The sequence below is a fragment of the Geotrypetes seraphini genome, chromosome 12 (assembly GCF_902459505.1).
Source record: "Geotrypetes seraphini chromosome 12, aGeoSer1.1, whole genome shotgun sequence".
Classification (NCBI taxonomy): domain Eukaryota; kingdom Metazoa; phylum Chordata; class Amphibia; order Gymnophiona; family Dermophiidae; genus Geotrypetes; species Geotrypetes seraphini.
Genome location: NC_047095.1, coordinates 72,280,430 through 72,393,629, shown reverse-complemented (window position 1 = coordinate 72,393,629; position 113,200 = coordinate 72,280,430). Strand labels below are relative to the sequence as shown.

Genomic DNA, 113,200 nt, shown 5'->3' with positions numbered 1-113,200 from the left:
TGCATAGCGCACCACGCAGCAAATCTAGTCCATTTCTGGGAGTAGCATTGCCGAGTGGAACTCTTCTGAGAGGCCTCGAACATCCCGCACCGACTGAGAGAGACTGAAGGAGGGAGTCATGCGGAGAGAAACCAAGCTGTTAAGTGTAGAGATTGCAGATTGGGATGCAGCAGCGAACCTTGACTTTGAGACAGCAGAGAAGGAAACACAGGCAGAGGCTCACTGACACTGAGTCGAAGAAGGGAGAACCAAGCTTGTCTGGGCCACTGTGGAGCTATCCAAATCATGGTGGCATGAACCGACTTAAGCTGGATGAGAGTCTTCAGAATCAGGGGAAATGGAGAGAACGCGTAAAGAAACCGGTCTGTCCAATCCAGAAAGAAAGCATCCGCCTCGAGACGATCCAGGGAGTAAATCCTGGAGCAGAAAAGAGGCAACTTGTGGTTGAGGGGCGAGGAGAACAGATCTATCTGCCGCGTCCCCCATCGAGCAAACGCCTGATGCAGTGTCGAGGAATGGAGGGACCATTCGTGTGGCTAGAGAAGGCGACTCAACCTGTCCGCCAGGCAGTTGTGCTTGCCCTAGATGTAGACCGCTCGAAGGAAAATGTTGTGGCATATCGCCCACTCCCAGAGCCGAAGAGCCTCCCAGCAAAATGACAAGGAACCTGTACCCCCCTGTTTGTTTACATAATACATAGCCACCTGGTTGTCCGTGCGCACAAGGACTACATGATCCTGAAGCAAATGCCGAAAAGCGACTAGGGCATTGAAAATGGCCCGAAGCTCCAGTAGGTTGATGTGGCAGTGATGGTCGGCGCTCGGCCAAAGACCCTGGGGTCGGAAGCCATTGAGGTGAGCCCCCCAGGCATACGTGGAAGAGTTCATTGTCAGGATCTTCCATGGTGGGGATGTGAGAAAGAGAAAACCTCTGGAAAAATTGGAAGAGTGCATCCACCAACGGAGCAAACACCTCAAGGAGGGAGTCACTGCAATGCATTGAGAGGGCGGGATCCCAGTTTTATCGCCACTGGGACGCTAGGATCCACTGAGGTATGCGGAGATGAAGTCTGGCAAAAGGAGTCACATGAATAGTGGAGGCCATGTGTCCCAACAGGATCATCATCTGCTTGGTGGAGGCCATGGACTGAAGTGAGACCTGCCGGCCGAGGTTGAGGCAGAAACGACTGGAGGCGAACTGTGTCCAGCACCGCCCCAATGAACTGCAGAGACTGAGAGGGGCACAGCTGGGACTTGGGAAAGTTGACCTCGAAGCTCAGACGCTGAAGGAACAAAATAGTCTGTAGGGTCGCTGCAATAACCTCCTGCCGTGACGGTGCTTTGATAAGCCAGTTGCCAAGGTACGGGAACATGTGAAGACCCTGTGACCGCAGGGCTGCCGCCACCACCACGAGGCACTTGGTGAAGACTCGTGGGGACAAGGCAAGCCCGAACGGGAAGACCCGATACTGCAGGTGAAGGTCTCCCACCTGAAAGCGAAGGAACCTGCGAGAGGCCAGGTGGATCGGGATGTGAGGGTAGGCCTCCTTCAGAGCCAGGGAGCATAACCAGTCCCCCTCGTCCAACAGGGGATATAACGTGGGAAGAGAGAGCATACGGAACTTCTCCTTGACCAAGAACTTGTTCAGCACCCGGAGGTCCAGGATAGGGCGCAGGTCTCCGGTCTTCTTGGGGACTAGAAAATACCAGAAGTAGAATCCGGTGCCCCGCTGACACAAGGGGACCTCTTCCACCGCCTGGAGGCAAAGGAAGGCCCCTTAAGGGGGGAAGCAGAGCGAGATTTCGGGGCAGCAGAAAACAAGGGGGAAGCCTCCCTCGAATACTGCGCCGGCACATTAGTGTCAACAAGCATGGATGTCGATGAGGCCCCGCTGAAAGAATGAGGGGGAGTCGAGGATGGCTTGCGCTTAGAGAGCCTGGACGGCGAGGAACCGGGGGTCTGAGGGACCGAGGCCCAGGGAGCCCGCCTCGATGAGCCCTGGGAAGAAGAGGCCTGACGAGGGAGGTGGGAATCTTCGATCTCGGGGCTCCTCAGTCCGGGGACCAAGACAGCACAGGAGAGCGGAGAAGACTAGGTCAGACAGTACGAGGTCTGACAGCTTGATGGAACCTGTAGTGCGAGGGCCTGGTGACCTACCCAGCTTTGGGGAAGAATCCCTGGGCTGTTTGGCAGACCTGCACCTCGAGGAAGAAGTACGCCACGACCGGCTTCGAACGAGGCCGGGCAGCAGAAGTTCGCCTCGAGGGAACAGGCGAGGAATCACTCGAGGACACGCATCGAGACCGACACATCATGCCTCGAGAGCGAATGGCCACCAGGATGGTATCGGGGCTCAAGGATCTCTCGTTCGAGGAAAGGCTGAACAAATTGCGGCTATACTCTCTCGAAGAACGCAGGGAAAGGGGAGACATGATTGAGACATTTAAGTATATCACTGGTCGTCTCGAGGTGGAAGATGATATTTTCTTTCTTAAAGGGCCCTCAGCCACAAGAGGGCATCCACTGAAAATCAGGGGCGTAAAATTTCATGGTGACACCAGGAAGTATTTCTTTACCGAAAGAGTGGTTAATCATTGGAATGAGCTTCCAGTGCAGGTGATCGAGGCCAGTAGCGTGCCAGATTTTAAGAATAAATGGGATGACCATGTCGGATCTCTAAGAGGGTAGAGTTAAGGGGATGGGTCATCAGAGTGCGATCTCTGAGGGTTAAGGGGGAGGGTCAATAGAGTGGGCAGACTTGATGGGCTTTGGCCCTTTTCTGCCGTCGTTTTTCTATGTTTCAGACGAGCGAAGTTGAGGCCGGGGCAAGCTGAGCTAAAGCAGAGGAAATCTGCGAAGTTAAGATAGCCTTAAGCATATCCTCAAACATCGGCACCGAGACCAAGGGATTTGGAGGCTGGTGCAGCCATGTACTCCAACGACGGCAACCTCGATGTAGAGTATTCCCTTAATGTGGAGGCACGCTTGGGAGGAAGTCTCGTCGAGGCCAGCAGGACTACACTCACTGCGTGGGCAGCCAGAGACTCCGAGGAAGGCTTCTTCAGTAGCTGAGCTGAACCTGAAGGAGGAAGAGGAGACTTACCCGAGGTCGAGGGAGACCTGATCGGGACTGAGGTCTTCGAGGCTGATGTTGAGGCCAAGGCACGGTCAGCTTCCATGGCGAAGAGGTCCAGAATCTTGGCCCGACGCCGACGAAGAGCTCGAGGTTGAAGGGTGGCACAACGAGAACAAGAGTCCATAGGGTGATCAACACTGAGGCAAAAAATATACCACTGGTGCAGGTCTGTGATGGAAATAACCCGACCACACTGAGTGCACTTCTTGAACCCGGTAAGATGCCGGGACATATGGTAAAAACAAAGGCCGTGGCCACGCTGGCCAAGTAAAAAACGAAAATCCAACTTTTTTTTTTTTTTTTTTTAAGAAAAAGACGCAGAGCACAGCTACTTCCTGCCTAGAAAACAAGAAAAGAAGCCATGGTGCAAGAAAGGCCATTTAGGATCGCAGAGAAGAGAGACAGGGCTTTCTAGTTCCATGGAAAACTAAGAACTGAGGACCACGTTGAGGAGACGCGCCCTCTAGCTGAGCAGGAAGGCACACGCATGCGCAGTGCAGCACAAGCAAACTAAGATCTTCAATCGAGTTTGCTTGAAAAGCTGTCCGCAACAGGGCTCCGTGATTGACATCACCCACATGTAGAGAATATGCTGCCTGCTTGTCCTGGGGTAAACACTATATTTTTCAGTTGGGTACACTCTTGTTAATTCTCTTTGTTTCCTGTAAGATGTCAATCTGCTGTCTGATAGAAATAAAAGAATGAGGGAGCTGAGCTGACTTGAAGTTACTTATCTGCTACGACAAAATCTCACAGCAAAAGCAAACACAACTAAAAAGGACCTCCTTTGTCATACTGTTATAAGCTGGCTTTGGTGTGTCTTCCCACATGCTAGGCCACTTTTACCTAAGCAATAAACTAGCTCTCAGTTGCATTCATTTCCAACACCTCTTTTGTAAATTACAATGGCATGTAGTAATCCTGCATGGATACATTATTGTGCACTGACTTTATTGCAGACACTGTCCTCTGGAAAAATAACAAAACCTTGTATCGTGTGCAGATAGGAACTTTGCAGGGGATACCTGAGCACGTCTCCCAGTAAGCACTGGCTAGCACCTACAGCAGCTTCATAAAAAGACCCTTCATTGAAATAGAAGGAAGAATCTGTCGGAAAAGCTGGTTTAAGACTAAGTCAAAAAGATTCACTGAGGAATGTGGTACAACATTGCCTATTCTAATACTGCAGCTGCTAGGAGGGGGAATAAGGGAGACTGTATTACAGCCATACATCGTATTTATTAGTAGTAAAGAATGCAGACTTCATGGGGGCCTGTATCTGTTTCCCCGACCTGTACTGCATAAACATCACCTGAGAAGTTACCCCTTTGCTTCCCTCGGCCTAAGCTGGACCCTGCACCAGCTTTAACTTCTGACTGTGGGCCTTGGAGGATTTGGAGAACATGCTTTTCACAATCTGCAGGGGCACTGCTTTCCCACTTAGGTAAACTTTATTATGACAGTCTGGCAGCCAGGGACCTGCTTCTGCGTCCCTGCTTGTTCCTTGCTTCAGCATGCACACATATGCCATAATGTAGCCAGTCATGAAAGCATCGAAGCCAGCTCGATGAATGCCCCCCTCCCCTCTCTTTACCCTTTCTTCTCCCTCTTGGTCTGTGTCAGCGGACTTGCCCTTGGCTGCAGTAGCTGCTGCTTCTTCCTGCATACGCTCAGAGTCTGTTCCATGGTCACCACTGCAGTCCCACTCGCCTTCCATTGTAGCAATGGTGCTTTCTAATTCGTTTTCTTTTGGAATGGAGCACAAGCCCTCATTTGACTCCGCTGTAAAGAGTTCCTGAGTGATGGCACAGTTCTGTTTCTCAGGTGGGCTACCATCCTGCTCTAGGAACACCTCTGCTACTGCCTTTACATTCTGTTTCCGTTTCCTCCTATGCCGTCGTTTTTTCTGGTTTTCTCCTTTTTCATCTTCATCAATGATGAGATCGATGTTGTGAGATTGAGCACAGTTCTGCCCTTGTGGGCACCAGCCATAAGCCTTTAAAAAGCAAAGAAATGAAACGTAAGCTTCAGCTACAGCCCAAGACTACCCCCACCCCATACCTAAAAACCATCACATACCCCCTTACCGAGAAGGTTTCACAAAGTAATACAGCTTCTTTGTCAGCCTTGCTGCTGCCAGCGGTCAGGGAGCAGTAGCGGTAATCAATGTGTGCTGACATGCTGGCAGGGTAGTTACAGAACTCAATGGATAAGTACTTGCTACTAGTGTCCATCCGCTTACAGTTCTCACGTTTGCTGAAACAGAATAGAAATCCCTCATGTTGCTCTGGTAATAACTTAAACGTATGGCATTCAAGTCACAGATTTAAACATTTGCTCTCTGCACCCTTACTGTGCTCCTGTAAGTCAGCAAAGTCGAGGCTGCTCTAGCACCAGTAGTCAAAAGTACTCTTCCCACAACGTGGGGCAGCTTTCCAGCTTGTTCATGCCAACCCATATTTCACACACATGTACAAGCTGTACTTAAGCATGCTAAAAATGGAGAAAACTGCTACGTTTTATAAACAGCTAAAAGTAGGTTTTCTTCATTGCTACCCTGCTGTGGAATCGCTTATCAGCTGACACTGGCCCAAAATTCCAATTTCACCAGTGACAGAAAAAAGCAATGCATTTTCAGCTGAATATGCCCTTCCCCCAACCCCCAAATCACCACCAGGCCCATCTTCTAAATCCCCCTATAGCAGGAGTGTCAAAAGTCCCTCCTTGAGGGCCACACTCCAGTTGGGTTTTCAGGATTTTCCCAAAGAATATGCATGAGATCTATTAGCATACAATGAAAGCAGTGCATGCAAATAAATCTCATTCATATTCATTGGGGAAATCCTGAAAACCCGACTGGATTGCAGTCCTCGAGGAGGGACTTTGACCCCCCCTGCCCTATAATCTAGTTCAGGGGTAGGCAATTCCGTTTCTTGAGAGCCGGAGCCAGGTCAGGTTTTCAGGATATTCACAATGAATATGTATGAGATGGATTTGCATGCACTGCCTCCTTGAAAGGCAAATCTATCTCATGCATATTTATTGTGGATATCCTGAAAACCTGCTCTGGCTCTTGAGGACCAGAATTGCCTACCCCTGGTCTAGTGGCCTCAATGAGGCAAGAGCAATCCCCATTCACTCCTACCCCTATTGTCACTTTCAAAATGGCAGCCAAGACCTTCAGCAGTAACCATGACAATAGGGGGAGGAGAGATTCAGAATCTGCTCCTGCCAAGCCACTTCTAGACTAGCTGGATTTACATTAGACCTGGGAGGTGGGACTATTTTTGAGCCCAGTTCTTGCTGGGTGTTCTCTTAAGGACATACTTCAACTGCCAACTGCAGAGCTCACCTCCCTTGGCATGTCTGACCGATTGTACTGTCATTATTTAGTTTTATATTCCCCAAAACAGTTGGCTGCATCTGGCGCCTGCCAGACAGAAGTCTGATAGTCTCAGCTGTACAATTATGACTTGCTCCCTGCCACTTCTGGTTCAGCCCATGTCTACATCATTCCAGAAGAGCCCCACATTCTTACCATTTCTTGTAAGCATACTCAAGGTACGAGGCCACAAAACGTGTCTCAAATTCTGAGGCATATTTGGTATCATAGATGCCAGCAGGGAACATTTCTGAGAGATCAGCCGTGAAAGTACCCAAGTTGTCAGGCAGCTGAGCATAGAAGCATTGGTAGAGGAATGCCAGGTCAATCAGCCCATTGTGAAGAATCAGAGGCTTCTGAGCACGCAGAATCTCTAGGAAGAGGCTTCGTGGGCTCCGCCCATGGCTCTCCTCACCCTAAAAGACCAAAGATCATGGTGTCAGGCTCTGAGAACCTAAAGCATGGGGCCCAGTGCCCATTTCAGTCAAGGCAGCCATGCTCTAAATTGCAGTATCTGTCAAGCACACCTCTGCTAGTGTGTCCCCGTCTATAGAAGCATAAAAACCTAAGTGAATGTGGGTTAGGGCGAAAGCTCTCATTACCAAGGAATCTGGCAAGTGTCAAGTCAAAGACTTAGCTGCTTCTCTTAGAAATGTTTGCTTAGCCACATACCTCTGGCTGTTCCCTAAGCAGAGTGCTGTCAACCTATACCAACAATTCTGGTACAGAATCTTGTCCTGGGAAAAGATGTACACATATGCCTAGATAGCATAATAGTGCATGGGAAGAGGTCCAGCACTTACCTTATCGTTGCCCTTGTGGTAGGGAATGCCCTGCGAGTACTGTCTGTTGAAGTCAAAACCATGCTGTACAAGGAATTGCACTGACTGTGGCTCAATGACGTATTCATCCATGCACAGCAGTGTTAGGTTGTAGATCTGGGAGAGGTATGTGTGTTCAGCCTGCAAAGGAAGGATTTGGATTTATTACATTTGATATATTGCTTGTATGTGAGTATTAAGCAGTTTACACTACTAATACATTAGAAATGAGGGTTACAAAAACAATTACATTGGAGGAAAGAAGAGAGGCAAGAGGATAACAGAGAACATGATAGGAGGCTGTATGTAATCTGGAGCCCCACTACAATGCACTGCTGTGCTATACATGAGTAAATTCATAAACATAGCAAAAAAAATCTTTGGGCTGTCATTGGAGATGTATAAATGTCCTGCTGTGTGTTATAGGCTATGAGCTTTCAGATCACACAAGACCATTCTAAAGATGCAAATCCAAGTATGAGAGAAGGCAATAGAAACATGATAGCAGATAAAGGCCAAATGGCCCCTCCAGTCTGCCCATCTCCAGGAACCATTATCTCTGCCTCTCTCTAAGAGATCCCAGGCTTTCTTGAATTCAGACAGACTCTGTCTCCACCACCTCTACTAGGAGACTGTTCCACACATCTATCGCCCTTTCTGTAAAAAAGTACAGTGGTTCGTACCTTTGTTTGCGAGCATAATTGGTTTCAGAAGCATGCTCATAATCCAAAGTGCTCGTATATCAAAGCAAGTTTCCCCATAGGAAGTAATGGAAACTCAGATGATTTGTTCCACATCCCAAAAACTTCAGTGACTTACTATATACTTGAATATAAACCGTTACTTTTGAGCCCCAAAAATGGGGGTCTCAGTTTATATTCAAGTCACCTTTCAATGATGGTGCTTTTTTCCTCCCCTCCCTACCCGATGAGCAATGCTGTTTTCTTTCACCATCCCTTCCCTCAATGACTGGCTCTGCTATCCTCCACCCTCCTCCAATGACCAGCACATGTCCTCTTTTTGGCACTTGGTCAGAAAGTCCGGGCAGATTTTTCTTTTTATCCTCTTTGTCTGGGTTTCGTCATTTGGGGAAGGGGGGGGTCAGTGGCAGCAGCCAGCAACTCACAAATTAAAGATCAGCTCTGGACCCCACTGCAGCATGTCAACTAAGCGAACACACGCACCTGATTGGCGCGTGCTGTGCATGAAGCTGGGTCCTCCACTCTCCTCAACCTTTTTCCCCTTGTCCCGCCCACGTCATGCACAGACACTGTGTACTGCGTGTTGAGTCAACAACGCTGAAGCCAGAGGAGAGGTGGTGGGGAAACCTTATAAAAAGATCAAAAGAGGCAAGTCTGGAGTCGGGACTTGCCATGGAGGAGAGAACGACAGTGGGTAATTAGAGCGGTCATAGTTCAGTGGGGGGGAGGGGCTGGTGCTGCCCATAGGAATGCTCACAATCTTCTTCCCTGCAGCAGCCAGCAGCCTCCACAGCTGGCTGCTCTCACCAGCGTCGGACCTTCCTCTCTGCTAGTCCTGCCTACTTCCTGTTTTTGTGAAGGCAGGACCTGGCAGAAAGGAAGGCCCAACGCTGGCAAGAGCAGCCAGCTGTAAAGACTGCTGCTGCTGATGGGGAGGGGGACAGAGAAGAGGAATGGTGGCACATGGATGGAAAAGTAGAAGAGGAGGGAAGAGATGGGGCCCATGGATGGAGGGACGGAGACGAAATGGTGAGATGGAAGCAGAAAAATAGAAGAAAACTGAACATGAAAATCAGTGTCAAAGAAGGATGTAGAAAATTTACATGTTTTTATATTTTGGACTGTTTAGGAAGAAATGCATTTCTTTTTAGTTCTCTTGTGATATACTGTGTGCAGAGTCTGGCATATTGGGGTTTCCTTTGTGTACAATAGTACTTTTAGTTTGTGGGCTTGTATTTCAAAAAGGGGGGGGGGGGTCTGTTTTCTGCATGTGTAACTGAGCTCAGGTGTTCTGGTGGGGACAGAAATCCAGAAACTTTGGTTGGTGTTGAGGCCCCAAGTCAGAAAATATTTGTTGGCTCTCCTTCAGCTTTTTTGAACTTGAAACAGCCCCAACTGAAAAATGAGTGATTACTTATGGCATGATCCCTGTCAAATGACGCTCATGTACCCAGATTTCTAACCTCAGTTTATATTCGCGTATATATCCAACCCCCCCAACCCATATCCCTTCTTCTGTCTTCGTGTGGTCCAACACTTCTACCACTCCCTGTTTCGGCATTTCTCCCTCATCTCCCCTCTCTAACTAGATCCAGCATTTGTACTCCCCAGAGACCATCTTTCCCTTTTCTTATTCCCCTATCATCTTTCTCCCTCCCTCCCTTTTTCTTTCTCAACTCCGTGGTTCGCCTTCGAGTCTGCATTAACTGCGGTCAGACGAATTGGCTCCTGTCGCCATCGCAGCATTCCCTTGGTCAAACTTCACCCCCTTTTGCTTCTACTTCCTGTTTCCGGTAGAGCTGGATGCAGCATGTGCAAGGTGGTGGTGGTGCATGCTGTATGCTGGTATATCCACTGGAGATAAGGGTTTGGGGTGGGCTGTGGGGAGAGAGAAGCCGGTTCCCGGGGTGGATGTGCTTGTTGATCAAGTCAATGCTCATTTTGCCAGTTAAAGTTTGCTCAAGTGTTTTGCTCATCTTGCAAACCGCATTACTAGCAAACCAAGGTTTGAATGTATTTCCTTATATTACTCTTGAGCCTATCACCTCTTAACTTCATCCTACGCCCTCTCATTCCAGAGCTTCTTTTCAAATGAAAGAGACTCAGCTCATGCACATTTACATCACGTGGGTATTTAAACGTTCCTGTTTTGAAAAATTGCATTTTTGAGTAATAGCGGAGTTTTTTGCCTATGATACATAATAAGAACAGCTAAAAAACTCATTAGGTTGCCATCTGAAATTGAGTTGAGGCTTTTTCTCTACTTGAGTAAAATGGTTTTTCAGTGGGTATTCCCACCACTTGGCTAATAACATTTTTTTCTGTTTTGTTTTGATTTAAACGTCTCTATCATATCTCCCCTCTCCTGCCTTTCCTCCAAAGTATATAGATTGAGATCTGAATTCCATATGTATTTTTCATACAGTTCTTCACTGTCAGTTTAATTTCCATCCTATAAATTCACATAGAATTTTTCTTTTTTCAACCATCTTTATTTTCTCTTCTTTATTAATTTCCAGGTACTTTAGTTAGATTGTGAGCCTTCGGGACAGTAAGGGAATTTTTTAAGTACCTTCTTACTTCTCATTTATAATCTTAATGTATATTTTCTTCAAACCACTTAGAACCTAACGGATGTAGCGGTATATAAGAAATAAATTACATTACATTACATCTTTAAGTCTGGCCTTATACGCCAGGTGTGAAGACCACACACCTTCCTCTGGCTGTCTTGATAGAAAATGATCATGGCAGAGACAATCTTTCTACACTGCTGTGACTGAAGTCGGTCCTCCTCAGGCCAAGCATGTTAATCTACTACCTTCATTCACTCTATTAAATTTTCAATCAACTGAATATACTTCAGGTCCTACTTTCCCTCTGCTTGGTTTTTTAAATTTTTGTTAAGTGTGATCAGACCACCAAAAGCTTGAATGGAACAGTCAAGTGAAGTACATGGATCTAGTCACAGGCAAGGCCACCAAACACCAAACTTTATTTCAACCAGTGGAAAAAAAAGTCCAGAGAAATGGCGACACAATAAAACTTCAGATAATCATCAAACATACATGGATAACGTCTCTCATTATAAAACAAAAATCAATCAGGCAAAACAAACATATTATTCCAATAAAATTGAAAAAGCAAAAAACTCCTCTACGCTGTATAATATCCTAAAATCCATAGACCCAAAAAATAAAATAAACAACTCTACTCAAAAATCCACATTAAAAGCCCAAGACTTGGCTGATGCATTCACACAAAAGATTAATAACATTCACAATTCCTTTGTTCACAACACAACAATTAACCTCACAAACCCTTACCAACCAAAATCCATTCCAACAGCTAAATGTTCAAACTTTAAAATTCCTTCTATCCACGATATAGAATCCCTCTTCCAACAAGTCAATCTAAAAGGCTCTCGTTCCAAACTCATTCCTCCTTTTTATTTAAAAAAACATTTCTCACACTTTGGACCTTTCATTCATTCACTCATTCAGAAAAGTTTGCTTACTGCTACAGTTCCATCTCAATGGAAGACTGCCATCATCACTCCTATCCTTAAGAATCATAAAAATAGCATAAACGAACTTTCCAATTACCGACCAATAGCTAATATCCCATTTTTAGCAAAATTAACTGAAAAATTGATTTTCAACCAGCTATCTGACTTTATAGAAAACACTAATGCTTTACACCCCAACCAAACCGGATTTAGAAAATTTCACAACACAGAATACTCCTTAATAGGCTTAACATCCAACATTCAATACTACCTGGATCACCACAAATCAGTCATCCTTTTTTCTTTAGATATTTCCGCAGCTTTTGACACTATAGATCACAACCTGCTCCTTACTCGACTAGAAGAATTAGGAATAAGTGAGAATGTTCTTTCATGGTTCAACTCGTACTTACTCAACCGCACCACCTCAGTCAGGTTTAACAATGAAGAATCCACATCTTATTCATCCTCTTTTGGAATCCCTCAAGGATCTATCTTGTCCCCTTTACTGTTCAATATTTTTCTCTCATCTCTACTTGGTATCTGCCAATCTATCGGTTTTATACCATTTTCGTATGCAGACGACATTCAACTCATTCACCCGTTGGATCCAGAAAACATTACCGATATCACATCTATCAACCACAAATTGGAAAAAATCCAAAACTGGCTTAACACAAATAAACTAGCATTAAACATCAATAAAACAAAAACAATATTATTCACTTGGAAAAAAGATATAACCTTGTCAAAACCTTTTATCCTTAATAATATATTGCTCAACTTGGTTTCTTCCGTTAAAATACTAGGTGTAACTATAGATGATAAATTAACTTACCATGAACACATCTCTCTTACTGTTAAAAGCTGTTTCTTTAAACTACGACAGATACGCTCATCGCCAAATTTCTCAGTTCAACATCGATAAAAATACTCATTCACTCCCTAGTAATTTCAAAAATTGACTACTGTAACGCTCTTTTACTCAACATCACCCAGAAAGAAAAAAGGAGACTGCAGGTAATACAAAACACGGCCATTAAATTCATATACAACACTAAAAAGTTCGACCACGTTACTCCTTTTTTAAAAGATGCACATTGGCTACCAGTTAGCCACAGGATTACCTTTAAAATTCTACTACTTATTTTTAAAACACTAGCATCTAACGAACCACTCTTTATCTCTCGATTTCTAATCCCTTACAATTCTCAACGTTCTCTTCGATCATCCGGCCAAAACATGCTGTCAGTACCCTCTTTGAAAATTATTGGTACACGTAGATCTGACATGTTCACAGTCATGGGACCACAGTGGTGGAACGCCCTCCCTCAATATATTCGATCTGAAAACAACATCGTATCTTTTAAAAAACTTTTAAAATCTTATCTATTTATAGATGCTTTTAATCACTAAAACTTTCACAGAACAGTGCTTTGGATTTTAGCCCCTTACCTTTTGTTCTCTACCTTTTTTCTACCAAAACTAAGATTGTAAACTTTAATCCTTCCCTACCCCTTCCTGTCTGTATTTTACATAATTATATTGTTAATTGATAGTTTCTCTGTATTATTTTCTAGATGGATTTTGTACATCGCCTAGCAATTTTAATAGGCGATTCATCAAATGAATAAATAAACTTGAAACTTGATACATCAGAGACACTAAACAGGGCTTTCAGATCAGGATGAGCCAGCACTTCCTTAAATTACTCCCAAGTCTATCCTTCATTCGATGCTCCCTTGTTCCAGAGCATTCTTTCAGTTGAAAGAGACTCGGAAAATGACAGCAGATAGAGGATGATATGGATAAACCATATGGCTTTTATCTTTTCCTTCCATTAAGATCAAGTTTCAAGTTTATTAGGATTTTTATATACCGCCTATCAAGGTTATCTAAGCGGTTTTTACAATCAGGTACTCAAGCATTTTCCCTCTCTGTCCCGGTGGGCTCACAATCTATCTAACGTACCTGGGGCTATGGAGGATTAAGTGACTTGCCCAGGGTCACAAGGAGCAGCGCGGGGTTTGAACCCACAACCCCAGGGTGCTGAGGCTGTAGATCCAACCACTGCGCCACACTCCTCCACATACCCGTCCCATGCTTTCTTTAGTTCAGATAGTTTTTATTTATTTTCCACATTTCTACTCCGCACTATCCAAAGTTCTAGGCAGATTACAACAGACATACACAGCATTCAATTAACAGTTAGTGATAAGAAAAACACTGAACCAAGATGGTTAGACAGTGGGTACGGTCCACTCATGAATACCCCATAGCATGATGGAAAAGGATAGTCCTGAGCTTTTTCTTGAACGATCCAAAGCTGGACAATGTACGAAGAGTTGAAGGCACAGCAGTCCAGTCTGTGCAGAAATCCAATGTAAGGTCTCTCTGATCCACCAAGGCAAAAATGAATCCTCCTTCCATCTAGATAGGTCCAGAACCCTGGAGGGCCCCAGAGGGCCAGTGCTTGCCTTGACCAGCAGCTGCATTCCAAGGTCCTGATTTTGGCTTTCCTTCTTACTCAGGTGAATAAACAAGTTCTTCAGCCATTGTCATTCAAAATCATAAATGCATAAGAATTATACTGCCAAAATTCACTCAGACACACCTTAACCCTTGATCTCATTCCTCAAGGGCCTCTAATCCAAGGATTTAAATCATCCATAAAGTCTATGCAAATTAGATCCAGAGGAATCTAGTACCTTCTTTGGCTTTCTCTCCTTTGGATTTTTCTCCCAGCAGCACCTCTCCTTGGCACCAGCACTATCCTCCAGTTGTCAATCAAGAAATTGCAACTTCCAGTGTATCTCCTATATAGTCCTTGGGTCAGGATGTTACTTACTAGGCTTCATCAGAACAGTTCATAAAATCCACCTTTGATGCTACTACTACTAATTGTTTCTATAGCGCCACCAGATGCACGCAGAGCTGTACAGAGTCACAAAGAGTAAGAAAAGGATGAGAGGGAGAAATGTTGGATATGGTGGTTGAGAGGGACCAGAGATAGATTGAAGGAGATGCAAAGGGGAGGAATGTTGGGCATAGTGATGGAGTGAGAGATGTGGCATAGTGTTGGAGAGGAGAAATGGGCATGGGGCTGGTGGGCAGTGGTGAAAAATGCTGCACATGATCTATGAGAGAGGAAGTTAGACTCCTGGAGGGTCAGAGAGAGATGTTGGTTGGGAGAAAGAAAGAGATTTCCTGGGACACCTGGATATATGAATAAAAAACCAAAGACTGGTCTTAGAGACATTTGGAGCATTGAGATTAAGCATCAAATTTCTGCATCTCAATGGCCACAAATTTGGTCTTGGAGAATGAGATGTACAGTGTCCGCATCTATGAAACAAACTTGGTTCTTTTTGTTACATAGAGCATTTTGGACCCCAGTTCGATTACAAAAGTTAGATTCCTCTAAATCTAATAGATGCTGGCACTGTAATCTGGAAGCAGGGACATTAGATCATTTATTATTCTATTGTCCCTTTATTATGACTTTTTGGAAATCAATTTGGCCCCAAATTAATTGTTTATTGGAGAATCATGTGGCATTATTCTATGATACGATTTTATTCGGTATGGCAATGAGAACAAAGAGCCAAATTTCATCAAAGAATAATAAACTTTTAATGATTATGACAGGAGTCGCCATACAACAGATCACAAGTAATTGGAAAAATTGGAATAAACTTAATTATAATTTCTGGTGGAATTCAATATGTCATATTTACAAAATGGAGAGAACAATAGCTGTACAAAAAGGGAATTTTAATAAATTTAATGAGATATGGTGGTCATTAACAAAATATTGCAATGAGTAGATACCATTTTACATTATAAATACAATTTAAGGTAGAAGGGATGGGAGGTGGGAATTTGAATTTATTAAATGATTAGATAATTAGGAAAGATTATTGATGTATTTGATTGAATGTAAGAATGAAAGGGAGGGTGGGATGGGATAAAAAGCACAGTTACTTACCGTAACAGGTGTTATCCAGGGAGAGCAGGCAGCTATTCTCACTAATGGGTGACGTGATCCAACGGAGCCCCGATGCGGACGCCTCACAAGCAGTCTTGCTTGAAGAAACTCAAAGTTTTGAGTCGCCCGCACCGTGCATGCGCGAGTGTCTTCCCGCCCAGCGCAGGGCGCGTCTCCTCAGTTCTTACTTTTCCGCGGAGCCGAGAAGTCCGTCTTCGACTTTCTGCGTGAAGTATTTTCACTTGTGTCTTCTTAAGTCCGCGGTTTTGGGTTCTTTTTCTCTTAATCGCTTAATATCATTATCCCACCCCCCCATAGCCCGATCGCCACTCAATCCAGCTGAGGAATACGTGGAAGGCAAGATTGCCAAGGTGCCAATGAGTCCAACGCAATCACGCAGAGGGGAGCTCTACATAGTTCAGGACGCCGAGTCAACAACGCATCGAGGAGCGGAGGAACCTGACTCCTCAACAGTGACACTAGCTAACATATTGAGAGTGTTCAAAAAGCTCAAAGCTGCCACAACACAATCAGCAAGCGATATTTCTTTTTTTTTTTTTTTTAATCTTTATTCATTTTCAAACTTACTAGTGCACAAAAGAACACCATGAAAGACAATCATACAACACTTGAAATTCCTTCAATAAATTCATAAATATATTAATTAATTAATTTCCCTCCCCCTCCCCCACCAATATACTCATTAAAGCATATCATAAATTATATTATAAAACACATTATTAAACCTAATTTTCCCCCATCACCCCTGCCCCCCCTATATATATCCATATTATCAAAGGAAAACGATGCCTATTCATTACAATATTTAACCAATGGCCCCCAAATCTTTAGAAAATTTTTATAACTACCTTTCTGTAAAGCAATAACTCTTTCCATTTTAAAAATATGACATAAGGAATTCCACCAAAATGCATAACTAAGATTAGTATAATTTTCCCAGTTGTTAGTAATATGTTGAATAGCAACACCCGTCATGATCATTAAAAGTTTGTTGTCACGTGCTGTTAATTTTTTTCCTCATAGAAATACCAAACAGAACAGTATCATATGACAGAGCAACATGGTTTTCTAATAAGCAATTTATTTGAGACCAAATTGAATTCCAAAAATTCATAATGCAGGGACAATAAAAAAGTAAATGATCAAGTGTCCCAGGTTCCAGATTACAATGCCAGCATCTATTAGACTTAGAGCTATCTAACTTTTGTAAACAAACTGGGGTCCAAATGCTCTATGCAATAAAAAGAACCAAATTTGTCTCATAGATGCCGACATTGTACATCTCATTCTCCAAGCCCAAATCCGTGGCCATTGAGAATCAGAAATTTGATGCTTAATCTCAATGCTCCAAATGTCTCTAAGACCATTTTTTGGTTTTTTATTAATAAATCCAGATATTAATTTATACCACTGCGTGGCTTGATGTTCCAGAAAGTCTGCCTGGAAACATAGGAACGCTAAACTATATTGATTATTAAGAGTTTTCCATTCAGGGAACCCCACCTGAATAGCCTGCTTCAATTGCAACCATTTAAAACTTTGTGATTTATTAAGACCAAATCTATTTTGCAACTGTGAAAAATCAAGCAGTTTACCATCTGAAATAACATCATTTAAAGTTCTTATGCCAGCAATAATCCAGTGCTTCCATAAGATTTGAGATCCGCCAATTTGAATCTTGGAGTTTATCCATAAAGATTGATTCATTGATTTATTTATAGGAATAGATGTTAAATTACTAATGTATCTCAAAGTTTTCCATGTATCAATCAAAATTCTGTTCTGTTTATATTTCCTAGGCATTTTTATACTAATAACATGAACTAAATTTAAAGGAAACAGGAGACGCCACTCCAAGTATAACCAATCCGGAGCATTATCAATGAGTTCTGGGAGGATCCAATACATACCCTGGCGTAAAATATAGGCTTGATGATATCTATAAAAATTTGGAAACTTTACCCCACCCTCCTCAATTGGCTTTTGTAGAGATACTAAAGCGATTCTAGGTCTTTTACCAAGCCAAACAAAATTCGTAAGAATACCATTAAGCTTTTTATAAAAGGACCCTTGAAAAAAAATTGGTATCATACTCATTTGATAACAAACTACAGGCAAAATCATCATTTTAATAGTTTGGACTCTCCCCCACCAAGAAAGATGTAAAGGATTCCATTGCTCACACATTTCTTTTAATTTTTTTAATAAGTTTTTCATTCTCTTTCAAAGTGTCTTCCAGAGTCTTTTTTATCATAATACCTAAATATTTTAAGCCATCATCTTTCCAAGTAAATGAGAAAGAATCAAATAAACCTTTAGTATAATGGACATTAAGAGAAATAATTTCAGACTTACTCCAATTTATTTTATACCCTGAAAACTTTCCAAATGTATCAATCAATTCTAATAAACATGGAATGGTAGTTTCTGGATTTCTCAAATAAAGCAGAATATCATCTGCATATGCCGACACTTTGTATTCTCTATCAGAAAAGAGAATACCCTGTATCCCCTTTGCTTGTTGAATAGCTAATAACAAGGGTTCTAATACAATATCAAAAAGCAAAGGAGACAGAAGACAACCCTGTCTAATTCCCCTCTGCAAACTAAAACGATCAGAAAAATTATTATTAATATACAATCTTGCAGAAGGGGAGTTACACAAAGTTTGAATCATTTGAATAAATCCCAAACCTATACCAAACCATTCCTATGCCTGATACATGAAAGACCATTCAACTCGGTTAAAAGCTTTTTCTGCATCTAAAGATACAGAAAAAGCCGGATCTCTCATATCTTTAGTTAAATTTAACATATGAAATGCCAATCTAGTATTATTGGAAAAATGTCTGTTTGCAATGAATCCAGTTTGATGCATATCAATAATAAAAGGGAGAGCCTTGGCCAAGCGTAAAGCCAATATCTTAGCCAAAAGTTTACCATCAACATTTATTAATGAAATAGGCCTGTAATTTGAAATCAAAGTTGGATCTCTATTTGGCTTTGGCAAAACAATTGTTAATGATTCAGCCATAGTACCTGTAATGCATCCCTTAGATAATTGGGACTGAAATAAATTTAATAAATGAGGCAATAGGGAATTTTGAAATGATTTATAAAATTCTACAGTAAAACCATCCCCACCTGGAGCGGATCCAACTTTAAGAGACTTCAACGTTGTTTCTAATTCTTTTAATGATATAGGCTCATCTAAACTTCTTTTTATATGATCAGGAACCTTCGGACCAATAATTAAATTCAAAAAATCTACTCCATCCTTCTCCCTATCACCATAAGATTCAGAAGAGTACAGATCCTTATAAAATTTTAAAAATTTACTTCAAATATTACCAATTTGATTATGCATACCTCCTTTTTCATCTTTTATTGCAATAATTTTTGTTCTTCTTTTCTTTGCCTTAAGGTAGTTTGCCAACAACCTTCCTGCCTTATTTGAGTTTCCATAATACAAAGTTTGTTGAGAAAAAAGATCTTTCCTTATTAATTTCGAAGCTAATTCATTATATTTACCTTTCGCCTTTATATTTAAATATGTTTATTGAATTTTTCCAAAATAAACAGACATCTCAAGAACAAGAAATGTACAGCAGAACAGAACAAATGCACTCCTCCCACCCCCCGCCCAAATTTCACAGTAAGAATGGAATCCATCTTCCAGAGAAATGAAAAGTCATGGGTTCAACAAATTACTACGTGCTTTATGAGTTAAAGTAAGCCAGAAGGGCTCCCAAACGGAACTATATATACGTCCCCTAGGCATATCCAATGCTGGCAAAGAAAGACGCTCCATAAAAGTCTGATGAAGCATAAGGGTACACCAATGCGACAAGGTTGGCGAATCCGACACAATCCAACAGTGAAGAATAGTTTTTTTCCCCAGCAAGTAGGCTCTCTCCAAGAATCCCCGGAATCCCTTCGGGGACACCCGAAGAAGATGGTCCAAGGTAAAGAGCATCTCAGGACCCTGGATATAACTATGATGCCACATAGAGGTAATATGTTGTTGCAGCTGAGTCCAAAATCCCTGGATCATTGGACAAGACCAAAATTGATGTCCCAAAGAAGCCGAGGGTTGATTACATTTAAGACAAGTATCTGTGGGACTAATTTTAGCTCGATAAAGGTAAGCTGGTGACCAATGGAGTCGAAGAAGAAATTTGTAGTTCATTTCAATCAAAGTCACTTGAGGTGTAATGCCAAAAATTCTCTTAAGTCCTTGTTGAATTTGTAATCCAGAAACCGCACAGGATAAGTCCCTAGACCATTGGGTAGCATAATGTTCATAAGAAATGGTCCCCAGGCTCTCTCTGAGAAAGCAAATATGAAACTTCAAAGGAATCTGGGTCTGAGCTGATAAACATAAGGCTTCCGAGAGAGCCTCCCGACTGCAATTGGTAAGGCCGTCCTTCGGAAGAGACCTCACGTATGAGGCCATCTGAGAATACGCCAGCCAATCCCCAGGTGTCCACTGATAGTCTGTTTGCAGCACTGTAAAAGAAGGCAGACCACCCTGTGAAGTAACTACCTGGAAAATATATTGAAGATTAGTGGTTCTCCATACCGAGGACGGAAACTGAGATGTTCCAGGCGGAAAGTCCTTGTTGTCCAGAAAGGGCATGTAAGCCGTTGCTGTATGAGGAATATGCAGAGACTTACATAACCTCCTCCATACCTGGCGGAGAGGTGTAAGAAATATACCTCCACTATATCCACTCGGGAGATGACGTGTGTGGAGCAAATAACTAAAATGATATGGGTCACAAAGAACGAGCTCCGAGGCAGTCGCGGAAAAGTGGCGGGTGCCCCGGAACCAGTCATTTAAATGACGCATTTGACAAGCTTGCGAAAACAAGCGCAGTCCCAACCCCCCCTGGGACCTGGGAAGCATTAAAACAGACAAAGTTAATCTTGCTCGTTTCCCATTCCACAAAAAGGACGTCAAGCATTTCCCAACCAATTTATCATGTTTTGCAGACAACAAGATAGGAAGCATTTGAAAAACATAAAGCCATTGAGGCACCAATACCATATTGTACAATGCTATTTTACCCATCAGTGACAAAGGAAAATCCCTCCAAATTTGCAGTTTTTGTTGAGTATGAGTCAGGAGTGGCAAGACATTCAAGGCGTACAATCGAGTTAAATCCATGGGTATCCTAATCCCCAAATATGTCAAATTATCAGACGCCCAACGTAAAGGAAATTCTCCCCTCCAATTGCCAGGGACCTCCTGGGACAAGGGCAACACAGTCGATTTTTGAAAATTGAGAACTAACCCCGAGTATAAACTAAACTCGTCCAAAATAGCCAATGCCCTGGTCAAGGACGGTTGTGGATCTGACAAAGTCAACAGCATGTCGTCTGCAAACGCCAGCACACGCAATTGGGAATCCCCTTCTGGGAGACCGATCAAATCATCATCCCGTAATAAAGTACGTAAAAAAGGGTCCAAGTATTTAGCAAAAACAGCAAAGGTGACAGGGGATACAGATAGAGGTAGAGATGGGATATAGAGAGAGTTTAGATAGAGACCAAGGGGATTTAAGGGATCAGACAATGATCACCGTACAGGTCATGGGCCTGATGGGCCACCGCAGGTGCGGACTGCTGGGCGCGATGGACCTCTGGTCTGACTCAGCAGAGGCAACTTCTTATGTTCTTATGACTGCCCTGTTTACCTTTCGCCTTTAAAAGGTCTTGCAAAGTGTCATGTTCCCATTTATCAATCAATTTAGATTCCAAATCTTTAATTTCTTTTTCCAAATTAGAATCAGCAAGCGATATTTCAAAAGTAGTAAGTAAATTGGATGACTTATCGATCTCTCTGCAAAATATTAAGTTAGAAACTAACTCTAAATTTGACCAAATAAATAAGGAAATTTCCTCATTACAAAATATTTCTGCTAACGTGGTCAAGGACAGAGTTTTTCTTCAAAGAAAAATTGAGCAACTGGAGAATTTCAATTGGAGGCTTAATTTACGAGTATTAAATTTTCCTAAATCAACTTTGTTTACACCTACCAATATGTTTAAAAGATACTTAATGGAAAACTTGAAATTCTCCTCTGAGTTGATGCTGCCAATTAATAGAATTTACTATCTACCAAGAAAATCAGAAAATTTATCTGACAAACAATCTGATAAATCGCAAGCAATTGATCTAAATAGCATAACTGGAATATTGGAAAGATCCCAGGAGGAGATTGAATACTGAGGTACATTTGTCTTTGAACAAGACTTAAATGCAATAATGAAAGCTTTTTTTTTTTTTTTTCATTTTTCCCAAAGTTTATTTTTGGGACAAAACATCTGGATCTTCCCTGATGTCACAAAATCTACTCAAGACATAGAAAGTTGTTCTTGGCTAAGCAGGAAGAAGTAATGGGAGCCACCTTTCTATTAAGTTAGCCTTGCAAACGTTTGGTTGGGATTAAGTATGTGTTCTTTGTTCTGGATGGATACACGAATCGTTTTTATAAGAAATTTAAAGACCAGGTGGGCCTCTGTTGGTATGCTTGGTCAATGGGGTTCAGAAGGGAGGTCATTTGCCAGGTACAATGGGGGAGGCAGGGATTACGATTTTATTGAAACCTGGAAGAGACCCGCTGTCCTGTGGGTCTTATAGACCCATTTCCCTGTTGAACGTAGATGCTAAAATCGTTACCAAGGTTTTGGCAATACGACTGGGTAGGTTGCTTCCCAAAATAATTCATATGGATCAATCTGGGTTTATTCAAAAGAGGCAGGTGGGGGATAATATTTGACGTACCTTGCATTTGATGTGGATCGTGAAACAGGATAAGAAACCGGTGGCTCTGATGACAGTAGATACTGAGAAAGCCTTTGATTGGGTTTCCTGGCAGTTTCTTTGGGCGGTGATGGGGAAAATGGGCATTGGGGGGCCGTTTGGTGCATGGGTTAGGGCATTGTATCATGCACCTCGAGCTTGTCTTATACGGAATTTTTCTCCATAGCAAGGGGCACTCGCCAGGGATGTCCGTTGTCTCATCTGCTTTTGGCACTCACCACTGAACCCTTGGCGACTTTGATTCGGACCCATCCCCTTATAAGTGGGATTCCAGTGGGGGGAGTGGATCATCGATGATGATGATGTTCTCTTATACCTGACGAACCCGGAACATGCTATACCCCAACTGCTCCATACTTTTGAGGACTATGGGAAAGCCTCTGGATTTACAATCAATTTAGATAAGACCGAACAGATGGATCTTACTTTAGGGACAGACCGAGTACGTGCCCTATAGATTGTGTTTCCTTTTAAGTGGGTTCCTCAGACACTTAAATATTTGAGGATCTTTATACCCTCTGAGTTATCTGATCTGTATGAAGTTAATTATGGACCGATTATTCAGAAGGTTCGTTTGGACCTTCAACGATGGCAGGGGCTCTGGCTCTCTTGGGGGAGCGCACTGCAGTGCTTCAGATGAATATTCTACCTCGGTTATTATTCCTGTTTCAAACCTTGCCCATTCCCATACAATCCCGGACATTTAAAATATTACAAGCGGAGTTCCGGAAATTTATTTGGCAGAATAGAGCTCCCAGGATCTCCCAGTGGGTGCTATGGGTGGATAGAATTTGAGGTGGGAAAGGGGTTCCTAACCTTTCTTGGTATTACCAGGCAGCGCAGATTAGGATGTTATTGGAGTGGGAGTTAGGAGCCCATAAATGGGGGATTCAGTTTGAACAGTTATTTGTACCTCTGGGCCATCTGGCAGCTAAGCTTTGGTCCTCTCAGATGGTTCGTCAATGGGAATTGGAGACCGACAATCTTTACATCTTGCACCTAATTTAACTGGGCTAAAACTAAACAGATCTGCAATGAGGGGAGGGAGACTTCCACTTTAACATGGTTGAGGGAGGAACCACAATTTGGAGTGGGTAGAACTAACCTTGTCTTTGAGTGGAGGGATAGACTGGGGCTGCGTACATTCAGAGATTTTCTGCGAAGGGGGACCCTGATATCATTTGAGGCTCTACAACGTCATCCAGGGGTGCAGGCTGGGGACTATTTGGCATATCTTCTTTTTTTTTTTTTATAATCTTTATTCATTTTCAATCTGTCATCAAGTGTACAAATATCAAAACAGCAACATGGAAAACATCACTTGATATTCTTACCATTATATCGTGTAATACATATATTTATCCCTCTCCTCTCCCACCAATCCCACTATTTTCTAAAATGAACAATAAAATATAATACCCTCACCCCTCTCTACAATAACTGGTGTATATTTCAATAGAAAAATGGCGTTTAATCATATCTTCAAGTAAAACACTTTATGGGTGCTAGAGGATGGGCTGCCGCTCCCCCGGTTGAGAATGAACAATTGGAACAACTTTGGGGAACATTGCAGAGAGTACCCAGACCTATCTCCGTAATCTATCAATATTTAAGGGGATGGGTATTGCCAAATTTTGGATTTTGTAGTCATTGGGAATGAAATCTACATTGTTCCTTTACATCTAAAGAATGGGAGCTCACCTGTGGGGAGGTGGGCAAGGCGTCTATCTGCACCCTTATACAAAATAATGCATATAAGGTGCTGAGTCGCTGGTATTATACCCCAGAGAGGTTGCATAAGATGTATCCTCAGGCGTCAGCCATGTGCTGGAGGTGTCATGCAGCAGTGGGCACCTTCTTGCATATCTGGTGGGAGTGTCCAGTGTTAGTTCCGGGTTGGCGGGCAGTGATGGGATCCTTGGAGCACACCCTGGGGGTTCCTCTGGCTATTACTCCTCAAACTTGCTTACTGGGGATGTCTAATATTTGTGAGACCAGATGGCAAACCAGAGTTCTACGTATGGGATTGGCAGCGATTAAATGTCTTATAGCTGCTTACTGGAAACAGTCCTTGGCTCCTGACTTGAGTGAATGGAAAGTGAAATTGTCCTTAATGGAGAAAATGTATGTAGCTAAACGTAGAGGTTATTATTTGCAATCGGCAAAAACCTGGAATATTATTAATCAGAAATTGTGTGTATAAAAGGGTGGAAGAATGACCGATCCTGTTGTTATCCTTAGTAGAATGGAGGGGGGCGGGGGAGGTACTTGGGGACAGCTAATTAGGACTATCTAGTTCTTACAGTGTTTATTGTGGTCCTTTGATTGTGTTCATTGTGAGCTGTATGATGATTTTGTATTATTTGAAAATCAATAAAAATTTAAAGTTAAAAAAAAGTATATGTTCTTTGTACTGGAACAGCTTTGAAGTTTCTTGGACACAAAAAACTTAAAGTATGAAAAGGGCTACATGAGAATCTAGGCTGGAATTTTGTAAATTAGAGCCCTTCTTGTCTGTTGTTTCTCAAAGGGGAGTTGATAATGGGGGTCTAAGGAAGAGTCTAAATAATGTTGTGTAACATTAGATTGTTCTTTTTGCTTAGTATATGCATCGTTTTCTTATTGGATTATGTTTATACCTATGCTCTGAATTTCTGTAACAAGTGGATTCTTGTGCCTTTATATTGAAATAAAGAAAAAAGAAAACCCCCAAATATAAATGATAATTAACATTTTCTCTGCATACAGTGTGCTTTGTGGTTACCATTATGTATTAATAAGATTTTTTTTTTTTAATTCTTTATTCATTTTATAATTCACAAGTGTACAGTAAATATCAAACAATTAGAATACAATATCACTTGAAAATCTACCATATCATACAACAAAAAGATATAACCCCCACCCCCTCCCACTTCCATATACAACAAAAAATATACATGAATATAATATCTTATCATTCATATATATTATTAATAGAAATCCAACCCCCCCCTCGATCCACATGTAAGAATTAAAATTGGGAAAAGTGTATTAATAAGATTATATTGTGTATATGAAAAATGGATGGCAGAAATTTCATTACAATTAGTGGAGTCAGAGGGGTGGAGTCAGAGGCGGAGTTTGGGCGGGTCTAGGGTGGAGCTTGGGCGGGGGGGTACCCTGTTGGTCTTTGTTAGGCTTAGGGGGTATTTGGCTTGAGAAACACTGCCCTAGACTAGCCATAGTTGGAGGACAGGAGGTGCCATGCTGTGTTAGACTATCCTGTTTCTGAGATTTCTACTCCTTAACAGAGTCTCCTAGTATGAAAGTTCCTACTGCATAACAAACTCTGCTTCTGGCCCTTAGCCTCAGTCACATCTTTAGAAAGGACTCAAGTGGTCTGAAAAGCTCATTTTGTATTTTTATTTATTTATTTTTTTAAATCAACCTCCAACAATACCAGTTTCCTCAAAGACCGCTCTGGCCACAGTTCTCATACCTTGTCTGGTATCTCCCTGAAGCAAGCAATACCCAAGGACAGGATGGAGCGGGTCCTAGCAGCACTGCAAATGGCCTTATATCGCTCCTCAATGCATCTGGATTTAAAAAATATATATATTCAGCTTAAGACAGGGAGACTAGAGGAGGGGAGTTGGAGCTCCCCCAAGAAACATTAAGTGCTCACTGACCCAGTGTGAGCACAGCCACTGGTAACTGGTAGAAAAGAGGCAAACACACAAGTGTTCCTAGCCAATGCAGATTATTTCTAGAGTATTGAAAAAGGACCCTAAGAATCCAGTCCCGGAAAATTCAATTCAAACTATTCAAGGACCACAATCATCACCTACTCCAAGTAAAAGCACCAGATTAGCTAGTGGGTATGAGTTCTCCTATCCAGCTAACATACCCCCCTTCAATAAATTCTCCTCTCAAATTCATTTCCAATCATATTAGCAAGGTAAATACCCAGGCGATTATTTTTAGATTTATTGCCTTCTACCATGATGACTTAGTAATCCAACCAGTACTTTCAGTCCCATGTTTAGAAGTTATTTTAGGGCTGTAGCTGAGGGCAGTTTTCAGATTTTTCCATTTTGTATTCCTGCTTCTCCATTTACATAGGTATAAAGAGTAAAGATGGTGTGAAGTCCAGAAATCTTACAGAAATTGAGAGAAAAGAATTACGATTGCGTAAATCTTAATCAGACTAAGCAGAAAATAGCAATAATCACTTCATTTCATCTAGTGAATGCTTTGAATGTCCTTTAGATATATCGAATAGAGAAAGAGCCCCCACAGCCTCAGCCTAAACTTGATTACTCACTGGTTCAGTAAACTCTTCCGGGCTCCCAGGCCACTCAGTTCCTGCAAACACAAACAAGCCAGGTGTTACTTTCTTATTAGTCCCCAGAGGTTCAATGCATAAAGTTGTGTCGCTCATTAGTTTACTCGTATGTTCTTGTGCAGTAGGAAGATTGGAATAGGCAAATCAATAACACTGCTGCACTAAAGGGTAGTGTGGGAGGCATGCAAAATGGTGCCGAAAATCTTGCTCCCTAGCGGTGTATTGGGCATTATGGCCATGTCTTTTATGTGTCACCTCAAGCCAGTCCCTGCTCACAGACTAACAGGAGAGGACAGTAAATGACAGGATATTACAGCAGTGGTGGGCGCTGTTAGTTCATCTGACAGCACTCTGCATGCCATTAGTTAATTATGTTGGGAGTGTTAAAACAAAAACGAAAACATTGAACACGGTGGGCCAGATTCTATAAATGGCGCCTAAAAAAATCAGCCCCTACTGCACGTCAATCAAAGTTAGGTACCATTTGCAGAATCAATCGCAGCTAAATCAACTTGGGCGCTGGCCTAACTCCACCACAAATCATGCTTATTTGCTGGTAGGCCCCCCAAAGTAGACGTGTACCAGCTCATTAAAGCACAGTTACTTACCGTAACAGTTGTTATCCAGGGACATCAGGCAGATATTCCCACACATGGGTGACGTCACCGACGGAGCCCCGCAGCGGACAGCCTCGAAAGCAAACTTGCTTGAAGATCTCGATCTTTCAAGCACTGTACCGCGCATGCGCGCGTGCCTTCCCGCCCGAACTAGGGGGCGCATCTCCTGTGAGGTACCTCAGTTCAGATACCTAGCTAAGAAGCCAACCAGGGGAGGTGGGAGGGTTGTGAGAATATCTGCCTGCTGTCCCTGGATAACAACTGTTACGGTAAGTAACTGTGCTTTATCCCAGGACAAGCAGGCAGCATATTCTCAACAGTGGGTGACCTCCAAGCTAAGCAAAATGGGATGGAGGGAGTGTTGGCAGTTTAAGAAAAAAGATTTTGCAAAACAGATTGGCCAAAATGGCCATTCCTCCTGGAAAAAGTATCTAGACAGTAATGAGAGGTGAAAGTATGAACCGAGGACCAAGTGGCAGCCTTGCAGATTTCCTCAATAGGAGTTGATCTGAGGAAAGCGACAGACGCCGCCATAGCTCAAACTTTATGGCCCGTCACTCGACCCTGCAGAGGAAAACCAGCTTGAGCATAGCAGAAAGAGATGCAAGCAGCCATCCAGTTGGAAATGGTACGTTTTGAGATAGGACGTCCCAATTTATTCGGATCAAAGGAGATGAAAAGTTGAGGAGATCTTCTGTAAGATTGAGTGCATTGGAGGTAGAAAGCCAAGGCACGTTTGCAGTCCAAAGTATGAAGTGCCTCTTCTCCCTGATGAGAATGAGGCTTTGGAAAAAATACTGGCAGAACAATAGATTGATTGATGTGAAATTCTGAAACCACTTTAGGTAAGAATTTGGGATGAGTACAGAGGACCACCTTGTCATGGTGAAAAACTGTGAAAGGTGGGTCCGCAACCAACGCTTGTAGCTCACTGACTCTTCGAGCAGATGTGAGGGCAATCAGGAATACAGCTTCCCAAGTGAGATACTTGAGGTGAGTTTTGTCAAGTGGTTCAAAAGGAGGCTTCATCAGTTGAGCCAAAACAACATTAAGATCCAAAACCACTGGAGGCGGTTTAAGTGGTGGATGAACATTAAAAAGTCCTTTCATAAAGCGGGAAACAACGGGATGTGCAGAGAGAGGTTTCCCTTCCAGAGGCTGATGAAAAGCAGCTATAGCACTAAGATGGACTCGGATAGATGTAGTTTGAAGTCCAGATTGTGATAAATGAAGTAAGTAGTCCAGAACGGATGTCAAGGAGGAAGATCTGGGTGGCAAGTGACGTGTAGAACACCAAGCAGAGAATCTAGTCCACTTCTGGCCATAACATTGTCTAGTTGATGGTTTTCTGGAAGCAAGTAAGATATCTTGAACAGACGGAGAGAATTGAGAAAAGTCTGTTATGCAGAAAGGTACCAAGCTGTTAAATGTAGAGACTGCAGATTGGGATGAAGCAAGGATCCTTGACTCTGCGTGAGTAGAGAGGGAAAAACTGGTAGAAGAAGAGGCTCCCTGGTGCTGAATTGAAGTAGAAGGGAGAACCAAGGTTGTCTGGGCCACCGAGGAGCTATCAGAATCATAGTGGCATGTTCTGACTTCAGTTTGACTAGAGTCGTGAGAATCAGAGGAAACGGAGGAAAAGCATAAAGGAACTGATTCCTCCAGTCCAGTAGAAACGCATCTGCTTCGAGACGTTGAGGGGCATAGATGTGGGAGCAAAATTGAGGCAGTTTGAAGTTGAGAGGTGACGCAAACAGATCTATCTGTGGAGTTCCCCAACGGGCAAAGATTTGGCGAAGAGTAGGAGAATTGAGTGTCCATTCGTGAGGCTGTAGAAGACGACTCAATTTGTCCGCCAAATAATTGTGTTGACCCTGAATATAAACAGCTCTGAGGAAGATGTTGTGAAGAATTGCCCAATGCCACAATTTCAGAGCTTCTTGACAGAGGGAGTGAGAGACCGTCCCTCCCTGTTTGTTGACATAATACATGGCTACCTGGTTGTCGGTACGTACAAGAATCACCATGTCGTGAAGGAGATGTTGAAAAGCTTTGAGAGCATAGAATATCGCTCTGAGTTCCAATAGATTGATATGACACCGACGGTCTGCTTGAGTCCAGAGACCCTGAGTGCGAAGACCGTCCACATGAGCTCCCCATGCGTACATTGATGAGTCGGTTGTGAGGACTTTCTGATGAGGAAGAGGGTGGAACAGCAAGCCTCTGGAAAGATTTAAAGAGAGCATCCACCAACGGAGAGACTTCCGCAATGAAGGAGTTATGGAAATCAGTCGAGTTAGTGGATCCACTGATTGCTGCCATTGGGATGCCAGTGTCCATTGAGGAATACGAAGGTGAAGTCTGGCAAAAGGAATCACATGAACTGTAGAAGCCATGTGACCGAGCAGAACCATCATCTTTCGTGCTGGAACAGTCGAAAGTTGGAAGAGTTGTTGAGAAATCTGAAGCAGGGCGGCCTGACGTGGTTGTGGAAGGTATGCTCTCAGATTGATAGTGTCCAGAGTTGCTCCTATGAATTGGAGAGACTGAGAAGGAGTCAACTGAGATTTGGGAAAGTTGATGTGAAATCCCAAACTTTGTAGAAAAAGAATAGTCTGTTGGGTCGCTGCAATAACCCCTGAAAAAGAGGGAGCCTTGATGAGCCAGTCGTCTAGGTATGGAAATACTTGGAGACCCTGGTTGCGAAGAGCTGTAGCCACGACCACGAGACATTTTGTGAAAACCCTGGGAGAAGAAGCCAATCCGAAGGGGAGAACTCGGTACTGCAGATGAAGGCTTCCTACTTGGAATCTGAGGTACTTGCGAAATGCTGGATGAATAGGGATATGAGTATACGCCTCTTTGAGATCGAGGGAACACATCCAATCCCCTTGGTCCATTAAGGAATATAAAGTTGGCAGTGTGAGCATTCGAAATTTCTCTTTGACTAGATATTTGTTGAGAGCTCTGAGATCCAGGATCGGTCGCAAATCCCCCATCTTTTTGGGAACTAGAAAATAACGGGAGTAGAATCCCAAGTTCCTTTGGGAAAGAGGAACTTCCTCCACAGCTCGTAGGAGAAACAGAGCTCGAGCTTCTTGGAGAAGAAGGGGAAGATGCGACTGATTGGAAGGACACTCTCTTGGATGGCGATCTGGAGGCACCTGAAAGAGCCGAAGAGAGTATCCCTCTCGTAGGATGGTAAGCACCCAGAGATCTGATGTAATGAGCTCCCACTGGTGATAAAATGTGGAAAGGCGACCCCCTATGGGGAGGGGAGAATTTGGAAACAGAGAAATTTGAATGCTCATATCGAGATTGTCAAAAAGACTGAGCAGGCTTGGTGGCAGCAGGAGGCTGAGATTTTTGTTGTCGCTGTTGTTGAGGAGGACGACGAGGAGGAGGTCTTGAAAAAGCAGGAGTCGTTTTCTGAGGATAACGACGTGGAGTCTGTTTGAAACCTCTAGTTGGTGCAGGTTTAGGTTTTGGTCGAATGAGGGAAGCAAAAGAGCATTCATGTTCTGAAAGACGCTTGGTAGCTGCCTCAATAGAGTCATCAAATAATTCATTTCCCTGACAAGGTAGATTTGCCAATCTATCTTGAAGGTTGGGATCCATGTCCACAATACGTAACCATGCTAAACGACGCATGGCTACAGCAAAGGCCGATACTCGAGACGAGAGTTCAAATGCATCATATGAAGCTTGTAACATGAAGAGTCGTAATTGAGAAAGAGTCTTAAGGATGAGTTTAAATTCTGAAAGACGAGTGGTAGAGATATCCAGGTAAAAAGATGGTAAAATCTTCAGAAAATGGTTGAAGTAGGACGTAAAGATGTAGCTGTAATTAAGAACTCTATTTGCCATCATAGAGTTTTGGTATAAACGGCGACCAAACTTATCCATGGTACGACCTTCTCTACCTGGAGGAACTGAAGCATAGATTTTGGAAGGATGTGCTTTCTTTAAAGAGGATTCTACTACCAGGGATTGATGAGATAGTTGAGACTTTTCATAACCTTTACATGGAACTGTTCGATAACGGGATTCCAATTTAGATGGAATGGCAGTGATGGAATAAGGAGTCTCCATATTACGAACAAAGGTTTGTTTCAGAACAGGAGTCATAGGTAATCTGAGGGACTCTTTCGGTGGATGAGGAAGCTCCATATCTGCTAAATATTCAGGAGTATATTTAGAATCTAAATGAAGATCCAGTTTGAGAGCTTGTCCCATATCAAAAATAAATTTGGCAAAAGAAATGGATTTGGAATCAGACGCTTCCTCAGGAGATACACTGCGAGATTTAGGAAGAGCTGAGTATGAGGGAGAAGCCTCTCTAGAATATGGTGAAAGTGGTTCTGAGTCTAGACGTAGAGTCACAGAAGAAGCTGCACTGTGAGGTGGAGTAAGAGAATGTTTTCTCTTCAGGCTCCTGGATGGAGAAGTACCAGGTGTACGTGGTACAGAATGAGTCGAGGTCTGTGGTGAACTGTCTCGACGGGGTGGCTTCGATGGTGGAGTCTTCGGTCGAGAAGGACTTCGAGTCGATGCACGATGGTGTCGAGATCTGTGCTTCTGCTTCGAAGAATGAGGCAGAGAAGTTTCGGTATCCAATGCCGAAGACTCCTTCCGAAGCTTGGGAGCAATAGGTCTCGAATGCTTCGACCGGTGCTTCGGCGAGTCTGGAGAAGAATCAGACAAAGAAATTTTCTTCGGTGTCCTGGATCGGCCTCGAGATACTGGAAGCTCTGGTTGTGTGACAGGCTGATCAGTCCGAGGCAAGGTCGAGGACGGGACCAATTGAGCCACTAAGGAGGAAATCTGAGTGGTGAGTATAGATTTCAGCATGTCCTCCAGCATCGGCACCAAGACAGAAGATTCTGACCTCGTAGGTGCAGCAGTACGCTCCGAAGAGGGCGACCTCGAAGGTGAGTATTCCCTTATCTTGGAGGTACGCTTGGAAGATGGACGTGCAGAGGAGTCTGGTGGCTTCTTGGGTACTGTACCTGAAAGAGAACCCGGAGACTTACCCCCCATAGAAGACTTCGCAGATGGCACCGTCTTCGAGGGAACCGAAGCAGGGAAGGTCGAGGCCTTCGAGACCGAAGCTCCAGCCGGAGCCTGGGTCGAAGCCTTCGAGACCGTAGTCGTCGATGTCGTCGGAGTCGAAGCCTTCGAGACCGGGGCAGCCGCCGAGGTCGAAGCAGAATCCGAAGGTTGCTCCATGTCTCCGAAAAGTTGAAAAAATTGAGCGCACCGGCGTCGAAAAGCCCGTGGAGTAAGAGTGAAACAACGGTGACAATCTTCTGGGGAATGAGTGGGACCCAGGCACTCTAGACAGCGGCAGTGGGGATCGGTGACCGAAATCACACGATTACACTGGCGACAACGTTTGAACCCGGTAAGAGGCCGGGACATGGAAAAAATAAAGTCCGTGTCGAACGAAAGGAGCAAATGGGCCTAGGCCCAAGGCTCACCGGCCGGACACGAAATCAAAGAAACAATTGAAACTTTTTTTTTTTTAAGAAAAGAAAACGAAAAAGAAATAGGAGAGCACAGCGACCGAACTTAACTGAAAGAAAGAAACAGCCGTGGTGAAGAGAAGGCAATGCTGCAGAGATGTAGAAAAACGTGTCTTCTTGTCTCCGCGGAATTAAACGAACTGAGGATCCTCTCAGGAGATGCGCCCCCTAGTTCGGGCGGGAAGGCACACGCGCATGCGCGGTACAGTGCTCGAAAGATCGAGATCTTCAAGCAAGTTTGCTTTCGAGGCTGTCCGCTGCGGGGCTCCGTCGGTGACGTCACCCTTGTGTGGGAATATGCTGCCTGCTTGTCCTGGGATATTTATTTCAGCACCAATTAAGTTATAAAATCAGGCAGGGCCGTTGTGCTGAAGCTTAGTGCAGTGTGCTTTTTCTTTTATTGTTACACTGCAAATTAGAGAATGACACGGTGAAAAAATTCATCTCCGTTCCCGTCCCCGCGGATAACCGTGGGAAATAATCCCATGTCATTTTCTAGTATCTATTTCAACCTCGGTCCTTCTACACCAGCATTCTTCAAAACAAAGCTTGAGGGTCAGTGGTTGTGGCCATTCATACTCTGATTCTTCCCTCTCTCCTTAAAGAATGGCATGAAGATGGTTTCCCGCGGTTATCTGCGGGGACGGGAACGGTGATGAATTTTGTCACCGTGTCATTCTCTACTGCAGATCAACACGCAATAAAGCTTATTTGCTATACTGCCTTATCTATATCAGTTCAAAGTGCTTTATATCATTTATTTATTTAATTTGAGTTAAGGAGCCCAGAATAGGTTACAAGGAACAGAAGACTAAGGCAATAGGGTACAATGGGATGTGTCTAGTTCAATTGTTCTGGAGCCTTAAGCATGCACAGGGAGAGAGTCTCACAGTGGTTTGGGAGTAACAGTCTGAAGGCTAGCTTGTCCTGAAGAGGTAGGTTTTTATTGCTTAAGTGGGTTTGAGCAAAGAAAATTAAAAAAAGACTCCAGTTAATTCAAAATATTGCCGCAAGATTGATCTTTGGTAAAACAAATTCTTTTCCCACTGTAAAAGGTGCCAGATCTAGCATTAAAATTGTTCATTCCTTTCTCTATTTATTAATAGCAATTTGGAATGACCTATCTTCTCAAATAAGATTTTATCTTTTCAAGTTTTTTGAAAAATCCTGAAAACTACTCTTTCCGTGAGGTCAGTTCCCTCTATCTTACTTATAAACCACGTAACCATAAGTTCAACGTGGTTAACAAAAGATTAATAATAAAAATAACATAAGAAACATAGAAAACTATTTGGCCAGGTACTTTGAGAAAAGCACAGTTACTTACCGTAACAGGTGTTATCCAGGGACAGCAGGCAGATATTCTTGACTGATGGGTGATGGCACCGACGGAGCCCCGGTACAGACAATTTTAGAGTGATTGCACTCTAAGAACTTGGAAAGTTCTAGTAGGCCGCACCGCGCATGCGCGAGTGCCTTCCCGCCCAACAGAGGCGCGTGGTCCCGTTAGGATAAGCCAGCTAAGAAGCCAACCCGGGGAGGTGGGTGGGACGCAAGAATATCTGCCTGCTGTCCCTGGATAACACCAGTTACGGTAAGTAACTGTGCTTTATCCCAGGACAAGCAGGCAGCATATTCTTGACTGATGGGTGACCTCCAAGCTAACAAAAAGAGGGATGGTGGGAAGGTTGGCCATTAGGAAAACAAAGTTTGCAAAACAGATTGGCCGAAGTGTCCATCCCGTCTGGAGAAAGCATCCAGACAATAATGAGATGTAAAAGTATGAACTGAGGACCAAGTAGCAGCTTTGCAGATTTCCTCAATAGGCGTGGAGCAGAGGAAAGCCACAGATGCTGCCATAGCTCGAACTCTATGGACCGTGACAGAACCTTCCAGTGTCAGTCCGTTCTGAGCATAACAGAAAGAAATGCATGCTGCCAGCCAATTAGACAACGTACGTTTAGAAACAGGACGTCCCAATTTATTCGGATCAAAGGACAGAAAGAGTTGGGGAGCTGATCTGTGGGGCTTAGTACGCTCTAAATAGTAAGCCAGAGCCCGCTTACAGTCCAAAGTATGCAGAGCTTGTTCTCCAGAATGAGAGTGAGGTTTCGGAAAGAAGACAGGCAGAACAATGGATTGGTTGAGATGGAATTCCGAGACAACCTTAGGGAGAAACTTTGGATGTGTACGCAGAACCACCTTGCCATGATGAAAGACTGTAAAAGGTGGATCAGCAACTAGTACATGTAGCTCACTGACCCTCCTGGCAGAGGTAAGAGCAATAAGGAAAAGTACCTTCCAAGTGAGAAACTTGAAAGGAGCGGTAGCCAAAGGTTCAAAAGGAGGCTTCATTAAGGCAGAAAGAACCACATTGAGATCCCAGATTACCGGAGGGGCTTTGAGAGGTGGTTTCACATTGAAAAGACCCCGCATGAATCTGGACACCAAGGGATGAGCCGAGAGAAGTTTTCCATGAACTGGCTCATGAAAAGCAGCAATAGCACTGAGGTGGACTCTGATGGAAGTAGACTTGAGGCCAGAGTCAGACAAAGAAAGAAGATAATCCAATAAGGTCTCCACTGCAAGGGAAGTGGGATCATGATGATGAAGAAGACACCAGGAAGAAAATCGTGTCCACTTCTGATGGTAACATTGCAGAGTGGCCGGTTTCCTGGAGGCATCCAGAATGGAACGAACGGGCTGAGACAAAAGAGTATCATGAGAAGTCAGCCCGAGAGAAACCAAGCTGTCAGGTGCAGAGACGGAAGGTTGGGATGCAAAAGGGTCTCCTGATGTTGCGTAAGCAGAGAAGGAAACAGTGGAAGAAGGAAAGGCTCCCTGGAACTGAGTTGAAGTAGAAGGGAGAACCAATGTTGCCTGGGCCACCGTGGAGCAATCAGAATCATGGTGGCTCGTTCCCTCTTGAGCTTGAACAAGGTTCGTAACATGAGAGGTAGAGGAGGGAAAGCGTACAGGAACAGATTGGACCAATCGAGGAGAAATGCATCCGCTGCCAGACGGTGAGGGGAGTAGAGTCTGGAGCAGAATAGGGGCAGCTGGTGATTGTGAGGAGCTGCAAAGAGGTCTATCTGAGGAGTGCCCCACTGAGCGAAGATGGACTGAAGAGTTAAAGGATCGAGTGTCCACTCGTGAGGCTGGAGAATTCTGCTGAGCTTGTCCGCTAAGGAATTCTGTTCTCCCTGAATGTAGATAGCTTTCAGGAATAGTTGGTGATCTGTGGCCCAAGCCCAAATCTTCTGGGCTTCCTGGCACAAGAGGCGAGAGCCTGTCCCACCTTGCTTGTTGATGTAGTACATCACAACTTGATTGTCTGTGCACAGCAGGAGGACTTGAGGAAAGAGAAGATGTTGGAAGGCCTTGAGGGCATAAAACATCGCTCTGAGTTCCAGGAAATTGATGTGATGTTTCATTTCCTGGGCTGTCCAAAGTCCTTGAGTTTGGAATTCGTTCAAATGAGCTCCCCAGGCATAAGGGGAGGCGTCGGTGGTGATGACAAGTTGATGAGGAGGTAGATGAAACAGAAGACCTCTGGAAAGATTTGAGGATATCAACCACCATTGTAGAGACTGACGAAGAGATGATGTCACAGATATGTGTCGTGAGCAAGGATCCGTCGCTTGGGACCACTGGGTAGCTAGGGTCCATTGAGGAGTGCGCAGGTGAAGACGTGCGAGGGGTGTGACATGAACTGTGGAGGCCATGTGACCCAAGAGTATCATCATTTGCTTGGCAGAGATGGAACGTTGCGGAAGCACCTGCTGACATAGAGATTGAAGAGTTTGAAGACGGTTGGACGGCAGGAATGCTCTCATGAGGACTGTGTCCAGCACCGCTCCAATGAATTGAAGTCTCTGAGTGGGGATGAGATGAGATTTGGGTAGATTGATCTCGAACCCCAGAAGCTGTAGAAACAGGATGGTTTGGTTGGTGGCCAGGAGCACTGTTTGAGATGAATTGGCCTTGATTAACCAATCGTCCAGATAAGGAAAGACTTGAAGGTGGTGAGAGCGTAGAAAGGCAGCCACCACAATCAGACATTTGGTGAACACTCTTGGAGAGGAGGCAAGACCGAAGGGCAGCACCTTGTATTGGTAATGACAGTGATTGATCATGAAGCGAAGGTATTGTCTGGAGGTCGGATTGACCGGTATGTGAGTGTATGCCTCTTTGAGATCGAGGGAGCATAGCCATTCGTTTTGATTGAGAAGAGGATAAAGCGTGGCTAAAGATAGCATCTTGAATTTCTCTTTGACCAAGCATTTGTTGAGATCGCGAAGATCTAAAATTGGTCTGAGATCTCCTGTCTTTTTGGGAACTAGAAAGTAACGGGAGTAGAATCCCTGCCCCTTTTGTTCTGAAGGAACTTCCTCTATAGCGTTCAGAAGGAGGAGGGATTGAACCTCCTGAAGGAGGGAAGACTGAGGAGAGTTTAAAGCAGACTCTTTTGGTAGACTTGGGACCGGGAGGTTCTGAAAGTTGAGAGAGTAGCCGTGGTGGATGATGTTGAGGACCCATTGGTCCGAAGTGATAACTTCCCACTGGCTTAGGAAAAAAGAAAGACGACCTCCTATAGGTTGAGGAAGAAGGGAAGATGGATGGATGCTGGCTATGCCCTGGAGAAGTAAGTCAAAAGGGCTGCGTGGATTTTTGTTGAGGCGGCTTGACAGGCTGCTGCTGCTGTGGTCTAGGTGTCTGCCGTTGTTGCTGACGTTGCCGCCTAGGTTGTTGTGGAGCTGACTGTAAAGGACGAGCCACATAACGGCGTTGATAGGCCGATTGCTGGCTGAAAGGCCGTGCCGGTGGAGGTTTCTTTTTCGTCTTGAGGAGAGTATCCCAGCGTGTTTCATGGGCGGAGAGCTTTTGGGTGGTTGAGTCCATAGATTCTCCAAACAGCTCATCGCCCAAGCACGGTGCATTAGCCAACCGGTCTTGATGGTTGACATCAAGCTCGGATACCCTCAACCAGGCAAGGCGGCGCATGGCCACAGACATAGCTGTTGCTCTGGAGGTAAGTTCAAACGTATCATAAATAGATCTTACCATAAATTTTCTCAGCTGGAAAAGTGAAGAGGAACATTGGTGAAAAGCCAGTCGTTTTCGCTCCAGAAGGTACTGCTCAAAAGAAGCCATGGTGGTAAGGAGATGCTTTAAATAGAAAGAAAAATGAAAAGCATAATTGCCAGATCTATTAGCGAGCATCGCATTCTGGTATAAACGCTTACCAAATTTGTCCATGGCTTTACCTTCTCTGCCAGGAGGGACAGAAGCATAAACACTAGCTCCTGAAGACTTTTTAAGTATAGATTCCACAAGAAGAGACTCATGTGGAAGCTGGGGCTTGTCGAACCCTGGAATAGGGATGACTTTGTACAGAGAGTCCAATTTGCGGGGAGCTCCCGGGATAGTAAGAGGAGTCTCTAAATTTTTGTAAAAAGTTTCCCTCAGGATATCATGAAGAGGGAGTTTCAAAAATTCCTTTGGAGGCTGGTCAAAGTCAAGGGCGTCAAGAAAGGCTTTAGACTTTTTAGACTCAGCCTCCAGAGGAATGGAAAGAGATTCACACATGTCTTTTAAAAAGGAAGAAAAAGACAAAGAATCATGTTTGGAGGATGGGTCAGGAATAACAGGATCATCCTCATCTGAAGAACACTCACCTTCTGATAGAAAAGGCTCTTCGGAATCACCCCACAGAGCAGGGTCCCTAATATGGGAACTACGGTCCCGAGACTCAGGGGTGGATGGTTCCTAGTGTCTGGACTTGCGAATTGACTTACCCGACCTCATCGATGCGGTACTGGGAGAAGTTACCGGTCGCATCGGTGCCGAAGTCTGTACCGACTGGTGGTGGGCTGTCGGCTCCGGTGCGAGGACTGGCATCGACACCGATGAGGCCGAGTGAACTGGTACCGAAACAGTGGATGCAGATAATACAGGCTGTTCCACTGCCGGTACCAGCGGCTCAGTGCGGATCGGCACCAGGAGGTTCGGAGTCAAGATAGCTGGAAGGAGTTGTTGTAACTGCTCCTTAAGCTGTACTTGGAGGATGGCCGCTATGCGATCATCTAATGAAGGCACCGGTACCGCCTTTTTCTTTTGCGGTACCTGTGGTGCCGCTCTACGCCCCGGAGATGAGGAGCCCGATGTCGAGGGACTCACCTCAATAGGGGCGGAGCGCTTCCGTTGGTGCCTCACGGTCGGCAGGACTGGACTCGCTGCAATCGAGACCGGAGGACGCTCCAGCGGGGAAGGCTTCTTAGCCGGCTTACCTGGGTGTTGCGACGCCGGCGCAGTGTCATGCGGTGTCGATGAGGTGGGTGCCGATTGTACAGGAGCCAATACCGGTGTCGATGTCGCGGGATCGGACATATCGGTACCGAAAAGTAATCGCTGTTGAATTTCGCGATTTTTCAATGTACGTTTTTTTAACGTGGCACAGCGGGTGCAGGTGGAAGCCTGATGCTCCGGACCCAGGCACTGTAGACACCAGTTGTGCGGGTCCATAAGGGAGATAGGCCGTGCACACCGCTGGCACTTCTTGAACCCTGGCTGAGGGGGCATGAAAGGAAAAACGGCTTCCGCCAAATCGAAGGCCGAGGCCTCGATGGTGGCAGAAGGCCCCGCCGGGGAAAAACCAATGTGAAGAAAAATTACAAGTTTTTTTTTGTTTTTTTTTTACAAAAATAAATTAAAAGAAAAAAGGGAATAGAACCAAAGGGGTTTACGCGAGCGGGAAGGCGAAGAGAAAAATTTTCAACGGCAGTTGAAAAACGCGTCTTCTTAGCTCCGCGGAAACTAAGAAACTGGGGACCGCGCACCTCTGTCGGGCGGGAAGGCACTCGCGCATGCGCGGTGCGGCCTACTAGAACTTTCCAAGTTCTTAGAGTGCAATCACTCTAAAATTGTCCGTACCGGGGCTCCGTCGGTGCCATCACCCATCAGTCAAGAATATGCTGCCTGCTAGTCCTGGAATAAAGGTAAGTTTTCAACTGGGTTCTAAAATGTTTGTAAGAGCAAGCACTAAGCAACAACGGTCAAAATTCTTTATCGTAGGAAGCAGCCTGGAATGCTAATGTATGATCCAAAGATTTCTTACTTTTACAACCCTCTCTCATTTTATCTTATTGCATGCACAATTTTGTGCCAAATTTAGGTTATAGAAAACTGCCAGTTATGCTTCTAACTTACCCCCCTTTTCACTAAGCCACAGTAGAGGTTTCTACTGTGGCCTGGAATGCTAAATGCTCCAACATTCATAAAATTCTTATGAGCATCGGAGCAGAGTCCGAGCATTTAGCGCCCAGGCCGCAATATAAACCTCTACTGTGGCTTAGTAAAAGAGGGCCTTAATCAGCTAATCATCAATAGTGGTTGGCCAAATTTTGCAGTTAAGTGGGTAACTATAATGTTAATGCCTAAGTGCTAACAGCGAGAGAAGTGTGTGGATTTTATAAACAGTGGTGGCTGCCTTAAAAATTAGCACTAATCACATTTCATTTAAGTGGCGACACTCTCTCATGCCTTTCTGAAAGGTAGATGCCGGAAAGGTAGGCCAGGGTTTTCCGGCCTATGTTTCGGGCATCTACCTTTCAAAGAAATTGCTACTCCTGGCATTAGCCAAGCCAACAGTAGCATAGGTACTCAGTAGGTGCAATGCAGATGCCTTGAATTTGTAGGCGCTTAAGTTAAGGCACCATTTATAGAATATGGGCCCAAGGTTTTAGAATAATGCCAGTAATTCACGTAACAGTAGTTGGCAGGAGCATTTACAAAAATCTTTGACCAATCTGATCAATTTCCTTGACTGGGTGACCAGAGAATTGTGGTGTCTTTTTGAAGACCTAGAAATTTATTTATATTTTTATCCATGCTGTTATTTGTATTTCAATAAATGTAACTGTTTGGCTGTATTTGACATCTCTCTAGCCCAGTGGTCTCCAACTCAAACCTTTTGCAGGGCCACATTTTGAATTTGGAGGTACTTGGAGGGCCTCAGAAAAAATACTTAATGTCTTATTAAAGAAATAACATTTTTGCATGAGGTAAAACTTTTTATAGTTTATAAATCTTTCCTTTTGGCTAAGTCTTAATACTAATATTGTCATTTATAGCTAAAGAGACAGATGATCAAGAAACTTTTATTTTACTTTTGTGATTATGATAAACATACTGAGGGCCTCAAAATGGTACCTGGCGGGCCACAAGTTTGAGACCACTGCTCTAGCTTCTTGTTTCTGTACTGTTTCCATATTCAAGACTTGATTCCTTCTGTATTTAGATTTTAGCAAAGTGACAGATGGGGTCAGGAAGTGGAAGGTGACAAAGGGTAGTGGTCTGAGGAAAGGGATGTCACTAGTGGTGTGCCTCAAGGTTTGGGTCTTGGGCATGTTCTTTGTGGACGATATCAAAATCTGCAATACAATAGACATGAGGAAGGACCTAGTGAAGATTGAAATGCAAGGTCATGCATTCGGGCTGCAAAAACCTGAGTAAACGGTACAGTTTGGGTGGTGAAGGAGTTTTGGCCATCAAAGAGGAGGACTTGGATGTGAGGATCTTAAGGTGGCAAAAGCTGAAGGGTGCTAATTTACATGGTAGATGACAGCAGATAAAGACCTGAATGGTCCATCCAGTCTGCCCACCTGATTCAATTTAAATTTTTTCTTCTTAGCTATTTCTGGGCAAAAATCCAAACCTCTACCTGGTACTGTGCCGAAATCTCCGTCAAAACCTACTCCGGCCCATCTACACCCTCTCCCAAACGGCCATATAAAGACACAGACCGTGCAAGTCTGCCCAGTACTGGCCTTAGTTCAATATTTACTATTATTTTCTGATTCTAGATCTGACAGTAGATCTAGCCCCTCCCCCACCCTCTTCTCCGCCCTCCCAGCCATTGAAGCCCTCCCCAGCCCATCCCCCACCAAATGGCCATACACAGACACAGACTGTGCAAGTCTGCCCAGTACTGGCCTTAGTTCAATATTTACTATTATTTTCTGATTCTAGATCTGATAGTAGATCTAGCCCCTCCCCCACCCTCCCCAGCCCATCCTCCACCAAACAGCCATACACAGACACAGACTGTGCAAGTCTGCCCAGTACTGGCCTTAGTTCAATATTTATTATTATATTCTGATTCTAGATCTGATAGTAGATCTAGCCCCTTCTCCACCCTCCCCAGCCCATCCTCCACCAAACGGCCATATACAGACACAGACAGTGCAAGTCTGCCCAGTACTGGCCTTAGTTCAATATTTACTATTATATTCTGATTCTAGATCTGATAGTAGATCTAGCCCCTCCCCCACCCTCCCCAGCCCATCCTCCACCAAACAGCCATATACAGACACAGACCGTGCAAGTCTGCCCAGTACTGGCCTTAGTTCAATATTTACTATTATTTTCTGATTCTAGATCTGACAGTAGATCTAGCCCCTCCCCCACCCTCTTCTCCGCCCTCCCAGCCATTGAAGCCCTCCCCAGCCCATCCCCCACCAAACGGCCATATACAGACACAGATTGTGCAAGCCTGCCCAGTACTGGCCTTAGTTCAATATTTACTATTATTTTCTGATTCTAGATCTGATAGTAGATCTAGCCCCTCCCCCACCCTCCCCAGCCCATCCTCCACCAAACAGCCATACACAGACACAGACCGTGCAAGTCTGCCCAGTACTGGCCTTAGTTCAATATTTATTATTATATTCTGATTCTAGATCTGATAGTAGATCTAGCCCCTCCTCCACCCTCCCCAGCCCATCCTCCATCAAACGGCCATATACAGACACAGACCGTGCAAGTCTGCCCAGTACTGGCCTTAGTTCAATACTTACTATTATTTTCTGATTCTAGATCTGATAGTAGATCTAGCCCCTCCCCCACCCTCCCCAGCCCATCCCCCACCAAAAGGCCATATACACAGACACAGACCGTGCAAGTCTGCCCAGTACTGGCCTTAGTTCAATATTTACTATTATTTTCTGATTCTAGATCTGACAGTAGATCTAGCCCCACCCCCACCCTCTTCTCCGCCCTCCCAGCCATTGAAGCCCTCCCCAGCCCATCCCCCACCAAATGGCCATACACAGACACAGACCGTGCAAGTCTGCCCAGTACTGGCCTTAGTTCAATATTTACTATTATTTTCTGATTCTAGATCTGATAGATCTAGACCCTCCTCCACCCTCCCCAGCCCATCCTCCACCAAACGGCCATACACAGACACAGACCGTGCAAGTCTGCCCAGTACTGGCCTTAGTTCAATATTTATTATTATATTCTGATTCTAGATCTGATAGTAGATCTAGCCCCTCCCCCACCCTCCCCAGCCCATCCTCCACCAAACGGCCATATACAGACACAGACCGTGCAAGTCTGCCCAGTACTGGCCTTAGTTCAATACTTACTATTATTTTCTGATTCTAGATCTGATAGTAGATCTAACCCCTACCCCACCCTCCCCAGCCCATCCTCCACCAAACGGCCATATACAGACACAGACCGTGCAAGTCTACCCAGTACTGGCCTTAGTTCAATATTTACTATTATTTTCTGATTCTAGATCTGACAGTAGATCTAGGCCCTCCCCCACCCTCTGCTCCGCCCCCCCAGCTATTGAAGCCCTCCCCAGCCCATCCCCCACCAAATGGCCATACACAGACACAGATTGTGCAAGTCTGCCCAGTACTGGCCTTAGTTCAATATTTACTATTATTTTCTAATTCTAGATCTGACAGTAGATCTAGCCCCTCCCCCACCCTCTTCTCCGCCCTCCCAGCCATTCAAGCCCTCCCCAGCCCATCCCCCACCAAATGGCCATACACAGACACAGACCGTGCAAGTCTGCCCAGTACTGGCCTTAGTTCAATATTTGCTATTATTTTCTGATTCTAGATCTGACAGTAGATCTAGCCCCTCCCCCACCCTCCCCAGCCCATCCTCCACCAAACGGCCATACACAGACACAGACCGTGCAAGTCTGCCCAGTACTGGCCTTAGTTCAATACTTACTATTATTTTCTGATTCTAGATCTGACAGTAGATCTAGCCCCTCCCCCCACCCTCTTCTCCGCCCTCCCAGCCATTGAAGCCCTCCCCAGCCCATCCCCCACCAAATGGCCATACACAGACACAGACCGTGCAAGTCTGCCCAGTACTGGCCTTAGTTCAATATTTATTATTATATTCTGATTCTAGATCTGACAGTAGATCTAGCCCCACCCCCATCCCCCACCAAAAGGCCATATACACAGACAAAGACCGTGCAAGTCTGCCCAGTACTGGCCTTAGTTCAATACTTACTATTATTTTCTGATTCTAGATCTGATAGTAGATCTAACCCCTCCCCCACCCTCCCCAGCCCATCCTCCACCAAACGGCCATATACAGACACAGACCGTGCAAGTCTGCCCAGTACTGGCCTTAGTTCAATACTTACTATTATTTTCTGATTCTAGATCTGATAGTAGATCTAGCCCCTCCCCCACCCTCCCCAGCCCATCCTCCACCAAACAGCCATATACAGACACAGACCGTGCAAGTCTGCCCAGTACTGGCCTTAGTTCAATATTTATTATTATATTCTGATTCTAGATCTGAAAGTAGATCTAGCCCCTCCCCCACCCTCCCCAGCCCATCCCTCACCAAAAGGCCATATACACAGACACAGACCGTGCAAGTCTGCCCAGTACTGGCCTTAGTTCAATATTTACTATTATTTTCTGATTCTAGATCTGACAGTAGATCTAGCCCCACCCCCACCCTCTTCTCCGCCCTCCCAGCCATTGAAGCCCTCCCCAGCCCATCCCCCACCAAATGGCCATACACAGACACAGACCGTGCAAGTCTGCCCAGTACTGGCCTTAGTTCAATATTTACTATTATTTTCTGATTCTAGATCTGATAGATCTAGACCCTCCTCCACCCTCCCCAGCCCATCCTCCACCAAACGGCCATACAAAGACACAGACCGTGCAAGTCTGCCCAGTACTGGCCTTAGTTCAATATTTATTATTATATTCTGATTCTAGATCTGATAGTAGATCTAGCCCCTCCCCCACCCTCCCCAGCCCATCCTCCACCAAACGGCCATATACAGACACAGACCGTGCAAGTCTGCCCAGTACTGGCCTTAGTTCAATACTTACTATTATTTTCTGATTCTAGATCTGATAGTAGATCTAACCCCTCCCCCACCCTCCCCAGCCCATCCTCCACCAAACGGCCATATACAGACACAGACCGTGCAAGTCTACCCAGTACTGGCCTTAGTTCAATATTTACTATTATTTTCTGATTCTAGATCTGACAGTAGATCTAGGCCCTCCCCCACCCTCTGCTCCGCCCCCCCAGCTATTGAAGCCCTCCCCAGCCCATCCCCCACCAAATGGCCATACACAGACACAGATTGTGCAAGTCTGCCCAGTACTGGCCTTAGTTCAATATTTACTATTATTTTCTAATTCTAGATCTGACAGTAGATCTAGCCCCTCCCCCACCCTCTTCTCCGCCCTCCCAGCCATTCAAGCCCTCCCCAGCCCATCCCCCACCAAATGGCCATACACAGACACAGACCGTGCAAGTCTGCCCAGTACTGGCCTTAGTTCAATATTTGCTATTATTTTCTGATTCTAGATCTGACAGTAGATCTAGCCCCTCCCCCACCCTCCCCAGCCCATCCTCCACCAAACGGCCATACACAGACACAGACCGTGCAAGTCTGCCCAGTACTGGCCTTAGTTCAATACTTACTATTATTTTCTGATTCTAGATCTGACAGTAGATCTAGCCCCTCCCCCACCCTCTTCTCCGCCCTCCCAGCCATTGAAGCCCTCCCCAGCCCATCCCCCACCAAATGGCCATACACAGACACAGACCGTGCAAGTCTGCCCAGTACTGGCCTTAGTTCAATATTTATTATTATATTCTGATTCTAGATCTGACAGTAGATCTAGCCCCACCCCCATCCTCCCCAGCCCATCCCCCACCAAAAGGCCATATACACAGACACAGACCGTGCAAGTCTGCCCAGTACTGGCCTTAGTTCAATACTTACTATTATTTTCTGATTCTAGATCTGATAGTAGATCTAACCCCTCCCCCACCCTCCCCAGCCCATCCTCCACCAAACGGCCATATACAGACACAGACCGTGCAAGTCTGCCCAGTACTGGCCTTAGTTCAATATTTACTATTATTTTCTGATTCTAGATCTGACAGTAGATCTAGCCCCTCCCCCACCCTCTTCTCCGCCCTCCCAGTTATTGAAGCCCTCCCCAGCCCATCCCCCACCAAATGGCCATACACAGACACAGATTGTGCAAGTCTGCCCAGTACTGGCTTTAGTTCAATATTTACTATTATTTTCTAATTCTAGATCTGACAGTAGATCTAGCCCCTCCCCCACCCTCTTCTCTGTCCTCCCAGCCATTGAAGCCCTCCCCAGCCCATTCCCCACCAAATGGCCATACACAGACACAGACCGTGCAAGTCTGCCCAGTACTGGCCTTAGTTCAATATTTGCTATTATTTTCTGATTCTAGATCTGACAGTAGATCTAGCCCCTCCCCCACCCTCTTCTCCGCCCTCCCAGTTATTGAAGCCCTCCCCAGCCCATCCCCCACCAAAAGGCCATATACACAGACACAGACCGTGCAAGTCTTCCCAGCACCGGCCTTAGTTCAATACTTACTATTATTTTCTGATTCTAGATCTGATAGTAGATCTAACCCCTCCCCCACCCTCCCCAGCCCATCCTCCACCAAACGGCCATATACAGACACAGACCGTGCAAGTCTGCCCAGTACTGGCCTTAGTTCAATATTTACTATTATTTTCTGATTCTAGATCTGACAGTAGATCTAGCCCCTCCCCCACCCTCTTCTCCGCCCTCCCAGTTATTGAAGCCCTCCCCAGCCCATCCCCCACCAAATGGCCATACACAGACACAGATTGTGCAAGTCTGCCCAGTACTGGCTTTAGTTCAATATTTACTATTATTTTCTAATTCTAGATCTGACAGTAGATCTAGCCCCTCCCCCACCCTCTTCTCTGTCCTCCCAGCCATTGAAGCCCTCCCCAGCCCATTCCCCACCAAATGGCCATACACAGACACAGACCGTGCAAGTCTGCCCAGTACTGGCCTTAGTTCAATATTTGCTATTATTTTCTGATTCTAGATCTGACAGTAGATCTAGCCCCTCCCCCACCCTCTTCTCCGCCCTCCCAGTTATTGAAGCCCTCCCCAGCCCATCCCCCACCAAAAGGCCATATACACAGACACAGACCGTGCAAGTCTTCCCAGCACCGGCCTTAGTTCAATACTTACTATTATTTTCTGATTCTAGATCTGATAGTAGATCTAACCCCTCCCCCACCCTCCCCAGCCCATCCTCCACCAAACGGCCATATACAGACACAGACCGTGCAAGTCTGCCCAGTACTGGCCTTAGTTCAATATTTACTATTATTTTCTGATTCTAGATCTGACAGTAGATCTAGCCCCTCCCCCACCCTCTTCTCCGCCCTCCCAGTTATTGAAGCCCTCCCCAGCCCATCCCCCACCAAAAGGCCATATACACAGACACAGACCGTGCAAGTCTTCCCAGCACCGGCCTTAGTTCAATACTTACTATTATTTTCTGATTCTAGATCTGATAGTAGATCTAACCCCTCCCCCACCCTCCCCAGCCCATCCTCCACCAAACGGCCATATACAGACACAGACCGTGCAAGTCTGCCCAGTACTGGCCTTAGTTCAATATTTACTATTATTTTCTGATTCTAGATCTGACAGTAGATCTAGCCCCTCCCCCACCCTCTTCTCCGCCCTCCCAGTTATTGAAGCCCTCCCCAGCCCATCCCCCACCAAATGGCCATACACAGACACAGATTGTGCAAGTCTGCCCAGTACTGGCTTTAGTTCAATATTTACTATTATTTTCTAATTCTAGATCTGACAGTAGATCTAGCCCCTCCCCCACCCTCTTCTCCGCCCTCCCAGTTATTGAAGCCCTCCCCAGCCCATCCCCCACCAAACGGCCAGACACAGACACAGACCGTGCAAGTCTGCCCAGCACCGGCCTATAAAGAGGAGGGCTGGTAAATCTTTGGAGTGGAGCCGTGCGGGAGCAAGAGCAGGGCAGAGCCACTAGGTACCGCGCATGCGTCGTCTGGTCCCCGAGGCCCACTCGAAAGCGGCTTCGGCCCACTCACCGTGTCCAGAGCGACGAAGCTGCAGCACTTGACGGCCAGCAACACGGAGGGCCAGAGCTCCCGGAAATTGTCGTTCTGCACGTCCACCACCGGCACCCGCAGGCAGCTCATCGTCGGAGGCACGCGCTCGCCGGCGCCAACCGACGCTGGAAGTGACGTCGCGCCGCCACGAGCCCCTTCCACCAACGGCTCTTGCTGGAGGGTGTGTGGAGCGCGCGCGCGCGAGACCAACGGTCGGGAGAGCGCCAGGAGTCGTTGGGGGAGGGGCCAAGTGCGGTCCTGGCGGCTCTTCAGGATTCCCCCGATGAATTGCCTTCTTGGAATGCAAATCTCTCTCATGCATGTTCATTGGGGATATCCTGAAAACCTGGCCTGGCAGTAGATCTCGAGGACCGGACTTGGGCAGCCCTGAGCTAGAGTGTGCCAACCTTCACACCGTATCTCATAGTTCCTCCTTGAGGGCCGCAATCCAGTCAGGTTTTCAGGATTTCCCCAATGAATCTGCATGAGATCTATGTGCATTAACTGCTTTCAATGCATATTCATTGAGGAAATCCTGAAAACCTGATTGGATTGCGGCCCTCAAGGAGGGACTTTGAGATCCCTGGTCTAAGTGGGCAATGGGGGATTAAGTGACTTGCCCAGGGTCACAAGGAGCAGTGTGGGATTTGAACCCACAACCTCAGGGTGCTGAGACTGTAGCTCTAACCCAGGGGTGTCAAAGTCCCTCCTCGAGGGCCACAATCCAGTCGGGTTTTCAGGATTTCCCCAATGAATATGCATGAGATCTATTTGCATGCACTGCTTAGATTGTATGCTAATAGATCTCATGCATATTCATTGGAGAAATCCTGAAAACCTGAATGGATTGTGGCCCTCAAGGAGGGACTTTGAGATCCCTGGTCTAAGTGGGCAATGGGGGATTAAGTGACTTGCCCAGGGTCACAAGGAGCAGTGTGGGATTTGAACCCACAACCTCAGGGTGCTGAGGCTGTAACTCTAACCCAGGGGTGTCAAAGTCCCTCCTTGAGGGCCGCAATCCAGTCGGGTTTTCAGGATTTCCCCAATGAATATGCATGAGATCTATGTGCATGCACTGCTTTCAATGCATATTCATTGGGGAAATCTTGAAAACCCGACTGGATTGCGGCCCTCAAGGAGGGACTTTGAGATCCCTGCCGTAACCAAACCCCTAAGATTCTTCTTGCTGTACCCCACTTGACCCCAGTCCTCATTCACAACACAGCCGTTGCAAATACAAAGTGTGTTTCCCTTTTCTCTAATCCAGGGGTGTCAAAGTCCCTCCTCGAAGGCCGCAATATAGTCTGGTTTTAAGGATTTCCTCAGTGAATATGCATGACATCTATTTGCATGCACTGCTTTCATTGTATGCTAATAGATCTCATGCATATTCATTGGGGGAAAACCCAACTGGATTGCAGGACCCCTGCTCTACAGGGAGGGGATTGGACTATGGTGGACCTAGGGCAGGGATCTCAAAGTCCCTCCTGGAGAGCTGCAATCCAGTCGGGTTTTAAGGATTTCCCCAATGAATATGCATGAGATCTATTTGCATTAACTGCTTTCATTGTATGCTAATAGATCTCATGCATATTCATTGGGGGAAAACCCAACTGGATTGCAGGACCCCTGCTCTACAGGGAGGGGATTGGACTATGGTGGACCTAGGGCAGGGATCTCAAAGTCCCTCCTGGAGAGCTGCAATCCAGTCGGGTTTTAAGGATTTCCCCAATGAATATGCATGAGATCTATTTGCATTAACTGCTTTCATTGTATGCTAATAGATCTCATGCATATTCATTGGGGGAAAACCCAACTGGATTGCAGGACCCCTGCTCTACAGGGAGGGGATTGGACTATGGTGGACCTAGGGCAGGAATCTCAAAGTCCCTCCTGGAGAGCTGCAATCCAGTCGGGTTTTAAGGATTTCCCCAATGAATATGCATGAGATCTATTTGCATTAACTGCTTTCATTGTATGCTAATAGATCTCATGCATATTCATTGGGGGAAAACCCAACTGGATTGCAGGACCCCTGCTCTACAGGGAGGGGATTGGACTATGGTGGACCTAGGTTAGGGATCTCAAAGTCCCTCCTGGAGAGCTGCAATCCAGTCGGGTTTTAAGGATTTCCCCAATGAATATGCATGAGATCTATTTGCATTAACTGCTTTCATTGTATGCTAATAGATCTCATGCATATTCATTGGGGGAAAACCCAACTGGATTGCAGGACCCCTGCTCTACAGGGAGGGGATTGGACTATGGTGGACCTAGGGCAGGGATCTCAAAGTCCCTCCTGGAGAGCTGCAATCCAGTCGGGTTTTAAGGATTTCCTCAGTGAATATGCATGACATCTATTTGCATGCACTGCTTTCATTGTATGCTAATAGATCTCATGCATATTCATTGGGGGAAATTTGGAAAACCCGACTGGATTGCGGCCCTCCAGGAAGGACTTTGACACCCCTGACTTAGATCGAGTGTCAGCCCGCCAGGACAGAGAGGGCAAAATGCCTGAGTACCTGCAGGTACACCACTTAGGTTATAAGTGCAAAAATGTCCATGGCAGGAAGAAGAGCAGCAGTGGGGGACAGTTCTTTGCTTATGTTGGGTAAAGGCAAGCAGATGGTGACCACTTTTGGTAAAAGATCACACCAAGTTAAAATGAAGGATGAGTAGGGATTGCTTTTGTGCTCTTGCAGTCTTTCAGGGTTGAGTTAGAACATATGGGTCTGAAATCCTTCACTCAGGTACTTAAAGTGCACTTGCTCCTCAAGTGACAATTGGAGGCTTTGGCTCCAGGAATTAAAAGTGACAGCTGCGTCAATGAGCCCACAATTAAAAAAAAACCTTAACACAACTTGATAAAAGGGGGCCTTAGTTTGTTCGTTCCCTTTTGGGTTTTGTTTCTGGTTTGTTTTAATTAGTTTAATTGAGTTTGATTATGGTTTTCATTATGTTTTAATATTTTTTTTATTATGCAGTTTGGTTTTATAGGTGGATATATATATGTTGTCATCTGTGTGTACATCGCAGTCAAGATTTAATTAATAACTGATACCCCTGACGCATGCACAAGGGCACCAAAACATGTTGGGCAGTTTTTTTAATTTTCTTTGAATTCTGGACTAGAGAATGACACTGAAGGATTCCCGTGGCAACCTGCAGTTAGCCTGCAAAAACAGTGTAGCCAATTTACAGCAGCAACAAGGTCTTCCACCATCCCCTCGCTAGTGCGGTTTCCCTTACCTTGCTCCCGCAGCAAAAATTGCATTGGGGTCAGCGTAGCAACATCCTTTCAGCTCAGCATCTACTCCCCAGTTTCCCTCGTACCTACCTTACCTGACCAAGTCAGCTGTGCCATGCTGAAAAGTCTTAAGAAGCCTGCGCCAAGACCTTCCTTTAGCTGATGAGCCCTTCCTTGATGTAACTTCCAGTTTCGCAAACTGGAAGTTACATTAAGGAGGGACTCATCAGCTGAAGAAAAGCCTGGACTAGGCCTCTGAAGATTTTCAGCTTGGCGGCGGTTTTACCTGAAGAAGCCAGCCACGCCAATGATGAAAAATCTTCAGAGGTCTATTCCGAAGCCTTCCTTCTGACAAAGAGTCCCTCCTTGATGTATCTTCTGGCTAAAGGAAAGCCTCGGAGCAGGCTTCTCAAGATTTTTTGACGTGGCTTGGCTGGCTTATTCAGGTAGTAGTCGCAAGGGAAACTAGGGAGGAGATGCTGGCCTGTGGTGGGGGATGTTGCCTACGGCTTTTGATGGGAGAAGGGGTGCTAGCTGTCTTTAGAGCTGGAGCTGAAGGCGGTGTTGGATTTGGGCTGGGAGGAAGAGAGGTGTTGGGCCAATGGTGGGGGGGGACTGAAGGGAAGGGAGAGAGGTACTGATGTGGAGGGGGGACTGGAACTGTAGGGAAAAAGAGAGGTGCTAGACCTAAAGCTGGGAGTTGCTAGACCTAAAGCTGGGAGTGCTAGACCTAAAGCTGGGGGTGCTAGACCTAAAGCTGGGAGTTGCTAGACCTAAAGCTGGGAGTGCTAGACCTAAAGCTGGGGGTGCTAGACCTAAAGCTGGGAGTTGTAGGGAAGGGAGAGTTATTGGATTCACAGAGCTGGGACTAGAGGGAAGGGGGAGAGATGTTGGACCCATGGGAGGAGGGGCTAGAGGAAGGGGGAGAGGTGCTGGATCCTTGGGGAGTGTTGAGAAAAGGGAGAGAAGTAGTGGACCTCCAGGGAGAAGAAGAGGGAAGGGAAAGAGATGCTGAACCAAGAGGATGAAATGAGTGAAATATTTAACAGTGGAGAGAGGGAGGGAGGAAAGAAACTGTGAGAGACACTTTCAAGTAAAGGAGTAAGAGGGGAAAAGCTGGACACAGATATACGAAAAGAGGGGAGATGTGGGCATGGATGGGAGCATAAGAACAAGGATACAAAGGGAAACACTTTATGAGTGTGGAATATGGATACAGTTGACAATTCCAGGTACATGAGGGTATATGGACACAGAAGATGGCTAGACATGAAGGAGAAGAGGAACGCAGAAGAGATATGTTGGACTTGGGGGGGGCATAGGGACACAGAGGATGGAGATGGGCACAGGGCAAATATTAGAAAGGGAAGAATTGGAGACAAAGAAGGGAGATGCTTACTGAACATGGGAAAAACATACACAGAGATGGAAGATGAATGGTGAGCATGGAGAAAGAAGACCTGTCAAATGGTCAGGAGACCCTGGCAAGTAAGTTAGAGTAGATAGATGGAAAAGGAAACCAGAGTCTGAAACCAATGTGATGTGAAGAACAAAAGGTAGAAAAAAATAATTTTATTTTCTATTTTGTGATTGTAATATATCAGATTTGAAATATGCATCCTGCTAGAGCTGGTATTAGACATAACTGTGCTTCTTTAGCTTCCAGCTGGCTTAGGGCTCTCTCTAAACAGGGAGTAGTTGCCCTGGTTGCACTCCCCTAACATTCTTCCTGCCATTTGTGACTGAAGTATTCTGTTAGCTTGATTTTTATATATAGCATTCTATAGTACCAATTTGACTTCAGTTTTCTCAATAGTGGAAGGGATATTTGTGAGGGGGAGGAGAGGAGAGGGGAGACAGGGGTTTTGTTGATCCTTGCTCTGTATTATTTGTGATTTATAAAATAACAATTGTACCGAATATTATTTCTTTTTATACTTTAATAAAATAAGTTCAGTATAAAATCATAACTATTCGAGACTTGTGCAAATGAGATCAGATGGTTTGTGGGGGTGGGATGGAGGCTGAGCTTGCAGGGACGGGGACAGTTTTTTCCCCATGTCATTCTCTAGTCTGGACATACCTACCTGGGACCACCTGATATTTTTTTTTTATACCAATAAAAGTCTACATTTTCTGCTTTTTGTCTACTAGAATAAGAGACGACAAGTGAGGGAGAGCTGCCTTATCATGTTGTTTTGTTGCCTTCAGATCCTCGGACACTATCACCCCAAGGTCCCTCTCCCTGTCTGAGATCAGAGCCACTATTTTGTATTCTGTTGAACTCATCCTGGCTCTTGTCTGTTCATAGATTTGTAATGAATAAAGTGAGGACTGCATCCAGGATCCGGAAGGCAGCTGCTAGAAAAGAGAACTCTCAGAAACATGGGGAGGAGAACCCTATGCTGCAAGGTTTGGCTTTAGAAATGAGATTTAGGCCCAGATGAAATCTTCTGCTTTTGTTCGTTGTGATTATATAATACAGTGTGAATCCCAAAGACAACCTCAGAAAGAGTAGGCAGAAAGTCTAGTATTCCTAGTGGAGGGAGGGATTCTCCCTTTGTCAGAGCTCATGAGGACTTATGACCTTACCAAGATGGACCAGTTCCAATACTGTCAGGTATATGCTTTTGTCTGCAAACGAGCATTACTAGACCTGCGGTGTGAAGACCCACTATAGGACAGAGTTTGGGAGAACCTCTCTGAAAGGGGTAGCATCTCACGCTTTTATAAGGCATTATTATGCACTGGGGACCCCCCCTGCCCTGTATACGACTAAATGGGAGTCTTTAGTGAGCCAGCAACTAGACCAACCCCAATCGAGACATATATTCTGCTTGCTTCTTAGAGTATCCATAGCGAGTAATTTGGAAGAGAATGATTTTAAACAACTATACCAGTGGTACTTCATCACCTCAAAGTGGATATATCAGGGGATGTGGGGAGCGAGGAACTTATCATATTTGGTGGCAATGCCCTAAGGCCAGGAGGTATTGGACTATGATATTTGCTTGGTGGACTGAAATATGTGGGGTCCCGGTTAAGAAAGATTTGGGATGTGGCCTTCTGAACCTTCCACCAGTGGGAGTTCAAGCTAAATACCATAAACTTGTTGCCCTTATGATAACAGTGGTCAGACTGTCTTTGGCAGCTGCCTGGAAATAACCTGGAACTCCCACTAGACGGCAGGTGCGGATTAAAATGGATTAAGTTTGTTGAATGTCGAAACTTACAACGCTGCATTCAAACAGACTGGGGCACTTTTTAAGGATCTGGAATCCATATATATATATATATATACTAGTCTTTAAGCCCGTTACATTAACGGGTGCTAGAACATATGTGTGTGTGTCTGTCTTTATTTCTTTCTCTCTCTCTCCTTAGCTGCTTTTTTTCTTTCTGCCTTTCTTTTTCCTTGGCTGTCCATCACCACCCCTTGCCTGCTCCCCCTGTCCATTTTCCCTTCTTTTACCTCCCCTGTGTCCACCACCACCCCTTCACTGCTCTCCTTATGCAGCAGCAGCCCTTCTCCCTTTGTTTTACCTCCCCCCTGTCCAGCAGCACCTCTTTCCTTCTCCCCCTGTCCAACATTAGTCCTCCGTTCCTTTTCTTCAACCCCCTGTCCATCAGCATCTCTTTCGTTCTCCCCCTGTGCAACAGGTGCTAGAGTAGACGACTGTTTTTTTTTTTGCTTTCTCTCTCTGTGCTTGGATGCTGTCTGTCTGTCTGTCATTCTTTCTGTCTGTGTCTCTGTCTTGCGCCATGCCTGCCTATCTCTCTGTGGCCCCCTTCTCTTCCCCGGCATGATTGGTGTGTGCCCCCAGAACACCCTTCCCCCCAAAGCAGCCCCGTTTCCCAATGCCCCTGCCCCCTTTTGTGCCATGCCTGCCTGCTCCGTGGCCCCTTTCTGTTTCCCCCCTATGATTGCTGTCTGGCCCAGGAAACCCCTCATCCCAAAGTAGCCCCCTTTCCCTCTCCCCTTGTTGAGCCATGCCTGCCTGTTCTGTGATCCCCTGCCCATGACTGCTATGTGCCCCCAGCACACCCCTACCCCCAAAGCAGCCCCTTTCCCTCTTCCCCTGCTTGCCTGCCATGCCTGCCTGCTCCCTGTGCATCAGCATCAGCATTTCCCTCCCCCTCACCTGTTCCTTCGTAGCAGCATGGAGATAAAACGGCTCCCTTAGTTCTTTGATGGATTTTTTTTTAAGTTTAAAGATGCCTACGCGGCTCCTCTCACGATCCGGCCTGCTTCAGAAGCCTTCTCTGACACAGGCCGGGATCGTGAGAGGAGCCACGGCGGCAGTTTTAAACTTAAAAAAAAAAATGCAGCGAACTAAGGGAGCCGTTTTCAAAGCCGCCGCCGCAGCTCCTCTCATGAGCTGCACTTATATTATGTCTGAAGATGAGAGAGGAGCCGCGGCGACGGCGGCAGATTTCAAATTAAAATAATTTATGCGGCCAGCTGGCTCCCTCGAAACCCTCCCCCCATTTCCCTTCCCGCGGTCCGTCTGGCTGCGTTGTTCTCTCCCTCATTCTCAAACTGTCCGTGCCAGCTGAAGTGGGAGTGGGGAGGGGACTCAGCACCGGCTGGGCGACTCAAGCCGCCGGCCCCCAGGAGCTCGAGGCCGACGGCGGACATGGCTTGCGTTGCCGAGTTTGGTGACGTACAACCCGCGCATGCGCACTAAAAAAAACGGGACAGCTCAGGGAACACGTTTTTTTTAGTGCGCATGTGCGGCCTAGCATTTTATTATATTAGATAGTGATGCACCCATCTGGGTTGAGACCTGTAGCGCATTTCTTATATGGTGGGTGGGTAGGGGAGGTAGGGGAGAGGTATTGTCAGCTGAATTTATGTTCTGTGAGCATGTACCAAAGAACTAGAGTACAACTGTTTAGAGCAAATATGCTGGCAATTCTGGAAGCAATGCAAAGTGATGTTTCTCAATGCTGTAATATTATTAAAATAAAGACAAAAAAACTTCTTGGATTTACTTCACTTAAATGATTTGTGTAGGTTCTCGTATGCACAGTTGCTGAGTCCCATCACTCGAGTGATATGTGACTCGCACAAAGCAATAGTGCAGAGGCCACTTACAGCCATGAGAACAGAATGCTGCTCTGGGACACTTGTAGAGTCAGATCCTCAGCTGTGTTCTCCTTTGTTTTCTTGTATCAGACATGTCCTGTCCAAGGTCTGATCATCGTTCATCCTTCCATCTCTTCACTGATGCACTGGAAATTGCTTCATTCAGGAGGAATTTGCTGTCTTGGTATGAGCTGCACAAACGGAATCTTCCCTGGAGAAAGCAGGTACAGAGCAGCAAAAAAGCCCCATTTGTTCCTCTGAATATGCACCAGTCTGGAGGCAAGAAAGAGAGTATTGCAGACATTGTGGCTAGTGCATAGTGGCTACCTTCTACTTGCGGAATATCTGGGGGAGTCTAGGTCCATTTCTTTCCCTCCCTTTTAATTCTTATATTAGGATAGTCTGTTATTGAGACAGACATGGCAGAAGTCCCTGCTTGCCCTGTATCGGTAGCATGGAATATTGCTACTCATTGGGTTTTGCTTAGGTACTAGTGACCTGAATTGGCCCAGTGAGAACGAGCTATTGGGCTTGATGGACCATTGGTCTGACCCAGTAAGGCTGTTCTTAGGTTCCCAGTACTAGGCAAATAGTTCTTTGTTAATCTCAAGTACTAGTCTTTTAAGAGTCATTTAATGGCATTGTAAGGTCATTTTTTAGACTGAATGGGCAGGAGCCATTCAGTCTATCTGCACTAACATTACTAGGGTAAGATTTGTTTAATATAATATCCCAGAATCCTTTGCTGGACACAGCCAGCACACAGTAATGTAATGCTGAGAAGGGGGGGGGATTTTTTTGGGTGGGAAGGGTTGACTGCATATGGAGGTATTGGTGGCCATAGGGTGCCCCTCTTTAGGGCAGGAATTCACAAGCCTTTGTTCTCTGTCTTATGTGCTGGTAGAGGGCATAACCCATCTGATGTAACCACCTTTTTTGTGTGGTCTCCAATTCCCTGGCTCTGTGCCTCCATGGGACTGTGGAGTTTTGGCTCCTTGATGGGATTCAGTGTATCTTTTCTGTTTCCCTTTAAGGCCTCATCGGAATCCAACTTGAACAAAAGAGCCTATGCAGGTGAGAGGAGACATGAGCAAGTGACTCGTAACTCCCTTTATTCTTCCACTCCCTAGCACCGCCTCTTTTTACTGCTTCTCGTTCCTCTACCCCCCCCCCCTTCTTATCTCTTCGGCCTCCCCCTCCCTTTCCTCTTATTGTTAGTAGCAGGGATTACATATCCCCAGTAGCAGAGATTGGCTCCTGGTTTCTTCCAAGGTTAGAGCCACATTTTGGCCTTTAAGAAGAATCTGTGTGGAAAATCAGGAGGGAGTTGAGGTTGGCCAGTCATGATTTGCCCCTCCCCCCCAAAAAAAAACACCAAAACCAGGAGGAGGAGGAGGACTGCAGCACTTCAGCTCTATTTGTCTCTTCCCACTGACAAGTCTGTTTATGGGTAACTCCTTAAGAGACTACATTGTTTGCTAATGACAGTCAGGGTCAGAAGGGATAATTGCGCATTTTCATAGCTTCACTAGCCCACAAGGGCAGCTTGCTGTCCTTAGCTGGTCATTACTTAGGCCTAGATTCACTAACAATAGTGACTCAATCACTGTTGGCCGTTTCTCTGGCTGATTTTCCAACTGCAATTGATTCACTATTAAGTTTGCATGCAAATGATTTGCACGGAGGTACAAATAATTTGCATGCAAATTCCCCGACTCAATCGCTCAGTGGTGAGTTGGGCAAAGCCCTGGCAGTAGTGACAGGAGAAGCTGTCAGGGCTCCCTTCCTCCCCCTACCGCTTTAAAAAAAATCGCAGGAGGGATGCTGACTCCCTCCTGCCATCAACGCTCCCCCAACTGCGATTAAAAATATGGCAGGAGGGATGCTGACGCCCTCCTGCCGTCTGTGCTCCTTCCTCCCATCCCCAAAACAAACGTCAGGAGGGATGCCTACTTCCTCCTGCCAGTGGACACCCACTCCCCATCCAGGTACCTTGAAAAGTTGGCAGCAGGAGGGGTGCTCAGTCCCTCTAGCTCTTCCAGCCTCCTGCATGGTAATGATGGCCTTAGGCCACTACCCAATGCATCATCTGATGCACAGGGAGGGGCCTAAGGCCCTGATTGGCTCAAGTGCCTCAGTCTCATCCCTTGGGAGGAGCCTGAGGTCCCTGATTGACTAAAACACAGTTACCGACAGGTCTGCAGGAGTTGGGTTTTAGGATAGTAAAACCTGACTCAAAATAGCCAAGCAATTGTTAGTGAATCAATTGCTTGACTATTTTGCATGGGCTTTTACTAATTTGCATGGGTTGGATCGGATCAGATAGGAGATTGATTGGACAGCAATTTAGTGAATCAGTTCGGGGACCAATTGCAAAACGATCGTGGAACGATCACAAAACCAGTAAAACTGGTTTTGCGCTCGTCGGTACAGGATCAGAAGGTTTAGTGAATCTAGCCTTTAGCCTTTGCAGCCTGTTGCTTTAATTGCAGGAAACGTGTTCCATATTGTGAAATTAGGGTGAGAATAAACTAGTGGCTTCTTTTGTTAACTTTCTGTCATCTTCAGGAAAAAAGCCTGAGAGAGCCTCAGCTGCAATTCTTGACATAAAGTGCTTCATACTGGAAAAGAAATGATGTTGTTCTTTTTGCTTCTTGAATTAAGAGTTTTGCCATAAAGACTGCTTTATCTTCAACTCATTGTGTCACCATCTGCCACAATTACTAGCTCACCCCTGGATCAGAGCACAGGTAGCACACTTGTCATATCAGTGACAACCATCTCAGTAAAAGTTGACTGAAATGCAGAACTTCCTTTACTGATTAACATTTCTGGGCAAAGGATATAGAGCAGTGGTCTCAAACTCACGGCCCACCAGGTCCTATTTTGAGGCCTCGGTATGTTTATCAGAATCACAAAAGTCAAATAAAACAGTTTCTCGATCTTATGTCTCTTTAGCTATAAATGACAATATTATGATTAAACTTAGCCAAAAGGAAAGATTTATAAACTATAAAGAGTTTTACCTCATTTCTTTAATAAGACATGAACTCTTTTTTTCTGAGGCCCTCCAAATACCTACAAATCCAAAAGGTGGCCCTGCAAAGGGTTTGAGTTTGAGACCACTGATGCAGACTCACTTGGTCCATCAGCAATGGTTTTCAGAGAAATAGGTGGCGGCTTTTGGACCGAGTGAGTTTTGGTGCAGGAATAAACTATAGTACATGAATCTTGCCTTTTTTGTATCAAAATTAATGGCATCACTCAAAACGGACAAAAAATGGACTGAGCAAATTTTGGAACTATCCTTTCAATTGTTTTCTCCTATCAGCCTTAATTTGTTTATATTCCTAAAATCCTCCATATTTCATATGTGCTGACATTTTTAAGCAGTTTTTATTTTAAATGAAATGGCAACATACCATTTGGTGGAGTTACTACAGTCTGTGGAACACGTCACACTATAAAGTCCTCTCAACACTAACTCTAATTTATGAAGAGTTTCACTAATTAACACAGTAATTGAAAGCAGATAAAGACCAGCATGATCCATCTGTTCTGCCTAGGAAGGTAGTGGTCGCTTCCTGCCTTGCTGCTCCGTGAATATTGGTCCAGCGCTGTAGGGCAGGAGCTTTCAGCCTCCTGCCATTCTCTCCTGCTTTATCTCGCCGAGCAGCAAGCAGGCAGGTGCGAGTTTTTCGCTTCCTGCTTTGTCCCGCACCGCTCTGTGAATGGCTGCCCCAGTTCTCGCGAGAACTGGGAGAGCCATTCACAGAGCGGCGCGGGACAAGGCAGGAAGCGAGAAACTCGCACTTACCGCTCAGGGAGAGAAAGCAGGAGAGAAGGGAAGGAGGCTGAAAGCTCCTGCCTTACAGCGCTGGACCGTCATTCACAGAGCAGCAAGGCAGGAAGTAAAAAACTCGCACCTGCCTTTTGCCACTCCGACTCTGCCACTGCCTGGGGAGAAAGCCGGATGGAAAGGCAGGAGGCTGAAAGCTCCTGCCCTACTGCGCTGGACCGCCGGAGGAGTTAAGGTAAGGGGGGATCCTGCCTGCCTCTGGGTGGGGGGGGGGGCCCTGCCTGCCTACTTGCCTTGGGTTGGAGGGCCCTGCCTGCCAGCCCGCCCTGCCCTGCCACTAGGCCTGCCTGCCTGTCACTAGGCTTCTAGGCCTGCCTGGCTGCCACTAGGCCTGCCTGCCCTGTCCTGGCCTAGCACTAGACCACCAGAGGGGGGACAGGGTACAGAGCCTGGCAGGGAGGGGGACAGAGTACAGAGCCTGGCAAGGAGTTTGGAGTTAGGTGCAGAGCCTGACAGGGAGAATTTGGTTCAGAATGGTTTTTTTCTTGTTTTCCTCCTCTAATTCTTGGGTGCGTCTTATGGTTAGGTGCGTCTTATGGAGCGAAAAATACGGTAGTTCTTCTGATTCAAATTGCTGGATCTCGATATAGCTTTCTTCATCAGTCACATTAAGTTAAGAGCAGGGGAACTGTAGTTGTTTTTCAGACCAAGAACATCCAGTGTTAAACAAGAGACAGTTCAGCTTGGTAAACCGTAGCTCAGGGTGCATTGTCATGGACTGGGGTAGAAAGTTCAGAGTGGAAGCGTTTGAATTGTCTTCCATAGCTGAGGGGAAAGGGAGTTTTCATATTCTAGGGTGGAAAGTCTTGGGGCCTAAAAGTGCATTCAAAGATCTTTCATGTTTTCTCTGGTCACAGTGTGGGTGTCGGAGGTGATGCTACAGCAGACACAGGTTGCCACAGTTATCGACTATTACAACAGGTGGATGAAGGTAAGCAATGCGCCATGTCTGCTCCCAGTGAGAGGCGTGATCACAACTCGCGCCCTCCCTCCCTGCCTCACTGCTGCTTCCCTCTTGACTCATGAGGTTTTGATGTCAATATAGGATTTGGTGTGCCCTGGGGAAAGCTGAAGAGACGCCTCCTCGGTTACTGTGGTTTACGGACTAACAAACAAAATAAACTACAGTATTATAGGAAAGATAAATGTATTTATTTATATTTCACACTATTCTCACAATAGATTCTAGGTGGATAAAATTTTAAAAATATTGTGTCCATACAAAATAATTAATTTAACAATCATTAAAAAGGTTTTAACAATTTTTTAAAGATATAAGCAGAAACTTTTCTTAGTGCCGTTGGTAGATCATTCCAAAGCTTTGTTCCTGTAAACTCAAAAGATGGTTCAACTATGTTACTCTCCAGCTTAACCCAGCTCAACTAGGGTCTATAGGTTTGCTGAAAAAGCCATGTTTTAGTGGCAGATTTAATGCGTGCCAGTGGGAGCAAGTTCTAGTAAATTAAAGCAACCTGAGATGCTGGCAAGACCATGCGATGGTCATTAAGTGATCTAAGAACACATGTTGGCATGTAAGGGGATGGGTCTTGATATACCACCTTTCTGTAGTTACAATCAAAGCTGTTTGCATATTATATACAAGTACCGATTTGTATTTTTTTTTTTTTGTACCTGGAGTAACAAGTCAGAAGGAGCTAGAGTGGGAATTGAACCCAGTTTCCCAGGTCGCTGCACTAACCACTAGGGAGTGGTAAGGTGGAAAAATATGATGAGACCCCCTTTTTAAATGCTAAGGAGCAAGGTCTTTAAATTTCACTTGGAAGCCAAAGGTGACTTTTAGATTTTCTAACAGTCTTGGTTCTTTCTGTAATGTAGACTCATACTTGCACATGTACTGGCTATATGGTAACAGAAATAACCGATGTGTGTCCTCTCTAACTTTAGAAGTGGCCCACTCTGGAGGCACTGGCGAAGGCATCGCTGGAGGTAAGAGCCAGGCCTTGACCTGAATGACATTTCAAAGCAATGTCTATATCTATGTGGGCGATATTCTTTTTTATTTTTTTTTTGTAAATCTTTATTCATTTTTATACGTACAATAAGTGTGATAATACATAAACACATTTGCACATTGAGAATATCACTTAATATTCAGCAATAATACCAATCATAAAATTTTATCTCCCTCCTTTCCCACCCCTTCATAACAAGTAATTAAATTACTTTATATAAGATGTTATACTTAAAATGCCCCTCCCTGAAAAATGAACTTTAAGAATTAAGGGAAAAGTAACATCTAATCATTACAAAATTTTGTTAATGGCTCCCACACATCTTGAAATTTCCTAATATATCCTCGATATGTTGCAATTACTCTTTCCATTTTATACATATGACATAATGAATTCCACCAAAAATTATAATTTAGTCTACTCCAGTTCTTCCAGTTATAAGTAATTTGTTGAATGGCAACCCCAGTCATTATGAGTAATAGCTTGTTATTATTGATGATATGTGGGCGATATTCAAAGCGGTTTAGCCAGGGACGCAGGACTATTTTGTAGGTGATCCAGGGACAGAGTTTGGCACAGATATTTTTCACACTTAACAGTCTGTGTTTATTGGACAAGTAGGACTGCATAACGAGGAGTCCTCTTTTTATCCAGTTTCATTTAGGCAATTAAGTTCTGAATATCACACTTAACTGAATAAGGACTAGCCAGCTTTACAACCCCAAATATTCAATGCCAGTGTCCGGACATGAACTAGCATTGAATATTTGGGGAAAGGACAGTACAGAAAAGCAGAGAGACAGTTTGGAAGTGTTTGTTTTTGTGTAATGAAGTTTATCCCAGGACAAGCAGGTAGCGTATTTTCACTGATGGGTGACATCACCAACGGAGCCCCGGTACGAACACTTTAAGAACTTGGAAAGTTCTCCATGGCCCACACCGCACATGTGCGAGTGCCTTCCCACCTGACGTAGGCACGCGGTCCCTCAGTTTCTTAGTTTCTGTGGAGCTAAGAAGTCGTGTTTTCAACGTCGTTGAAAATTTTTCGCTGCCTTCCCACTCATGCGGCTCTTTTTTCTTGTTTTTTGTCGTAGTTTGCTTTCTTTTTTCTTTTCACTACGGTTAAAAAAAAAAAATCTTTTATTTTTTCCCATTTTTGTGGCCCGGCCCAGTGGGGCTTGTTGCCACGATTCAAGCCTCGACCTTCGATTTTGCCGAGGCCATATTTCCCTTCGTGTCCCATCCACAATTGGGGTTCAAAAAGTGTACACGGTGTGCTCGCCCTATTTCCCACATCACTGGTGCTTCCAGTGTTTGGGACCAGATCACAGGGCTGAATCGTGAACCCGTTGTTCCACACTTCAGAAGAGGACCCTCAAGAATTGTCAAATTCAGAAAAAGTTACTTTTCGGGTCCGGTATGGAGGGGGATTTGACACCGGCTACAACTTCGGCACCAAAGTCAGTGCCGCTTTCCTCGACACCGCAGGAGTCCACCTTGGTGTCGCAATCAGTAGGTAAGCCGGCTAAGAAGCCTTCCCCCACCCCTGCAGGCCCTCAGGTCACTTCTGCAGTGAGCCAAGTCCTGCCGACCTCAAGGCATCCTAAGAAATGCTCGGCTGCGATTGAGGTGAATGCCTCGTCATCGGCCTCCTCATCTCTGGAGCGTAGAGCGGCACCAAAGGTACCGGCGAAAAAGCAAACGGTACTGGTGCAATCTTCTGAGGACAAAATCGCAACCATCATGCGAGTCCAAATGAGGAAGGAGTTACAGCTCTTACTCCCGCTTCTAACGACGCCGGCTCTGCCAGTGCCGGTCCGGTCTGAGCCTTTGCTATCGGCATCGACCCTGGTGGCTCCCATGTCTTCTGACACCGGATTGCTGACACCGGCTCTTGCGGTACCAGTGTGGTCCAAGCCTCTGTTGGCACCAACTTCTGCGGAACCGGTGCCTTCGCAGCACTCTTTTTCGGTACCGCTAACTTCTACCCATACCTCCCCTGCCGCAATGTCGGTCAGATCGGAGAAATCAGTACGGAAGTCTAAGCACATTGAGCCCTCGACACAGGGTTCCTGGGGCAGATTACCACCAGTGCGGGACACTGATCTCTGGGAAGACTCTAAAGACCCTGTCTTAACAGATGATGAGGCCTTTTCTGATGAAGTTTCTGCTTCTCAAGAGTCTGTTCCAAAACCAGAGCAGACATCTTTCTCTAAATTTTGGAGCGAAATGTCAGAGGCACTTTCTATCCCTCTGGAGGCTGATTCCGAAAAATCTAAAGCATTTTTAGATGCATTGGATTTTGATCAGCCATCTAAGGAGTTCCTTAAGCTTCCCCTTCATGATATTTTAAGGGAAACTTTTTATAAAAATCTTGAAACTCCTTTAACCATTCCTGGGGCCCCTCATAAACTTGATGCCCTATATAGGGTGATTTCTGTTTCCGGCTTTGACAAACCTCAGCTTCCTCGTGAGTCTCTTCTGGTGGAGTCCACTCTAAAGAAGTCTGCAGGTGCCAGTGTTTACGCTTCTGTTCCTCCTGGCTGAGAGGGAAAGACTGGACTGTTTTGGTAAGCGTCTGTTCCAGAATGTCATTCTTGCCAACCGGTCTGGTAATTTTGCTTTCCATTAAACTTTTTATCTTAAACACTTAATTCACCAAGTGTCTGCCCTTCATAAGTATTTACCTGAACGCAAGGTACCTCTTTTGCAACAGTATACTTCCAGTTTGTTGCAATTGCGGAAGTTTCTAGTCCGCTCAATCTATGATACGTTTGAGTTTACATCTCGAGCAACCGCCATGTCTGTGGCCATGAGGCGTTTAGCTTGGCTTAGGGTATCTGAGTTGGATGTTAACCACCAGGATTGCCTAGCCAATGCTCCTTGTTTGGGTGATGAACTTTTTGGGAAGTCTTTGGATACTACTACCCAAAAATTATCTGCTCATGAAACCAGGTGGGATACCTTGATTAAAACCAAGAAGAAGCCTCCACCTGCTCTATCTTACCACTCAGTTCACAAGAGGTGAGACCCAGCCTGTAATATTTCAACAGAACCTAGATATGATTTCATTTGAAAGCACATTGGTTTGAAATGTTTGTATGAATCTCCTGTGAAGCTTTCAAACGTCTGTCCATTCATCCATACTTACTTCCCTGTTATAGCTAAGGAATGCTGAAGGCTTATAGAATGTGACATTTTTCTCACTGGCACTTGGATGCTAGGGGTGTCCTGAGACCTGACTTTCTGTTTTCTTTGGTGCCAGGAGGTGAACCAGATGTGGTCTGGACTGGGCTACTATGCACGAGGGAAGCGGCTACACCAAGGAGCACAGCAGGTGAAGACTGCCTTCTCTTAACAAATTCCTTTTTTCTTTTTGTTCCTGATTGATGTAATCTCCCAAATCAGTGAACTCATCTGCAAGGGTGCTGATGATTCTCTGAGCTGGTAGGACTGTTGAGATCTTTTGCTTTGACTGCAACTGTTCTTTGTTTTCAACCCCCACCCCACTCCCCTAGTGGGGCCAGGGATTGATTTTAAGGATTCCAAATCTGCAAGAATCTTTTCTTTTATTCAGGGGAACCCCAGGCCTCTCTCGCCTCACACCCAATTAATAAATGGATTTGATTTCTCCAGCACCAGTACTCTAGAGGAGTCTTTGAGGTTCAAGATTGCAAAATATATTTTCATCCCAACAGGCACAGTTTTTGAAACAATAGTCCTGCCCCCTAAAAGATCCCATCTAATCCAGTAATAGCTTCTTACCAAAAGGTGTTCTCTGCTTTCTGACATTTGCCACAAGCTGGTAAATCTGCCCTACTGAGGAGAAGGATGGTTCCGATCGGAGTTCTCTCTTTCCTGTCTTTCTCTCTAGGTGGTGTCACAGTTGAATGGAGAGATGCCACAGACGGCTGCGGAACTGCAAAAGCTGCTACCCGGAGTAGGGCGTTACACAGCAGGGGCCATTGCTTCCATCGCATACGGACAGGTTGGCAGTGGGGAAACGTAGGGACAAGTGAGAGTTGAGGAGCAGGGGGGCATCGCATGAGGAACTCCTGTGGTTTGCTTTCTGGATAGTCTGGCTGTCGAACGTTCTTGGTCTGGGAATTTCTACAGGAATAATCTGAAGTGGCGAAAAGAGAGAATTACATAGAACAGAAGAGGAGTAACCAGCACACTTCTTCTCAGGTTCTGGTCCTGGTGCATAGACAACAGATTTTCCTGCTAGAGGTGCTGTTTCTCCTCTTTCCCCCAGAGTTTTTCTGCTCATTCTTTTGTGGGAAGGTTTTGATTTTTTGTTAGTTTTGAGAAATGGGTATGTCTGGTGTCCACGAGGAAATGCTTTTCTGTTTCTCTTTCTCCAGAATTGCGTTGCAGGCGGGGTTTCCAATTCAACTTTTGTCTGCTCCTCTCTTTTCCTAATTTGTGAACACTTTCCCTGTATTACTTAGTTCATTGAGCTGATGTACTGTGTAAAAAAAGCCAAATAGACTCAATTTACAAAATAAAAGAAATAGAACAGCAAAAATCCAGTTAGGAAGAGAAACCTAGAGGAGAGGTATTCAGAAAGGGCAGAGAAACAAGTGGGCTGAAGAGAAAGGAGATGGATTATAATAGTCTCAAATACAAGCAACAAGCCTTTATCGGAGGAAAAAGTGCTACCAAACAAGAGGCCCTTTTAACCTTGTAAGCACTAAGCACAGTTTAATAAAAAGATCCCTAAGAGAGTGAAAAATGCAAATACAACAATCAGAATGAGCAAAAAATCTCTAACACTGCATTAAAACTACCTTATAAGCGACCAAAATAAAAGAAGATAATAACAATTGAAAAAACATATGATTTAATTTGGAGATTTAATAATGATTTATTAACGGATTCAAAATTTCTTGAAGATTTCAAAATAAAAATGCAAGAATTCTTTCAATTTAATGAATCAGATGATATTAATGCTGAGATCTTATGGGATGCTTTTAAAGCAACTATGAGAGGAAATATTATTTCATATTCAACATTTATTAACAAACAAAAAAAAAAAACAATTTATTGAGATGGGAAAGCAAATTAAATTATTAGAAAATAAATTAATTGAGAAATGGGAAAATAATACATTACAAGAATTATTAAAATTAAAAGTTAAATACAATGAAATTTCTTCTCAAATTGTGAGGAAAGATATTTTCAACAAACAAGTACAATATTATGGAAATTCAAATAAAGCTGGTAAATTATTAGCAAACTTTCTAAAAGCAAAGAAAAGAAAATCTAAGATTATTGCAATTAAAGATACAAAAGGTAACACACATACCAACACAAAAGATATTATAACACAATTTCTTGATTTTTATAAAGAATTATATACTTCCAATTCTTATGAAAATAAAGAACAAGACGGATTAACTTTTTTAAATTCATATATTGGACCAAATATTCCAGATCATATAAAAGGAAGTTTAGAAGAACCTATATCTTTAAAAGAATTAGAAACAGCATTGAAGTCTCTTAGAGTTGGATCCGCTCCAGGTGGAGATGGGTATACTGTTGAATTTTATAAATTTTTTCAAAATATCATATTACCACATCTGTTAAATTTATATCAATATCAAATAAAGAATGGAAAAATTTCTGGTACTATGGCAGAATCAATAATTATAGTCTTACCAAAACCAAACAAAGATCCTACTCTGGTTTCAAATTACAGGCCTATTTCATTATTGAATGTGGATAACAAATTAATGGCTAAAGTATTAGCATTAAGATTGGCAAAAGCTCTCCCTTTCATTATTGATGTACATCAAACAGGATTTATTGCTAAAAGACATTCATCAAATAATACTAGATTAGCATTCCACTCATTAAATTTAGCAAAAAATATAAATGATCCAGCTTTTTTAATATCTTTAGATGCAGAAAAAGCTTTTGACAGAGTGGAATGGAATTTTATATACCAAGCTTTACAATGGTTTGGTATAGGATCCGGTTTTATTGAAATGATTCAGACATTGTATAGCTCTCCTGGAGCAAGATTATATATTAATAATAATTTATCAAATAGATTTAACTTGCACAGGGGAGTTAGACAAGGATGCCCTCTGTCTCCTTTACTTTTTGATATTGTCCTAGAACCTTTATTAATTGCAATAAACAAAACTAAGGAGATAGAGGGAATATCATTTAACAATTTTGAATTTAAAATATCTGCATATGCAGATGATATATTATTATATTTAAGAAAACCGGAAACTACTATTCCATGTATACTTAATTTAATAGAAACATATGGTACTTTTTCTGGATATAAAATTAATTGGAACAAATCTGAAATTCTCCCAATAAATGTTCATTGTACCAAAGGATTATTTGACCCATATTCATTTATTTGGAAAGATGATGGTATAAAATACTTAGGAATTATGATCAAAAATACAATTGAAGACACAGTCAAAGAGAATGAAAAACTTTTATTGAAAAAAATAACAGAAATGTGTGAGCAATGGAATCCATTACATCTTTCTTGGTGGGGAAGAATTCAAACAATTAAAATGATGATATTGCCTGTGGTTTGTTACCAAATGAGTATGATTCCAATATTTTTTCAGGGGTCATTTTATAAAAAACTTAACAATATTCTTACAAAATTTGTTTGGTGTGGGAAAAGATCAAGAATCGCTTTAGTATCATTACAAAGACCAATTATGGAAGGGGGGGTAAATTTTCCAAATTTTTATAGGTATCATCAAGCCTATATCTTAAGACAGGGTATGTATTGGATTCTCCCAGAGCTTCTAGAAAATGTACCAGATTGGCTATATTTAGAATGGCGGCTCCTGTTCCCTTTATATCCAGAACAGTTAATAACTATAACAATGCCTAAAAGATACAAAAACCACAGAATTTTATTTGACACTTGGAAAACATTGAGATATATTAGTAATTTATCACCTGAACCTATTGCTAAATCTCTAAATCAATCAATATGGATAAACTCCAGGATCAGAATTGGCGGATTTAAAATCGTCTGGAAACAATGGATAAATGCAGGAATAAGAACATTGAATGATATCATATCAGAAGGTTCACTGCTTAGTTTTTCACAATTGCAAAATAAATTTGGATTAAATAAATCACAATATTTTAAATGGATGCAATTGAAGCAGGCCATTCAGGTAGGGTTCCCTGAATGGAAAAATCTAAATAATCAATATAGTTTACAGGTTCTAAGTTTCCAGACGGATTTGTTGGGTCACCAAGCCGCAAAATGGTACAAATTGATATATGGATTTTTAAATAAAAAAAAGAAAACAGGTCTTAGAGATATTTGGAGTATTGAGATAGGTCAGACAATTTCTGAATCTCAATGGCCACGATTTTGGTCCTGGAGATTAAGATCTACAAGGTCAGCATCTATGAATCAAACATGGTTATTTTTATTACATAGAGTATTCTGGACCCCAACGCGCCTGCAAAAAATAGATAGTACTAGATCTAATAGATGCTGGCATTGTAAATTGGAAATAGGGACGTTAGATCATTTAATCTTTTTTTGTCCCTTTGTAAACGCATTTTGGAATTTAATTTGGCCCCAAATTAATAAGTTACTAGAGAATCACGTAGGACTCTCGTATGACACCATATTATTTGGTACTGCAATGAGAACTAAGAGTCCGATTTCAGCAAACAATAATAAGCTATTACTAATACTAACAGGAGTCGCCATGCAACAAATTACTCAAAATTGGAAAGATTACACCAAATTAAATTATACGTTCTGGTGGAATTCTGTTTGTCATATTTATAAAATGGAAAAAATAATAGCGTTACAACAGGGAAATCATCTTAATTTTAATAAAATTTGGCAACCATTGACAAAATATTCTAATGATTAGTTCTTAGCACAATGATAAATAATTATATATGAATGGGGTGGGATTTGACTAATTAATGGAAATATACTATATAAAAAGGGGATGGGAATTATATTTTATATGCTAATGTATAATCTTTATCATATTATATTTTAAATACGATGTATTATTAATGATAATATTTTAAATATGTAAAAAAAAACTTTATTGTATATTATATTACTCAAATATTGTAAGAATGGAAAACTTATAAATAAAAATTTAAAAAAAAAAAGAAAAAACATATGCAATATATGTGTCATAATGGACTGTACACCAACCAGTCTTCATCAGATAAATTAAAAAATGAAGAATTGGTATATGGAGCAAATAGATTTACAGTGGAAAAAAAGAAATAACAAACAAAACAAATACCTTAATGCCATGAGGGGATCCTGTGATGAGGTACAGAACAAATCTTTTTTATAATTTGTTTTATTGAAAATTTTTTCATAACCATACAAGCACTGTAACATAGTTCTTTGAAACAAGGCATACCAAATAGCTACACACAGTACATGAAATCCCTCCCTCCCCCCAGAAGTTCCGTGCAGGCCAATGGTCACTAGCAAGAGTTCATGGGTTGCCCTCTCTTTTCACACCAGTCAATGTAGGGCTTCCAGCATTGTAACATCCATGGTAGATGGTGATGCTTCATAGCCATACTAAAAACATAAGCTACTGAAATTGAACAGATTGCATTCTCTGTTTCCGCCCAGGATATGGTTCATATTTTCTATTTTTGTGTTGTAGGCCACAGGCGTTGTGGATGGGAACGTGATCCGGGTTTTGTGCCGTGTGAGATGCATTGGAGAGGACCCCAGTAGCCCAGCAGTCATGGCAGCTCTCTGGTGAGGTTTGAATTGGCATCCTTGACACACATATATCTAGCCACAGCACAGTCAAATATGCCCCAAAAGATTCTGGGAATGAAATGGGGTGACTTCTGCCTTCTGCTCGCATGGGACGGGAAAGGGGGTTTGCATTTAGCTCAAGGTGAGTTACATTCAAGTGCAGTGGATATTTTCCCATCCCCAGAGGGATGGCAGTGGAGCATGGAGTGACTTGCTCAGGGCCACGAGGAGTGAAACTAATTCCAGGACATAAGGCACAGCAAGCTAAACATGAAATGCTGCAAAGCCATCTAAGATTTGTACTCCTAATTTTTCATCACCAAAACCAGGGCTATAATCCCTGAATGCCTGGGGGGGGGAGGCGGAAAATACTCCACACTGGCTCAAGAGGAGCTGATAACCTAGAGGGGCTTTGACTTCATTCAGTGGACCCAATTTGGGTACTGTTAGGAACCCACCAGCATTGTGGTCTGACTTTTTCTATTTCCAGCTTAAAAATCACTGTTTCCATGACATTTGCTTGGTGCCCCTCCTCATTCTCCCCTGTCTTAAATACTCTTGGTTTCCATGTTAAGAGAGTTTGGAGTATGGGAGGTTCTGTAGATAGGATTTGCAGTGAATGGTGCATGCTTTCCTCTTCTTCTCCTCGCAGATACTCATGGTTCTGTAGTGAGTGATGCATGCTGTGCTCTCTTCCTGGCAGGTCCCTAGCTGATAGTCTGGTGGATCCTGCAAGGCCTGGGGACTTTAACCAGGCTCTGATGGAGTTGGGGGCTCTACTGTGCACACCGAAGACCCCCCTTTGTGCGGAGTGTCCTGTGAAGAGCCACTGTCGTGCATACAAATGGGTACATCTTGCATCCTAATTGTGCTGGTTGTGCAGGATGTGGGATTGGAACTCATGAACCCTCTTCGAACAGCCTTAGGGAATCCTGAGGCACAGGAATGGAGCAGAGCCCCTGCAAGTCCTCACAGGTTTCTTGCATGCCTCCATTGGTGACAGGGAGCACTGTCATAACGTAAGAGAAATGCCAGTAGGACAAAGACATGTGAATAGTATAGCACTCTGGAATAAAACTTCTCTCAGTACATAAACTGATAAGCTAGGATAGAATATGGAGCAAAAATGAAGAGAACAAAAGGTCTTTAAAAATGCTAGTCAGGTATCAGTTGAATTCAAGTACTCACGCACATCTTCCTGTGTCTCCCATCCCCTGAGTAGGTGGTCTCACTTCATGCTTGAGGAAGCCTGGAACAGCCGGTGTTTGCTCTTGACCTTCAGCATGATCAGATGAGGGAAAGAAGAAGTATGTTGAGTAGCAAAAATGCCCTTTTCTTTAGCACTCTCCAGACCAGTAGAGGTTAACTTTACGAATGGGTATATATCTAATCATGACCAGCAGGTGGAGACTGAAAACAAAACTTTGGGACAGTATATCCTAGCCCCTCCTCTCTATTTCCCCCAGTCTTCTTTCAGTCTCCAGCAGGTGTTGAGTGATCTGTACCCATCTCCCTTGGTAGGGCTGTTGGAATTTGTTTAGGGGGTTTATTGTCCCTGTTTTTAGCCGGACGGAGCTTGGGCGGACTCTGTTTGGGGGTTCGTCCGACCTCGGGGGTGTCAAACCCGGCGGGTCACGAGCGGGGTCCCTCCCCCCACTTCCTCCACCTCCCCACATTTTTTTAGAGGAGCCTCAGCAGTAAGCCTTGCCCCCTAAATCAAGCAAGGCATATTGCTTTGAGAGCCTGTGGAGTCTGTTCTGTAAAAAAAAAAAAAAAAAAAATCCTGAGGTAGTGCTGGTCTGAAGGGTTATTTCCCTTTAAGAAAACTGTATTTTACTGTATTTTTTCAACTAACCGGCACTTTTTTGCAGCTAGGTCGCGTATGGAGCAATGAGCACTTCTAAAGGGAAAAAGTGCTCATTGTGCTCCAGACGCGAGGCACTCGCGGCCGGCCTGTGCAAGCGGTGTTCAGGCCGGTGCGGTGGAGGAGCTCCGTCGGCAGCGGCTGCAGGCGCCCAGAGCTCCCCGCCGATGGTGCCTCGCGAGTCGGCAGGGAACGGTGGGGAAGCCCGGTCTTCTCCGTCCGCCCACGGAGGGATTCCCCAAACCGCCGACGGTCGGGTTTTAGAGGATTCCCTCTCAGCTGATTTTTTGACAGCTGATGCCGGCTTGCCTGCTTTAGCGGCTGAGACTATTCAGGTTTCTCAGCCGCTTCAGGCTATGGAGGGAGCTTTTTTGGCGGGAAAACCGCCATCTTCTCTGTCTGGCCCCTCCATTTTGTCTTCCACCTCAGGTGACCTTCCCCCTGTTTTGACTATGCAGGGGCAAGGTTCTGCTGGGTCCCCTGCTGTGGCAGGGAGTCCCTTGGGACCCTCGGGGGGTTTTTCTCCTGAATTTTTCTTTTCTTTATGCAGAGCCTATTTTCAGGCGGCTGGGGGTCCCGGTTGCGCCCAGGGGGTTTCGGGGGGTGGGTTTTCCTCCGCGCTCCCTGCGGCTTTGCCTCTTTCGTCTGGCGTGACGTCCCCTCCGCCGCCTCCCTTGTCCAAGCGTCCGCGGGTGTCGTGGGACGAGATTTTGTGGTCGGAGGAACGGGTCGGTCTGGAGGAGGACCTGGACCCTTCTGAGGAGTTCCAGGACTCTCTGGAGGGGACGGAAGCTGGCGGCGGGTTGTCGGATTTCCCGTTCTCCAGTGACGAGGCGTCCGTGGTGCGCCTTTTTCAGAAAGATGAGCTGCCTGACCTTATTCAGCAGGTTTCTTCGGTTTTGCGTTTTGAGGACGCGCCGCCGGAGACTCCGCGTGTGGGGGACCCCCTGTTACGGGGGATCCGTTCCGTTTCCCGCTCTTTTTCTATGCATCAGGATATTCGGGATATTATTCTGGAGCAGTGGAAAACGCCGGAGACGCCGTTTCGGCTGGCGCGCAGCATGGCTCGCCTGTATCCCATTCCTGAAGGGGATCGGGCTACGTTAACTTCGCCAGTCGTGGATGCGGTGGTCTCGGCAATTTCCAAGCGGCATACCGTGCCTGTTGAGGGCGGTTCTGCCTTGCGGGACTCTGAGGAGCGCAAATTGGAGAGCATCCTTAAGCAAAATTTTCAGGTCTCTGCCTTTGGGGTCCAGGCGGCTATTTGTGGGGGACTGGTCGCTCGCGCCGTGTTTCGGTGGGCGGAGAGAGTGTTGGATCGAGAGTCTGACGACTGGTCTCTGGTGGATCAGGAGGTAGCGAAGATTGAGATGGCGGCCTCATTCCTCTCAGATGCTCTATATGACTTGGTGCGGATCTCGGCTAAGTCTATGGCTTTTGGCGTGGCCGCAAGGCGTGTGTTGTGGCTGCGCGCTTGGGCGGCGGATGCTGCGTCCAAAGCTAAGCTTACTAAATTTCCCTTTCGGGGGTCGTTTTTGTTTGGAGAGGACTTGGATAAGTTGATTCAGACTCTGTCGGACTCGAAAGTTCCCCGTCTGCCGGAGGACCGTGCCCGCCCGGCGTCTCGGGGGGGTGCGGCCCGGGGGCGTTTGCGGGACTTTCGCAAGTATCGCCCTGGGCGTGGGGCTGCTTCTTTCCAGTCTCCGGGATTTTCCCGGGGTCGGTTCTTCCAGCGCATGCAGCCCTTTCGGGGGGCCCGTCGGGGGGCAGGGAATCCCTCCGCCGGTTCCCCCGCTTCCCGTCCTGCACAATGACGCCTTGCCGGCGCCCCCTTTGGTTCCGGTGGGGGCCCGGCTGCGCGAATTTTTCCCCAAATGGGCCGAGATCACGTCCGATCAGTGGGTCCTGGAGGTGGTGCGGGACGGTTATGCCCTGGAGTTCGCCCGCTCTCTGCCGGATTTTTTCCTCGCTTCTCCATGTCAGACTCCGGGGAAGACGCAGGCTTTTCGCCAGACCCTTCAGCGCTTGCTAGATCTCAGGGCAATTGTTCCGGTGCCCCCTCCGGAGTGGGGCACGGGCAGGTACTCCATTTACTTTGTGGTGCCCAAGAAGGAGGGGACCTTTCGGCCCATCCTCGATTTGAAAGGGGTCAACAGGGCTCTCAAGATTCCCTCTTTCCGTATGGAAACTCTGCGGTCGGTCATTCTGGCGGTTCAGCCGGGGGAGTTTCTCACTTCTCTCGATCTGACGGAGGCCTACTTGCATGTTCCCATTCGGGCCTCTCATCAGCGTTTCCTGCGCTTTGCGATCTTGGGTCGGCACTTTCAGTTCTGTGCGCTTCCCTTTGGGCTGGCCACGGCTCCTCGGACGTTCACCAAGGTGATGGTGGTCGTCGCGGCAGCCTTGCGGTCGGAGGGCATCCTGGTACACCCCTACCTGGACGACTGGTTAATTCGGGCAAAGTCGTTGCAGGAAAGCTCCCGGGTTACTGCTCGGGTGGTGGAGTTTCTCCGGTCGCTGGGCTGGGTGGTCAACCTTTCCAAGAGTCGGTTGGTCCCGGCTCAGCGTCTGGAGTACCTAGGGGTGCTGTTCGACACCTCCTTGGGGAAGGTCTTCCTCCCAGAGGGCCGGGTGAGCAAATTGCAATCTCAGATTCGCCTGCTTTTGGCGTCCCGGTGTCCTCGGGCGCGAGATTTCCTCCAGGTCTTGGGGTCGATGGCGGCGTCCCTGGACGTGGTGAGGTGGGCGCGGGCCCACATGCGTCCTCTCCAGTATGCTCTGCTCCGGAGGTGGTCTCCCCAGAGGCACGGGATGGATGTTCCGGTTCCCCTGCGAGGCTTGGCGCGCTGCAGCCTGCGTTGGTGGCTCCAGACCCCTCACCTAGTTCAGGGGGTGGGTCTGGATCTCCCGCAGTGGACGGTGCTCCTGACGGATGCGAGTCTCCTGGGTTGGGGGGCTCAGTGTTTGGGCCACTCAGCTCAGGGCACCTGGTCCGCGGAGGAGGCCGCCTGGTCGATCAACGTGTTGGAGACCAGAGCGGTCCGTCTGGCGCTGTTGGCTTTCCACTCCCTGTTGCTGGGCAAGTCGGTCAGAGTGCTGTCGGACAATGCCACGGCGGTGGCTTATGTCAATCGTCAGGGGGGCACCAAGAGCACTCAGGTGGCGCAGGAGGCGGCTCTGCTCATGGTTTGGGCGGAGTCCCATCTGCTGGACCTCTCGGCCTCTCATATAGCCGGAGTAGAAAATGTTCAGGCAGACTTCCTCAGTCGTCACTTCCTGGATCCAGGAGAGTGGTGTCTCGGCGCCGAGGCGTTTCAGTTGATAGTGCAGGCTTGGGGGCAGCCCCTGATGGACCTGATGGCCACGGGTGGCAACGCCAAAGTGCCCCGCTTCTTCAGTCGTCGCAGGGACGGTCTGGCCGAGGGTCTGGATGCTCTGGTCCAGCTGTGGCCAACGGAGGGGCTGTTGTATGTGTTCCCTCCTTGGCCGCTGGTGGGCAGAGTGCTTCTTCGCATTGTTCACCATCCGGGTTTGGTGGTGCTGGTGGCGCCGGATTGGCCTCGCCGTCCGTGGTATGCGGATCTGGTGAGGCACCTGGTAGCGGATCCTCTTCCTCTGCCTCTCTCGGACGACCTTCTGATGCAGGGTCCCATTCCCATGTTCGACCCGTCTCCCTTCTGTCTTACGGCGTGGCTCTTGAAAGGGGTCGCCTTAGCAAGAAGGGATATTCAGACAAGGTGATCTCTACACTGTTGGGGTCCCGGAGGCTTTCTACCTCTCGGGCTTATGTGCGGGTTTGGCGTCTCTTTGAGGAATGGTGTCGGGCGCGGGGGGTGACTTCTTTTCGCGCTTCTCTGCCTAACATTCTAGAGTTCTTGCAGGATGGCCTGGATAGAGGCCTGGCTTGGTCTTCTCTCCGGGTTCATCTTGCGGCCCTGTCGGCCTTTCGAGGGTTGGTGTCAGGTCAGCGTTTATCGGCTCTTCCTGATGTGATTCGGTTTTTGCGGGCGGCCAAGTTGCTTAGGCCTCCCCTACGGCCCTCGGTTCCCTCTTGGGATCTTAATCTGGTTCTCTCTGTTTTGGTGCGTCCGCCTTTCGAGCCCTTGGACGACTGTTCTTTGAAGGACCTTACTTTGAAGGCGGTCTTTTTGGTGGCCATTACTTCTGCTAGGCGTGTTTCTGAGCTGCAGGCTTTCTCTTGTAGGGCTCCCTTCTTGGAGTTTTCTAGGGAGCGGGTCGTCTTGCGGCCTGTTCCTTCCTTTCTGCCGAAAGTTGTTTCTCCTTTTCATGTCAATCAATCGGTGGTTCTCCCGGTCTTGGGTGGTCGGGAGGGCTCTTCGGAGCAACGGCAGCTGCGCAAGTTGGATGTCGGTCGGGTCCTTCGCTCTTATGTGCAGCGGACCCAGGAATTCCGGAAGTCCGATCATCTCTTTGTCCTCCTGGCGGGTCCTCGTCGGGGAGCTGGCGCTTCTAAGGCTACTATTGCGCGCTGGATCAAGGAAACGATTGCTTCCGCTTATCTTCTGAAACAGCAGCCTGTTCCGGAGTTTCTCAAGGCTCATTCCACTCGGGGTCAGGCGGCTTCTTGGGCTGAGTCGTCGCTCGTGCCTCCAGTGGATATTTGTAAGGCTGCGGTTTGGTCCTCCTTGCATTCCTTTGTTCGTCATTATCGGGTTGATGTGCAGGCGCGTCGGGACGCGGTGTTCGGTGAGCGTGTACTGGTATCGGCCCTTCGGGGGTCCCGCCCGTGAGAGGGACTGCTTTGGTACGTCCCATTCGTAAAGTTAACCTCTACTGGTCTGGAGAGTGCTAAAGAAGGAGAAATTAGGTTCTTACCTGCTAATTTACTTTCTTTTAGCTTCTCCAGACCAGTAGAGGTCCCCACCCTGTCTGTTGTTGTTGTTGTTGGGGCTGTTGCGCGGGCAGTTTTTGGTTTTTGCTGCGGGTTCTAGTATTTTTCTAGGGCCGGGGAGAATTGAAGAACAGCGGCTGTGGCTCGGCTGGCTTAGCTGGCGAGCTGTGGGGACATTCTTCCTTCGGGAATTTCTCCTCTGCATTTTCCAACAGCATTTTGGGTATGTTATTTGTTACTCCTTTCGGAGTATTGTTTTTTCTCTCTGTTTTTTTTTCCAGTTCTTGGTTCTGCTTGGCTATTCGGCAGACTGAGGGAAATAGAGAGGAGGGGCTAGGATATACTGTCCCAAAGTTTTGTTTTCAGTCTCCACCTGCTGGTCATGATTAGATATATACCCATTCGTAAAGTTAACCTCTACTGGTCTGGAGAAGCTAAAAGAAAGTAAATTAGCAGGTAAGAACCTAATTTCTCCTTATATCATTTTGATAGCAGCAATATCTCTGGTGATTGACCTGAAGAAACCATACAAATGTCTTATGACATTCCCCCAAATTCCAGGCTCTAGGCAGGCTGGGTCAGTATGACTTTGGCTCCTTATCCCATTGCCCACATTCTTTCTTGTTTGCATCAATCAGGTTGTCATCTGGTCAGTTCCAACAGAGTCACAGGTGTTTTTTTTTTTACTTCAGAAAGGCATGTCTGGGCCAAAGGTTGTTCTAGCATAGGGCACTGCATATTTTGCGAGCTGTGTAGGCAGCCTCAGGCCCTTTTAATGCTCCTTTTAATTCTTGTTCTTTTTTTGTTTGTTTGTTTTTATTTCTTCTCACAGCTCACCAGCTGTATCAAGAGAGCAGACCCCACTGGCTCTCTAAACTAGTCTGTGCCTAACAGGTGGCCAGGTGTACAGTTGAGGCTTCTCTAAAGCAAAAACATAAGGGGAGGTGGGGGAAGGGACTCAACCCTTTTGTATGTGGCACCCCCGAGAGGGTCCCCCAAGCTCTGTCTGGACAGCAAAAGGGACAAGAAAGATTCACTAAGCAGATCCAACAGGCCCTAACAAACCTCAGCACAGACTGCACAAACTTACCACTCCAACTGCTGGAGACTGATTGTACGTGGGGCTGCACAGCCCACTTGTACTGCTGCCAAAAGTCAATGTCTCAGTCTCCATCTGCTGGCAGAGGTCAGTTGGGGTTGAGCCAGGAGGTGGAATGGGTAGGTCTGGGGAGGGGTGACTAGAAGAAACTGGGGACATGGCTTAAATCTCCCTCTCAAAGACTGAGCTTCTAAGCAGCCCTGAAATCCCACTGTATTTCCTTGTGAACACTATTACCTCTCCCATCACACCTTTAGTGTATATATTGGTGGGTCCTCTTCTGCTGCTACCCCGCTGGCAGTTGGTGTACCCCAGGGTTCTGTCTTAGGACCTCTTCTCTCTCTGCACCTCTTCCCTCGGTGCCCTGATCTCCTTCTATGGCTTCCAGTATCACCTATATGCTGATGACCCCAGATCTACCTTTCTAGACCCAAAATTTCACCTAAAGTCCAAGTAAAAGTCTCTGCCTGGTTGTTCTGCTATCATCTGAAACTAAATATGTCCAAGACTGAGCTGCTCCTCTTTCCTCTTAAACCCTCTCCTCCTCCTCTTCTGTTCTCCATCTCAGTAAATAATACTGTCATCGTTTAGTCTCCTCTGCTCACAACCTTGGGTCAATGATTGGCTGAGTGGCAGACTTCAGAGGGTGGTGGTTAATGGTACCCTCTCTAAAACATCGGAGGTGACCAGTGGAGTGCCGCAGGGCTCGGTCCTGGGTCCACTCCTTTTCAACATATTCATAGGGGATCTGACTCAAGGGCTTCAAGGTAAAATAACACTATTCGCCGATGATGCAAAACTATGTAATATAGTAAGTGAATGCAGTTTACAGAATTATATGGCGCAGGACCTGCTTACATTGGAAAGTTGGTCCTCAACCTGGCATCTAGGCTTCAATACTAAGAAATGTAAGGTCATGCACCTCGGAAGCGGAAATCCATGCAGGACGTACTTCTTGAACGGAGAAACTTTAACTAGGACTTCAGCAGAATGAGATTTAGGAGTAATCATCAGTGCAGACATGAAAACTGCCAATCAAGTGGAGAAGGCTTCATCTAAGGCAAGGCAGATATTGGGTTGTATCAATAGAAGTTTCGTCAGCCGAAAGCCTGAAGTCATAATGCCGTTGTACAGGACCATGGTGAGACCTCATCTGGAGTACTGTGTGCAATTCTGGAGGCCACATTACAGTAAAGATGTGCGCAGAATTGAATCGGTTCAGCGGACGGCCACCAGGATGATCTTGGGGCTCAAGGGTCTCTCGTACGAAGAGAGACTGAACAAATTGCAGCTTTACACTCTCGAGGAACGTAGGGAGAGGGGAAACATGATCAAAACATTTAAGTACCTCACGGGACGTGTTGAAGTGGAAGATGATATTTTCTTTCTCAAGGGACCCTCAGCCATAAGAGGGCACCCGCTCAAACTCAGGGGCAGAAAATTTCATGGCGACACCAGAAAGTATTTCTTCACAGAGAGAGTGGTTGATCATTGGAACAAGCTTCCAGTGCAGGTGATCGAGGCAGACAGCGTGCCAGACTTTAAGAATAAATGGGATACCCATGAGGGATCCCTACGAGGGTCAAGATAAGGAAATTGGGTCATTAGGGCATAGACAGGGGGTGGGTAAGCAGAGTGGGCAGACTTGATGGGCTGTAGCCCTTTTCTGTCGTCATCTTCTATGTTTCTATGTCTTTGATTCTACCTCTTATTTTCTACAAACTGCTAAGGCCTGTCGCTTCTATCTCTAAAACATCACCAAAGTTTGCCCCTTCCTCTCTGAGCACACTCTCGTAATCTCACACTTAGATTACTGCATCTACTTCTAACTGGTCTCCCACAGTGCCAGCTCTCCCCCCTGCAATCTCTGAAAAACTGCTGCCTGACTCATTTTCTACCAACCTTGCTACACTCATGTCACTTCACTGGCTCCCTATCCACCGTCGCATACAGTTCAAGTGTGTTTGTTCTGCTACCCCTCAATGTCTCCTTTCTTCTCTCCTTAAACACTTCCCAGAGAACTCCGTTCCTGCTCTTAGCTGAACCCTTCTCCACTGCCAAGTCATTCTTTTCATCTAGCTGCCTCCCATGCCTGCAATAAATTACCTGAGTTTGTCCCTCAAGCCTCTTCCCTTATCTTGTTTAAAAGCAGATTGAAAACCCACCTTTTTGATTTAGCCTTCAGTCCACAACCCCACTGCTCACCACCCTAGCCAGCAGATGAACTGTAACCCCCACCTCTTTCAAGCAGGGATTGTCTCCTTTGTGACTGTACAGCGCTGAGTATGTCTGGTAGCACTCTAGAAATAATAGTAGTAGTAGGGTTTTATCCCATTCTATAAAAAAATTGTAGACTCTTAACTGGAACTCAACCAGAACTCTCAAGCAATCAGAAAAAAAAATCTAAAGAAATACTGTAATACTTTAAATGGAAATTTAAGGGTCAACTTGGCACACCACAGCTGAGTCTGCCCACCGCTTTGCCTACCACATGTCTGGAACAGTTTATGTAATGGCATAGTTTGAGGTATAGTATTAGTTAGGCCTATTTTTAATAGTAACCAGAAAGAACATTTATCCAGCATCTAGCGATCCCCAGTTAACCAAGAGTCTACTGTAGTTGGTCTGCATGGAAGGCCCTTATGTGTTTATGGTTCGTTGAGTCTTCTTCTCTTGGTTGTAGGTACAGAAGGACCTGGATTCTGCATTTCAGAGACTGAAGGGGAAAGGAGCGTCTGATATAGAGGAATGTGGTGAGTGATGGAGAAGGGGAAAAGGTGAAGGTGTCTGTCATGTAACAGATGAGTTTAAGGTATGAAGACGGGAGGGGGGAGCACAGTAATTCAAAAATGAGAATTCTTAAAACATTTAACCCAACTTTAGATTTCTGACTTCTTTTAAACCCCGCCTTTTGTTACTTCCCCTAATTGTCTAATTTACTATCAATTACTGTAGTTCTATTCCTACCTTTCCTAGTGGTTCTGTCTCTGGCATTTGTATTATTAGCATTGAAATTATGATTAGGCGATTAATCAAATTTTTAAATAAACTTGAGTATCACCATGATTAATCATAACTTACAATCTATGAATCTGCTTATGAACAGCAGAAACATGAGAGTAGGTAAAGGCCAAATGGCCCATCCAGTCTGCCCATCGCAGCATCCACTTCTTCTTCCGTGCTTTCTTGAATTCAGACACAGTCTTTGTCTCCACACATCTATTTCCTTAGATAACTCCTGAGCCTATGATCTCTTAACTTCATCCTATGCCTTCTCATTCCAGAGTTTTTTCCTTTATTTGAAAATGGCTCACCTCTTGTACATTACTGCCACGGAGATATTTTAACATGTCTCTCATATCCCTATTCGACCACTGACCAACTCCATCCTATTTATATCTTTCTCAAGGTGTAGTCTCCATTTCCAAATGTGGCCTCTCCAGAGACATACAAGGGCACCAACACCTTTTCTTTAGCACTCTCCAGACCAGTAGAGGTTAACTTTACGAATGGGTATATATCTAATCATGACCAGCAGGTGGAGACTGAAAACAAAACTTTGGGACAGTATATACTATCCTCCCTTCTCTATTTCCCTCAGTCTTCTTTCAGTCTCCAGCAGGTGTTGAGTGATCTGTACCCATCTCTCTTGGTAGGGCTGTTGGAATTTGTTTAGGGGTTTATTGTCCCTGTTTTTGGCCGGACGGAGCTTGGTCGGGCCCTGTTTGGGGGTCCGTCCGACCTCGGGGGTGTCAAACCCGGCGGGTCACGAGCGGGGTCCCTCCCCCCACTTCCTCCACCTCCCCACATTTTTTTAGAGGAGCCTCAGCAGTAAGCCTTGCCCCCTAAGTCAAGCAAGGCATATTGCTTCGAGAGCCTGTGGAGTCTGTTCTGTAAAAAAAAAAAAAAAAAAAAAATCCTGAGGTAGTGCTGGTCTGAAGGGTTGTTTCCCTTTAAGAAAACTGTATTTTACTGTATTTTTTCATGTAACCAGCACTTTTTTATAGCTAGGTCGCGTCTGGAGCAATTGTGCCCTTCTCCGGGGGAGTAGGCCACAATTTTAGTCCAGCCGCGAGGCACTCGCGGCCGGCCTGAACTCGGCGGTTTGGGTCGGTGAGGTGGTGGAGCTCCGTCGGCAGCGGCTGCAGGCGCCCAGAGCTCCCCGCCGATGGTGCCTCGCGAGTCGGCTTGGAGCAGTGGGGAAGCCCGGTCTTCCACAACCGCCCACGGAGGGATTCCCCGAAGGATTCCCTCTCAGCTGATTTTTTGACAGCTGATGCCGACTTGCCTGTCTTAGCGGCTGGGACTGTTCAGTCTTCTCAGCCGCTACAGGCCATGGAGGGAGCATTTTTGGCGGGAACTTCGCCATTTTCTTTGTCTGGCCCCTCCATTTTGTCTGCAACCTCAGGTGACCTTCCCCCTGTATGGCGAACACAGGGGCAGGTTTCAGCATGGACCCCTGCTGGGGCAGGGAGTCCCTGGGGACCCCCAGGGGTTTTTTGCCCCCAATTTATTTTCTTTCTTTGTGCGGACTTTTGGGGGTCCCACGTGCGCCTGGGGGGTTTCGGGGGGGGTTTCCCTCCGCGCCCCCTATGGCTTTGCCTCCCTCTTTTCGTTTGGCGTCCCCTCTTCCTCCTCCCTCATCCAAGCGCCCGCGGGGGGGCTTGGATTGCGAATTGGTGGGCGGAGGAGCGTGTTGGCCTGGTTGAGGACCTGGCTGCTTTGGCGGGCTTCCAGGATCCTCTAGAGGGGACGCCTGTTGGCAGCGGGGCGGCGGGTTTCCCGTCTTCCAGAGCAGATGCGTCCGTGGTGCGCTTTTTTATTCAGAGGGATGAGCTTTTAGACCTGTGTAGCAGGTCTCCTTGGTGCTGCATTTTTGCAGTGGCGCCGCCGGAGACCCCGCGTATGGGGGCCCCTCTGCTTCAGGGGGTCTGTCCTGGTTCCCGCTCTTTTCCTGTGCGTCAGGATTTGCGGGATTTTGTGTTGGCGCAGTGGCCTATGGGCGCAGTTTCGTTTGGTGTGCGCCTTGGCTCTTGGGTATCTCGTCCCGGAGGGAGGTAGGGCTACCTTAATTTCGCCAATGGGGAACGCGGTGGTCTCGGCACTTCCTAAGCGGCATACCGTGCCTGTTATGGACGGTTCTGCTCTTAGGGTCTCGGAGGCGCGTGCGTTAGAGACTCTTCTTAAGTGTGATTTTGATGTCTCTGCCTTTGGGGTCCAGGCGGCTGTTTGTGGGGAGCTAGTCGCTCGCGCCGTGTTTCGGTGGGCTGAGCGTGTCCTGGATCGGGAGTCTGATGACTGGTCTCTAGTGGATCAGGAGGTAGCGAAGATTGCGATGGCTGCCTCGTTCCTCTCAGATGCTCTTTATGACTTGGTGCGGATTTCGGCTAAGTCTATGGCATGGCCGCGCGGCGTATTTTGTGGCTGCGCGCTTGGGCGGCGGATTCTGCGTCCAAAGCTAAGTTTACTAAAGTTCCCTTTAGGGGGTCTTTTTGTTTGGAGAGGAATTAGATGAGTTGATTCAGACTCTGACGGACTCGAAGGTGCCCCGTCTGCCTGAGGACCGTGCCCGCCCTGCGTCTAGGTGTGGGGCTGCCCGGGGGCGTTTGCGGGAATTTCGCAAGTATCGCCCGGGGCGTGGGGCTGCTTCTTTCCCGGCTCAGGGTTTTTCCCGGGGTCGGTTCTTCCAGCGCATGCAGCCCTTTCGGGGGGCCCGTCGGGGGGCAGGGAATCCCTCCGCCGGTTCCCCCGCTTCCCGTCCTGCGCAATGACTCCTTGCCGGCGCCCCCTTTGGTTCCGGTGGGGGCCCGGCTGCGCAAATTTTTCCCCAAATGGGCCGAGATCGCGTCCGATCAGTGGGTCCTTGAGGTGGTGCGGGACGGTTACGCTCTGGAGTTTACCCGCTCTCTGCCGGACCTTTTCCTCGCTTCTCCATGTCAGACTCCATGGAAGACGCAGGCTTTTCGTCAGACCCTTCAGCGTTTGCTAGATCTCGAGGCAGTGGTGCCGGTGTCCCCTACGGAGTGGGGCACCGGCAGGTACTCCATTTACTTTGTGGTGGCCATAAAGGAGGGGACCTTTCGGCCCATCCTGGATGTCTCTCGATCTGACGGAGGCCTACTTGCAGGTTCCAATTCGGGCCTCTCATCAGCACTTCCTTCGCTTTGCGATCTTGGGGCGGCACTTTCAGTTCTGTGCGCTTCCCTTTGGTCTGGCCACGGCTCCTCGGACGTTCACCACGGTAATGGTGGTCGTCGCGGCAGCCTTGCGGTCGGTGGGCATCCTGGTTCTCCCCTACCTGGACGACTGGTTGATTCGGGCAAAGTCGTTGCAGGAGAGCTCCCGGGTTACGGCTCGGGTGGTGGAGTTTCTCCGGTCGCTGGGCTGGGTGGTCAACCTTTCCAAGAGTCGGTTGGTCCCGGCTCAGCGTCTGGAGTGCCTTGGGGTTATGTTCGACATCTCCTTGGGGAAGGTCTTCCTTCCAGAGGCCCGGGTGAGCAAATTGCAATCTCAGATTCGCCTGCTTTTGGCGTCCCGGGGTCCTCGGGCGCGAGATTTCCTCCAAGTCCTGGGGTCAATGGCGGCGTCCCTGGACGTGGTGAGGTGGGCGCGGGCCCACATGCGTCCTCTTCAGTATGCTCTGCTCCGGAGGTGGTCTCCCCGGAGGCAAGATTTGGATGTTCCGGTTCCCCTGCGAGGCTTGGCGCGCTGCAGTCTGCGCTGGTGGCTCCGGACCCCTCACCTGGTTCAGGGGGTGGGTCTGGATCTCCCGCAGTGGACGGTGCTCCTTACGGATGCGAGTCTCCTCGGTTGGGGGGCTCAGTTTATGGGCCACTCAGCTCGGGGCACCTGGTCCGCGGAGGAGGCCTCCTGGTCGATCAACGGGTTGGAGACCAGAGCGGTCAGGCTGGCGCTGTTAGCTTTCCACTCCCTTTTGCTGGGCAAGTCGGTCAGAGTCCTGTCGGACAATGCCACGGCGGTGGCTTATGTCAATCGTCAGGGGGGCACCAAGAGCACTCCTGTGGCGCAGGAGGCGGCTCGGCTCATGGTTTGGGCGGAGTCCCATCTTCTGGACCTCTCGGCTTCTCATATAGCCGGGGTAGAAAATGTTCAGGCAGACTTCCTCAGTCGTCACTTCCTGGATCCAGGAGAGTGGTTTCTCGGCGCCGGAGCGTTTCGGTTGATAGTGCAAGATTGGGGGCAGCCCCTGATGGACCTGATGGCCACGAGTGGCAACGCCAAAGTGCCCCGCTTCTTCAGTCGTCGCAGGGAAGGGCTGGCCGAGGGTCTGGATGCTCTGGTCCAGCCGTGGCCAACGGAGGGGCTGTTGTATGTGTTCCCTCCTTGGCCGCTGGTGGGCAGAGTGCTTCTTCGCATTGTTCACCATCCGGGTTTGGTGGTGCTGGTGGCTCCGGATTGGCCTCGACGTCCGTGGTATGCGGATCTGGTGAGGCACCTGGTGGCGGTTCCTCTTCCTCTGCCTCTCTCGGACGACCTTCTGATGCAGGGTCCCATTCCCATGTTCGACCCGTCTCTCTTCTGTCTTACGGCGTGGCTCTTGAAAGGGGTCGCCTTAGCAAGAAGGGATATTCAGACAAGGTGATCGCTACACTGTTGGGGTCCCGGAGGCTTTCTACCTCTCGGGCTTATGTGCGGGTTTGGCGTCTCTTTGAGGAATGGTGTCGGGCGCGGGGAGTGACCTCTTTTCGCGCTTCTCTGCCTAACATTCTAGAGTTCTTGCAGGATGGCCTGGATAGAGGCCTGGCTTGGTCTTCTCTCCGGGTTCATCTTGCGGCCCTGTTGACCTTTCGAGGGTTGGTGTCAGGTCAGCGTTTATCGGCTCTTCCTGATGTGATTCGGTTTCTGCGGGCGGCCACGTTGCTTAGGCCTCCCCTACGGCCCTCGGTTCCCTCTTGGGATCTTAATCTGGTTCTCTCTGTTTTGGTGCGCCCGCCTTTCGAGCCCTTGGACGACTGTTCTTTGAAGGACCTTACTTTGAAGGCGGTCTTTTTGGTGGCCATTACTTCTGCTAGGCGTATTTCTGAGCTGCAGGCTTTCTCTTGTAGGGCTCCCTTCTTGGAGTTGTCTAGGGAGCGGGTCGTCTTGCGGCCTGTTCCTTCCTTTCTGCCGAAGGTTGTTTCTCCTTTTCATGTCAATCAATCGGTGGTTCTCCCGGTCTTGGGTGGTCGGGAGGGCTCTTCTGAGCAACGGCAGCTGCGCAAGTTGGATGTCGGTCGGGTCCTTCGCTCTGATGTGCAGCGGACCCAGGAATTCCGGAAGTCCGATCATCTCTTTGTCCTCCTGGCTGGTCCTCGTCGGGGAGCTGGCGCTTCTAAGGCTACTATTGCGCGCTGGATCAAGGAGACGATTGCTTCCGCTTATCTTCTGAAACAGCAGCCTGTTCCGGAGTTTCTCAAGGCTCTTTCCACTCGGGGTCAGGCGGCTTCTTGGGCTGAGTCGTCGCTCGTGCCTCCAGTGGATATTTGTAAGGCTGCGGTTTGGTCCTCCTTGTATTCTTTTGTTAGACATTATCGGGTAGATGTTCAGGCGCGTCGGGACGCGGTGTTCGGTGAGCGTGTTCTGGTATCGGCCCTTCGGGGGTCCCGCCCGTGAGAGGGACTGCTTTGGTACGTCCCATTCGTAAAGTTAACCTCTACTGGTCTGGAGAGTGCTAAAGAAGGAGAAATTAGGTTCTTACCTGCTAATTTACTTTCTTTTAGCTTCTCCAGACCAGTAGAGGTCCCCACCCTGTCTGTTGTTGTTGTTGTTGTTGGGGCTGTTTTCGCGGGCAGTTTTTGTTTTTTGCTGCGGGTTCTAGTATTTTTCTAGGGCCGGGGAGAATTAAAGAACAGCGGCTGTGGCTCGGCTGGCTTAGCTGGCGAGCTGTGGGGACATTTTCCTTCGGGTATTTCTCCTCTGCATTTTCCAACAGCATTTGGGTATGTTATTTGTTACTCCTGTTAGGAGTATTGTTTTCTTCCTGTTTTCCAGTTCTTGGTTCTGCTTGGCTATTCGGCAGACTGAGGGAAATAGAGAAGGGAGGATAGTATATACTGTCCCAAAGTTTTGTTTTCAGTCTCCACCTGCTGGTCATGATTAGATATATACCCATTCGTAAAGTTAACCTCTACTGGTCTGGAGAAGCTAAAAGAAAGTAAATTAGCAGGTAAGAACCTAATTTCTCCTTTTTCCTTTTAGCCATTCTTGCTATTGCCCTGACATCCTTCTGGCTTTGACCATCGCCTTTTCTACCTGTTTTGCCACCCTAAAATCAGCAGATACGATCACCCCTAAGTCTCCCTTGGAGTTTTTCAGTCCATGTGCATGACCCTGCATTTTTTAGCATGAAATCTTAGTTGCCAATTTCTCAACGGAGATAAGAGATGAAACCTGATCAACCCTTACAGGAAGCATATAAGTCAACTCTTATCCCCCTCTCTCTGCAAGTACAAAAAAGGTCAATTAAAGGGGGATTTGGGGGCAAGACTAGATCTGGGTAAGGAGACCTCTGTGTAAAAGCAAAGGACAGGAGAGAGGAATGAAAAATGAAACAAAGTCAGCAGCAGCGCACATGCCTGCAGAATAACATTCTGATGCTAAATCTATCCTCTATTGATTTTTCAACATTCTTGATAACATATTATTTAAAATTTCTATTTATAGAAACAGTAATTTCAAGCCAATACAACAATCATGGTGTGTAAACTCATCTCATAAAATTGTAGAAGCAGTGGATTACAGGACTGGAGGCAACATGGATTCACTAGAGGCAGGTCTTGTCAGACAAATCTGATCAATTTCTTTGACTGGGTGACCAGAGAATTGGCTACAGGATGTACGCTAGATGTGGTGTATTTAGATTTTAGCAAAGCCTTTGACGGTGTTCCACACATATGTCTAATAAATAAACTGAGTGCCCTAGGGATGGGTCCCAAAGTGACGGGCTGGGTCAGGAACTGGTTGAGTGGAAGGCGACAGAGGATAGTGATCAATGGAGATCACTCTGAGGAAAGGGATGTTACCAGTGGAGTGCCTCAAGGTCTGTTCTTGGGTTTGTTCTTTTTAACATTTTTATAAACGATATTGCTGAAGGGGCTGTCGAGTAAGATTTGCCTTTTGGCGGATGATACCAAAATCTGCAACAGAGTAGATGCGCCGGATAGTGTGAATAACATGAAGAAAGACCTGGCAAAGCTTGAAAAATGGTCTGAAATTTGGCAGCTAAAATTTAATGTTAAGAAATGCAAGGTCATGCATTTGGGCTGCAAAAACCCGAGGGAACAATACAGTTTAGGGGGGTGAAGAACTTATATGTACGACAGAAGAGCAGGTCGTGGGTGTGACTATATGTGATGATCTTAAGGTGGCCAAACAGGTTGAAAAGGTGATGGCGAAAGCTAGAAGGATGTTAGGGTGCATAGGGAGTGGAATGGCCAGTAGGAAAAAGGAGGTATTGGTATACCTGTGGAAGACTCTAGTGAGGACAGAGGGCTGTTGTCTATATTCTGTGTAGGTGTGATGAGGAACCATAGGGGATGCTGTCTATACTCTGCTTTGTGATGCAGGAATCTTAGCAGCACCTCATTCTGCATTCCTTCTTGCTTATTCTGGCTGCAGCTGGCACCTGTCCCTTGTGCCTGCCTCCATCATCACCCTGGAGCAGCAAGCTGGGTGTAACAAACTTCCCCAGAAAATCTCTAAAGAAGCAGCCGCGGCTGGTGCAATCCCTGACATGTGTCCCAGAGAGGAGGAGCATATGTGGAGAGCCAGAGTACCTGCTTACTCAGAGGCCCAGCTCAGGTAATATTTGGTCAGTTGCAGTTGTCTCACCCTTCAGTGGGCTGTGGCAGCGTCTTCTCTAAATCTGCCATGTGCCCTTCACAGGACTGCTGGCAGGGATGTGGGAGTTCCCTGGCATAGTTTCTGACACAGAGATACCCAAGAAAGATCAGGAGCGGGCGCTGTCTGAGCATCTGGCTGCAGTGACCGGAGGGACTGAGGGTCTGCGAGGCCTGTGCTACATCGGTGAGGTAAGTCCTGAGGCCCAAAATGCTTCTGTATGGAGAGAATATGGAGCAAGAAGTATTTTGTTTTTTATCTTTTAGTCATTGGTAAATGTCTTAAAAAGAAGTCTTTGTTGAAGAGGAGACCTCAAGGGTGTTTGTTGACGTCTCACAGACAAAAGCTGCCATACACCAAACTTCATTCTGTCCTTGAATCTACCCTGGGTGTAAAGAATGCTTATACATCTGTTTTGGATAGAATAGGGACTTTGGGGGATGAGCAACATAATCTTGCAATACAGGGAAAAACACCTGCTAGACTTCAAACCATTATTAGGCACAAAAGGGAAAAAGTCCAATGCATGTGCTGAAGATACTATGCAGTGGATTTTAAACAATCTGGAAAAAAAATATTTCTTCACACACTGTGTAATTAAACTCTGGAATTTGTTGCCAGAGAATGTCGTGAAATCGGTTAGCTTTGCCGGGTTTAAAAAAGGTTTGGATAATTTTCTGAAAGAGAAGTCCATAGGCCATTATTGAGATGTCTTGGGGGAAATCCATTGCTTATTCCTAGGATAAGCAGCATCAAATCTGTTTTACTACTTGGGACCTGGGTTGGCCACTGTTGGAAACAGGATACTGGGCTTGATGGACCTTCAGTCTATCCCAGTATGGCAGCTCTTATGTTCTTCCACAAGTTCTTTCACCTGCATCACCTGTGATCTCGCTCACGGATCAGGAACAGGGGTTATATCACATTAACTCATAATTGGAAGGAATGCCAAAAACTCTTGTTTGCATAGATAGGAAACTTCCATCATAAATGCCGATCAAGTTAACTACACTTTTATTCCCCCAGTGAATCTAACGTATTTGAAAAATGCTCTCTTCCCAAATCAGCTCTGCTTTCTTCTGCCACATTATTCTTTCCTTTTCACCCTCTTCAGGTGGCTTGAGGTGTGGTTCAGCATCTGCTCTCTATGAGGTGGGTTAACTTTTCTCTGTTTTCCCCCTGCAGGTGCTTCACATGTTCTCCCACATCCACCAGACTTACCTGGTTTATTCCCTGAGTCTCGATGAGGCAGATGGCACCACAGTGGTACGTGAGGGAGTGAGAGGGGTACACACTGCGCGATGGGTGACCAAAGCAGAGTTCCAGAAAGCAGCCGTGTCTACGGCCATGAAGAAGGTGAGATGCCTCCCTGTCCCTCAGGTTCTGTAATATGCATACACACATACACCTGACCTGAAAGACTGGCCACAAGTGACACTCTCTTGAGTTGTGGATTTCCTACGCTGTGTTCTTGGATTGAATCTTGGTTCTTCAGCATGGACTTGGTTTGCTGATGCCTTCGATACAGACATGTAAGCATGTTCCATTACCTGGGCTACCAGCTCTGTTACTGGGCTTTAATTCTGCATGTTTAGACCCATGACCAGTCATGGGTCCTCTTTCCCGAATCCTGCAGCCAGATTTGAACTGGTGCAGTGAGACAGACTCCCCAGCCTCTCTCCTCCTGCAAGAAACATTTTTTCCAGAACCACCTCTTCACTGTGGTCTCGATGTAGCAGCAAAGTGCAGATGTGAGTCTAGGCCAGGAGATAGACGTTGTGAAAACTCTCACTTTTCATTCGGGGTAATCAATCTGCATAAGATGGCCAGAAAATGGAACCTGCCACTGAGACACTCGCGCTTTCTTTTTATCCAGATATTTAAAATGTATGAAAACCGAAACGCTGGGAAACAGGAGAAAAACAAGGTAAGCAGAACTGTGCAGTTCTTATATGGATGGTGTGAATAACATGAAGCTTGAAGAATGATATGAAATTTGGCAGCTAAAATGTAATGCTAAGAAATGCAAGGTCATGCATTTGGGCTGCAAAAACCCGAGGGAACGGTACAGATTAGGGAGTGAAGAGCTTATGTGCACGACAGAAAAGCGGGGCTTGGGTGTGATGATCTTAAGGTGGCCAAACAGGTTGAAAAGGTGACCGTAAAAGCTAGAAGGATGCTAGGTTGTATAGGGAGAGGTATGGCCAGTAGGAAAAAGGAGGTATTGATGCCTCTGTATGACTTTGGTGAGACCTCATTTAGAATATTGTGTACAATTCTGGAGGCCACACCTTCAAAAAGATATAGACAGGATGGAGTCTGTCCAGAGGAAGCTATTAAAATGGTGTGTGGTCTTCGTGATAAGGCATATATGGACAGACTTAAAGATCTCAATCTGTATACTTTGGAGGAAAGGCAGGAGAGGGGAGATATGGTAGAGACGTTTAAATACCTATGTGATATAAATATGCATGAGTCGAGTCTCTGCAATGAGAGGGCATAAGATGAAGTTAGAAGGTCATAGACACCGGAGTAATCTGAGGAAATACTTTTTTACGGAAAGGGTGATAGATGCGTGGAACAGTCTTCCGGAAGAGGTGGTAGAAACAGAGACTGTGTCTGAATTCAAGAGGGTCTGGGATAGGCACATGGGATCTTTTGGAGAGAGAAAGAGATAAGGGTTACTGCGGATGGGCCATTTATCTGCCATCATGTTTCTAGGTTCTGCTGACTATGTGCACTATCTCTGCCTGTCCTGACATTTGTTCATTCATGCTTTTACAGATCAGGAAAAGGAAACAGAGCCCTGAAGGCGACAGCATTAAACCAGACACACACAGACAGCTGTCTCTGAAGAGGTTTTTCAAGCCTGCCACTAAATGAGATCCAGATGTATGTGTCATGTGATGGATACGAATTGTAAGAGGGAGCTCTATTCCTGTACCAGGATTGCGGGATGGGGGAAAGGTTGACACCCCAGGTAGAGTGGGCTGCTCTGGGGAAAGAATAATTACCGTATATGTGTGTGGCAAAGCCAGCCTTTGCTTTTTCTGCATGTTCAGGCCCCATCATGCCTCAAGAAAGGGGGCAGCTTTCCTGTGGAATCCCTAGAAACTCAAATTTATCCCACAACGCACAAGATAAACTCAGTCTATGAACCTCAAAAGTTTGTAAATGTGTGGAAGAGACCACCATGGATCTAAAAGTATCTCGTGTTAATTTTTACACCCTTATAATCACTGCACACATTAGATATCCATTGACTAAATAGCATTTCTTAGCATAGTATCAAAGTCCAAATAGATTCAATCATGGAACACGTTTCGCCAACCACTGTGTCAGGTACAGTAGTTCAAAACTTCAATAACAAAGTGTTCAAAGATTGGAGCTGACACATTGTGGGATAAATTAGAGTTTCTAGGTATACTATCGATTTCCCTGGTCTTAATTCAATTTTAATTTGCCCATGAGCAACTTGGGTTCTGGTGGGATCCAGCAGTTCGAGACACCCTCCATTTTTTTCTGTAACTGGGAGTTCAGCCTTCTTCCCCTTGTCGTCAGGGGTCAGATGAGGGGCAAGCCACTGTTCAGAAGTGGCCATATACATTTTGGGATTGCTTGCTTGGGCTCCAGAGCACAGTCACAGGTGTATGAGAGATTGTAGCCAGCACTAGTAATGCAGATTTCATAGGCTGCATTAACTGTTGCTCTCACGCCATCTCCGGGTGCTTTTTTTTATACAGCATTTTAGCTATTCACACTTCTATTTTTATGTAATAAATGTATTTTGTACTTTTTTTTCTAAATGTGTTTGATCTTTTTTTTTTCAGATTTTAGCTTATCACTGTGAAATGTAAACGCACAGAGCAAGTTCAGTATCTCTGTAATGTCCGCATGTGCTGTGGGCCTTCCACTACTCACACACACACACCATGTTATTCCCCCCAAACCTTTAGCAGATCATTGCTGAATCCTTGCACTAAAAAGTGAACAGAGAGAATGGAAGGGCTTGTTGGAATTGAGCTACAATCAGAGAACAGTAGAGAAAAATCTGGAGCCCACAGTTTAACTATATTCCTTCCTGTTACCATCCCTTACCTCTGATTTGATCTGCAATCTTCCTACCAAGTAGAACCAGTTTCTGTCCTGGACTATCCTCAAAGCCAGGTCCCTTGGCTCCAGCTCTACCTCTAGCTTTCAGCTACAGTAGATGTCCAACTGCTTAAGAGGAGATCAATCCATTCATCCTCTGCCTTCTGATATTCTTGCCAGGGCCTTGTAGCCTGACATCCCCTATGCCCCACTGAAAAAGGTTTAGTTGTAATTAATCGCACAAGTATTGTGTGATGGGTTTTTTTTTATTTTCCACTTTAGCTCTGGGTAAGTCACTTGTCACTTAATCATCCCTTGTCCAGGTACAAAATAAGGAACTGTATATAATATGTAAACTACTTTGACTGTAGCCACAGAAAGGCGGTATATCAAATCCCATCCTCTTTCCCTTCCATAAAGGACCAATAATCTCCCTTCCTCCTTCCCACCACTCCAGGCATAGATTCTGCTGATGGCCCCTCCAGTACTGTTATACAAATCGCCCCCCCCCAGTCTATCTTAAAGATGGATTTCTGTTGGCCCTCAGCAGTGGCAGTGTTGCACAAACCCTGCCTGCAACCTCTGAAGCTTTCCCTCTGACCGCTCCTGCCCATACAGAAACAGGAAGTGATGTCAGAGGAGGCAGGATGGGCCAGAGGGAAAGCTTCAGAGCAGGCAACAAATGTGCAATATTGCTACTGTGGAGCAACAGAAGACCGTGAATTGCAGAGGAGAGGTTAGAAGATGCTGGATCATGCAAAGGATGGGGGTTGCGAGTGCCCACCCAACAAGTTAAGACACCAAATAGAAGCCCAACTCAACTGCCATTTTGTATGTAGGTTGACAAGAGACGTGTCCCTCTAAAGCTTCACAATACGTGTGCTCACTTGCAGCAGGATCATCTCAGGTGCTATCTCAGAATTTAGGGCTTTGCCTGGAAGAATTTGTTAGTTTAGATTTGGAGGCTCAAGCAGATACTTGGAACTGTGTCACACAAGCTGTGTATGTTAAGGATAGCTCCCTCAAAATAAACCCTCCTGAGCTGAAACTTTTGGGATAGCAAAGAGAGCTGTGTATTTTGAAATACAAGTTACCATACCATACAATTTCTTATATCCCACAAATTTCAACAAGGACTAATTGCAGCTTACAATAATATACCTAAGATTTACAGTTCAGATACAGTAGGATTCATTGGGTACAACTGAATGTCAATCATGCAAGTTATAAAGAGAAGACATATGTCTTTAACATTTTGCTGACATGGTAGTAAGAAGATTTGATGCAGACATAATGGTAGGTTATTCCATATTTTGAGACATAGAAATTCAAAGGTGGTCTTGAATAATTTTTTCCAGTGAACTTGGGGAGCGAGAAGGGTAGCTTGAAGCACTGTGTTGTTCTGGAGTTATAGAATAAACATGTACCCTTAGTATCAGATACAAGTCCTTATGAGTTCTCTCCATATATGGCCTTATGGACCATGCAAGCGATCTTAAACTGAGTCCTACTTTTCATTGGCAGCCAATGTAGCTCTCTCAGTAACGGACTTGCCCTCTCAAAGTGACTTAATCAAAAGATTAGTCTAGCCGCTGTATTCTAGAGTAGTTGCAATCTCAGAGTACAGAGAGTTGCAGTAGTCTACGCATGGGAATAGAAAGCTAATCTGGCTTAAAACAGGTCTAATTGTTCTTAATTGCCTTAGTCTGAAGAAGAATTTGTTTTACCAAGGAATCAATCTGGGTTTCAAAGGTTAGGTAAAAGTCCGGAATGACTCCCAGAACTTTTGTTGTATTTTCAATCTTAAATTTTTCTCCTGTAAGTAACACCAATCTTATGTGGAAATAAGTTGTAATCACCAAACCAAAGTACAGTGTTCCCCCGCGAATTTTCGGTTAGCAAATCACGGACTTGCTCATTCGCGGTCTGCTCCGACCGCCTCTTCCTGTAGTAAAGCTGGGCTACACCAATCGGGAGCTGTGTGTCAAAGCAGCTCCTGATTGGTGTAGCCCGACTTTACTACAGGAAGAGGCAGTCGGAGCAGACTGCGAGTGATTTTCTTCATCTGTCAGCGCTCCAGCTGTCTTCTCCTGCCTTTTGAAATTTGTGGAGGTTCCTGGAACGGAACCCCTGCAAATTTGGGGGGAGTACTGTATCTTGGTCTTCAGTTTATTAAGTCTGAGGAAGTTCTTCTGCATCCATGTACTCAGGTCAGATTCTTTGGCTAGACAGGAGAAGGAAAATATCATCTGCGTAGGAAAATGCATGAACTTGGGGAATGGTAAATCTCTTACCCAAAGCTTTAAGTACACGTTAAGCAGTGAAGGGTATAGTGGTGAGCCCTGCAGAAGTTGATCCAATAAAGGGATTCGTTATAGCCCTTTCTTACTACATGTGTATGTCCTATTCCCTAGGAATTCTATAAACCATTTTAGCACCATTCCATGTAATCCAAACAGGAACAAAAACTAAAAGTACTAATATATACAAACGAAACCCTAAGATTCAAGACTCTGCATGCAGTACAATCCCAGAGAAAAAGAAACAAATGTAGTTCTTTAGCACTCTCCAGACCAGTAGAGGTTAACTTTACGAATGGGTATATATCTAATCATGACCAGCAGGTGGAGACTGAAAACAAAACTTTGGGACAGTATATCCTAGCCCCTCCTCTCTATTTCCCTCAGTCTTCTTTCAGTCTCCAGCAGGTGTTGAGTGATCTGTACCCATCTCCCTTGGTAGGGCTGTTGGAATTTGTTTAAGGTGTTTTTTGTCCCTGTTTTTAGCCGGACGGAGCTTGGACGGACTCTGTTTGGGGGTTCGTCCGACCTCGGGGGTGTCAAACCCGGCGGGTCACGAGCGGGGTCCCTCCCCCCACTTCCTCCACCTCCCCACATTTTTTTAGAGGAGCCTCAGCAATAAGCCTTGCCCCCTAAATCAAGCAAGACTATTGCTTTGAGAGCCTGTGGAGTCTGTTCTGTAAAAAAAAAAAAAAAAAAAAAAAATCCTGAGGTAGTGCTGGTCTGGAGGGTTGTCTCCCTTTAAGAAAACTGTATTTTACTGTATTTTTTCAACTAACCGGCACTTTTTTACAGCTAGGTCGCGTATGGAGCAATGAGCACTTCTAAAGGGAAAAAGTGCTCATTGTGCTCCAGACGCGAGGCACTCGCGGCCGGCCTGTGCAAGCGGTGTTCAGGCCGGGGCGGTGGAGGAGCTCCGTCGGCAGCGGCTGCAGGCGCCCAGAGCTCCCCGCCGATGGTGCCTCGCGAGTCGGCAGGGAACGGTGGCGAAGCCCGGTCTTCTCCGTCCGCCCACGGAGGGAATCCCCAGACCGCCGACGGTCGGGTTGTAGAGGATTCCCTCTCAGCTGATTTTTTGACAGCTGATGCCGGCTTGCCTGCTTTAGCGGCTGAGACTATTCAGGTTTCTCAGCCGCTTCAGGCTATGGAGGGAGCTTTTTTGGCGGGAAAACCGCCATCTTCTCTGTCTGGCCCCTCCATTTTGTCTTCCACCTCAGGTGACCTTCCCCCTGTTTTGACTATGCAGGGGCAAGGTTCTGCTGGGTCCCCTGCTGTGGCAGGGAGTCCCTTGGGACCCTCGGGGGGGTTTTCTCCTGATTTTTTCTTTTCTTTATGCAGAGCCTATTTTCAGGCGGCTGGGGGTCCCGGTTGCGCCCAGGGGGTCTCGGGGGGTGGTTTTTCCTCCGCGCTTCCTGCGGCTTTGCCTCTTTCGTCTGGCGTGACGTCCCCTCCGCCGCCTACCTTGTCCAAGCGTCCGCGGGTGTCGTGGGACGAGAATTTGTGGTCGGAGGATCGGGTCGGTTTGGAGGAGGACCTGGACCCTTCTGAGGAATTCCAGGACTCTCTGGAGGGGACGGAAGCTGGCGGCGGGTTGTCGGATTTCCCGTTCTCCAGTGACGAGGCGTCTGTGGTGCGTCTTTTTCAGAAAGATGAGCTGCCTGACCTTATTCAGCAGGTTTCTTCGGTCTTGCGTTTTGAGGACGCGCCGCCGGAGACTCCGCGTGTGGGGGACCCCCTGTTGCGGGGGATCCGTTCCGTTTCCCGCTCTTTTCCTATGCATCAGGATATTCGGGATATTATTCTGGAGCAGTGGAAAACGCCGGAGACGCCGTTTCGGCTGGCGCGCAGCATGGCTCGCCTGTATCCCATTCCTGAAGGGGATCGGGCTACGTTAGCTTCGCCGGTCGTGGATGCGGTGGTCTCGGCGATTTCCAAGCGGCATACCGTGCCTGTTGAGGGCGGTTCTGCCTTGCGAGACCCTGAGGAGCGCAAATTGGAGGGCCTCCTTAAGCAAAATTTTCAGGTCTCGGCCCTTGGGGTCCAGGCGGCTATTTGTGGGGGACTGGTCGCTCGCGCCGTGTTTCGGTGGGCGGAGCGGGTCTTGGATCGAGAGTCTGACGACTGGTCTCTGGTGGATCAGGAGGTTGCGAAGATTGAGATGGCGGCCTCATTCCTCTCAGATGCTCTCTATGACTTGGTGCGGAGCTCGGCTAAGTCTATGGCTTTTGGCGTGGCCGCAAGGCGTGTGTTGTGGCTGCGCGCTTGGGCGGCGGATGCTGCGTCCAAAGCTAAGCTTACTAAATTTCCCTTTCGGGGGTCGTTTTTGTTTGGAGAGGACTTGGATAAGTTGATTCAGACTCTGTCGGACTCGAAAGTTCCCCGTCTGCCGGAGGACCGTGCCCGCCCGGCGTCTCGGGGGGGTGCGGCCCGGGGGCGTTTGCGGGATTTTCGCAAGTATCGCCCGGGGCGTGGGGCTGCTTCTTTCCAGTCTCCGGGTTTTTCCCGGGGTCGGTTCTTCCAGCGCACGCAGCCCTTTCGGGGGGCCCGTCGGGGGGCAGGGAATCCCTCCGCCGGTTCCCCCGCTTCCCGTCCTGCACAATGACGCCTTGCCGGCGCCCCCTTTGGTTCCGGTGGGGGCCCGGCTGCGAGATTTTTTCCCCAAATGGGCCGAGATCACGTCCGATCAGTGGGTCCTGGAGGTGGTGCGGGACGGTTATGCCCTGGAGTTCGCCCGCTCTCTGCCGGATTTTTTCCTCGCTTCTCCATGTCAGACTCCGGTGAAGACGCAGGCTTTTCGCCAGACCCTTCAGCGCTTGATAGATCTCAGGGCAGTTGTTCCGGTGCCCCCTCCAGAGTGGGGCACGGGCAGGTACTCCATTTACTTTGTGGTGCCCAAGAAGGAGGGGACTTTTCGGCCCATCCTCGATTTGAAAGGGGTCAACAGGGCTCTCAAGATTCCCTCTTTCCGTATGGAAACTCTGCGGTCGGTCATTCTGGCGGTTCAGCCGGGGGAGTTTCTCACTTCTCTCGATCTGACGGAGGCCTACTTGCATGTTCCCATTCGGGCCTCTCATCAGCGTTTCCTGCGCTTTGCGATCTTGGGTCGGCACTTTCAGTTCTGTGCGCTTCCCTTTGGGCTGGCCACGGCTCCGCGGACGTTCACCAAGGTGATGGTGGTCGTCGCGGCAGCCTTGCGGTCGGAGGGCATCCTGGTACACCCCTACCTGGACGACTGGTTAATTCGGGCAAAGTCGTTGCAGGAAAGTTCCCGGGTTACTGCTCGGGTGGTGGAGTTTCTCCGGTCGCTGGGCTGGGTGGTCAACCTTGCCAAGAGTCGGTTGGTCCCGGCTCAGCGTCTGGAGTACCTAGGGGTGCTGTTCGACACCTCCTTGGGGAAGGTCTTCCTCCCAGAGGGCCGGGTGAGCAAATTGCAATCTCAGATTCGCCTGCTTTTGGCGTCCCGGTGTCCTCGGGCGCGAGATTTCCTCCAGGTCTTGGGGTCGATGGCGGCGTCCCTGGACGTGGTGAGGTGGGCGCGGGCCCACATGCGTCCTCTCCAGTATGCTCTGCTCCGGAGGTGGTCTCCCCAGAGGCACGGGATGGATGTTCCGGTTCCCCTACGAGGCTTGGCGCGCTGCAGTCTGCGTTGGTGGCTCCAGACCCCTCACCTAGTTCAGGGGGTGGGTCTGGATCTCCCGCAGTGGACGGTGCTCCTGACGGATGCGAGTCTCCTGGGTTGGGGGGCTCAGTGTTTGGGTCACTCAGCTCAGGGCACCTGGTCCGCGGAGGAGGCCGCCTGGTCGATCAACGTGTTGGAGACCAGAGCGGTCCGTCTGGCGCTGTTGGCTTTCCACTCCCTGTTGCGGGGCAAGTCAGTCAGAGTGCTGTCGGACAATGCCACGGCGGTGGCTTATGTCAATCGTCAGGGGGGCACCAAGAGCACTCGGGTGGCGCAGGAGGCGGCTCTGCTCATGGTTTGGGCGGAATCCCATCTGCTGGACCTCTCGGCCTCTCATATAGCCGGAGTAGACAACGTTCAGGCAGACTTCCTCAGTCGTCACTTCCTAGATCCAGGAGAGTGGTGTCTCGGCGCCGAGGCGTTTCAGTTGATAGTGCAGGCTTGGGGGCAGCCCCTGATGGACCTGATGGCCACGGGTGGCAACGCCAAGGTGCCCCGCTTCTTCAGTCGTCGCAGGGACGGTCTGGCCGAGGGTCTGGATGCTCTGGTCCAGCCGTGGCCAACGGAGGGGCTGTTGTATGTGTTCCCTCCTTGGCCGCTGGTGGGCAGAGTGCTTCTTCGCATTGTTTACCATCCGGGTTTGGTGGTGCTGGTGGCGCCGGATTGGCCTCGCCGTCCGTGGTATGCGGATCTGGTGAGGCACCTGGTAGCGGATCCTCTTCCTCTGCCTCTCTCGGACGACCTTCTGAGGCAGGGTCCCATTCCCATGTTCGACCCGTCTCCCTTCTGTCTTACGGCATGGCTCTTGAAAGGGGTCGCCTTAGCAAGAAGGGATATTCAGACAAGGTGATTTCTACACTGTTGGGGTCCCGGAGGCTTTCTACCTCTCGGGCTTATGTGCGGGTTTGGCGTCTCTTTGAGGAATGGTGTCGGGCGCGGGGAGTGACCTCTTTTCGCGCTTCTCTGCCTTCCATTCTGGAGTTTTTGCAGGATGGCCTGGATAGAGGCCTGGCTTGGTCTTCTCTCCGGGTTCAGCTTGCGGCCCTGTCGGCTTTTCGAGGGTTGGTGTCAGGTCAGCGTTTATCGGCGCTTCCTGATGTGATTCGGTTTTTGCGGGCGGCCAAGTTGCTTAGGCCTCCCCTTCGGCCCTCGGTTCCCTCTTGGGATCTTAATCTGGTTCTCTCTGTTTTGGTGCGTCCGCCTTTCGAGCCCTTGGACGACTGTTCTTTGAAGGACCTTACTTTGAAGGCGGTCTTTTTGGTGGCCATTACTTCTGCTAGGCGTGTTTCTGAGCTGCAGGCTTTCTCTTGTAGGACTCCCTTCTTGGAGTTTTCTAGGGAACGGGTCGTCTTGCGGCCTGTTCCTTCCTTTCTGCCTAAGGTTGTTTCTCCTTTTCATGTCAATCAATCGGTGGTTCTCCCGGTCTTGGGTAGTCGGGAGGGCTCTTCTGAGCAACGGCAGCTGCGCAAGTTGGATGTCGGTCGGGTCCTTCGCTCTTATGTGCAGCGGACCCAGGAATTCCGGAAGTCCGATCATCTCTTTGTCCTCCTGGCGGGTTCTCGTCGGGGAGCTGGCGCTTCTAAGGCTACTATTGCGCGCTGGATCAAGGAGACGATTGCTTCCGCTTATCTTCTGAAACAGCAGCCGGTTCCGGAGTTTCTCAAGGCTCATTCCACACGGGGTCAGGCGGCTTCTTGGGCTGAGTCGTCGCTCGTGCCCCCTGTGGATATTTGTAAGGCTGCGGTTTGGTCCTCCTTGCATTCCTTTGTCCGTCATTATCGGGTTGATGTGCAGGCGCGTCGGGACGCGGTGTTCGGTGAGCGTGTACTGGTATCGGCCCTTCGGGGGTCCCGCCCGTGAGAGGGACTGCTTTGGTACGTCCCATTCGTAAAGTTAACCTCTACTGGTCTGGAGAGTGCTAAAGAAGGAGAAATTAGGTTCTTACCTGCTAATTTACTTTCTTTTAGCTTCTCCAGACCAGTAGAGGTCCCCACCCTGTCTGTTGTTGTTGTTGTTGGGGCTGTTGCGCGGGCAGTTTTTGGTTTTTGCTGCGGGTTCTAGTATTTTTCTAGGGCCGGGGAGAATTGAAGAACAGCGGCTGTGGCTCGGCTGGCTTAGCTGGCGAGCTGTGGGGACATTCTTCCTTCGGGAATTTCTCTTCTGCATTTTCCAACAGCATTTTGGGTTTGTTACTTGTTACTCCTTTCGGAGTATTGTTTTTTCTCTCTGTTGTTTTCCAGTTCTTGGTTCTGCTTGGCTATTCGGCAGACTGAGGGAAATAGAGAGGAGGGGCTAGGATATACTGTCCCAAAGTTTTGTTTTCAGTCTCCACCTGCTGGTCATGATTAGATATATACCCATTCGTAAAGTTAACCTCTACTGGTCTGGAGAAGCTAAAAGAAAGTAAATTAGCAGGTAAGAACCTAATTTCTCCTTCTTCTTTAGCACTCTCCAGACCAGTAGAGGTTAATCTTTACAAGTGGGTATATATCCAATCATGACCAGCAGGTGGAGACTGAAAACAAAACTGTGGAATAGTACATAAGATATCCCCTTATCTATTTTTATCAGTATTCTATCAGTCTCCAGCAGGTGTTGAGTGAGCTTTACCCATCTCCCTTGGTACGGCTGTTGGAATTTGTTAGGGGTTTTCTAGTCCCTGTTTTTGGACGGACAGAGCTTGGGCGGGCCCTGTTTGGGGGTCCGTCCAACCTTGGGGGTGTCAAACCCAGCGGGTCTCGAGCGGGGTCCCTCCCCCCACTTCCTTCACCTCCCCACATTTTTTTAGAGTAAGCCTTGCCCCCTAAATCAAGCAAGACATATTACTTCGAGAGCCTGTGGAGTCTGTTTTGTAAATTTAAAAAAAAAAATCCTGAGGTAGTGCCGGTCTGCAGGGTTGCTTCCCTGTCAATTTACTATATTTTTGCACTAACCGGCACTTTATCTTCTAGCTAGGTCGTGTATGGAGCAATTGTGCCCTTCTCCGGGGGAATGGGACACAATTTGGTCCAGACGCGAGGCACTCGCGGCCGGCCTGAACTCGGCGGTGGAGCTCCGTCGGCAGCGGCTGCAGGCATCCAGAGCTCCCTGGCCTTAGTGCCTCACGAGCAAATACAGACATCAGATGTCATTTCTCAAAACTGACACAATTCAATCACTAAATTGAAAATAAAATCATTCCCCCTGCCTTTGTTGTCTCCCTCCTACCATGCTGTGCCTCAACAAGGTGCCTCCCTCCAGCCAGTGTCTTACTTTCTGGCCAGCTCCCGCCTGGCCGTTTTATGTGGCCCGCAGTGCGATGCCCCCGGTGTTATCTTCTGGCTGGCTCCCCCCTCCTCACAGCCACAGTGTGCACAAAGCCACAGGCGGCAGCTCCTCATGCATCCTGCGCCTGAATCGGAAGCCCTCTGGCATCGCAACGTTTGAGGGAATGCTTCCAGATGAGGCATGGGTCATGCGAGGAGCCGCCTTCAGCTCTGTGCACACTGCGGCAGTGAGGAGGAGGGAGCTGGCCAGCAGATAACACCAGGGACATTGTACTGTGGACCATATAAAACGGCCAGGCGGGCCTTGAGTTTGACACCTGTGCTCTAATAAATCAGAAGACAAGCAGGCTTGCAGGAGAATAGAAACCGAGCTTCGAAGAAACCCAAAGCAGTCTGGTTCATCAGGTACACCTGAGGGTTGCCTTGCAAGCTGCAGTCCGCCCTTGTGAGTCTGCGTCCTCTCCCAGAGTAATCCCCAAAATGGGCACCAAAGCCTCACAATACCAAAGAAAATACTCAAAAATAATCAAACCTGAACAGAACCGATCAGAACACACCTTCTCAATTTGCTTGCAGAAGAAAAAAACTGAAGAAGGCGCTATACTCCACAGGTGATTGTACTCATAAACTGCTTGCTGAAGGACGTCAGAATGATCATCTAACGTACAGACTCCTGTGTTTATGTAACAGAAACCCATTTCAAATCTTGACCCCCCGCCCCAAGAGCAGGACTAAGACTAATGCACAGCCACAGGACGAGACACCCCCCCCCCTCGAATTTCAGATAACCATGTCCCATCTATGTACTGATAAAAAGATCTATCCAGGAAAGGCACAAAGATACTACATCTAGATTATAAAGGTAACATCTGTGGTTTTATTAAATAACTGCTACCACCCAATGTTATACCTGCTCTGAGGCAATCAGTGTTTTGTTTTAATGTAATTCATATATAAGTTCCACTCCTTCTGTGCCCCCAAAACACTGACACTTGTGTTCTAGTGCCTAATTTTTTACTTTGGCATATAAAATGTTAGTTGATCATAAAATTATCCCAGCAAATATAGCAATGTGGAATTGACTTGATGCAGGCTGCCCAGAAAAAGCAACATGTCACCATGTTGTGACTCCCATAAACCACACGTAGCCTGTGTCTGGTGCTTCTGCAGCACTGGGTGTTTCTTGTGAGGAAAGAAAGGATGCTGTCACTGTTAAGATCCTAATACAAAAGTTTTATTTGGCATTTTTATTAAAACACTACCATTCCCTTCTTGCAACTGGCAAAGTGGTTTCTCATGCAGAGTTGCTAGAGTAAACAACTCTGAGAACAATTTGAAAGCACTACCTCAAACCAGAGGCTATACTGGATATTTTTATTGTAAAAGATGCTAAGAAATTCATATGTTCACATTATTCCCATTATATTGATACTTTATCTGGTCCCTTAGCTTATGACCCCCTCTGGAAACTTAGCTGCTCTGTACATGTTCTTTCTGGTCTATAAATGCTTGCACTGCATGCCATAATGCCCGGATATTTCCCTCCCCAAAGCCAGAAGCTCCCTGCCGCTGAATGAGTTCCAGGAAGAAGGTCTCTTCTGAGAAGATGGGCTTTGTGAAGATTTGCATCAGATGTCTCCTGTTTTCCACCATGCCTCGGCAACCTCTTCCTTCACCCTTATTAGATACATCTGTGTCTAGCAGGACCCCAAGTTGTGAAAGTAATTGGAGATCTTGTCCTACAGCTCTAATCTCCTCCTCTTTCCCAGGCTCTGTGTAATAAGCTGGGGGTGGAGTTACAAACTGAACCCCAGCACAATAAAAGGCCCTGGCAGTAGCAATAATGTCTGGTGTGTATAGTGCCACATGCTGGATCCCTGCCCCTCCATGTTGCTCCAGGAATGTGTCCACCTGATTCCTGCCCTGTCCTGGCAAGGACTCAGCCAAAACAAACCTGCAGTCTGGCACTTTGCTGGGTGCCACTAAGGTTAAAGCCATTTTGCTACATTTCCAGTATTGCATAGCAGAGAGGCGAAGTCCTATGCCATCATCACTGATGACAAAACCACCTTCTGCACTCTCCTCCTGATGCAGCTGAAACCTTTGAAAACCAAAGCACTTCTCATACCATTTTAAGATCTGAGTGCTACTCCCCTGAGGGCAGGCATAGGTCACATGATCAAAGTGTGTTATCTCTGTCAAGCCTGATGGAATAGCAGGAGAGTCTATGACTTGAAATCCTGGCAAGAACTCACCTTTGTAGCGTGATCGATCAATTAAGGTGTGGGAGATGTTTCCCACGATGGATTTAATCACAGAGTAAATCACACATCCTGAATCATCATGAATTTCAGTGGGTGGGATGAGGATCTGGCAGCCATGAGCATGGAGTTGTTTGCAAAGACTACCCACATCCTCCACCTCAAAGCTCACATTTGAAGCTGTGTCTACAGAGCAAGATGGACATATGTCATATAAGAGATCAAGCTCTGGGCAAGCTCTGGGCAGTGCATCATTAAAAGGAATGCATGACAGATCAGTACATTCTTGGTTCAAGCCCAGTCTATTCGCCTGCCAGAGTGCCCACTGTTGTGCTGTAGCAACACCTGACTTCGGTTTCTCGTTGACTACGAAAATTGCAGCGCCTTTCTTCACTGCAAACTGTTGAGCTGTCTCTGTGATTCTCATGGCAAACAGATGAAACTGGAATTTGTTGACCAGTTTCTGGAGCAGTGCTACCCCATTGGTGACGTGAAATGCAATGTGGTTCAAACTTAGGAAAGGAGTAGCCATAATCTTCCAGGAAGGGATTCAATAGCAAGTTCTGAAACAAAGAGAATAAGTGTTGAATTCAACATTAGAGTGTTGTATGCTTTGGAAAACTGGACTTTTGAGTCATGTACAAGAACTGAAACCTTAGACATTATTAGGTTAGGTATTTAAGAAGTGTCTCTCCCTTGGCCTGGTTTGTGCCCAACCTTGAAGCCCCTGCTGTGCTAGCTAGGTTAATGATTCCTCGTCCTCTCCATGGACTGTCCCCGCTCAAAGTGGTTTGCATCAGTGAGTCCTCCAGCCCTCAGTCTCAAGGTTAGCTCATATCAATCCTAGCTAGCTCAATGGCTCCTCCCTCCAACAAAACAAGAGAGGAAAAGAGATTTTGGCTCAAAATATAACAAGTGACCAAAGAAAAGGTGTGAGATATCAGAATCAACCAACTGTATTTTTTTTTTTTTAGCACAGTTTCATCAATAGAGTCTGAAAACTAGGCTCCAAGTGTCAGCAGTATGGACTGCCTTCCTCAAGGGACATGCAAACTAACTTAAATAGCACCAGGGCAAACGTTGCACTTTCTTCCTACTAGTGATTCATCACAGAACTCTTTTGGTCACACAAGCCCTTGAGGAAGGCAGTCAGTCCATGCTGCCCAAACATGGAGCCTAGCTGGGACCTTCGTCTCCTACCCCTAGTCGGTCTCTTCCAGGAATTCCTCTCCCTCTGGCCTGACAACACAGCACAATGTGCCTCCCAGTAATCCTTTGCGGCTACCGTCAGTAAAAGGAAGGAGCCAATCCCTGAGCGAGATGAGGCCAGACCCGCCTATAGAGAAGGGCCAGACCTCAGGAGGAGCTGGGGATTGGAGGGGATTCGCTTGGGCGGGGCTTGCGTGGGAGGAGGGTTGGAAGCCTCGTTCTGGTGCTTCATTAGCTTCTCTGAGGGCACTTTTTTCGGTTCTATTATAAAATGTCATTTTATAATAAAGTATAACTGAACATTGATACAATCAAAGTGACCAAACTATCCAATAAGAATTATGGTATAAGCATAATTGGGGGTTTTTTAGTCTTTGTATCTGTATTGAAAATACATTTTTTTACAGAGTATATTTAATAATACAATTCCATACCATACAATTTCTTATATCCTATAAAATTTCTACAAGGATTCATTGCAGCTTACAATTAGATGCCTTCTCTCTGGAGTGTCCCACCTACAAGGGAACTGGAAGTCACTCCAAAGAAAATGCTCCCCGGGTAGACTGACGGCAGCAGGCTCACCTTGCTGCTGCTGGCCGGCCCAGACATTCAGTTTCAGTGAGGAGGTAGGAGGGGAACAGGGGGAGAGAGAGCACCATCCCACAGTGGGGGTGGGGTGGGGAGGGGGTTGGAGGGAGAGAGAGAGAAAGAGGGAAGCTCCCACAGGAGAGGAGAGCGTAGAAATAGAGTGTGAGTGAGAACCCATGGGAGAGGGGGTTGTGAAGAGAGAAAGAAAAGCACCTGCAGAGGTGGAAGAGAGAAGCACCCATGGGGGGGTTGGAGGGAGGGAGAGAGAAGCACCTGCGGGGTAGGGTTGGAGGGAGAGAAAAAGTGAAGTACTAACAGGGTACAGAAGTTGGTAAGGGAGACTAAGAAAAATGGGTGAAATGTGTGTGTGGGGGAGGGGGCAAGGGCAAGACTAGTGGGTGATGGGCCAGGAGTGGAGTTGTGACTGGGTCATGTATCCTCTTTTTTTACTTCACAAATATGGTAACATTCCAAGCAGGCAAATGGAATAAATGTTTAACCAACTTTATCTCAAACGCTCTTTCTTACCAAATTTTTAGGAAGTCAATCAAAACTTATCTCTTTGATAAATTTCTCTGACTCCACTTCTGCCCTGGTGTACTTCTAAAATATTTCCAGGAAAAATCTGATTAATCTTACCATGCTAATGTAATTTTGAAAGTTTTTTGTAATAGAAACATAGAAGATGACGGCAGAAAAGGGCTACAGCCCATCAAGTCTGCCCACTCTGCTTACCCACCCCCTGTCTATGCCCTAATGACCCAATTTCCTTATCTTGACCCTCATAGGGATCCCACATGGGTATCCCATTTATTCTTAAAGTCTGGATCACTGTCTGCCTCGATCACCTGCACTGGAAGCTTGTTCCAATGATCAACCACTCTCTCTGTGAAGAAATACTTTCTGGTGTCACCATGAAATTTTCCGCCCCTGAGTTTGAGCAGGTGCCCTCTTGTGGCCGAGGGTCCCTTGAGAAAGAAAATATCATCTTCCACTTCGACACGTCCCGTGAGGTACTTAAATGTTTCGATCATGTCTCCCCTCTCCCTACGTTCCTCGAGAGTGTAGAGCTGCAATTTGTTCAGTCTCTCTTCGTACGAGAGACCCTTGAGCCCCGAGATCATCCTGGTGGCCGTCCGCTGAACCGATTCAATTCTGCGCACATCTTTACTGTAATGTGGCCTCCAGAATTGCACACAGTACTCCAGGTGAGGTCTCACCATGGCCCTGTACAACGGCATTATGACTTCAGGCTTTCGGCTGACGAAACTTCTATTGATACAACCCAATATCTGCCTTGCCTTAGATGAAGCCTTCTCCACTTGATTGGCAGTTTTCATGTCTGCACTGATGATTACTCCTAAATCTCATTCTGCTGAAGTCCTAGTTAAAGTTTCTCCGTTCAAGAAGTACGTCCTGCATGGATTTCCGCTTCCGAGGTGCATGACCTTACATTTCTTAGCATTGAAGCCTAGATGCCAGGTTGAGGACCAACTTTCCAATGTAAGCAGGTCCTGTGCCATATAATTCTGTAAACTGCATTCACTTACTATATTACATAGTTTGGCATCATCGGCGAATAGTGTTATTTTACCTTGAAGCCCTTGAGTCAGATCCCCTATGAATATGTTGAAAAGGAGTGGACCCAGGACCGAGCCCTGCGGCACTCTACTGGTCACCTCCGATGTTTTAGAGAGGGTACCATTAACCACCACCCTCTGAAGTCTGCCACTCAGCCAATCATTGACCCATGCAGTTAGGGGTAAATTCTCTATTACTGTGTTTAACTTAGGCGTGCTTTGGACGTCCGATGTAAGTGAATAATTACGGAGTTAAGGGTCTTAATTAATGTTAATTGGGAAATAAACGACACATAGACGTCCCTAAGAGGTAGTTGACGGACTGACGTCTACAGAAAGCATAGTCCCGTCTCCAGCTCTGGACGTGGGCGTTCCGTGGGCGTTCCCTGGGCGTGCCAAATGGGGACGCTAGATAGGCGCTACCTGAGCGAACGCCTGCGTCTAAATATCGTGTATTATGTAGACGTAAGAAACCCTGGTCTAACTTGGATTTCAATGCCGTTTCAATTTTCGAAATTGCGGCTCTTTGTTAGACGCGAGGCAGAGGTTCGCTGTGTTTTTCATCAATAATTCCAATAGTGAGTTTGAATAGGTAATTTTCATCTTTTCTCTGTCCTAATAAATATAATGTAAATGGAACACATTATATTGCATGGATAACAAACCACATTTCTGCCCGAACAATAATATAATTTACACATGGCTTTTACAACCCCCTTTTTTTTCTCAACAAACAGCATTGCAATCGGCTCTCTTTTGAAAGCAAAGAAAAATCAGCACACATTATCAGCACTTAAAAAGAGAATAAACAGATACACACCTTAACATTCAAGCTTCCCTCATTGCAAAATGGAGGTCTTCAGTTGCACAAAACTGACCTCATTGTGACCTCATCAATCTGCACCTTCAAAGTAGTATGCCACAATTAAAAGATGTGCTGGGTGTAGAACTCACAACCTCTGGATGTTAGGAGCACAGGCTGGCTCCTAACACATAGAGCTACAGCTGCTTCTACTTAGGTCCATCTCACCACCCTTTCATATCATACTTGACTGAGCTGTCTATGCTTCATTAGCTATCATATCAGGATGAACTCAAATAAGTTTAAGCAAAGGAATGCCTAAAGATTTGGAAGGTTTTCAAGTAGAAAACAAATATCAAATATGTATTAAAGAATTGCAGCACAATTGACGCTGATCGGTAAGGGCAAAAAAACATCACTTTTCCGGTATGACGCCTAAACGGAACAGATTACTTACAGTCATATATCCATTAGTACAGTGCTTAGAATGAAGATTAGCGTGTGAGAAAAATGGAGCTCCACCTCACATGCATTCAAGCACACTTGGGAATATGGGTTTGGGGCTCAGTGAAAGCAGCGCTTTTAACCATTGAGCTACCACTCTTTTGTCTCAGCCTACTATGACATTATAGCTAAACTCCTTTTCCCATAGCACTTCACTAAGATATGATATGACAAGGGAGCCAGAGACATTGGAGCAAAAGTTGCTGTAGCTTAGTGAGGAAACCCCTTACTTATGGAGAGATTGAATAGCTCAGCTAACGGTTTCGCCAGGACATCGCTCAATTCTCTGAGCATTCTAGGGTGCAAATTGTCTGGTCCCATGGCTTTGTTCACCTTGAGTCTTGCCAGTTCACTGTAAACTTCACCTGGTGTGAACTCAAAATTCTGAAACGGGTCTTCTGTGCTTTGTGTTGCCTTCAACTGCGGACCGTGTCCCGGTGCCTCACAGGTGAAGACTGAGCAGAAGTATTCATTCAATAGTTCGGCTTTATCGGAATCTGCTTCCAAGTAACTTCCGTCCAGTCTTTTAAGGCGTACTATCCCGCCTGTGTTCCTTTTTCTGTCACTAATATACCTGAAGAAGGATTTGTCCCCCTTTTAATGTTTTTTGCCAGAATTTCTTCCACTCAAAGTTTTGCCTCTCTAACTGCCATTTTGACCGCTGTATACAGTCTCTTCCTCTGTAAGCTGCTCTGAACTGTATGTGGTATTGTGGTATATAAAAATAAAGTTATCATTATTATTATAATATCCTCAGCAAGTAGAGCATTCAGATAGATCAGGCAGGAGGGCCACTTTCTGTGGTGTACACGGCTCAGGTGTAGAGTGTTTAGTTGCTGGTTGCATTGTATAAGAATGGTCAGTTTGGCCGGTGAGGACCAGTTCATGCGTCCATCCCGGAGTCAGTCACTTGGTCTCCCCCATTATGAATTATTTTGTATGTAAACTGTTTTGTCCTATTACCAGTACTACAGTTAGTTAAAGTAGCATCGAAAGCCATAAACATTGTAAGTAGAGCTTTTTACAGCTTTTGATTACTTCTTACTGTACTATTTGTTAACAATGTACAGATCTTTGTATAATTTTCGCTTAGGTTTGGGCTATGATCATACATTGCTTGGTACCTATTGGGATTTTGCAGTTCATAAATCCTAGAGCATAGAATTCAAAATTAACTCTTGGATTAATTTACAAACACTTTTCTTTAATGATGTTCTTTTCCTAGAGTTTTCCAGAAAAAAAACCAACTCTCAAATCACTTTTGAAACAACAAGAGGACTTCTGGAGAATGTCAGACAAGTCCTGTATCAGATATGACTTGATTTCCCCAGAATTTACATTTTACTGACCAGTTTATGCTAAAATGGAAGAACTGGAAGTGGACTTCATCAGGAGTTTTATCAGAAGATGATAAAGGATTCAAGAAAGCAGAATGGTAGAGGTGAAGGACAAAGGAGTAAATAGGCAGATGAGGTTCTCAAGAAGGAGATTTATAATGGCTGAAAAGTAGACTCGGGTTTTCTGAAAATAGTTGTGTTGTAAGGAGGTTCAAATATATGGTACGAAGGTGAGAGTATCTGCGTTTCTTTAGTTGTAAATTACATTTTTGTTGGGAATTTAGAAATATTTACAACATATTTTGTTAGTGAACCAGTCTGAATGTAATCCAAGGTTTAATAAACATTGTTTTTTTTTCCTGGCTGGACTCAATGACTATAACCAAGGTGCTCTGAGTCCCTGATTCCTGTATCTGGACACAGAGATCCTCTTTTCCAGCCCTGTTTTCCTCTTTTCACCTGGTGTTTCTTTGTTGTCCTGGGTCGGGGCTGAGGACTTTGACCCTATCTTTACTGGCAGAATTGCAGCATCACAAAATACAAATAAGAAGTTTAAATATTTGCTCACAGTGCAGGATCAGGGTCTCTCTCTCTCTCTTTCTTTCTCTCTCCTAAGTGGTCTGTCTTTGGTGAGAGCTTTATTTCTTCATTTTAAATGTGTAGAAGTCAATCAATTCAAGTGCTTACTGGTTGTCACTGTATGATGATGTTATTCTTAGGCAGTTGTGTCAAGGAAGAAATAAAGGATGAAACCACAGTTAAAGAGCCAAGCCAGAAGGAAAGAGGCAGAGTCTTATTCCCCCTGGCTGAAGGCAAATGTTCAGTCTTGTGTCCTTTTCAGTGATCTTTCAGGTCCCTAATTTCTTCCTTGAGATTCTGATAACATTATGTAACAACATTTATTGATTTATTTTTTTGTTATTTCTTAATTGCCTCTGCCACAAAAGTATAGAAAATGGCCACCATTCTCCTCAAATTGCTTTTGTGACCAGGACATTGATTTTTTGACATTTGCCTTTTTTGCAGAACGTTCCAGATTGATTCCAAGATGAGTAAACATAGGGGCCCTTTTACTAAGGCATGGTAGGATTACAACAGCAATTCCTGAGGCAGTGAAGTGAGGATAGAGGGTTGGAATAAGGGGCGTGGGATGAGGGATAGATACAAGGAGATGCTGAAAAGTTCTCAGCCAAACCAACTTCCTAAATTAGAAACATAGAAATAGACGGCAGATAAGGGCCACGGCCCATCTAGTCTGCCCACCCCAATGACCCTCCCCTACCTTTCTCTGTGAATAGATCCCACGTGTCTATCCCATTTGGCCTTAAAATCAGGCACGCTGCTGGCTTCAATAACCTGAAGTGGAAGACTATTCCAGCGATCAACCACCCTTTCAGTGAAAAAGAATTTCCTGGTGTCCCCGTGCAGTTTCCCGCCCCTGATTTTCCACAGATGCCCCCTTGTTGCCGTGGGACCCTTGAAAAAGAAGATATCTTCTTCCATCTCGATGCGGCCCGTGAGATACTTGAATGTCTCGATCATGTCTCCCCTCTCTCTGCGTTCCTCGAGTGAGCATTATTTTGCCACTGTAGCTGAAAAAAGTCTCATAAAGCTATATTTTGAGGTGTCAGGTCAAAAGCGCACCGGGACAAAGGTGCGCCCAGACAATTGAGCGCAGCGCGGAGGCGCATGCCACTCAAAATTACTGTTTTTAGGGCTCCGATGGGGGTGTGTGTGTGGGGGCACGAAAGACAAAGGCGCGCGCCAACAACTGAGCGCAAGATGGAGGCGCGCGCCGAAGAAAATTACAGTTTTTAGGGGCTCCGACGGGGGGGGGTTTGTTGGGGAACCCCCCCACTTTACTTAATAGACATCGCACCGCG

At 46.3% G+C, this 113,200-nt stretch overlaps 3 protein-coding genes across 6 annotated transcripts; 1 reads left to right on the top strand and 2 right to left on the bottom strand.

Moving 5' to 3' along the window:
• Positions 1-4,066: 4,066 nt before the first annotated feature.
• Positions 4,067-48,236, bottom strand: TOE1 (target of EGR1, exonuclease). The gene is made up of 7 exons (XM_033916670.1): positions 48,093-48,236; positions 26,693-26,733; positions 25,868-25,964; positions 7,322-7,480; positions 6,675-6,934; positions 5,224-5,392; positions 4,067-5,132 (listed from the first exon to the last, which is right to left on the bottom strand). The coding sequence occupies exons 1-7, from the start codon at positions 48,201-48,203 to the stop codon at positions 4,479-4,481; spliced, it is 1,491 nt and encodes a 496-aa protein (XP_033772561.1). The 5' UTR covers positions 48,204-48,236; the 3' UTR covers positions 4,067-4,478.
• Positions 47,993-111,679, top strand: MUTYH (mutY DNA glycosylase). 4 transcript variants are annotated; one of them, XM_033916668.1, is made up of 17 exons: positions 48,162-48,294; positions 53,675-53,775; positions 56,543-56,676; positions 57,487-57,526; positions 61,169-61,242; positions 62,217-62,258; positions 65,550-65,621; positions 66,159-66,272; positions 70,942-71,039; positions 71,746-71,890; positions 81,541-81,610; positions 89,475-89,657; positions 89,742-89,887; positions 90,882-91,052; positions 91,573-91,623; positions 92,481-92,588; positions 111,206-111,679. In XM_033916668.1, the coding sequence occupies exons 2-16, from the start codon at positions 53,682-53,684 to the stop codon at positions 92,577-92,579; spliced, it is 1,533 nt and encodes a 510-aa protein (XP_033772559.1). In that variant the 5' UTR covers positions 48,162-48,294; positions 53,675-53,681; the 3' UTR covers positions 92,580-92,588; positions 111,206-111,679. The 4 variants fall into 4 exon arrangements, with proteins under 4 accessions (XP_033772558.1, XP_033772559.1, XP_033772557.1 ...); XM_033916667.1 differs by lacking the exons at positions 48,162-48,294; positions 111,206-111,679 and adding an exon at positions 47,993-48,031 and having other exon boundaries at positions 92,481-93,502; XM_033916666.1 differs by lacking the exon at positions 111,206-111,679 and having other exon boundaries at positions 92,481-93,502.
• Positions 104,504-105,842, bottom strand: HPDL (4-hydroxyphenylpyruvate dioxygenase like). The gene has a single exon (XM_033915535.1). It carries the CDS (start codon positions 105,824-105,826, stop codon positions 104,504-104,506), a length of 1,323 nt encoding a protein of 440 aa, XP_033771426.1. The 5' UTR covers positions 105,827-105,842.
• Positions 111,680-113,200: the final 1,521 nt, after the last annotated feature.

Excerpts from the sequence above, each read along its gene's own strand:
- HPDL (XM_033915535.1), bottom strand. The coding sequence starts at position 105,826 with ATGGCTACTCCTTTCCTAAGTTTGAACCACATTGCATTTCACGTCACC.
- MUTYH (XM_033916668.1), top strand. The coding sequence starts at position 53,682 with ATGAATAAAGTGAGGACTGCATCCAGGATCCGGAAGGCAGCTGCTAGA. Across the intron at positions 57,527-61,168 it reads GAACAAAAGAGCCTATGCAG|TGTGGGTGTCGGAGGTGATG; the intron begins GTGAGAGGAGAC and ends CTCTGGTCACAG. Across the intron at positions 71,891-81,540 it reads ACTGTCGTGCATACAAATGG|GTACAGAAGGACCTGGATTC; the intron begins GTACATCTTGCA and ends TCTTGGTTGTAG.
- TOE1 (XM_033916670.1), bottom strand. The coding sequence starts at position 48,203 with ATGAGCTGCCTGCGGGTGCCGGTGGTGGACGTGCAGAACGACAATTTC. Across the intron at positions 6,935-7,321 it reads ACCACAAGGGCAACGATAAG|GGTGAGGAGAGCCATGGGCG; the intron begins GTAAGTGCTGGA and ends TTGGTCTTTTAG. Across the intron at positions 5,393-6,674 it reads GAGTATGCTTACAAGAAATG|CAAACGTGAGAACTGTAAGC; the intron begins GTAAGAATGTGG and ends ATTCTGTTTCAG.